General features: G+C 39.3%; 4 protein-coding genes and 1 long non-coding RNA gene across 6 annotated transcripts; 3 read left to right on the top strand and 2 right to left on the bottom strand.

Annotated features, from left to right (window-relative positions):
• Positions 1-8,444: 8,444 nt before the first annotated feature.
• On the bottom strand, positions 8,445-32,721 carry HABP4 (hyaluronan binding protein 4). 2 transcript variants are annotated; one of them, XM_064404143.1, is made up of 8 exons: positions 32,288-32,713; positions 21,762-21,909; positions 20,806-20,967; positions 20,543-20,614; positions 18,647-18,730; positions 11,746-11,914; positions 10,002-10,178; positions 8,445-8,977 (listed from the first exon to the last, which is right to left on the bottom strand). In XM_064404143.1, exons 1-8 carry the CDS (start codon positions 32,577-32,579, stop codon positions 8,921-8,923), a joined length of 1,161 nt encoding a protein of 386 aa, XP_064260213.1. In that variant the 5' UTR covers positions 32,580-32,713; the 3' UTR covers positions 8,445-8,920. The 2 variants fall into 2 exon arrangements, with proteins under 2 accessions (XP_064260213.1, XP_064260214.1); XM_064404144.1 differs by lacking the exon at positions 8,445-8,977 and having other exon boundaries at positions 10,002-10,129; positions 32,288-32,721.
• A 7,490-nt stretch (positions 32,722-40,211) lies between these two features.
• Positions 40,212-47,614, top strand: ZNF367 (zinc finger protein 367). The gene is made up of 5 exons (XM_064402811.1): positions 40,212-41,071; positions 42,019-42,169; positions 43,836-43,955; positions 44,319-44,457; positions 45,041-47,614. Exons 1-5 carry the CDS (start codon positions 40,712-40,714, stop codon positions 45,279-45,281), a joined length of 1,011 nt encoding a protein of 336 aa, XP_064258881.1. The 5' UTR covers positions 40,212-40,711; the 3' UTR covers positions 45,282-47,614.
• On the bottom strand, positions 42,859-48,615 carry LOC135289314 (uncharacterized). The gene is made up of 3 exons (XR_010352092.1): positions 48,354-48,615; positions 46,632-46,712; positions 42,859-45,301 (listed from the first exon to the last, which is right to left on the bottom strand). It is a non-coding gene; the product is annotated as an uncharacterized LOC135289314 (long non-coding RNA).
• SLC35D2 (solute carrier family 35 member D2) lies at positions 48,149-71,040 on the top strand. The gene is made up of 12 exons (XM_064402812.1): positions 48,149-48,389; positions 51,173-51,206; positions 52,788-52,874; positions 55,563-55,630; positions 58,011-58,082; positions 60,045-60,113; positions 61,152-61,254; positions 63,207-63,299; positions 65,560-65,627; positions 66,364-66,442; positions 68,198-68,280; positions 68,888-71,040. The coding sequence occupies exons 1-12, from the start codon at positions 48,247-48,249 to the stop codon at positions 68,988-68,990; spliced, it is 1,002 nt and encodes a 333-aa protein (XP_064258882.1). The 5' UTR covers positions 48,149-48,246; the 3' UTR covers positions 68,991-71,040.
• A 105-nt stretch (positions 71,041-71,145) lies between these two features.
• HSD17B3 (hydroxysteroid 17-beta dehydrogenase 3) lies at positions 71,146-95,274 on the top strand. The gene is given in 9 exon segments (XM_064405242.1): positions 71,146-73,155; positions 78,419-78,585; positions 86,379-86,493; positions 86,968-87,034; positions 87,779-87,821; positions 89,842-89,876; positions 90,859-90,940; positions 91,477-91,516; positions 92,992-95,274. Coding segments are annotated over 9 exon segments (999 nt in total). The 5' UTR covers positions 71,146-72,872; the 3' UTR covers positions 93,159-95,274.
• The last annotated feature ends 11,515 nt before the right edge of the window (positions 95,275-106,789 follow it).

Here is a 106,789-nt window from a genome sequence, read left to right as displayed (position 1 = left end):
GCTTTTTAGTTGTTCACAACCAACTGCTCTTTAAGCTAGTTATAACTGCTTTAAATCTGATATGATTTTAAAGGGGAGGAAAAACACTACCATTTAAAGCAGTGCTGTCATATTGAAATGTCATTACTGAATGTTTCATTACTGAAACATTATTGTTTCTTTTCCTATCAAGACCTTTTATGTGAAACTTTAAATTACCATATATGAGAGGTAAGAAGGTAAGAATCCCCCCTAGATTTCATTGGTACGCTTGATAACACATGGACAGTGCTTTGCGACACTTAATGAGTGTAGCACACAAAAAAAAGGGAAAATAAGGGTGCCATACAACTGAGGTAGTGGAATTCAGGGGCAGGTAAAAATTTTGACACCTAACACTTTAGAACTACAATTCACCTCTGGCAAAAAGCAGTGTGCTTGAGACTGAAATTTTCATCCCCTACAGAAGTACTGTGGTTTTTCTCCTACTATTTTTCACATTATGACATTTCAAAACTTGATGTACTCTCATCCACCAGCTAGCTGATGGTTATAGCTGCATAACCCTCAGATGAGAGCTGTTACCATATAGCCTTAAACATAAATCAGTTATCTGTTGATTTAATGACTCTTACAGTACAAAGTGGAAGAAATTAAGAAATCTGCAATGTTAGTAATGGAGTAACTGAAGTTTTTAAAGATGCAGATTACCTCTGTGAGAGGGGGAAATTTCAATGAATGTAAATGTTTAGTGACCAGTTTCAATCTACATCCTTTTGAATGGCAACTAAGCCTGCTGTTAGGTTGGTGATTTTTGAATGCCAGTATGAATATCACACAGTGGTTTTAAAATATTTTCTAGCAAAAGAATCATGAATTGGAAACAGGATGTGAAGTGTAAGCAAGCTTACAGATAACATCCATGTGCTTAGACAGTCAAAATCTGCAAACATGAATACAAATTAAAAAGAAAAATTTTAATGCAAAATAAAGGACAACTGAAGGTTCAGTCTGAAAATATTTTGTTTTCTTCTTAGACTTCCCTTTTCCCCTCCTTTTCGTCTAGGTAAAAAGCATCTAAAAGAGAGGGACTGATCTCATCCTGCTAATGCAATTAAAATTTCTTGGGCTTTGGATGGGGTTGCTTTGTTTGCTTTGGCACAGGTTATTTGTTTTTTGGGGGGTTGTTTCAGTTTAGGGCATTTTGGGTTTGGTTTGTTTGGTTAGGGTTTTTTAGTGGAGGTTGTGTGGTTTGGGTTGTTTTTTTTTGGTTGGGTGTTTTTTTTAGTAAGCCATTTTGTGCAAGAAGCTTATGTACAGGTAACCACAATAGTAGGTCTGTTGTGCAATTATGAGCCTATGCTTATTTTTGAACAAAATTCTCATCTTGGAAGGCAAAAGGGATGCAAATAGTGAAGTGAGAATAAAGATTTAGTAATATTTACTGTGTTTGGCTGTGCCCTTCTCTGAGCTGGGCTGCTTCTTTAGCATCTTTTTTTAACCTAAAAATAATTGGTCTCTTTCTTACCCCTTCCAAATTAGAATTTGCCTCATTTAAAGTAACCAGCAGAGTTATTAGCACTTATAAGTAAATTTGCATAACGCAAGTGCACAAACAATAGCAACTCCACCTAAACCAAAACAGCATGTTTAACAGCAATGTTTTTCAGGTTAACCCATCCACCACCCACTATCTTAGTGAAAAACACATAAACGTCAAAGGGATTTTACATGTGAACTTTCCAAACAGCCTTATATGGAAAATTACCTCATTGTGCCACATCTAATTGTACTGCTTAGTTTGCTATGATTTTTTATTACTTTGTCTAACATTTTTAATATACCATAACAAAGGTGTTTTAGGTACAAGAATGAAGAGTGGGCATGGCTGAGGAAGTTCTTGGTTTCTAATTTTTTTCTGAATAGTGAAGTATTATGTGCCAAAATGGAATGTGTTATGGCAGCTGCATCACCTTTGTGTATCTGTACAACAGAGCAGCTGAATGAAGTTACTTCTGCACTCATCAGTTGGGAGAGTCTTCTTAGAAATTCTTTCCTCTTTCAAATATGTGACAGATGGATTCTTCCTCAGTTTCTTAACTCAAAGATACTACATGCTCAAAAGTTGTAATATCTTGGGTTAAATTGCTGGTTTCCATTACAGCAAAAAAAAAACCTCAGACACTAACCTAGACCTTGTCTTTTTGCCCTAGTATGACAGTAGAGGAAGCACTACTGATTTTAAACAGTAAGAGATTGTAAAAAAAACCAAAACAAAACATAAATGTGATGTTCACCAGTTTGTTGCACTGCATTTTTTATATTAATCATTTGCAGACTGTCATGTAAATTCATATACAGGCCATCAAGGTCTAAAATTTTTTGACTAATCAGTACTGTTCATCCTGATTGTTTTTAAACCGTATATTTCTAATCATATTTTTTTAACTTGGATTGACAGAACGAAAGTTTATTTTGCTGAAGGTATTTTTAAGATAAAGCTTCTTATTATCTTGTAATAATAATTAGTTCTATATGCATTTGTGTGTCATTTGAAAATACTGCAAATTACATTTGATTTTATACAAAATACTGAATAGTGAAAAGTGTAAACATGAACTGTGTAAAATTAAAAACAATCAGAAGGTTTTTTTCTGTTTTATTTCCAGTATTGATCACAAAGCCATCATATCTGTACCAGACTGACTCATATGTGCACTGAAAAAACACAACACACTCAGCTGCCTGAAAATCTTTAATTAAAGCACAGATTCTTAAAACACATAGTTTTTCAAAAATAGAGATTTTTCTAGCTCTACATATCCAGGAACTCACACTGGAAAACAGTACCTACATTTGAATTTTTGGGATAGTTACACAGTGAAAAAAGGACAGTAAGACAGAGCAATGGGATTTTAGTGATTTCTCCTTCCTCTATGATTATATAGTATCAATTTTTAGAAACAGGCATTATCTTAAATACTCTATACTTTTATACTTACCACTACAGTGAAGACTTCCCAAAATAATTAAATTTTTAGGAACACAATTTTTGCAAAAGCATGGGTGATGGCCTAGCTTAGTCTTTTGAAAAAATATCTAACAGGAAAAAATAGTGACCAACTGAAATACTTCTTATCACCCTTACCTACACTAGAAAATGCAGAATTGCACACACAAACCACAGCATACTTGACAAGCAAGTAAACTTCTGCTTGCCTCAAAGATAAGAGTTTTATAGTTGAAAAATCTGTGTTCTTCTGTTGTAACGTGATCCCTTCCAAACTTACATTAATTTTAAGCACATTTTCCTCACAAACAAGCTGCCTGAAGAAGTGAATGGTGGAGAACACCAATTTATGCATGTGATGCCCACAGGAAAACAGTTAAGCCCTATCACCCCCCATTTGTTCTGGGGTTGGTTTCATATGGATGTGTCTGATTAATAAGTCCTAAATCCTAAATATGGAATAAGGCCAAGAGAACACAGACAAGGGTGATGTGCTTTGCAAGTTCAGGGAGTGATGGACTAGAGCAGTTACAAAGATGACTTTATCTCAACTCAGAGGGAACATGGGGTGGCCTTTGTTTTGGATAAATGGCCGTCAAAGTTTGAGTAGATCAACCAGTACTTCTTCAGCAAGAACGAAGACCAGACCAGCATGGGGACAATGAATACATAGAAATAAAAGCCAGACAACTGCCATAAGAATTTCAAAGAGAAAAATGGGCCTTAACTGATCAACCCTCACATTCCTTCTTGACACCTGAGGACACCTGATAGGATGACAGTGAGGATGTATTTCGTAAGGACTGGTAAAGGGAGTCATATTGGTATTGTGAAGGATCTGTGTCCTGCAATTGCTATATTAATTATAATATTATGTTTTTGTGTTTTCAGTATACTTGATATCACTCTAAACCAGAAATGCCATGACATGAACCATCTCCAATTAAGTAAATCTGGTATTAAACACGACACCCTCCATCCATGGGGTATTTCCCAGAGCCTTGTCAAGTGTTGGACTGTCACGCAGGGGGTGGAAGAAGGCACGTAGAAAGTCTGTCCTTTAAACAGATCCATTCCTGGTCCATGTCCTCTCTATCAAAGTCTGTCCTAGTTCTCAAAGCTGATAAAGATTCCAGAGAGGCCAAGCAGCCACTGGTATTTCTGATCCCTCATCCCAGCATGTGGTGGCCCTGCTGCATAAGAGCAGAGCAGCAGATGAAAAGCTCTTCTGTGTCACTAGCACCTCCAACTCCCTGCTCTTCCAACCATGCCAGTTGCCACAGCTCAGTTACAGCACTAACAGGATAAAGTGGCAAACCCCAAAGTCCTTGTACCCTGACAGCACAATGGAAACAGACCCTTGGCATCACCTATTACTAATGCAAGAAAATCCAAAGTGAGAGTGATGCCAGTAGCAGGAGGGTAAATAATGAAACATCACTTACCCTTGTGAGCTTGCTTTTGCCTCTGTCAGTGCTTTGATGCCATTCTTTTAAGACAGCAGAATAATTCCATTGTTTTCTGCTCCCTGAGTTCATGTTTTGCTAGACTAGATTGATCTTTCACCATTCTTCCCAAAACGGCATGCACACTGGACTGAATCTCTAGACAGTACTCAAAACACATTATATTTGTCCTGCTATCATGCTTCTAGATGCTTTTTGTCCATCTCTTTACACCAGCATCATATCTATTTTAAAATCAGCTACTATTTAATGTTGATTTTTTGGAATTCTATCTCTTCCTCCCACTGATCAGATCTTTCTAGCCTCTCGTCTTCTTTCACTCTGGTGGCAGTTTCACAATAGCCTCTAAGGTTCCAAGTCTTTGTTAGAGCTAGCAAAAACTCCGCAAAGAAGCATTCAATCCATAAGCAACAGAAAAATAACTAAACAACTAACAAGTATAGAATTCCTGGATCAGAATATGTCAGCTTATTATTCTCTTCTGCCATGAGAAAAAAAAAAATTGTACCTTGCTGTTATTTTTATGTTTTAGCAGAACTATCCTGCTGATTTAATTCCAGTACACAAAATTCAGTATTTTTCATTCAAACAGTAACTACTGTACAAATCTCAACAGAAGAACTACTGTTGCTACAAGCAAGCAACAGCTTATTGAGTCCTGTTAACTAGCTGTAAAACATTGTAGAGACAACAGAACACAGATTATGAACAGTCACATTAGTTAGTTTTACTAGTAACTAGCTTTGTTATCTAAGCAGGGAGAGCAGAAACTTAATTCAATTTATTTAGCACTGGTTCATCTCCAACAGTCATTAAATATGATGCAGTATCTGAGGCTGCACTGAAGATACAGATCTGCAACACTTGTATCACAAATTCAAAAAGACATTTGTTGAAAAATAAAAAAGAGAGAAATAAAAAGCTGCTGAAGATAAAATGTATTTCAAATTAAATTCTAAGTAACACAGCCAAAGTGTAACAGTTGTTGCCTCCTCCAAAGACTGAAGGCTGCCACCCTCCAAGCACAAACTGTTCAGTACTTGCTCAGAATATGCTACTCAAAGAGAAAAAGCTCTGATTTCATGCCCAATATTCAGTGATTGAAACATATTTTTTTATGCAAAGAATAATTTTTCACATTCAATTGTTGATCCACTGATAAAATCAGCATTGCATTGCTTCCAGCACTGCATGTATGTGTGTATATATATATATATATATATAAATATGTTTGTGTGTGTGTATATACACACATATATTCAGTTTTTCATACGAACATGTGTGTATGTGCCTGTGACAGCTCTGGAAAAAAAAAAGAAAAATTATGTGAAAATTGTATAATATAAGATTAAGAATAATCTTAATGGCATAAGTGTACTAGAGGTACAGATTCTGAGTTTGGGCCCAAAGCACACTTTTACCCCAAGGCCTGTTTTCATACAAAAAAAGTGCAACCAGCTGAAAGCTCATTTCTTATGGGCTCAAATGCCCAATATTCCTATCTATCAACTCAGGGTTTTTACTTCTGAGTCTCTTAATTCATTCTTTGGTATTCCTAAGCACAGACATTTCTCTCCTCTTTCTTCTAAAGGCACTTTTATATCAATATATGCTTGCCAATCCTAAACTGTAGTACTGCATATGATTCAACTGAACAACATCATATCAACATTATCATATGTAAATGACAGTCATGAAGAAAGTTGAAATCCTCTCTTTGCAAACTTACTGCAACTTACCATGAATCTAAATTTTAAACCTGAAATGCAGCAGGTTTTCCTAGGCCACTCACTACATTAGTCCAAAGAATAGCTGGGAGCAGTGCAATAAAGAATAACATGACTAAGACCTGCAACACAATTTAATCCCTTCTTAATATGCATGCCATGTTCTACTAGTGTTTGTGTATATATTTACACCTGCTTTACACGAAGGAGGAAAGCTACACCAGCAGTGACAGCAAATCTGTGCTTAACAGATACAGCTATTCTGGTAGCCTAAATATGACAGATGACTGAGATTTACAGTTCTGTTATCACAGCTAGGCAAAGAAATTGCATCACTGTCATCACTTACAATTAATTTCTATACTTGGATATACCATCAACTAGAGAAACTCTTAAGCCGTATTCAAGGCTGACAGACTGAAAAATAAAATTGTCACACATAGATGCTCTAACTGGTGGAACGAGTAATCAATTGCACTAAATCTCATTCTCAAAAAGTTTTGGATTGGATGGGTTGTATTTTTTATTTTAGGTTGGTTAATTTGTTGTGGTTTTAATTAAACAGTTTTGTAACTAGCCTTTTTTCCTTTTAACCAGGAGTTTACAATCTGCTAACCAAAAGCAAATTATACAGATACATTTTCACAAACCATTTAAAGCATTCCCCAAAGTACCTATTTGTCATTCTGTTTTGAAAGGCAGATCAAAGTTAAAGGAATAAACAGTAACTTTGCAACAGCAGGAAGGAAATTGAAAAATAAAACAATTCTCTCAGCCTTCTCAGAGAACAGTCAGACCTAAACTGAATCCATCACAGCAGATTGAGCCCAGTAGCACAGCATAGCAAAGACTTAATTTTTAGCAGAGAAAGGGAGGGTTACTTTTAAGTATATGAACATTTTCCTTTGCAAAAACAGGTCAGTAGAAGAGAAGGCTACATTCAAAACATGACAGAAATAGAAGGAAGCCCTGCAAAGAAGCTCTTCACATTTCTATGCATACACTCAACCCCAGCAAGTAAAAATATAAAAAAAATTTCAGACACATTCTTCCCTGTCCAATGGAAAAATGGGAACAAGAAGGGAAGAACAAGCAAAATATTCCAAGAACCTCACACACAAAATCACTTATATTCCCCATTGATTAAATTGCCATTTTTGGCAGAAACACACAACACCGGTAAAAAGGGCAGCATCAGGTAAATCTTAAACTGCAGGATTTCAAGTAACACCTTGTGACTACAAAGTGAAGGAGGTGTGCATTATTTCATCCCATTCAGTTACTCAAATAGCAGCAGCATGGGTTCCTCTAACACCAACACTTCGCTTTTGCACATTCTTCCCACTGCAAGTCAGAGCACCTCTATGCCACAGTGAACTTCTTGCAGAATAAAAAAATCTCATGTTATTTAACAATGCAAAAAAATACCCTTTGGACTGAACTACTCTGCAGACCATCTGTTTGGAGCATACAGAAATGAGTCTTTATAGGATGACTACATCCTATTTGAGTAAAGCCTTATCAGTGAGAAAAGTCTTTTAAGATTGTGAGTACTCTTGGAGCTTACTGCAAAGAAAAAGTTTTTTTCTTCTAAGTTTCATTAACTATTAACTCTCAAAGGAGACTGCTTAGAAGTGAGGCACAGAACTGGAAAATGTGGAAGGCTTATAATCATCTGCCTTTCCCAGTAAATTTAAAGAATGTGTTGAAGTTGAGCAGGCATTTGAAGATTCCTGTGAGGCTGACACCTACTTCCAAAATGTCCAGTGTGCTTGTCCTCTCACTTCTTTCTGTCATCACCTCTGGCACCATTTTCTTGTTTCTCTCGTATCACCCAGAATGGCTCTCAGAGTCCCCCTGGACAGGGAACAGAAAATCTGACTCAAGTATGTTAAAGCTGCAATGAAAGAACATTGCACCTCATCCCCAAAATCACAAATTTTCTTGGTAAGGCATTTAACATTTTAGTTTGTAGTTGCTCCTGCTAAAATTAAAAACTTCCTTAATAATTTAGTTCTGTCTTTAGATTAAAATTATTATTTTACTTAATATTCAAAGTAATTGCAGAATATATCATGTTACTTAAATAGGACTTAGGGTTAAGTGTCAATTCAAAGCACCTATGCTGCCTTGGTTTTAAAGATCACTTCCACTTAGAGAGATGTTCTCTTCCCCCCACTTTTTTTTCCCCAGACTACATCCAAATAGCAAAAGTTTCCACTTACCACTCTGACTTCTTAAAATAATACCTCAAACCCAAACCAATGTGCACTTTCCTTTATTTGTGAAACTCTGAAGAACTGCAACTTGCAACTGTCTGAAATATACACTTCACCCAAAGGAAACAACTTTCAAATGTACAGTGAAATTGAGCCCAGTTGTGGATTGTGTTGTACAGTTTACATTTTACCATGGTGTCATAGAGAACTTGATATAATCTTTATACATACATTTTTAAACACTCTTCCCTTTAACTTCACTTGAAGCCTAGTAGGGAAGTACTGTAAGCCTTCCCCTATGTTTCATAAACGGAGGCAGACACTGGAGCCTGTGACAGGATCCCAGTCCACCCATATTTCCAGAACCGAACTCTATTAGCAGACAGCTGCAATCATTCTACATCAAACACCCAAACAACTTCCCAGAAGGAAACTGGCTTCCTTAATCCACACCAGCACAGAACTGGTCTCTTCACAGTTACAAAGCAACTTTGAGATACCACCGCTCACGATGGGTCCTCAAGCTAACGCTGGAAAATCCTCAGGATCATCAGGATTTGGAGCAACAAGCTGCACCTAGAAAGGAAGAAAAGTCTTATAAAAATGAATGCATTTCAAAAGTATCTGACAACTATATATATGTATTTTACCCTCAAAAGGGTTCATTCTTCTGCTTAAATGCTACTACAACTAAATGCTACTTCTACTCAAGTTGTATCCATCACTATCACAAGGTTTTTATCTCAGAACTTTTAACTACTATAATTTCTTTTCAGTGTGAATGTTTTTATAATGCTCCCTGGAGAGGACCAGAAGGTCACAAGTTCTGCAGCACTGAATGAAGAAAAAGCAGTCTCAAGCAGAATATGGCATATTTCTAGAAATAGCATTACTATATTTTTACATTCTAGAACTCATCTTGGGTTGTAGTTTTCATCTCTCCAATCTGTTACCATAAAGAACCTTTTTCTTCCAGATGAAACAAATGCATTAACACTTCCATATTATTCTGAAAGTTCCTTAAATCATTTTAGTCACAGTAAAGTTTCTGTTAGTGTGAAGAATAAAGATACCATTTTCCACTATACAAATGCTCTTTTTTTTCCCCAAAGGAAAAGGTAAATGGAAATTTTTTATAATGGTTATATTAAACACATCAATTGTCCTGTAGGATCACATATTTACTGATCTCACTGTTAGTAAACAAAGTATTACTGTATCACAGAATTTTTTCAAAGAGATACAAGCCTTTAGTTACTTTATTTACTTTCCAATTTATATCAAAACTAATTGCATCCTTTCCTCTAGTTACCATTAGAGCATCTAGTAATCACACCTTTTGAAATGTATGTGTTAACAGTTGTGAGCCTGAATCAGTGTTTAATTTCAAGTAACATAATATGGGCCAGGAACTCAATATGCAGGATAACATACTAAGAGACAGGAATTAAAAACAAGTCTGTCACTACAGAAATCAAACTCCACACAGACAGGGGCAGGACACACACAAACACCATCAACAACAGGAAAAAAAACCCAAACCCCAAACAAACACAAAACCTCAAATGAACAACAACAACAGCACCATAAAATCCATTACCACTACTTCTGGTCGACGTCCTGTCTCTTCAGGTCTTCTGCCACGACCACCTCGTGCTCCTCTTGATCCACGGCCAGGGCGAGGAAGACTCCCAAAATTAATATCCAGCTGAGAAGTTATATCATTCACTGGTTTTCGAAAGACATGAGAATTATCTTCATAGTCTTCTTTTTGCAACTAAAGAGAAGATCTGGTTAAAGCCTACAGTTTTCCATGTATGAGCTTCTCCCCTCCCAGGTATACATTCACATTTATATTATAGACTAAGTAACAGATTAACTAAGATAGCATCTGGAGTAGAAGACAGGCCTTAACTTGCACAGGATTTTAACACAGATGAGGTAATTGCAGCTTCCCAGATGTCTGGGATAGTTCTTTGTTGGCTCAGAGATTCCTGGTAACAAAAGCTTCTGTACCAACTCTGTAATACTGAAGAGGTTTGTCAGAAATATAAATCTAGGAGGTTTTCAAAGAGACTAGAGCATTAGACCTAGGCTACTCACTCCTACAGTTATGTCCAAGTAATGGATAAAAGGCCATACCAAAGCTACTTAATCGATGTATTCATCCACATGCCTGCAGCTATGAGGTTACCGTGGTTTTAACTGTGTGTTCCTAATAGCTACTGCATGTCAGACTATTGCCCAGCATAACTTTAATGGGGACTGTAGTAATGATAAAGTGTATGTTAACTCATCTCTTACAGTGATGAATCACTTATTCAGTGTCTAATTCAGGGATTTCACTTGCCTGTGTTACACAGTTCCTGTACCTCCTGTTCTGTGTTCACTTTAAAAAAGTCTCTTGATACTACAGAACAGAAACTTAATAGGCAAAAGGAACAGAAACTTGTATGTACTCCTCACACACCTGTATGCTCTCTTCGGACATTGTGGAAGCCACTCTCCCCACCCCTACCACTACCTCTCAGAAAAGAAAGAGAGGATAATGACAATTCTGACCTCAAAAGTCTCACTATAAAGAAGGCAGAGTCAACCATCTAAAGTGCTAAGCCAGTTTTGATATTAATATTATAACTAGAGAAAAGGTATGTATTCATGAATGCATGTAGACTTCAAAGATCAAAATTCCATTATGCTAGACTGTATGCACATACTTCTGTGATCCCATAAATCTGAAATCTAAGTAAGCTAGAATCTGAAAGAAGCGTCCCTATCTCCTCAGAACTAGTAGTTCTGCATGGAATTTCATCTAAATAATATTATGGAGTAAAATTTACAGTAAATTGGGATGGGTGCACACTACAGCACCACAAGCTCCCAGGGTTAGTTCTAAGAAGCAGAACCCAAAAAAACCCCACACCCTAAAAATCCAAAATTCATATCTCCAAGTGCACAATTAGATACATGCAAGTGTATACTGGCAAGTAAGCTAAATGGGATTCAAACCGAGGAAAAGAAGTGTATAGTAAACCAAGTTTCACAAACCAAGTTTTTCTAGCAGCATTACTAGGGACCTATACAGGTGGCAGCAGCTGAGCCATAAGGTAGAACAACCTGATGTATTACGTTTGCATAGAAAATAGGGGCGATGATGTGAGACAAAAAAATTGAACACATAATTTAAAGCCGGTTTGGGGGCATATGTCATTGCAGTGATAAAGCTTAGATATGGTTTTCTTGCCTATTCAGATTATACTAAAGCTAGTAGAAAAAAAAATAGAGACATTTTCCTAACCCTGGGCATAAAGGAGGGTATACAGAATTCCTGAGGCAGTGCTTACATCATCACTGTATTTTGACTTGTGAATCACCACTGCTTTGGAAGGAACAGTGGATTCTGGCTTCCGGATGTTGAATTCAGGCTTTGGTCGATTCCGTTGCTGAAGATTTTTCCACTCATCTAATGTCATTTCTTGAACCACTTCTTCCATTGGCTCTCCTTCAGCAGCTCTAGAAGTTTACAGTTTTAGAGTAAAAAACATTAGCTTGCAACATTCCAGGATAAACAAGAACACTTATCTAAAAAGTAAGGATACTAAACAAAACACTTAGAATGTTTCTCACCAAATTATTATCAATTTCACTTACTTCTCACAGTAACTTCATGTGATAGTTTTACATTAATAAATGTAATTTACATAAACTTAGAGTATATATTTATGTACTCTTTGAAATTAGTCACATGAACAAATTCTTTCTGCAGCTTCCTGTATTAGTACTCATCTAGTCTCATCCTGAATTCAAGCACTCAGATTCTAGACAAAATCATTCTGCCTTTTGACCTGGCATATTCTTAACCCTACAGTTTAATAGTGGATCTACCCCTAGTAAATATAGCCACGGTAAAAAAAAAGTGCACACAGAGCAGTTTTAAAACACCCAAACTGTATGGGTGTTTTTTACTGCTCATTGTACTGCTCAATGACAATATGAGATTAATTAATGTTTTAGTGTAGCTTTCAGTCATCAAAAATGATCACTATATGACAATCCCACCATGGGATATTACAAGTAATTATTAACATTTCCTTTTTTAATTTCACAAGATGCTTCCTTGAATTTCTTTGTCAGATGTAGTAACAGACAAGCAGACAGTATTTATCACTTGGCAAAACCAGATTAATCCTAATCAAATTATCATTTGTCAATAAGTATAATAATGACATGTTCTAGAAAAACATACAGAATACATAAGAGGTTGTCTTGCATATTTTTGAACTGTAAAGACAGAGGTTTTACGTCTGTAAGACATAGAGATAAAACAAGATACATAAGCAAAAAGAACTTCTCTTCCACTGATGATGCCTGAGTACTCTTCTGCCACTTCTCTTCTGCTGATCACAACAGACCTGCCCAGGACAGCAGCTTTTAGAATACCACAGGTTTACATTTAATGATACCTATAGAAAGCTATTACCTAGTAAATAGCACCACATACAGGGAGAGCACAACTTCCTACACCACTGTAACTGTCTACTGCATAAACAAGTCAAATACCATGACTTACACAGGAAAGCCCACACTTATTACTCCAAGACATATGAGAAACCATTTCTTCTTACACAGAAAACTGTTATGAGTTACAATAGCAATTGGAGTTGACTAAGTATTTCCTTAACAATGACTTTAGAAATCCCCTTCATTAGAACCTGTATTGTGGGAGAACAATGCATTTGGTTTTCTGCATTTTGTCACAGTTCCACAGTCCTACCAAAAGATTGTAATTTCCCTAATGTAAATATACAGTTGATTAGGTGCAAGTTGGAACGTTTTTATCATGGAAAGAGTCAAATTACAATCAGTGACTGTGTGTGTTTTGCTTTTAAAGTTGCACAAGCAACCCATTGGAAAACACATTTTTTGGGACTGTGCATTATAGAACTAGCCTACATGGGAACAGGCCTGGTCCTTCTTCCCTGATTCTGCAGCAAAGCATTCATATGTCTTGCCAGTCAAAATTAAACAGTATTTTCTAAACACCCAGCATATGAATGTGAGAAGCAGAATTGAACACTAAAGCAGCCCTTAATCTTAGTTCTAGGATTAATACAAATTAGTTCTAAATTCACTTCACAGAAGAATAACAAATACAGGCCTGCCCCTCTGACATGCCCTTATGCCCTGTTGTTTTGAAAATTCCAGCTTTATCGACCAGAAACTCAAGGTTAAAAGACTTGTAAGCAGTCTGTAGCTCTCCTCTCATTATTATCTGAAACTGTATTAGAAGGACTACCAGGGAAAAAATAGTCTACTGAGTTACATAAAAAGGATATTGGTGAAAGAAGCAGCTACTTCTGTAAACACACCAGCAGATACTGTTGCATCTGTAAGAGCACTAAGAACACATAGCACCAAAAACATTTCAATATCTTGTCCTCGAGAGTAAGAAGCCAAATAACTTTTGATCAATTATCTGAAGCTTCAGTTTTGGGAATAAGTGTTAGAAAAACAAGACTAGTAGTAAACACTCAGAGAAATTAAGGAGAAACATAACTAATAAAAGTGCCTCTATTAACTGATTTAATTTTTTCCTAAGCCACTATCTCAGTAAATTGCATATCTGAACTTTAGGAAGTCTTTTTCCCTCCTCTCCCATGAACCTTTCACCACATTACAAAGACAATGTTTTGGTCCTTGGCAAGAGATGCAGAAAGATGCAGAACTGATAGTAAAAAGTACTTGAGAACTAGCTATCAATATTTCAATTTGCAAAAGAAAACAAATAATGTGAATGGGAATTTAACAGTGTAAAAAAATATTTACTGCATTTTCTGTGGCACACAGATTGCACAAACGAAGAGCAATAGTGCAAATATTCAAGAATACTGAATGGCTTCTGATTCAGTGGCACGAGACACTAAAGTGACGCAGTGATTTGAAAGCAAGCAACCAAAACAACAATCACCAGAAAGTCCCAAGAACAACTAGAAATATGTACACTCAGGCCAAAGTATCAGCCACTCAAACACAGAAAAAACCACTAACAAGACAGAAGCTCTGAAGGAGGCACCTCAACTCCCTGGATTGTGCAGGAGCACTGCACTCAAGTATCTGTTCCTTCTTCCACAATATAGTATGTATGATAAGGAGCCACATCAACAGTTTTGTTTAGAGATGTTATTGTTGATAGAGTGGAACAACATCTCAACTGAGTAATGTTTTCTACATGGGAACAGGTGAAAAGTCCATAATAACACTGCAAAACACAAGTCTAAAACACATGATGTACAATGGGAAGGCTTTAAAAATATGCAAAGGAAATATACATAATGCCAAAAAAATTTTGCATATCCATGACACTAAGGCAAGACATCCAGGAGAAAAAAAAAAACTAAGATAGCAGCTTCTATTTTTCTAAGTATTAGACAGACCATCAGGGGACATTGAAACCTCGACAAGCAGAGTACATTAAAATCAAATGCACAGGTGTCAGAAGCAACAATTAAAACTGGTCATGCCTTGGGCCCAAAAGACCCCTTTCACGTCTAAATTGCTATGATCATAAGATAACATGAGGACATTTGACCACACAGCAACTTGATCTCAAAAAAGCAAACAGAGCTATTTCTTTGAGAAGTACACATACATTAAAAACATCCACTTGCCAGTTCCAAAGGAAATACTTGCAGATTCACTTGCAGATTTACCTGCAAATATTTGGTTTTTTCAACTGCAAAATTCAGTTTTGGTTTTCACTCCAAAGGATGGTTTTAATTGGTAGGTTATTAGCAGTACAAATTTGTTTTAGGATGTCAAGACTCCCAAGGGGAAACACCTATGAGTGAAGCACTGCATATCTTTTGCACGGAAACTTAATTGCACCAAGTTATTTTGGGCAACAAGCCAGAATGGAAGTGCATTCTGTACATTACTTTCTACCTTCTAACATTATACATTTTTAGTAACTGCTTGGTGTGCGTTTTCATTAATCAAACTAATAAGCTCCTTGGCACACCAGCAGTCATACTCACAAAACACTGCCAGTCAACTAAGCACAACCTCTGGACATGAACAAACTGAACTTACAATGAAAGTCCTACCAAATCACTAAATGACAGCCTTCAGTAATGGTTCCTACTGCTTCAGTGTCTCTAGTGGATGACAAACCTTTAACTATGACTTAATTACTGTGCATACAGTAAAACAAAATACCTTTGCTTATTACCAGAAGGAAGGTAAATGGAAAGGAGTGCCATTTAGCTCAGCTATTCAGCTATTATTTTGATATTAAAAATAATGACAACAAGTCTCTCTCAGAGCAGTTTTTGTATTACTCAGCTGCACAAAGCAAATGCTTAGCCAGCTTTTATCAAGAAGTCAATGACAAGAAGCTTTCCCACTCAACTAAAGAAGTTTTCCCACTCAACATTATTTACAAGAGCATTATCAGCAGCTATGGAAAAATTTAAAGTTAAATAAGGGAAGACTAAACAACAATTGTATAAACTTACTATGGAAGAAAAACACTGAATCAAATACTTATGAAGCTCTGGCCTGATCTATGAACAGCTTTATGCCACCATTAAACAACAACAAAAAGCAATAAACAACAACAAAAAAAAATACAAATGAAATAAATAGCTAAAACATCTTCAGAATAATTTGTTAAAGCTTCCTATTACATAACCAATATCATATACAGCTCCACCAAAAAGGAAAACTATTATGTGAGAAAAAAAGTAAGAAAACCCCACAAGATTAAATACAAGCTCTGCAAATACCTTTAGGAAGAGCAATTGATTAGCCCATGTGTTGTACTGAATAAAACCAAAAAATCTAATTTTAATTAGTCAACACAAGTGTGTTACATTGTTTGAACTGTGAAGAAAAGTTCAGCCAAAAGCAGTTGTGAGGAAAGTTTATACTTCTGCACTACCTGTGTATTTTATACAGGGTCAAGGTTAGGTTTTGCTTTTGCAGCAAAAAAAAACCCCTTTATTATCATGCAGTTTGGGATGATATAACTAGAGATAAACATTGTTGATACACTCAAGAAGATTTGAGGATATGGGAAAAAACACCTTAATTTACATAATAAATTATATAATATTAAAGAAACTCTTATCCTGCGATACTCTGCAAATAGAATCTCAGGAATGGCAAAACAGAGTCCTAAAGACAAGGTCCCATAAGTCACAGAAGCCCACAGAACCTCTTTTCCAGAGTTCCATGGAAATTAGCCAGTACCACATCAGAAAGCTACACACCATCTACATGTAGACAGGTTATTCGCAGCTTCCAAGAGTACATTTTTTTACTTGTAATTTTAAATGTAAACACATAAGACTAGAAAGGGAATGAGATTAATCAAACCCAAGTCTTCAATCTCTCTCTCAATGCAAGCACGCAACTGCAATAAAGCAATAGAAAAGAAATGGTTTCATTGCAGTCACAGCATTTTAGTGTCAAAATGAGAATGACCCTAGCAGCAGCCCAAGCAAACACAGAACCCTGTATAATATTGAGGCAGTAGCAAAAGCAGAAGGTAGCCTAATTTGTGTTATCTGGACAGCAGGGGCAACCTAAGCAAGTAAGTCCTTTAAATACATCCTGAAGCCTGAACACCATATCCTACCAGCTTTTGCTTTTAAACATTAAAACAACAATTCCATCTTCTTAAGATGTATGCCATACAACCATCCCTAGGCCTAGGCACTATTCACATATTATCACTTGTTTTAAAATACATAGGGTCACCAAGCTGACATCCCCCAAAAGGTAAGTGCAGGGAGATTTATGTAACTCATGTTTTCTATATAGATTTGTATGCCTTCAGGACAGTATTTATTGCCCTGAAAGGAGTACACAGTGCAGAATTTTGTGCTTGTAGGTTACCTGCTTTTTTGAATAATTTGAATTTCTGTGAACTAATCTTTAAAAAAAAAATACAAACAGGAGCAAAATCTCCAGAAAGGCTCCCAGTCTGACTGAATACCTAGTGATCTCTGAGAAAGATGAAAGAGTTAAAGACAACTGGCAAATTCCGCCAGAGGCCTTTTCTACTGTACACACTTCTCATGCCTTAAGCTGTACAATGAACAGATATTGGGACATATCTACAAAGAGCTTGAAATGAAGTAGAAACAAGTACAAGCATGAAACAAGCAAAGGTACCAGTAATTGACCAAATCAATTTTTTTAAAAAGCTGAATAACTGTTTTCATATTTAGCTAACACAGTGCATTTTTGCCAGTGTACCTGCACTGCCCATCTGATTTAAGTTAGGCTAGAAACATTTTTTCAGTCATAAGGCATTCAAAAACAGATTTCCCCATGTGTATACACCTTTAGCTATATATTAAAACCTACTCTAAAATTATAAGAATCAAAGTTATAACAACTGAACATCTTACAGGGTTAAACAACCTGAACATATAAAACAGGTTTTGTATTCTAGCTAGCTTTATAATAAATAAATGAATCCATATCACTAATATCTGGAGCTGCTCCATGAAGTAAAAAAACATTTCACAGCAACAGAAGAGGCTGACATACTGCACTGACCATCTTTCACTCATTAGGAGATATGCACTACATGCTATTTAATTATTCATTAAATCTCTTAATTATACAAGACTGTCCAGTTATTTTTCTTAAGCCAGTGTCCATTTGTTTGCTGTAACACTGATTAGAATGAAAGCCAGAAGGCAACAGGCACATTTCTCTCTCAGTTTCTCTACTCTAAAACTCACTGCATTCCCAGGAATTTTTTCAAAGTTTTACCCATGGCCTCTCACGAATAGATGATATTTTCATGATAACAGTGATTGGTAAATACAACCTTAGAGTAGCTCAGTCCGTTTTAAATATGTTTGTACAATTGCATGGGCACCTTGAATACCTGCTGTCAGAGAACATCAAACAGCATGACAGTTTCTACAAATTAGAGTTAAAAAGGTAAAACATAATATGTAGCTTCTCCCTAAATTATCACAAAATCTTAGGAAGTTAAGCATCACTGTGCAATTAAATGCAATCTCCAACTATATAAATCAAGCTTTAGTCAGAATTAGGGACATATTTTCCATACTCACAAACACAAACAAAGCTTTTCTATTTTTAAATACATGCACTAGCAAAACTTCACAGTCCACATTTTAAGTGTGCCTCTCAACACAAGTACATCAGTAGGAGTTAATTGTTTCCTTTGCATTTATAAAGAAAATATTTGTCTGACTGTACTTGCTCAGAGGCTCTCCTTCAGATGTCCCTGGCTGTTCAGGACTGTCCACGGTCTCCTCCACAGATGCAGTCTGTCCCTTCCCACTAAAACAGTAAGCAAACAAAACAAAACACACACAAAAAACCAAAATAAAACCACAGTCTTCATAAGTCACACTGGAAAAAAAACAAATCAATACATTACTTCTTTTACCAAAATTCCTTGGTAAGGAGGAAAAAAAAAGAAAGGAAAACTCTTTGATCATAAGCAGAAAGATATATACTATAACAGAAAGATATACTAATATACTAAGCGATTAGTTGAGCAACTAACAAAATGAGTGTATTTTAGGAATATTGGGAAAAAAACCTATTCCATTAAAAAAAAATTAAAGCACGTATGAAGATAAAAGAATTCAATCATGAACACTAATCATGATTAGCATTAGTTGTCAGCATAACACTGACATTTGGGGTTGCCTTTTTGCTTCTTTTAAAAAATTAAAGTTCTTATTTTCTGCAACATGGACTTTAATTCACTGTCAAATGACAGCAGGAACTTATTTTCATTCCACTAGCAAGCATACATATTTAAAATTAACACCTTTTAGCTTCAATGTATGATTAGCATAATTAGGACACAGACGTGCTTTTAGAATCATTCAGAGAGCTTTAATTTTACGTCACTTCTAACCACACCACAGGAAAACATTGGTATAAATTCTGATGCTATTGAACTGGAAAAAAAACAAAAAAACAAACCTTAACTAAGAAGAAAATATGTAAGGGCCAATAGGAGGGCCAATAAATACCTAGTAAGTTTATGAAGCGCTCCCTGATATGCTACAGAATATAGTTTTCTGCTAGCTAGTTTTGTATTATCAGTTCAGAACAATGTGAACCTAACTGATCCTTTGAAAAGCCAGGGTACCTAACCAATCTACTCTTAATATGAAATTCTGTAGGAGGGAGAGAAGTTAATATAACCTTTCAGAAGAATTTGGAATGTCAAGACCCAAAAATTATTACACACCAAGGCTATATTTTTCAAACTTTTAGCATGATTGTCTGAATCCATTAAATTTTAAAATTAGATTTTATTTTAAAATAAAAGTTTATTTTTAAAACAATTTTGTCAATGAATGTGTGCGTGGCCAAATATATTTGCTATAAGTTCAAGGCACTGCTTTTTCTCCATCCTTTATTAGCCTTCAATTAAAGAGTTCTAGATGTGTATGACAACAAAAGCTACTGGAAAGAGCAATGTATTGCTAGGTGCAAAGAATGGGCAAAAGCTAACATAATCAGTGAGGTTTTACAAATCTGAACACAAATCAGTACCACTGAGAGATATACAGAACTGAATGGAAAAGTCCTGATTTTTTTTACCTCAAAGTGGCCATTAATCACATTATGATACTGATTTTTCTAGCACTCTAAAATGTAGTTCTGTGGTACAGTCAACTCAATATCTTCAGAACCACACTGAAATGTACTACAGTTTTGCAATTTAGAAATTATTCATAAAACTCCAGAAATAGAGACTGGACTTTAAGCCCAGTAACAGAGCTTGAATCTTAGAATTAGCATTTTGGAGCAATTCCATTAAATATCAAAGGCCCATTTACTTGACTGTTGAGAAAAGTAATAACTTATCTCCTTTAAAAGACAACTCAGCTCCAGTCAAAAGATTTTGGTTGTCTTAAGTGAACAAACACCATCATGCCTTTGCTTCCATTTAATCTTACCATCATGAAGGAGCCAAGTTAAAAAAATGTAAAATTACATTAATTACAACAACAACAATAGAAAACAATGATTATAAAGCTCAAAATGGACATGAAACTAATGAAAATTATGATCTGACATAGGCCACAGAAAATTATGATCTGTGATGGGCACAAGTATATGGCATACCTTGTATCATCTTTTGTTGCTCTGTAGCTGCGAGCTCCACCTCCACCCTTTTTGTCATCTGCTTTTACACCTCTAGAGAGGAAAACAATTCTATGAGTTTAAGAGATTTTTTCCTTTTTTTATGACCTCAAACTAAAACCAGTATTGACTTTTTCCCAGCCAACCTGAATATGGAAGGGAACAGAATACCTAAAAGACAGTACTGCAGTGCTGACTATTATTTACTTGTATACCAAGTAAGAAACAGCACACAGAACACTTACGTTTTATCACTCCCACTTTGGCTTTCAGGTTCACGTTTTCTTCTTTGGTCAAACCCATCAAAACTTCCATTTAATCCACCACCTCTTCCTCTACCTCTCATTCTGCCTCTTCCCCCACCACGGCCTCTTATTGGTCTTTCATAGTCTAATCTTTCCACTGGTCTAAGGAGAAGGTAATTAGTCAGACTTTTGTTTTTATAGAACAGTTAACAAGAAAAAAAAATCATATTGTTATGTTTGTGCATCTATGGGACACATCAGTGTATAACAGCTGCAGCACAATTTATAGAGTGCATCTTGATACAGCACACACTACACCTGTTTTGGTTTTGTTATTGAAAATGGACAAACTGAACCCTAGAGGAATTATTACAGCACACAGAAACAGAAAGATCAGCAGTTATTAACACTGAAAACATTACAGAAACTAAAGAAAACATTATAAAACTGTCAAATCTTCACAACATGATCATGCAATAGCTACACCATCTACACCCATATTTATATGCAACTGCTTAAATTTTCAGACAACTTGTTAAATATTGTGGTATAAAGTAAGAACAGCCACATTCTGAAGAATTAAGGGTTTAGGTGGAATCTTCTAGTATTTATGAAGAAAGCAAAATCAATATGCATTCACTGTCCAAGCAGCAAATTCCAGTTTGCAACCTCCTACATATTCTGCAAAGCCTGGTATGTGAGCTCAGAAACTAACATTATAAATATGCTGCTGACTAGGGGGTACATTTTCAGATCTTTACATTTTTCAGTTTTGCCTTGTATTTTTAACATTCAACAAAAATGTACCAATGTACAAGACCAATGTACATGTACCAATTTAACCCCCGAGGAAGCTGAAACTACAGCTCTTACAGGCATGAAGCAAGTAGTCTTGCAAAAACCTGCACGCTAATATCCTCTGTGAGGGACCTTGGTTCTCTCTGCAGGATACATACCGTTCCACTGAGAATTCCACTTGTCTTTGTGCTCCATAGGGACGGTATTCCCTGAAAGATGGTCTCCATTCAGTTTTGTCCTGTTTCCCCTCTGTGCCTCTGTTACTGAACCCTTGTTGTTCTCCCTGCCTGGGTACTCGCTTTGGGCCTACACAAACACATGCAGGGATTACTGACAGCTCAATAGTAACACAATTGCAGTTACCAAACTACTGACTGAAGTGAGTTGGCTACACATCCAAACCCAAGTCCACCAGAATATTAAAAGTCCTTATAGCTAATGTTGCCAGACACTGTTTGAAAGACATGTACTTATTTTACCTTCTGTATTGATGAACTTGCAAAATACTATGGGTTTTGACACAGTCAGAGATTTCCAGAAAAGATAATCTAAAGAAAAATCTCATTTTGCTCACAAGTCACAGAAAAGGAGAACAAAAACTGTTTCTCTCCTGTTTTCAGAGATCATGAAAGTGTAGTTCAGGATGAGGAAAGACGAATTTAAAGCAGCAGAAGCAATGAAGGTGAGGGAAAGAGAAGGACACCTTACAGATTGGTGTTGATTGTGAAACAACACACCTCCTGCCAGATGAGCTCAGTTTAGAAGTCTAAGCCTCCAGGTCCTCTAAGCTCATGGCCACAGTATCAAACAACCAGCATAGGATCACCACCTCACACTACTGCTCTGTGGAGGAAAGCACCATTCAACTACACTAAAGGTCACCGAGTTCAGCTGACAGAGACCCAAACAGTAAGTAGAAAGACTTCAACACCACTAATTCTAGAACATAAACATATTCCAAGATAAAATATACTAAAGCTTTTTAGAGTCTTGTTCAGCCATTGTTGGGGTTGAGGAGGATCGGGTTGGGCAGAATGAACGGAAAGAAAATGTGAATTATAATAGAAAAAATTGAAGTTTTACACTCAACCTGTATACATCTAGCAGAAGATTAAGGTTCTTTATGTGCCTCCTTTCCCATTTTCCCAAATTCTGTTCTCTATCTGGGACGAAGTTCTCCAGAAGCAAGCAAGCAAGACATTGTGTCTGCTAGCCTCTATATTTAAACCAACATCTTTTTCAGCCAACAGTTTAAGTCAATCAAGCAAGGAACAGGAAGATTGGTCTCAAACAAAACAGAGCGACTGTTTCCACAAGAAGTACTGAGCTACTGTGGAATGCTGAGCAGATTACCGAACGCAGGTTAGTGGACAAATGACAGTCCTGGCTACCTCTTCTGCTAGAACATAGAGAAAAAAGGCTATTTTATGTCACAATATGTAAATTAATTCATAGCCCCAAAGAAATGTTCATATAAGAAGATTCTTGATCAAAGCTCGGGTGGTGAGGATGAAGTCTAATACCATTTGTAAGGAGAAACTTCAAAGAACTATCCACTTGGTGAATACGGTAAATACAGCTTTTTGTTATGCAGTAAGAACAGTCATATTTGTACAGAGAAGATAGTTTCATATGTGATGCAGAAGCAACTCCAGCTTTGCTTTTCTTTAAACTACAAACCATTTGACATAACACATTCCAGTAATTCTCTCTTCTCAGGTTTGGAATTATTCGACCCTTAGAGCACTGACATATTTGCTTTACCCAAATTATGATGTAATATCTGCATAAAGGACAACTTTTGAAATCAGTTTCTGAGTAAGCTTTTCAAATCAGGACAGTTTAACACAAAGCAAAATTATAGAAAATACTGAACAGTACATGCAGTTGAGAAACATCTGTTCTACACACATCTCAACTACACTACCAAACATGTAAGTGTTAACTCTAAATTGTAATTTTGCTGTGGAAAAAATTACTACTAATTTCTGGCTTCATTTTAGTTATTTTGTTTGGATCTGAATGCACAACAATGCATACAAGACTATAGTGTTATTTTTGATCCTCTGTCATTGGCAATCAGAAGCATCAGTTAGTCTAAAAAGATTCCTCTGGTAAGAATGCAGTAGTCAAAGACACCCATTCCTACATAGTATTAACCTCAATTTCACCTTGAGATTCAAAGAGCTCCTTCAAACTAGCAAAACAATGCCAAAAAAAGAAGACGCAGAAGTAATTTTGAAAAGATAGTGTCTCGTTTTATTACCCAGTACTGCTTAGAAGTAATTCAAAACAAGTCTTCTTGCCAGACATGTCAGTATATTACATGTCAGCATATTACATGTCAGCAAAACTGAGCGGACTGGATGGAGCCGTCTGTTCTACTCCAATTCGAGTGCCGGGCTATTTCACTTTAATTCTAACAGGTGACTTCATTTACTGCAAACGGATTTTAAACACTAGAAAGACTTTTATACAGGTAGAAAGTGCCACAAAAGCATCTTTAATTGGTTTGACAGACATGAAGTAGTGGATTAAGGCAGACCTGTATCTCTTTGGTAGGACAAGTCACCCTTAGGGCAAAAGTTCATGTGACCTGCTTGTGAATCAGTTCAAAAAGACAGCCCAACTGACAGCTCTGCATGTAAGTGCAAACCAGACTGGAGCTTGGCAGCAGTGATAGCATAAGATCTACAATTTTAAGCCTCTGCTACATATATGTCCTAACACAGACTCAGTTTAATTCACAGAGCTCAAGGGCCACCTACCCTTCGGGTGACAATAAAAGAAGGCAACAAAATCAAGACAAAACATGAGCCATCTTGTACGTCACTTATAAAGAACTGGGGTACACTTTGAATGCTTGCTAATAACTACCTCCCCAAATAGACCCCAATTTTGTCTGCTTGCTTGTTTATATAATCTGCATAATCTATAAACCTGCATAATCTGGTATGCAGGTTTTCTTCAAAACCACACATAAAAGGCTTTGGAGTTCTGTGGATCATCTACTTGAGGCCTTACAAAGGCAATTCTGAAAACTGAAGATCACTCTCTCCTAGCTACTTAGTTTAGCCTCTCTTTAAATTGGTTTTTCTGTGTCTTATAATTACATCTGTAATCTGTACTCACCTGAATATGTGTCCCACCATTCCCCACTTCACCACAGCTTTCCTGGATCTTTACTACATCAGCCCAGTCTGTTGGCTAAGCTGCCTATCACTTTACTTTCTAAACTGAAGAATCAGAACAGAGATCTGTTTCAACAGACCTAGCTTTTTTTTTTCTTTTTTTTTTCCCCAGAAGAAGCAGCTGAGCTATTATTAGCAGGAAAGAATCTGTAAATATCAAAATTACCAGGTACTAGAACTAGACAGTGCTAAAGAAAAAAAGCTCAGTTTTATGAGATATTGTTAAAACTCTAAATCATGCAGAGCAAATATACTTAACTAGTTTTAACTTTCCCCACAATATTTCACTATTACAATTAGTTTTGCTAACACTGCAGCACTTAGAAGACTTTCTAGAGAAATTTTTTTAGTAAGTATGTACACAGAACTTGCTACTGGAAAGGCAGAACTTATATTTTTATAACCTGTATTGCTTGTTTTCCCAGACACTGGTATCTGAGTATTAACAGATGGATATGAAACAATGCAGCAAAATCTAGCTGCCTTTCCAGTGTTGCTGTCTAGTTCCTGGCAAGTTCCTCCATCAATATACAATATAATCTATCCTCTACAGACAGTGGAGTTTTTGTGGCTCTTCACTAACCTGTACTGAGTGTGCTCTCACCTTTTTTACAGTTTTCATTTAAAACATTTTTGTAGAAAGCCTTGCTTCAGACAAACACCACAAGGAGCCCAGCTCGCAACTGCTGTCAGTGACTATAAGCTACAGTAGAAACCTTGCTGTTACTCCCACTTCCTAATGTAGGGATGTGACAGTGGTAGCTGGCATGCAACTCACAAGCCGAGAGAGGTAACTGCTTACAAAGAGCAAATGGGAAAAAGAGTGCTTGTGGAAGAGTCACATTGGCAGAAGACTCCACAGAATAAAAAGAGACTTCTTACACACCTGAGATATCGAATTATATTTGTTGCCTGAATGGATAGACCTAGATCTTATGGGAAGGAGTGTGATCACCAAAAACATACAAAAGGAGCTAAAAATAGCAAAATTGTTGAAAACCACAGTCACAAAGCTGTGGAGTAAAATCAGCATTAATCTAGAGCTGATGCTTGGGTTTAATCTATAAATAAAACAAAAAACAAATACACAAAAAAAAACCAAAACAAAACAAAAACAAAAAAAAAACCAAAACAACAAAAACCCCACCCAAACAAAAAACCCCAAAAATAAAACAACAAGATAAGCCAACAACCACCACCACACCACCCCCGCCAAAACAAAAAAAAAAAAAAGAGGAAACCCCTTCCAGCTTTGAAAGACAATCCTTCTTCCCAGACTACTTCAAAAGGACAAAGTAGATGCAAAATAGGTCCAAGGCTATGGTAGAAATACCTTGACCAAATAAAGCAAAAAAAAAAAAAACAAAAACAATTGTCAGGAATTTTTTAGGCACAGTAGGGTACTGAAGACCCCAACTACCAGGGCTAGGGCAGTTAAGCAAACCATTGAAAGAAATTATCAAGGCATGGAAAGTGGAATTGGAGTCTGGAGAAAGAAAGGATATTCCAAGCTGTAAAAGGAATATTAGTTAGAGATCATATAACTATGTAACACAAAGTAGAACTGATTCTTAAACAATATGACAGACAAACATTGTCCCCTCAAAACATGAATTGTTCTGAATTAAAAATCATTAATTATTACTACTTTTAAAGGATGTCATATTTTGAATTCAACAACTCTACTATTTGTTCCTTCCAACAGTGAGCTGCATCATAATTGCTATGTGTTTCACTCCAGCCACCTACAGGCAGATCTGTAAAAACAGCTTCTAGAGACCTTAGATATTATACTGTTGCCCTGTGGACCTCCATACTATGTAAATGGAAAACAACACAGAGGCTATGCATTGGTGAGAAACTTTGAGGCACTTGAAACTGAACCTCTACAACCCTTGCTGATGACCCAAGAGGCCAGACTAATTGCATAAGCAAAAGCAGCCTTTTGGTGACATGACCAGCAAGTGCCACTATTTATACTGAGTCTAAATAAGCTTTTGGAGTGTGTCATGCAATGGATATGCTATGGAAAAAATTAGAGTCTCTTGCTTCAGCAGGAAATAATATTTCTGCAGACAATATTCCTGTAGTACACTCTTGAACTCATATAAAATGCTCCAACAAAATGAAAAAAAAAATCAAAAAAAAACCCACAAAACAAAACAAAAAAAAACCACCTCAAACTGGTAGTCAGATAGGTTTATAATGGCCTTAAGCTTAGAAGCAGTATACTTTGGGATATTATGCAATGTTGGGAAACAGCCCTCACCAACATCTAATGTTGTCATCAACAGGATTAGTGTTTGGCAAACAATTACACCTAGGATCAGCCTCTTGGAAATCAGTGGTTGGCCCAGTATGTTAAATAAATGCAAAAAAGCTTTGAGGGGAAAAAAAATATGCTCACTGGAATAACGGAAGTATTACTTAAGGTATTTTTCACAGAAATCCAAATTAGAACTTAAATGGAAGCGGTCACATACTACCCCAGTATGTATTTACTTTAGTGTTAAAGCTTTAGGATATTATGCCTGTCACTTGTAATAACACTGTATGTGACATTATGGATAGCAGTCAAATGCTTTGAAGACTTCATGAATTCTGACAATAATGGGAAAGCATGACAAAAACAAAGGGAGGACTGCTGTATACTGAGTTTAGTTAGCTGAATTATTTTATCTAAGTAGTATTGCTTAGCACAAGCAAAGTGCTGAAGTTTTAGATCACAAGCTGCAAACTTTCACCTTGAAATGCAAAATGAGTCTTGTACTACTGTTCAGCTACAATGAAAGGAGGCTCTGAGACCAATGTAAACTAAAAGATTAAGTCATGGTTACTATCAGAAGCTGCAAACCATCCAGATAAAGACAGCTACAGAGAAAGAATGTGATATGAACAAGAAGACTCCAAAACAAAAATCGCCATTGGGTTAAGACATGCATGCAAGGTGTGTGAAGTGTGCAAAAAATAGGAGCATAGGTTGTAAGGGTATAAAATCCCAGGTATTTTGTTGTTCTAAGTCCCTCTGGTGAGGAACCTAGCTTGAGCTGCATCAGTTGCAGTACCAAATTGTTGTTTTTTCCTCAGAAACTGGATGTCAGCTGTGGGAAGCGTAGGGTGAATAAACTTCTTTAACAACTTATACACAGGCAACTAATCTTCCTTTACAACAAAACTTCATAACTGGAAATAGTAAAAGGCAATTTATTCTCACTCAAACACTTATTTTGCTGTTTTAGCGAGTTGAAGAATTAAAATAATTCTTTTTTAATTCTAATTAAATTCTTTAAATTTAATTTTTAAAGATTTTAAATCTAATTTTAATTCTAATTAAAATAATTAAAATCCAAAAATAATTTCACTTTTTCCCCTTTAAATGTGTGTGATTCTAATATGAAACTTCAAACAATAGCTTCAGCTACTGCAAGCAACACACCAAAGAGACATGTGGAGTTAGACTCTGTCCTGTGCCATTTTGTTTTCATGCATACGACTACTTGCTGAATTGCCGAATTGCCTACTACAGCTTTCCTCTAGACAATCCTTATGGCACTGTAGTTGAAAGAATGCTTTAGGATAAACTATTAAAAAATAAGAAAATTACAGTCAGTCTAAGGTAAAACTCCATAGAATATTCAATACCATTATAAAACCACAGCTAAAAACTCAAAAGCACAGTATTTAGGAACTATATATAATGTTACCAGAGTCATCATATGTATATGAAAGAAGAAAACCTTTTAGAAGTATTAGCAACAAAGCTTTAGAGATTTCAAAAGAACAGAGTATTACTGCATGATCAACAAATTTAATTTTCCTGGACTGGAAAAAAATGCAAGCTCTGCAACTGGGCGTTTTGAATAAAGAGCTGGCAAATGCAGTTTGGTCACTGTGGTAAGAATAAACTGAGTTAACATCAAGTGGTGCAATTACAAGAGCTGCAATACCTACAACCAGCCTTTACCCAAACCCTCAGCTAATACAGTCTAAAAATCACAGAACAGCAGCCAGCAGAAGAGAAAAAATACACCTTTAAGGTCAAAAGTATAGGTTTTGGTGGACAATTAAACAGGAGTCCATTTTCTCCATAAAAAACAAAGCTTAAAAAGTTGCCTCCTTGCAGTTGTGCCATTTCATAATAAATAGTTTGGATTCTAAAGGTCAAAGTATTGTATCATCTGGCAAAGTCCTCTCAGGAGGTTTGCTACAAATTGAAAATCTCTCCAGAAATTTGGTAAAACCTGCTTTGAAAAACTCAGAGAAAAATTACATTAAAAAAAAGCTACCTTACAGAACTTTGTGACTAAACCTTCCAGTCAAACATAAAAACATTAATACCACAGAAAATCTCTGTCTACTGTAAAACTTCTTATATTGCAAGACAGAAGACTAGACGCGCTTTGAATCTTTATAAAGACCCTTTTTTACAGATTCAATATGCTTAAGAATAATACTAGAATAAAACAAAAATCATGAAACTTAACAAGACTTTTCGTAGTCCAAAAAAGCAAATACCCTAGCAATTAGATAAAACAGTCTGGAGGGGTCCAAAGTAGGGTTATGAAGATGATCAGGCTACAGAATATCCAAAATAAGGCTGTGAAGGTTATGAAAAAGTTGGTGAGCCTGCCTTGTGAGAAAAGATTGTCTTCTTCCCTGGACCAGGCTTCATATAAGCCACATCACAGCACCCAGGTATTCGAAATGCTACAATGATGAAGGCTCTCTTCACACTGAGCCCCAAGAAAGTGAGTGGCTACAGTGGGGACAAGCTGCACAAGAAGAGATTTCATCTGTGTTTAGAATTTCTTTCTGGTGCTACCTTACGTTGAAACAACCTTCTCAGGGTTAAACCCCCATCAAAGAAGGCTTTCAAACTGCAACTCTACAAGGCAGCAGATGAGGTCTTCAAAGCCGCTTTGCCTAGAAAAGGTTGGACCAGACCATCCTTCCAACCCTATTCCGTGATTATTCCAAGAACACTAGTACAATACAGTGAATTCCATCATCTTCAACTGCAACACCAGCAGAATCTGATTCTGCTGTTCAGATGGGTCTAGATGCTATTTTTTGGTGTTTAATTACTAATAAATAGAATGAAGTTAGAGGTAGTTATGCCCAAAGTCAGGGGGAAAAAATTACTAAGAAAGTTTAAAAAAGAGTCTTAAGTTTGCCATGTTGTTTTTCAAGTTTAGCAATTAGTCTAACAATTTAGTAATTTTATTCAGTATTATTTATTTCCCCAAACAGAGGTGCACTCTTCTAACAATGCATCTGTTATTAGAAGCTTTATGCCAAAAAGTACAAGGAGGTTGGTCGTTCTCAACTGTCAAGTTGATAACCCCCTGAATCTTATATAAAATATAGAAGTTTTGAACCCTGTGTAACAAACCAACTTTGTATGGGCCCAATAAAGAGCTGACCCACTCCCTTCCAAGAAACCTCAAGATTTTTCTCTCAAAACTTGCTTAACGTTTGTCAGCTACATCATCACTTGTGTATTTACCCCAACTCAGAGCGTTCTCTGCCATTCAGAGTAGACTTGCTAAGACAGCACATTCAAAGGAGGAACACACACTCAAGACCAAATCTTGACTATCCAGACTGGTTTAGCATCTTAAGCACTGTACCTTTACAGTCCTTACTTCCTAACAAGCCTAAGACAAACACAAAAAAATCCCAAACAGATGCTGTGTTTAAAGAAGAAAGTGTGTTTTAAAATATAGAAGAGAAATAACTCTTCTTAAAATAGATCTTAATGCCCTTTCACTAAGGGTACTATAGTCAGCAGTCTTTTCTCCATTTTAAATCAGCATTTTAAATTGAAATAAGGTGCACATGCCTGTTGTCTCTGCATGAGAAAAGAGATTTCTTAATAACAGTGTTGCAGAGAATAGTCAAAGAGAAGCCACAGGGCCACTGTGTATTGCCAAGAATGATGACACCTATAGGCAAGCAGGAGGTAAAGGACAGTCTTCACATACTACCTCGGGAAGCTACTGATAACCACCAGTTCTTGTTCAAGAGCTTCTTCATCACAAGTTGAGACTTTGCTGTTCACTGAGCAGACTCCTTCAACTTCTGTTGACAACCACAGTAAAGTAACCTTTAAATAAAATAAGCTGTTATAGTCTGAGTATTGGTCTAAGGACACTAAGTCACATAACCGCAGAGAAATCTCAAAAAAATTAGTTTCATATAACTGCCCATAAAGACAGTGACAACTTGTTGATATCTTCGTCTACAAAGGCACTCATTATCCAGCACATATTTAGCATTGAAAGACTCTCTGCTCCACAAATTGCTAAAAATGCATCAACTAACTGCTGTTGGGAAGAGTGTAAGACTGTAAGCCTAAGCAATAGAATTCGTAGCACTGCCAACAACTTGATGATGAAGCAACAACCTCGATTCAAAGGCCTTTTCCCAGGGCATTAAAACACACAGTACCATTACTGTGAGCTCAACGGGAGATTTTACTACAGGAAGAAAATATCTTAATAACAGATTATGTGTTAGGCTTCATTCCTTCCTGCAGGAGAACGGGAACTTACAATTCAAGAGGGTGAAATCAGAATCTTCTGTGCAAAGATGCTCAATTTTGGAAATAATCCACCAGCTCTCAGATACTTTAGATACTGAATCCAGCAACCTGAAGCTCAATACCGAGTAAGCAGTAACAATCAGACTCACTAAGACTAGCAATCAGCTCCAAATGCAAGAAGCTATAGCCCACGAAACCTCCAGCTGCAAAGAGGACTGTGACCGACATTTTTAGTACAAAAGCCAACTGACTCCCTCTTTCCTCAAGCAGTATTACGCATCAAAACCTAGCAGCTGACCATTCCTGAACACCGGCTGAAGAGTTACCCCGGGAAATAAGGTTTTACTCAAAGGCTGGTTCACCAATGCAAGCTCAACGCAAAAATAAGCACAGATCGCTGGAGACGTTAGAACGCTGAAGTCACTGAAAGGCCAGAAAACTCACAGGTACCGAGAACTTATGCCTGGAAACTTCAGACACTGAAGGATACTGCCCAGGGTGACAAGCAATGAAAGGCAGCAACAGGGCTGCTAAACCTGCATGAAAGCTGTAGATGCCGCAGCGTAGGAGTTGATGCTCTTGCATTTCTCTCTTGGGGATACTGCTGAAGTTCTCATTTACATACTCCAAGGCCGCCTCGGCTGAGAGTGCTCGGCAGCATCGTGTCAGGACCTTGCCCACAGGTCACTGCTTTCTCTGTGGGGACTTTCAGGTGCGTTCAGCACGACGGCCCCACCAGGAGCCGGGATGTTTTAGCCCTGCTATGACAGCGCTGACCCCGCCACGCCACGGCTGCCGAGAGGCCGGTGAAGCGCGGAGCCCGCAGCCACCCCCGCCGCGCCGCGGGGCCCGCACCGGGCACCGCAGCGCCGGGCACCGCCTTCCCTCCTTCCCCAACCCGGCCGCCGGTCCCGCTCGGCCCCGCCTCGCCGGGGCGCTGCCCGCGTACCTGGCTGCGGCGGCGCCGCAGGGGAGGGCGCAGGGGAGCTCTCCAGCTGCCTGCGCTCCTTCTGGGTCTCCCTCTTGCCGCCGCCCGCCCGGCCGCCGGGCACGGCTCTCCTGGCGACGGCCGCCGCCTCGTCGCGCTTCTTCCTCTGCTGCTGGCGGCGCTCGGCCTCGCGCAGGACGTCGAACGGGTCTGACTCGTCGTCCAGGAGCTGGCAGAAGCGATTGGCGACGGAGCACCCGAAGTTCTCCTGCATGACGGCACCCACCGGGCTGCCCACCAGCCCCGTCATCATCCGCGCGGCCGCCTCGCCTCCCCGACCGCCCCCTGCCCGCGCCCCGGCGGCCGCCGGGCCCCCCCCGTCAAGGCTGCCGCTGCTTCGCGGGGCCCAAACGGCGCGCACGCCGGGCGAGAGCGGCGGCAGACCGGCCCACGCGCCGCCCCGGGGGCCCGGCCCGCCGCAGCTCCGCGCAGCCCCGCCCCGGCCGGGCCGCAGCAGCCAATGGAGCCCCGCAGCGCACCCGCCGCCGTCCCCGCCGCCGGCGAGCACGGCCGAGCCCGCCCACCGCCCGCACGCGCCGCCGGCGAGTAACAGAGCGGCCAATCCCGGCGCCAGGCTCCGCCCCGCCCCGCGTGCCCAGCTGCGGCCAATCACCGCGCAAGGCCGGAGCTGTCAATCACAGCCGCTAACCAATGCGGTGCGCCGCTCTGTTATTCATCGGGCGTGGGCCCGGCAGCCGCGCCTCAGACGCGGTGCCTTTGCAAACGGCGTCGCCTTGGGTCCTTCGGTACAACCTGCATCCTCAACAAGTGGCGCCAGCGAAAGAGGCGCTCGCTCGCCCTGGGAGTTCCCCAGGGTAGCCCTGCTATAGGTGGCCGACACGCTTAGATAAGGTAGTCAGGTCCGAAACGCCGCGGCGGGGCCCGTCCGGCAGCGCGGCCCGCGGTGCCGCAGCGGGACTCGGCTGAGCTCGGAGAGCGGCTCCGGGCAGCCCCAGGCAGCGTGGGGCCCCCCGGCCGCCGCTCAGCCCCCGCCGTGACAGAGGTCAGTGAAGCACGCCTCCAGGGGCCTTTTCGGCTGCTCACGGTTCTGGACCCAGCTGCGAGTACTTTTGCTGTCTCGAAATAAAAATATCCCAAGAAGTATGGCCAACAGTGACATGCCAGGAAACTCATCAAGGCGTTTTTCCGCAGAGGACGGGCAGCAGGACGGCCGAAATATCAGTGCCTCTTTTAACAGCCGCAGTAGCAACAAAGTCTTAGCCCTTCAGCCACCATTGCCCAAAGAATGGCGATTGCAGTCTTGATTTCTGTGACGAGGGTGTATTTATTTCGATCGTTCACGTGAAACTACCACTTCCTTTATCATGATAATTTCACTGTACATACCACATGCTTTTGAAATTAATTTTATCCTTATTACAGTAACTTGAAACAGTATCAGAATTCTTGCTATGTTTCAAAAGGCAGGATTAAAGACAGCCCTGTTCTCTCTTCACTCTGGGATGCTGATAAATCTGTGGACACCACTTTAAAACAAAATAAGGTGTTTCCTCTACAGATTATTCCAAGCCTTGAACATAGTCATTGCATCTTTCCTGGGTCTCATGTAGACCCACTTTTGCAGGGCATGCTTACTGCAGAATAAAACTAATTTAATTGGACTTAGTGCCCTTTCAAGTTTCAATTTCATTCAAGAGATGCAAACTGTTTTGCATGGAATTAATGACAGTAACTTCAGGCAATTACCTGCTTGCAAAGAGCTTTACAAAATCCTGGTAGTTGAGTCAAATCTCTCAGGCTCTGAAGTGGTTCAAATTTAAAGCCGAAAAACATCAGTCAACAAAAGAAAAATATCATTATTTCTGCACAGTTCTTATGTTGTAAAATGTAGCTACCCAGAAGGAACTTGACAGTTACGTTGTTGTGTACTAATCTGGAGAAAAACATTAACAGCATCACATTACTACAAATATCAAAAATCTCACCAAAGCTTTACAGATCTTTTTGGAGCCTTTTGGTATCAATTGCAGCATCTACACTAGATTTCCTCAGTACACATTTTATCCAGAAAGTTTTTTAGAAATATTTTTATTTAAATATTCTACAAGTTTGAATCAAAGTTATACTGTATATGAAAGATGACAGACAAACATCATTAGTCAGTGCCACCACTTACTGTAATGTCCTTACAACTTTAATAGGTACTTTGAAGGTCATAGTATCTCTGGAGAGGGATGAATATGAGAAATTCAGATATATTTCAGCAGTAAGATTAGAGATTTGGTGTTCCATGGGATTTGGCTTTTTTTTGGTGTTTAACTGCTCAGAGAGATTCCACAATGACAGCCAAAAACAGTGTTTGCTATAAATATATCTTGTTTTTATCTGTAAAATTAACTTTCCTAAAATTAATGTAAAGATTTAGGAAAATCCTTAGTTTTCTGATGCTCTGAGCTGTCAATCAAAACAAAATTTCTGTAAGAGATTTCAACCTCCAAACTGATTAAAAGTCTTGCATGACAAATGAAAGTAATTTGCAATCTCTTTTTTGCTTGAAGATGTCAGGAAAAATAATCCAAAATGCCAGAGGTTTTTATGTCCAAAAAAGTGACAGTGGAGTCCCATAGCTTTATTAATGAATAAAAGGAGAGGTCGTGGGGCAATTCCCCATGGAATCTGTCAAATTGCTGGGGGATGCATCCTCCCTTTTATCCTCATTTCTCAGCCCCATTTCCTTCTCTCTTCCCCATTGTCTTAGGTAACTGAGAGGTACAGACTTCCCAAATTGCCTAATACAGACCCTCTTCTAATGTGCATCCTCCCCCCCTTCCCTTTTCTTTGTGTCTCTGTTCTTTTTCTCTAGCTCCAGGAATTTAGCGTGGCCTTGGGTGAGTAACAGTCTGTGTCAGTTAGTGGAATTCCTCTGGAATTTATGGTTGCTATTATTGCTTCTTTCACCTATCAGTATCTGGCCCTATCTACCAGCAGGCCCTCAGTTTGTTTGTAAAAACACCTCCCTCTCATTCCTTTCACAGCTTTTCACTGTGTGCAATCAGTGTGTGATTGTCAAGTTACATACTTACACAAACAATGGAGACAGACAAGGAAAACTTGAGTTTTACTGGCAAAGTGTAAACAAGTGCTCTGTCTGGAATTTTGTACCAAAAAGAAATAGCGATGGCTACAGCATGATTACATACTTGCATGCAAAGCCTGAAGCTCGTAGCTGTAATACAGGGCATAGGTGCCTAACCTTTCTGACAGCAGGTGACTCATGTTAAGTGAAGATGAGGGCTGCCTGCCTAAGTGGCTGTTCCGTCCACATTCTCTCCTCAAGTGGATTTCTCACATGCACAGAACAGCACCCTACACAAGGCTGCCTAGCAGGTGTAGAAATGGCATATGGCATCTTTACCAAAACAGCCCTTGCTTTTTTCTTTTTTTTTTTTTTCAAGGTGCAAAAGTGCCTAACTACAAGAGACAGAATTGAGAATGGTGACTGGTGTTTCTCTGACCTTTGCAGCTAAGTATCTAATCACCAGCAAGGGTCATCCTGGCCTTGACCTTCCATACTTTCTCATCCCTGGACATTTCATTTTCTAGTGCCCACATCTCTCCTGCCTGAGGGAGACACATCCTGAGCACATCACATGGATGGGCACCAGGACAGGTAGAGAGGCTAACACCGTGTCACTTAGAGGATCTGGCTATCTCATACATTTTCCAGCAACACAATTCTACTACGCAAAATTGATTACATGAAGTCTTAAGCCAAAAAGAGAGCTGCATCACCAAAGATGGACGTGCTCATAAAGGAGTACACCTAATGCTGAGAGCTTAGTGTGTGAGCTGGACATTGTGCCCTGGCTGGCAGCAAATAGTTGGAGCGCATCAAATGAGCCAGGAACAGGCACTGACCTTGTACTAAGAAAGGGCACCTTGGTGCTAGCTGGTAGGGGTGGGGGTGGCCACTCACCTAGAGACTCTGCAGGACCCAATGAGCAAGGAGAGGACCTCAGCCAAAAATATCACCATTGGACCAAGAGGCAAGTACAAGGGGCATGAAGGGTGGGTGCACAGACTGCAAGGGTGTAAAAGCCCAGGGATTCCTTAGAAACAGCACGTGCTGCTGCTGAGTCGCTGCATCATGATCAAAATACTTCGAGGAACCCAGCATCTGGGACAATGCTATGGGAAACATGGGTCAAGATGGTAAAAGGAGCTTCTGACAGTGTATGGTGCATGTAGGGATTCAAATGGGGCACCCATCAGGTCACTGGAGCCACCCACTGCAAAGGGGTCTCAGTACCAGCAGTGAAAGTCTCACAGGTTGTGAATGCGATTCCTAGAGTGGAATCTGAATGCTCAGACAGGAAATCCAGAAACTTAAAAAATATAAGGACTTGGATAAAAGATATTATTACCATTGCTAAGGTTTTACATAAGTCCATATTATAACAATAAAGTTACATCCAATGTGATTGTTTGCTATTATCTGCCTAAAGGCCATAATCTAAAGTGCATGCTTTAAAGAGGTAGAATACATCTTTTCATCTTTATTTGACATGTTTTGTTCTGTTTCAGTTAGTTGTTTTTATCTCTGCAAGTTTACTATCCTCAAACTCCTTAATTGTCATTTCCATCTTGAGTCTAACAAGCTAGATACAACACAGGTATTTTTCCTGCTGTCTCTTGAATCCTTGCTCCCTATCATTTTACAATTTCAGTCTTATATCATGTGTGATAAAAGGTATGCTTTGTTGTAACAAGCAGGATTTGATGTGACTATAGGTTGTATCATGTTTCATTATTTTGGTCCTTTAACTCCCATAGAGAACTTTTTCTTGTTTCTACACAAAAATTGAATTGGGTTTGCAAGGGCAAGCTTTGGAGGTGGAAGGGCTGCAGGTGTGGCTTCTGTGGGAGGCTGCAGGAAGCTTCCTCCCTGTCCAGCACAGCCAATCCCTGGTGGCTCCAATACAGACGTGCCACTGGCCAAGACTGGGCCAGGCAGAAATGGTGATAACACTGCTGTGATAACAGATTTAAGATAAGCTAAAACAAAGTTGTTATTGTGGCCAGAGTAGGGAGAGAACATGTGAGAGGAACAACTCTGCAGACACCAAGGTCAGTGGAGAAGGAGGAGGAGGAGGAGCTGCTCCAGGCACCAGAGCTGAGGTTCTGCTGCAGCCTGGTGCAAATCTTGGCAAGGCAGCTGTGCCCTGCAGCCCATGGAGCTCCATGGGGATGCAGAGACCCACCTGCAGCTGGTGCAGGAGCCCCAGGCCGGAGCAGGTGGATGCACAAAGGAGTCTGTGAACCCAAGGGAGGCTCCAAGCTGGAGCAGCCTGTCCTTGGAGGACTGTACCCTGTAAAAGAGTGAACTGGCCATAACCCCCACTCCCTGTCTCCCTGTGCTGCTGGGGTAGGAGGCAGAGCTGGAAGGAAGGAAGGAAGGGTGGCAGGAAGCTGTTTTTTAAGGGTTATTTTACTTTCTCACTATCCTGCTCTGATTTTGTCAGTAACAAATTGCCTTCATATCTTTTAAGTTGAGCCTGTTTAGCCCATGATTATATTTGGTGAGTGATCTCTCTCAGTCCTTATCTCAACCCATGAAGCTTTTGTTAAAATTTCTTTCCTCTGTCCAGCTGCAGAGGGAAGTTATAGAGGCTTTGGAATCTAGCCACAGTCAAACCACAACACACATTAAGCTAGTAGCATAGCATCAAAATACTAAAAGGAAACATATATAATATTGCTGAGACACTGCAGTTCAGATGATTACTTTGGAACAGGTTTTACATGTTACATGAACTATTTTAAGAGCACATCACAATACTTATGACTGTGTACTGAAAAGCAGTGTGTTTTAAGCCCTCTAGGCCAGATACATTTTATATGCCCATTTTCTCTTCCAGTGACAGGATCTGGAAAAACAGTTCACTTCTCTTTGGTTATGGCTATTACAACATGAAACACTATATTGTTCAGAACAGTTAAAATATCAAATGTGGCATCAACTAACTTCTCCCTTCTCTTGTGCTGCCTCTGTTAACAAAATTATATTAGTTGGCGTTAGAAAAATTTACAAGATCCACATAAATAAGTTAATCTGCTGCCAGGCCCTTGAAAATCATCACAAAACATAATGTGTACATTGGGGCAGCACAGGTAAAATCTGGAGATATTCAGTTGCTCACAATGCACTGCACCATTCCCAATATCTACAGTTCTGTACACCAGCTCACAATGTTAATTCCATCCATCACTGGAGTTTTTCGGCAGCTACATGTACTACCTGAAGCATTAGGCATGTAGTTTTGGAAAGTTATGAAGAGTATTTGCAGTTTGGTTTTGGGGTGCAATTATTTTAACATTAATAATTTTTCCCTTATTTTAAATTTTAAAGTAGATTTTGGCATATTTTTCTGTATTACTGTTCCTCTACAACATCATTATATGACCAGAACTATTTACTGTGGGCTATTTTCAGGGCCAAAGGTTTTCAAGGGGGTCAGATCCAAGCATGTGGAAACCTGTTTGCTCATTTTAGAAACACATGTTACAAGCTGCAACATTTTCTTTCTGGCTTGGTAAGGAAGGCCTGACCTGGCATAGTAATGGTAATTCAACATGTAATAATGTAATAATGTAGTAATGGACTTCAACATGTAACACTGACTTTGAGAAGTTGGGATAGCATAACAATGGACAAAAATTTGCCTAAGCAAACATTTAAGGATTTTTGGTTAGTTTAAAAGAGCAGTTGAAGCAAACTCAACTACAATTCAGAATGAAAGTGCTACTGATCTCAGGATGGATAAGGAATGCTGCAGCCCGGTATTACAGCCTCTGCTGGTAGGCTTTTCTGGTTATGCAAAAGGGCACCACTTAGCAGTCATATGCTGCAAACCTGCTCTTCCCTGGACTTTCCTGTTCCTATCAGTCATGATGTTTGCCAACACTCTTACAAGGCAGTAGTCAGCAGCATATGAACTGTGAACAAAATAGACCCGGGGAAAAAAACTCACCATGTTTACAGCTCCGTGGCTTCTCTGTGCTCCTGATACTGGCCTCAAAATTTAGTTACTAATGGAATAAATGCAAGTTATGTTCTCAGACTGGAGCAGCCTCATGTTGAGGGGAAACTTCTTATGTTTTAGTTCTCTACCACACTCAACGCAAAGAAGCTGTTACGTTGAGGTGAAGCTTCTCATGTCTCAGTTTAGGGCCACTGTTCCTCGTCCTATCGCTGGGTACCACTGAATAAAGTCTGGCACCATCCTCTTAAAATACCACCTACTTTAAGAACCTCCTAATATTCCCGAGTCGAGGGCCGTGACAACGTCTCCTGCACCGGGACCGGTGCATGTAGCTGTACAGCTACGAGTGCCCTTCTGCCACGGGCACCGCTGCTGGACGGGGCGTGCCCCCGGGCGGCCCTGCCAGCGCCATAACGGCCGGGCCGGCCCGACCCCGCCCGGCCCACGATCCCCGCGGAGGCGGCTCACTGGGGTACCCTCCCATCCCGCAGGTTCGCTCCCAGGTGTGTCCGCCGCTGAGGGCAGGGCTCCAGCAGGGGAAACGAAAGAGATTCCCCCGCCCCAGGGAAGGGAAGCCACGACCCGCCGTCCCACCGCCAGACGACCCCTTTAAGCCGCCGGGCGCGCCAACTCCGCGGCGCCGCCCGGGATTGGCCCGCGCAGCCCGCCCACCGCCGCAGCGCGCCAAACCTGCCCGGGCGTGCCGCCCCGGCCTGCCCCCGCCCCCGGCTCTGCGGGCCAATCAGCGCCTCCGGCGGGGCCGTGAGCCCGGCTTCTGCCCAATAGAATGGCAGCAGCCGCAAGGCCTCGCCCTCAGGCCCCGCCCCTAGAGGCGCGGCCGCCGAGTTTCCCGCCCAGCGGTTGGCCGGCGGGAACGGACTCCCCGTGACACTCGCGCCGGGCCGGGTGATTGGCTGCGCTCGGGCGCGAAACGTAACGCGGGAAAACCTGGGGCTCGGCCCGGGCTGCGAGCGCGGAGGTATCGCGGCGGCGGCGGCGGCTCCTCCTCGGGCATCGCCGGGACCGGGGCTGCCAGCGGGGCCGGCGTCGCTTCGGAAAGGTGCGGGGACGCTGTGACTGCTTCGCTCCGGCCGCTGCCATGGCCGGGAGCCGCCGCTGACTTGGCGGATCCGCTCGGGGGTGGCTGCGGAGGCGGAGGGGTGCGGAGGGCGAGCCACCGAGACCACGGGGAGCCGCCGTCCTCTGTGATGAGCGGCTGAGGCGAGCCCGGGCGGCGACAGGTGGCGACGGCCGCGGGACCTCCGTGCAGCTGCACGGCCCATTCCGGGACACGGGCGCGGACTGCGGGGCCGTGCCGTCGCGGACCGCCCTCCTTTCCCTCTCTTTCCGCGCTCCTTTCGCCGCTGCCCGCTGCCCGGCGATGGCGGAGCGGCTCCCGCCGGGCCCCCCTTCGGTGATTTTTTGCCAGGACTCTCCGAAGCGCGTCCTGGTCTCCGTTATCAAAACCACCCCGATCAAGCCCTCCTCGGGGGCGAGCGGGAGCGAGGAGCCGATGCCCGTCCCGCCCGTCCCCACCAGCCCCGGCTTCAGCGACTTCATGGTCTACCCCTGGCGCTGGGGCGAGAACGCGCACAACGTGACCCTCAGCCCCGGCGGCGGCGACAGCACCGCCGGCCCGTCAGCGCTCCCGCCGCCCCGCGGGGGAGCGGGCAGAGCGGCCGGCGGGGACGAGGAGAAGGCGGGGAGCCCGGGCAGCGCCGGGCGGCACCGGCACCTGAAGGTGAGGGCGCGGCGCGCGGGGGCGGGCGGGCCGCGCGCTTACAGGGCGACTCCGCGGCGCGCGCTCCTGCCGCGCTTCCGCCCGGGCATTTAAAGTGAAGTCACTTCCGGCAACGGCGCGCGCGCCGCGGGGGAGAGCGGGGGACGGAGTCGGTGCCCGTCCTCCTTCCTTTAAAAAGTGAAAAAAAAGAACACCCTCGCCACCGAAAAAGCTGTTATCCTCGCTCTCCTCGCACCTGGAGTGCTGTGTCCCGTTCTGGGCTCCTCAGTACAAGAGAGACATGGCGCTCCTGGCGTGGGTCCAGTGTAGGACAGCAAAGATTATTCAGGGACCTGAGCATTTATTTTATGAGGATAGGCTGAGGGAGCTGGACCTGTTCAGCCTTAAGAAAAGACGACTGAGATGACTTTATTAATGGATATGAGTATCGTACAAGGGTGCCAAGAAGGTGGAGCTAGGATCTGCTTGTGACAAGCTGTAGGAAAAAAAGGCAATAGGCAAAAACCGCTACACAGGAAGTTCCACCTCAGTATGAGGAGGAATTTCTTTATGTGTTGGTGACCAAGCATTGGCACAGGTTACCTAGAGAGGTTTTGGAGTCTCTGTCCCTGGTGATACTCCAGAACTGCCTAGACACAATCCTGTGCCATGTGCTCTAGAGTGACCGAGCAGGGAGGTTGGAGCAGATGACCCACTGTGCTCCCTTTCAACCTGACCCATTCTGTGAGTTGTCAGTTCCTCCCCAAGCTCCTGAGCACATGGTGGTGACTGTCATCTCCCCTCCTGCCCCGGGCCTTAGGAATGAGCTGGGCACAGTCTGGTGTGGCTCCGTGCTGTCACAGCGTCATCCTTGGTCATGCCATAGCTCCAGGGAATGCTGTGCCAGTTGGCCAGACAGCATGGGAGAGTAAGTGCCTCGGTTTAGTTGCCTCTTTATTTACACCCAGGATGGAATAAGACGTGGCCGTCCAAGAGCAGACACCGTCCGAGACCTGATCAGTGAAGGAGAGCACTCTTCCAGCAGGATACGCTGCAATATTTGCAACAGGGTCTTTCCACGAGAGAAGTCACTGCAAGCCCATAAACGAACTCACACCGGTGAGTAAGAGGAGGGTGTGAATAACTTGGGGAGAGCCACTTAGGAAGCACGAGCGAAGGAATTAAATCCCCTCAAACAAACATAAAGGAACCCCAAAGAACTTGACCTGTTATGATTCTGTTGTAACTGCTAAATTAACCATACTTTGCTCTCAGTGCTTGTAACTAACTCAATCAAAGTCTTTGTACCCATATTTGTCATGGGGAAGTGTAGCAGCAATTTGGGCTGTAATAGTATAGTCAAATGTGTAAACATTTTATCTGTCGATGTCACAGATGCACTTTGAAGAAGAAAAAGAACAAGTCTTGGGCTTGGTCCTCTGTTCTTGAGCTTGGTAGCACTCTATATCCTGATGGCCTCTTCTTTGTGATTTGTTTTCTCCTTGCTGATGTATTTTTCACATCACAATTGAAGTTCTGCTCTAAGAGGTTACAGTAACTTAAAAAGTGGCTGGCAACTTCAGGCTTGTCACATCCTAGGAAGTGTGCTTAAATATTGAGGGAAGAGTCCACATGCTTAAAATCACCACCCAGTTGTTTCTTCCCACCACCTAGAATTAATTTTGTGGGGTGGAAGAAATCATGCTAATTTACTGAACTGTATTTAGAAGGTGATTTGCAGTTAAGTTAAAATGTATGATGAACTTGCTCAATACTCAGCTGAGCTTAAACTCAAGATGCTGTTTGGGTTTTTTTTAAACCAAGCAAATATATTTTATTTCTTCAACAGAACACTGTGTTTACCATAACATATGAACAAATGTAGCTCACAATAGAGACACAATCACCAGCACTCCCCCCAAACCAACCAAACAAAATCTCACAAAAGCCTTGGCTCACCATCTCCTTCTGACTCAAGGTCACTATGACTAATCTAGGTAATGATATTAAACAACAGCATTTCTCATTTTTTGGTCAAAATATGTTATTTCACTCGGTCCTACAACATGTTGAACTTGTAAGAACTATTTAACTGAGTAGAGCTTTCCCCATCATTCCTCTGAATTAGTGAGCCAGACTCACCCTCATTTTGTTGCCTTCCTGAGGGCAGTGGCATGGCATACCTTTGTGTAGTGTGTGCAGTCAGATCTGCTTGAGGAAGGAGACACCTCCTACCTTTGTTCTTCTGGTTGCATTGTGCATGGAGAACCCTTCCTTGATGACTGATTTGAGAAAACTTAAATCTGGAATAAGTTTCTCATGTAGCCTCTATCATTATAACTTTTTTAAGACATATTTCTCCTAATGAGGTATTGCCATAACATTGTAGTAATGTAGACCTCAGGTATTTTACCCTAGTTCAGGCTATGGTAAGGATAAAATTTTTCTGGTTACAACCTGAATTACATTACTTGTCCAATTACTTGCCCATATTTCTTGCTCTACATCTGCACAGTTTCACAAAACTTACAGAGTGCTATCTATGAGTCTTAAATCAGAAAATATGACAAGGAAAAGTACAAGTTTTTTTCTCTTTGGAAATAAGTATATTGTTCAGTAACACAGAGCATGCACTTCTAAGTATTCAAGGATTTTTTAAGTAGGTGCAAGTTTCTCAGTGGGTGAAAGGAGAGCTTGCTTGTACCAGGTTGAAGCCAGGGACTGCCACTGGGTACTATGACACTTCCAGTCATCTTTCACAAATCTCTTCTGTTACTACTTTTAGGTGAAAGGCCTTATTTATGTGACTACCCAGACTGTGGGAAAGCCTTTGTACAGAGTGGGCAGCTCAAAACTCACCAGCGTCTCCACACAGGAGAGAAGCCTTTTGTCTGCTCAGAGAATGGTAAGTTATCAGAGAATGATTTGCAGCTTTCTGGGGTCAGACTAATATTGGAAATGTATGCCTGTTCACATTGCAAAAGCTTTGGAGTTAAAATTTGGTGGAACTTTTAGGGAAGGGAAGAGCCTTTCAGAATCTGCCAAATTCTGCAAGTGTGTATCTAAGGATTGCATACATTCTCTGTCAGTGGATACTAATGTATAAAATAATGGGGCATGTTATGAACCTTTGGTTTTCAACAAAACCTAGGGTTCTGTGAATGGGGAAGGGTGGATTCAATGGCATTTCCATCCCACAGATGTTACACTTTCTTTGGTTGGCTGCTTTCTGTAACACATTCTTCATTGTCACTCTGCGTTTTTTAAGGCTGTTTAAGCAGGTTCACACATGCAAACCGTCATTGTCCCAAACATCCCTATGCCCGACTGAAGAGGGAAGAGCTCACGGACAGGCTGAGTAAGAAGGAGACGGCTGACAATAAAGCTGTGGCCGAGTGGCTAGCAAAGTAAGTTCCCTCATGTTGTCATCTTTCTCAAAATACTTAAAAGAGTGGTCTGACACAGCATTTACTCTTTGGGAGAGTTACACCCCAAGAAAGCAAAACTATGTTCTTCCAGTACACATCAGCACAGCCGTGCCTCTCCTTGAAGAATTATGAACTCCTGGTCAAGACAAAGTTCCTGATGAGAGTTTTTTCCTTACTGGTTTGTTTTGTGTTTGCTCTCTGCTTAAATACTTTTTTCGCTTGATCAACACCTGCTAATACTTTAATATCTAGTGCTACAGTTTTGCTGAATTTGCATTTGTGTGAGAGGTACTGTATGCCTAGGACGAAATGCCTGCTGAGAACACCATGGAGACAAGAAATCTGTCACAGGTGTTCACTTGGGCATTTTACACTTAAAATACTGAATAAAGAAGGTCTCTGACAGCTTAAATACTACCATATAAGGGCTGAAAAGTAAAGCCAAGTGCAATGCCCAGCTGGATGCAAGCTAGTTCTTGGGAGGTTTTTGCCCATTTTGAATTGTTGGTGTGCGAGTCAGCTGTGTGTATTTTACAAGTATTCCTCGTGTTTGATGTTATAGGTACTGGGAGACTAGAGAGCAGCGTGCTCCTGCTTTGAAGACCAAAGCAATCCAGAAAACAGATCAGGAACAGCAGGACCCAATGGAGTATCTTCAGTCTGATGAAGAGGATGATGAAGAGAAAAACAGCGCTCATTCAGCTGCCCGCCACCGTCGCCTCCAGGAGCAGCGTGAGCGCATGCATGGCGCACTGGCGCTCATCGAGCTGGCAAACTTAGCTGTGGCACCCCTGCGACAGTAGATAGGAGGAGCAGTCTCTGCCTATAAAAAATGTACTTTCTGGTGTTACTTAACCAGTTAGATCCCAAGCATAAGCTAAGCACCTTATTTGCTTATAATAGGCTGCTATTCTGTAGAATTTATGAAGAATGTTGTTGCCCCATAACATGGGGTGAGAGAATTGCACTTTTGATAGGGTAGAAGACAGATGTAAAATTTCTAAGTATTTTGTAAATATGGGACTGCATAAGGCAGGGTTGACAAATTTATGTGTCATGGGAAGCTAGATTTTGCAAGGTTAACTCATTTATCTGAAGCAGATTTCACAGGAAACACTTCCTGAACAAAGTGTCCGTGATTAGCAGGAATGGTACACGTGGCCAAAGAGGGCTGACAAAAAAGTATTTATTTGACTATCCAGCAAAGTGATGAGTCTGGGGATATTGTTAAACAGCAATGAAACCATGTTTTTCATATCAGTATATCTTTACCTAGCATCTCCAAGGCAAAGGGCAGAGGTTAGTTATCTCAGCTTGTACAGGGAAAGAAAATGCTTCATGCAGGGAATATCTTCACTGTGACTGCTCAAGGTATGAGGCTTGACTTTGCTGCTTCACATTTTTTTTATTTGATTTCAGCAGAATCTCTTGGTAGCACTTGTTATTCCTAACATATGTGTAGTTGGGAAGTTTTGCACATTGTTTTATGTGAAAATGATTAGTCTTGCAAAGTCTAGAAAAAGGTAAAGAACTGGTGATATTTTTTTCAGGTTTTTGGGCCCTGTAGTGATTTGGCACTTGATTTTGTTAATAAAGGCGTTATTTACAGGGTGGTATGAATTTGTAATAAACTATTCTAGGTCTTCTATTAGCAAACACTAAGTTTTAAAGTATTGCTTTTATAATGATTAGCAAATAGAAGCCTCCATACTTACTGTGCATAAAGCCACCTTACTGCTTTACTCCAGCATAACATGCCGATTTTTTGTTCACTAACAATAGCACAGCTATAAAATAAACACTGCAGAAAAGTATTCACTATACAACTAGGAAATAGGCTTCCAAAGGTAGTTACAAGTGTGTTAACAGTGTGATTTCATATATTTCCCAAATAAATGAAGTTGCAGAATGCTGCCTAGTACTCAGATGCTGATATAAAATGTTTAACAGGGTATCTTGTCACTTTGTGAATGTTGTGTACTTTCAGTAGCGTTGTCTCTTGGTGATCTTTTACCACATTTTGCTTTGAAGGCAGCCAGAGATTCCTAATATGCTAACAAAACTTTTGTTTCAGATTGGACTTTTTGTGTGTTGTTTTGTTGTTGTTGTTAAGCTACTGCTTAAGGGGATATTAATAATGTGTATTTACTGACCTGCTTGCTTTAACTTCTTCCTCTTGTTGGAAGTAAGGAAATTCAGATGAGAAGGGAAAGCCTCTTTTCCTCTCAGTTGAACTGAAAAGGAAGAAAACATTTTGTCAATCACTTGATGTAGGCTGACCAGATTGCATACAGCTGTTCCAGAAAAGTAGAGGGGTTTTACATCAGAATCTGCAGCTGTTGAAGTATGTTCTCTGATAACCTTTTGTGGTTGAAAATCTCATTAACCCAATTTGTTTAAATCCTGTGTTGATGCACTTAACAAAAAAGTAATTGAATAATTAAAAAAAGAAAATGTCTTTCATTGATTGTAAATAATTTTGCACCAGTGATACGGTTTAACTTCTGCTTCAGCTTCTGAAAAAAATAGTAGACACTAGTGATATAAGGCTTCTTTGCCTACATAAAACTGGTAATTCATTAACGTATGTAGGTTTTGGCTTTCTAAAAGATATTAAGTGCTTCTGACTGTTCATCTGGCTTCACGTGAATAGTCTGATCCCAAAATGAGCCCTGAACATACATCTGTTGTAATTCTGAATCATAACTCAGAATTCCTCCTGAGCAGTATTTCACAGGGCAGAAGACTGTAATTACCAGCCACTTGCAGACTGGAATATTACTTCATCAGGATTGGTTGTGGGTTTTTTGGTGGGTGTTTTTGGTTGTTGGGTTTGAGGTTTTTAAATTTCTCTTTTCAGTCGGCCAGAATATTTCCTCAGGTCTTTGAAGTATGACAAGTACACTGGATTGTACTTTGCCATAGACAAATTCAGACAGCTGAAGCAGTTTTGGATCATGACAAGATGAAGATGGGATGTGGAAGACTGCTTTTTGTTTTATTAAGTGATTACATACAAGAAATTGTTTGGTGCTTTGAAAGATTTAAGTTGTAGTTTGGCATGAGTTAAAAGCAGAAGAGTTGATGTGCTGTCATTCTAATAGATGCTTTGAATAAAAACTTGATTTAATTTTCAGGCTTAATGTGTGCTGTTTGGTAATTACTAAATACGCGGCGTCTTCCTTGTTTCTGACAGCCCGACTTGTTGCAGAGAAGGTTTAAGGTGTTTATTTTCCCTGTCCCTTGAAATTTGACACAAGTTAAACCACCCAAGGCAAATAGTTTTTTACAGTTTCAGGAACTTGTGAGAATCCGTCCCTCCGCGCGAAGCCCAGGCCGAGCTCTGTGGGCGCTAAGGGCTGGCTGCAGCAGAGTCCCCGCGGGGCTCGCCCCTCTCCCTTCCGCGGGCGGGCCGCAGAGGCCCCGCGTTGCCACCGGCCTGGTCTGACAGCACGGCCGGGCGCTCTGGGGAGCGGGCTGCAGCCCGGGCGCTGCTGAGGCGGCACGCCGGGCGCCCCGCTGTGCGGAGCCAGCCCCGCCGCCGAGCCCGCAGGCCGCTCTGCCGGGGCGCCCCGGCCCTGGCGGCGGCAGCGCCCCCGGCAGGCGAGGCGCGGCTCCAGACCCGCCCGCGGGGCCGCCGCGCCCGGGACCCGGGGCCGCCGCCGCCGTCTGGGGACGGGCCGGGGAGAAGGAGGAGGAGCGGCCTCCCCACGGCCACCCTGGTGCAAGCCCGCTGTGCGGCCCTGCTCGCCGCCGCTCGTCGCCGCCATGAGCGCCGGGCAGGCCGCGGGGGAGGAGGCGGACGCCGCCGCCGCGTCCCCGGCACTTCCCAGGGTGCTCTCGGCACTCTTCTACGGGACGTGCTCTTTCCTCACCGTGCTGGTCAACAAGGCGCTCCTCAGCGCCTACAGGTGAGCGCCGGGGCAGAGCGGGCGGCCCCCCCCGCGGGTGCCGGTGCAGCCGTGCCGGGCCATGCCGGGCTGTCCCTGCCCGGCGGAGAAGCCTTCCCGCTCCTGTTCCCCTTCCCGCTGGCGTGACCCTCGGGCGTCCGTGCAGCTCGGGATCCCGAGCAGCCAGCTGGTGGGTAATGTGCTGGAAGCGGGGCCGGTTTCTCCAATTTGAGACCCCACTCGTGCCCAATATGTACCAGTTCTGCAGCACCGCCCGACGGCAAGCACAGTTCCGACAACACCCGTCTTTTCCTCCTGTCTTTGCGCTATTCCAGGAGGATCGCACTACCTTAAGACACCTCTGAGGGAAAGAGCGTATCCTCTAACTGTTCCTGCCGAATAGTGGCTTCCTTCCAGCGTTCTTTCGTTTCTGAGGTAGCCAGAAATGAAAAGTGAACCTTGTAAAATGGTTTGATCATAAAAACACTGAGAGATTCCGTCCTTGACTTGATGGCTCTAATTCCCATACAGAATCCTGGTGATAATCAGCATATTCTGCCACTGTGTGAAGCAACGGCATAAACTGCATGTCTTACACTTTGCATTTTACTCTTAGTCTTGCAGCTGAGGGAAGTAGGAACTTAGACATTCATATCCAAGTCAAACTTTCCCCATCTAGATTTGTATACCTGTTGGACTTCGATCATCCTTGTGGGTCCCTTGTGACTCAGGATATTCTATGATTCTATGACTGTCCTGTGACTGCCATTTTTGTACCACTAACATCTTTTACTTAAAATCTTTGCTCTGTTTTTGCTGTGGTTTAGCTCATCTTGAATCAAAATAAGAAAAAGAAAACCCAAAATTAAAAGAAAGATAAAAAGCCAAACTTACTGTAATTTTCTAACATTCAGTGCTATTTGAACATATAGCAGCTGTATTTAATATGTCTCGTAAATTGTACATGGTGCAAGTTGAGATTTTATTTTATAGTGGTTTTTATCCTACAGACTGTAGCTCCCTGAAAGTCCCTGGCATACATCTAGCGCATCTGTGTGAGATGATCAAGTACAGTATGTCCATCAGTAAGCCTAAGTTTTGTAGTAACACCTTACAGCATTGCTGGAAATATTTAGGCCTCTGCAAATCACAAATGTCTGGAGAAATCTGTGTAGTACAGATGGGCAAACTCTCCATCTTTATATGGGGGAGCTGAAAATACTAAACAAAAGGCAGTTTAAGTGTCATGTGATTATAAATGGAAGTCTTATTTCTTATATTTTCCTGCCCCCAATACTTCTGTTTCCCTGACCTCTTTTGCTATCAGTTGCTCCTAACTCTGTGTTAGGACTGTAATGCTCTTATGGCCTTTTTTCTGTGAGTCAGCTTGTTTGTTTCTCTTGTCAATGCTTTGTTCTCATCCATATTAATTATGTTAATATTAGATGTATATTTCTCATCACACTAAGTAGGAAAACAGCAGTTCTGCAAACATCATGAAGTTCAACAAGGCCAAGGACCTGCACCTGGATTGAGGCAATCCTAGGAACAAATATAGTCTGCACGGAGAATGGATCGAGACTAGCCCTGGGGAGAAGGACTTGGGGGTGTTTGTGGTAAAAAGCTGAATATGAACCAGCACTGTGTGCTTGCAGCTCACCTGGCCTGCATCAGAAGAGGTGTGGCCAGCAGGTCAAGGAAGGGGATTCTGTGCCCCTGCTCTGGTGAGACCCACACCTGTAATAATGCATCCAGGTCTTGGGCCCCCCAACTCAAAGAAGACATGGACCTGTTGGAACTAGTCCAGAGGAGGTCACTAATCACAGTGGCTCTGATCACAGGATGGCTGCACCTTTCCTGTGAAGACATGCTGAGAGAGACAGGGTTGTTCAGCCTGGAGAAGATTCCAGGAAGACCTTATTGTGGCTTTCCATTACCTAAAGAGCTGGGAAGGGGAAGAAGGAGGAGCAGGGAAGAGCTCAAGAAGGACTTTTGAGAAGGCCATATAGTGATAGGAAAAAGGGAAATGGACTTAAGCTGAAAGAGGGGAGGTCCAGATTGATATCAGGAAGAAATTCTTTGCTGTGAGAGTGGTAAGGACTGAAGCAAGTTGTCCAGGCAGGTTGTGGACTCCCCATCCCTAGAGGTGCTCAAGACCTGTCTGGATGGGGCTTTGAGCAACCTGGAGTAGTGGGAGTTGTCCCTGCCCATGGCAGAGTGTTTGGAACTAGATGATCTTTAAGGTCCCTTCCAACTTGAACCATTCTGTGATTCTATCCATGCTTTCAGCTAAAGCCAACTGAAGGGTTATAGTAGGAATGTAGCTGGGTTAGTGGACAATAGAAGTTTCTACAATATTTACCTAAGAACTTGATTTTGACAAAAACGTATTGCTAGTATGTTTGGATTGCAGAGACCAAATTCCGTGTTAGAGCAACTGCAAGATGCTTTAGTCACTATCCCATCTCAGGATTCAAAATGTGTATGTGAAGCTACTCAAGAAATGATGCATTAAGACTTCTCTAAGTGTGTTACCTTCACTTACGAGTATTCCCCAAACAACTAGCAGTTCAGAATTGATCAACTGTATGTGGGTACATGTACAGCTGTACAACAACATGTATCATTTGGGCTGCAGAAATAAAATATTTCTACTACAATAAGTGCAGTCCTGAGCTCTTCTTAAACACAGGCCAGTCATCCTCATGTTTAATTGCTGACTTTGGTTTTAAACTTTAACTTTTTTATTTTTCCTAATTATTTATTTCCATCCTCAGTACTAAATGTCTGTTCATGTTTTTCAGCTTCCCATCACCAATATTTCTTGGAATTGGACAGGTATGTTCACAAGTAAAGTATACTAAAAGTATTCATTAGTTTTTGAGGTAGATTTTAAGGGTCAAAATCACAGTTACAGTAAACTGCTTGTCTTCTGGATCAGATACACTTTAAGGAACTGTCATTTGTTTCATTGAAAACAGGCAACTTTGAGCTTGAGTCAAAATTATTGCCTGGAGAGAGTCATGTAAAAGACTGGAATGCTATTTATTTTTCCTTGTAAAGTTCAGTAATTAGGAACCTGGCCTTCAAAACTGTCCAGCTTTGTTCCAGCAAATGCATGCATTCTGTGAGAGTCCTTGAGCCTTTATAGACTACATGCAGAGATATTGCCCCTGTTTGTAGCCAAACCATGTATTTCCTCATAAATTTTTCCCCATTTTCCAGCAGTTTTCCAGTAGTATCAGTGCAAAATTTTGATTCTTTCTTGCTTTATTTGCCCATGGGTAAGTTGCACCATGGCAGCAGAAATGGTTTTTATTATTTTTGTTGTTAGGAGGCATGGTGGTAAAACCAAAGTTCAAATGCTTATGGCCTGGGTCCATAAAGAAGAATGTATCACTGCAGAGGGATCACTGATAAAGATGGAGCCTTGAAGCAAGTGTTGTTTGGGCAAATACATTTTATAGGGAATTTGCTTTCTGCCAAGGCTACACAGCAAAGAGTAGTGAGGAAGTATTGAAAACAGCAAGTCTGACATCTTTGCTGTTAGGTGCTAGAGAGAGTAAAATGTCTTGTAAAGACTTTGTGATGTGATAGAGAGTTTTACATACCCAGACTGCTCAAGAAACCATAGACCATGTTTCAGTGAAAGGCTAGAGAATGTGGCAATAATTAATGTCTTGATGCAGCCTTTTTCTTTGCAGAAAAAAGGAAAAGAGTCTTTGCAGAATCAAAGACTTAATGGCATTTCCATTTTTTGTTGACAGATCCTTCCAAGATTTTCCTGAACATTATATAAAGTACATATGATATGGTGTAATGCTTTAGTCTGCAGAACATGACTCCACCTCATCCTCTAGATAGTTGATTGCTGTCTTTTTGTATTAGGAAAATTTGACCCTTTGTTTTGACTCCTTGGGGCAGCATTAACACCTGTAATGTATGATTGGCCAGATATTCTTCTTCATTTTGTCTGCGTCTTTACAATTCTTCCTCGTGTTGTCAACCAGACTGATCAATGCCCAACCTCCATCTTGCATTACCAAAAAAAAGTTTTGGGAGTGGTTGTGCAGGCTAAACAATTCTCTGAGTAAAAACTTAATGGTTTATCTGGGATTGTGTCCTATTTTATTTTCACAACTCCTTCTCAGCGTGCATTGTTTCACAGAATGCCACTAATTTTCTTCAGGATAGTAAAGTATATGTATTTTACTTTTAAATAAATAGCTGGCAAAAATTGTTTTAATAAGAGGAAAATTATTTCAATTTGTTAATTTCATTCTGTGCTGTTCTTTTACAGAAATACATAAAAGCTAGCATTTGTCAAATTCCTATAAATATTTTGTCTTCGAAGCAGTTTTTTATTCATATATTTCAATTTTGCTCTTACATGACTTCTCACTTTTTCTTTTTGTTTAGATGGCAGCCACTATACTTATCTTGTATGTGTCAAAACTAAATAAGATTGTTCACTTCCCTGATTTTGACAAAAGTATACCTGTGAAGGTAAGGATCACCTTGTGAACCTGTGAAGGTTGTGGTCTCAATAGGAAAGAGTTACTTCTTATAATAGCGTTCTTTCTTACGGGGACAAGAAAAACATTTGCATTTCTTTTTCAGATGGGATTTTTGTGTCGTTATTTCATTTAAAAATTGATATGATAATTTTAATTTCTCTGCAATATTCTAGTCTGGGCTATAGACATAAACTCTATTTGCAGAGAAATCTGGTGCCATTTAGTTATGTAGCACATGGGAAGGGTATTTTACCTCTATACAGCAGGATGAAATCTTCCACGTTCCTGAGGAAGGTTTTCCTGGATATAGGTCTCTGTGGTATCAATGGGAGATAGGTGTTCCTGAAAGACTTTTGAATACAGAATGAAGAGAGAAAGGCTGCTTAGAAATATGAATGGAGCATGTGACAAAATAGTAGAAAAAAAATGTGATAGATGAGAAACCAGAGCAGCTGACTCCCAGTATAAGATTTTTGGTCCATTGGACGGGCTAAAATAATGCCCATTGAAAATGTTGTAGGTGGCAACTAGCTGCATCATACAGACCTTAAATATATATGGTTTAAAGAGGCAGGACAGAACAAATGTGAGAGGACCTCCTCTTACCTCAGTTTGGGAACTAGGATGTGAAATGACTACAGCAATGATCGTTAAAGATTTTTGCATCTATGCAGTGTTGTTGGAATGTTTCTTTGATGCATTAGCCTGTGTGTTTATGTCTTGTTGCAGATTATCAGTTGTGTTTGCTCCAGGACACAGGGAATGTTCTCAGCCCTGCTGCAGGGATCAGATAGTGTAGCTTTTCAGGCCCACATCTTTACTGCAGAATCTTGTCTTCCTGTCAGTGTGAGGTTCACAATGGATGTCTCACTTGAATGGATGGTTCATTCTCAATGCATGTTGAAATCATTGGCATTTCTACATGTACAAGTCCTGGAGGAAAATCTGTTTTATCATTTATAAAATGAACAATCCTTCTTTGTTATTCCAGAATAAGAAAGAAGGTTTCCCAGTGCGTAGCTTTGAGTTCCATGTATAAGCAACTTATTTAGACCTTGAGAAGTTTCTTCCCTCCCTTCCCCACAAGTCCTGCTGTGTATATTGTTTGTGGTGTTGGATTTGACCAGTCATAGCAAATCAGCTTGATTGCTCATTGTTGATTTCTCTACTTTTTAAGGAACCCTTAGGCCAACTCCTTATCCTTTTGCCAGCTTTTGCTTTGGCACTAAGATAACCATTACTTTTCAGTCCTCAACTGGTTTATGTCTTCAGTACATTCAGCTAGAGTTTTTAAGTAGTGAAATGCTTACTTTAGTGATGAAGCTTTGAAGTTCCTGACCCCTTTTAAGTAAATGATTCACTGATCTCTGCTGTTGTGCTGGATGTTGTAATTTTGTCTTTACAATAGAATGGATTTCAGAGGAAAGATAATATAATGTCTGCTCTGTTTTCAGCCTGTAAATAAAATGTTCTAAAGAAAAGTCTGCAGATGAGACAGTGTTTTACAAAATTTTTGCAAGCTTATGCCGACAGGCTGAATATTTATTGTTACTCATACTCCTGCTTTCTTTATACTCTTGTTTACTTTCACTGTTACTTTCACTTAAAAGTTAACTTCAGTTGACTATCAGTTAACTTCTACTTCACTTTTTTCTCTCTTGCTGTAAAAGAAACACAGCATTTTTAACATAGATTAAATACACCCCACTCCTCTGTATGCTTTTCCAGCAAAGTTTAAAAATGCATAGCCTTTGACTTTAGTGTCCTCCAAAGTGTCCCTGTGTAGAAACAAGAGCAACTATTACACATTAGGATAGAGGATCTGTTATGTCTTTCTGCCATTTCAGCCCCTCTTGACTGACAGTGAATAGGACAAATGTACATACTGCCTTTGTCCCCATTGATTACTTTGGTTGGTTTAAATCTTCTGTAAATTTCAACCTTATCCATTCTTCGGTACTGTAATTTTTTTCTGTAGCAGGAAAATTAATGGCTTTGAATAGCAGCTGATTATTGTAGGGATTAATGTATTCTTGTACATTTTCTTAAGGCTCATAAGTTTCATTACTGTTTCTCTCTATTGTGTTATGGACCATAGATTTCTGTGCAAGTCAGTCTCTTTGAAGCAAAGAGAAGCAAAGCTTAATTTACTCATAATTACTTACTTTTCCTTTCTAGTATCTTTCATAGCAAATTTTTCTGGGTTAATCTAAAATGTTGCAACTTCCAGCTGTACTAATATATGTGGAATATGTAGAGGAGCACAGCATATTTTTAATTTATTAACTTTTTTATTCCACCTCTTAATTTGTTTATTTAGATACTGTTGTTATTATTACCTTTATATCTAAAATTAATTGTTAAAATGGATATTAATCTGAGGATTATAGTAAATAGAATAAAAGTGATTAATATTTACTCTAAATTGATCCTAAGTCTCATTTGTATTAAATAGCAACTCTTCTAATGACATCCGTGAAGCTGTGGTCATGACCAATCACATAAATAGGAGCTGCAGATGAGCTTGCAGCATAATTACATTTTTTCCCTGTTAAAAAAACCCTATTTCTTCATAAAAGGACATCTGATATGACAGATATCAAATTCTATCAAGTAAAGTTTCTCAACAGTACTTCTAAACAAAATAATCTGAGTTGTGCTTTTAATTTTATCACAGTTATTTCCTCTGCCTCTGATTTATGTTGGAAACCACTTAAGTGGATTATCAAGTACCAGCAAACTCAGGTACAGTAAGTAGAAGTTATAAGTAGACTGTTTGGATTTTACCCTTTTCTCTTGTGGGGTAAAAAAGAAACACTAAAGAGCATTGTCTGGAGCCTTAAATCCATGTGGTGTCTGTCTGCCTGTCTGTGTAAACCCCTGGTACTATTATGAAATTTTTGTACAAACATTTGATCAGTTTACAAGTTGTCTGCTTCCTTTAAGGGGAGCTTAGCCAGTCCTGTACTGACATAAAATTGCAAAACTATGTGACCATGAAGTGCTTAACCTTTTGCCTCACACCCAAGCATTCACTTTTCCTGAGTGTCTTAACCAGAGAGTTGGAAAACTGTAAGGTGTTTCTGAAGGAAGAAGCATAAGGAAAGTATTTGTACCATGATGTCATGGCAGATATTTAGGAATCACCAAGAGATGAAAAAACTGCTGTGTAGTGGGTGGTGGTGGTGGCCTAGCCCCGCTGAGTTCAAAAAGCAGGTTGTCAGGGAGCACTGCTGAAGGGTGCCTTGACTCCCATGTGCATTTTGCATAGACCCATGAGAGTTGCTTCCATGCTAGTGCTAAAAAGGTGTAAGCAGACCTTTGCTGTAATAGAAGGAATGACTGTGTTTTCTGTGGAAGACGAGCACAGAAGCATGATGGCTGCACCAGAACTAGAGGATACAGCTGGAGGATACGGCAGGATACACCACTACTATTGTGGTGGTTTTTTTACATCATTGCAGGCTCCTGGGGGTTTGGTACTAAGCTAAACCAGAACAGAACTTTTCAGGTTTGTGTGCATTTAATAATTATGAGACAGATGCTAGGAAAGAAAATAGAACCACGGAATCATAGAATCACCAGGGTGGAAAACACCTTTAGGATCATCCAGTGCAACTGTAAACACTGCACTACCGCTGTAACCCTGGACCAGTAATCTTATCATCCAGTACCACATCCAAACACCTTCAGGGATGGTGACTCCACAACCTCCCTGGGCTAATGTCTGATCACCCCAACAGTGACAGTGTTTTTCCTAATACCTGGTCTGAATCTCCCTACTCAGCTGAAGGCCATTTGTTCTGGTGCTCTCACTGCAGGCACAGTAGAAGAGACCAGCCCTCACTCACTGCACCCTCCTCTCAGGGAGTTGTAGTGAGTGATGAAGTCCCCCAGTGTATTACTTTTAATTTGTTTGCATTTCTTTTTATTTATAGAATTAATGTTTTATAGCTAAGAACACTAGATGCCTGATTCTTTGTTGAATGTGTTCACAAGCTGTTCCACTGAAACAGACATTAAGACTTAGGCGGTACTGTGCCTAGAAGCACTTCAGCCATTGTGAATATGAAAGAAGTTTCAAAACTGTAAAAGTTGGCTTTTTCTTTCCCTTTTCTCTGACTGTAAATTTAAATGCGTAGTAGGATATGTAAGTGCACCTTCTCCCTCTCCTGTGGCTGGTATACCTCTTTTAGATTTACTAGTTTTAACTAATTTTTATAAGAGAAACTTTAAAATGCCTGCAATGTTCCTATCATTAATATTTTGTTACATTGCATTTTGGTACAAAATATGATACTTGTTTACATCATTGAATTCTCCACTTTGTTTAGGTTGTCTGCAAGGTGCAGATGATCCTATGCATAAATTCAAAATATCCATTGTAAAGTTTTTTAACATTGTGTTAGGAATTGTATCATTTACTAATGCAATTGTTAATAATTATCTTAAGCAGGGGATTAATTGATCCATATGGCCATGCTGTTACATTTACAGTGTCAGAGACAAATGTTTTCTTACCCAGAAAGGTTTCCAACTGCATTACTTCATGAAGATCAACAATATCTTGCTAAAAGTAGAAGTTTGTTTGGTAGTTGCAGCTGTGACCCCACCTTTCATGTTGTATTTCCTCTAATTTTTTGGTCATGGATGTATTTTACTTCTTTGAAGTACAGCTTGTTTACTAAGCATGTTTTCTTTGTATTTCATTTCTGTTACATGTTTTCAGAGAAAGGTTTATTGTCTCTCCTCTTAAGTTTCAATAGAAATAGTTTTTATTTAACTATGCCTATGAATTTTGCAGAAAGAATTGTCTCATAAGGATTATGCTAGGTAGAAAATATCTACTATATACAGTTTCAATAATGCAGAGTAACCTTCAAACACTAGCCAATTGCACTGATTTACTAACTGGCAAAACTTGCTATCTTTCAATGATTTGGTTGTCTAAGGTGCATGTCAGACTGACATTCTTATATATGTATTTAATGATTTGCTATTTGTTTTGTTTTCTTATTCATGGATTAATTGTTCCATTCCCTGGATTAGTAAAATAAGAGTTAGAATATAAGTATGTTGTTAATCTGATACTATGCTTGGATTTTTATTTTGTTTTTTTTGACAGTTTGCCGATGTTTACAGTGCTCAGGAAGTTTACCATTCCTCTTACTTTACTGCTGGAAATCATCATACTTGGGTGATCCTTTTTGTTTGTTTTGTGGGTTGTGTTTTTGGTTTATTTTTTTTCATTTAAGATTCCTTTATTTTAGATCATCTCAAATGGATTTCTTGTGTCATCTCATCAGAAAATTGAATGAGTGATTTTTACTTACAAATAGAGAAAAGCAAAGAAAGTGATATTTGTAGCTTTTTGAAAGCATAGATATATACATTTTAGTGAAGAGAGGGAAAAAATCAACTTGCCTTCATTTTCCTGTCTCATTCTCCAGACTGTTACATGGGTTTCAGGTCAGCAGACACAACACAGACATTTTCAGTGGTTTGTGCCGTGTCTTGGAGGCTCCTAAACTGTAAACTGATTCAGACAGATCCTTATGTCTCCAAAAAGTCTGATAGCATGGCAGTCTGCTTCTGTAGAGTAACTGTCCAGGTCAAGTCTGAAAACATACCAGGTTAATGAAGCCAAATGCTATCTACCAGTTCTTCGAGCAGAGAATTCCTTACTTACAGACACCTATGTTATTTTTCATGATATGCTAGCCGCTCAGGATCTCTAATTTCAGTAGTACTGAGTTGGAGGAACAAAGTATAAATACATTATACTTTGTCCAAGAACTTCACAGTTCTATCCACATGGCTGATGCTGGACTCATGACATGAGCTGACAAGGAGAAAACCAGCTTGCTGAAGCTGAACCCAGGCAGCACAAGAGTGATGGTCAGGGGAAAGCTAAAAATGCAAAAAGCAAAAAGCCAGGCCCCAAGGAAACAGTCATCTCCTTTTGGCTGAAGCAGCAGTTAATTGATCAATGTGATTCATATTTGGAGATGCTCTGGAATTCTTTTGTAGTTTTAACTTCTCCCAGAAAAAGCAAAACTTGCTGTCTTCTGTTGGCCTGAAGACTCCCTCAAGCAAGTGAAAAAAAAAGTAAGTCAGTGAGATTTACATAAATGCTCAGCTGGAGAAGTGCAATGTGGCCTATGAGTGCAAGCAACATCCTAACCATGGAATGCTTGGGAGGAGAATGCTGAGTTGGTGCATGCTGACACAGTGGATTTCCTCAGGGCTGAAAATGAAAGGACTGTAGAGAGTCTGTGCAGACTTATGTCAGGATTTTTGAAACAATCAAAGTTTGGATTGTTACTCTCGAGAGTTATTATGATCAAAGCCTAATTTATCTAGTGTCTTTGCAGTGCTTTATTCCTGGGACAGTGGTCCACAGATGTGGTCCTTTACACACAGGATTTCTCCAAGAGTATTTCTTCAAGAGAATTGTACATTTTATTTTAAGGATTTTTTCTCTCAGTCTGTCTTGACAGAATAAGGACTAGGGGAATATCTGTAAGGGATATTGCAGTATGATGCAAAAATGAGTACTTAAGATATTTCCAAATAAAGTTGTGTAGATATAAAAATGCTTTTATAGGTTTACAGTGTGTTTTTACTACTCTGTGGCAGCACTGATGTGATAGTAGTGAAGAATGTCATAATCTCCATGTTTTCCCTTTCAAGTAAAAATTCAGTTTGAGCTCAAAATAAGTATCTGTTTGAAAATAATCCAGACAGTGTACTGTGTATAGCATCTTCCTCAACAAAGGTGATATGAAAAACTGCATGAGAGATGTACAGTGATTTTCCTGTATTGGACTGTTGGACGACACTGAAATATCTCTATTATGAATATCAATACACATTAAATTTGTTTGGTTCAGTGCTGTTACTTTGAACCTTTAATCTTTACTTTTATAATTGTCCAGTAAGAGAGTGCTCACAGTGCTTTTTCAATCTCCATTCTCAGGGCCAAGGTCTGACAGTGTGGCACATGGGCAATCACGTTGTTTCTGTAAGGTTGTCAAGACTTTGCCCTCCTGTTAAATGTTCTGCGATTGTTAATTGCTTTGAAACTTTACAGGCAGACAGCCATTTAGTCTCCACTTCAAATAATGAAAATGTGAACTGTTTCAATTTTTGCCTACAGGAAACGGTACCCAGTGAATATTATAGTCAGCGTATTTGCCATCATTCTTGGGGCTTTCATAGCCGCTGGGTAAGGTTTTGATTTCTCATACAAAGCCATATTATGAGGGGGGACAGCAGGAGGATTTTTTCCTTGTTTAATTCTGAGTAAACCTAAGTGGAAATAAGTTACTCTGAATAAAGTTTTGATTGGGAAAATCTCTCTAGTGACATCACTGGGAGGTGCAGTTGTATGTAGGAAAAAAAATGTAATTCCTGCTGACAGTTCTTGGGTGTGTCTTTTTCCACCTCTAGGTTTTCCATGTTTGCAGGATCATAAATGAAGCGAGTTAAAACTATGTGAGGAATGTTGTTTTAATTTCATGGTATCACTGTATTTTAATAACCCTGAAAAAGTATATTCTTGTTCTGGATAGAAAGAAGAATATTTTGGTTGTCAAATATGGAGTTACACATTGTATATTTTTTTAATAATAAAAATCCCACCTTTTTTTTTAAGTTCCATTGTGAGATAATGGTTACAAAGCACCCATATACTGTTGTCCTCTGTTTTCTGTTTGAACATTCCTTTACTTACCTGGAAAGTTAATGTTTTGTTTGTTTGTTTCCTGGCTTTGCTATGAACAAGGGTAAATAATTTCCATGTGAATGACAGAGATAGAGCCATGTCCTATCAAATCAATTACCCTGTATTGATGAGTTAAGTAGTCAAAACAGAAAGGATGACAACATGTCTGAAAAACATACAAACCAGTTGGATTTTTTTCCCTAGCCACTTTCTCTAGTAAAAGAAATAGGTACGTAAGTTCAGTTATAATTGGACTGGTTGTCAGGGTTGAGATGGGAGGAATTTTTCTCTGAATGAAAACTGAACATTTTCTGCCACTTTCACACTGAGTATTAGGAACTCTCTGATGTCTCATTTGTGATGGTCCTGTGACTGGAAAAATGTAAAGTATTTTGACTTACAAAGAAGGCTTGAAGCAAACCTGTGACTGGCTGGAGTTCTTTGCATATCCTCATTCACAATATGCATCTTGGTAAACAAGGTAATGCAATGCATTGCATATTTTTTTTTCTTATTTACAATGTAGTATTTCTTTCCCAGGTCTGATCTGTCTTTCAATCTGGAGGGCTACATTTTTGTGTTGCTAAATGATATCTTCACAGCAGCAAATGGAGTTTATACAAAGCAGAAAATTGATCCAAAGGTAACTGTGGGGTGATTGGGTTGAATTTAGCAGTGGCTACTGTCTTGGTTTAGGGCAAAATTAGGGAGGGGTCCTAGAAAGCAAATTCAAGTGGCCCTTCTCCCTGCCTGTTCGGGAGATAAACTTCCTTGGAGAAAAGTGGAAAAAACTATTTATTTAACAAGCAAAGTACTCACAAACATGAAAAAAAGTATTGAGCATTGGAACCTCGCACTGCTGTGAAGAGATGGCAAATTCAGAGAGAGAAGACTCCTTGTCATGGGGTGTAGCTCGGCTTGCTCAGTCTCTGATCAGTCCTTCTGGCACTAGAAAATGCCATGTCCTGGGCCCTGTTGGGCACAGGTGTGAGCTCCCAAAGTTTTTCTGGGTTTTCAGTCCAGAGCAGGTTTGAATAGTTCCAAGAAGAATAAAAACTACAATCCAGAGAATTTCTCTGCCGCAGCTAGCTAAAAAAACTAACTAAAAGCAAAGGAGAGCTCTCTCCCACTGTCCATGCTGCAGACAACACAGAGAGAGAGAGAGAGAGCTGAAGCTCTTATCTCTGTTCTTGAATACAACTGCCTCACCACTTCTCCTTTTCCCCCTCTTCACTCTTGGATCTAGTTTTAAAGGCACAAAAACTTACTCCTAGGCTAAACAGACAAATGGGGATAAAACTCAGCATCATAAAGTCACCCCAGGACATTAGTCACTCTAGGACACCTACTTATTATATGACCTTTATGTACTTACCATTATGAACTCATAAGTAGCGTCATTTACTTTCACATTCCTGTTGATATGTGCATTCTTAATAGAGAACAGCCTAGAAAAAAGTTGTTATTTCTATCTCTGGCTAGGCTTTGGTAAGCAAACAGTGTATTTTCTTTTCTCCCAAGGCTTTTAAGCAGAGTTTGTAGTTATTAAAAAAAAAAAAAAGGCAAACCATAAGCAAACAGTTTACCTCTAAATTTGATATATATTTATATAGGGATGATGACTTTTTGACTGGAAACACATGTTATGTGAGGTTTATGTAAAAGAAACATGAGGTTTATGTAAAATAAACAGAGAACAGTACGGCCTAAGTCATAACCACAGTAACTGTAGTCTTTTTCGGTTATCTGAAAGCAAAGGCAGGTGTAACAAGGCATTAGGTGATATCTTGATACACATTACTTACATAAATGTTGGGCAGGCTACTCTTCAAATGCAGTGCCATGAAACATACTAAGCTATAGCAAAGAGCAGTCTTGGATAGAGGTTTGGTTTCTGACTTCTGTGGTTCACTCTGTAGAGCAGAAATATGTCTTTCAATAATCTTAGACATCTTAGTCGATTCCAGACTGCATTTTTATTTATGAGCTGCACTTAACAGTCTCACAATTTTCTGCAAAATACAGGAGAAGAGATAGACTGCAGAGATTTTCTAAGCAGCATGACTGAGTCTGGAGGAAGGGAAGGCTATTTTTTCATTCTCCTAATTTCCTGCTTTTGTGTCAAGCAAGTTAACCCACAGATTATATGGCAACCATTAAGTTGCATAAAGGTACATCAATTACCAGTAATTACAGAGCTCTATCTGTGAGTCAAACTTCATTCATTTTCCTATTATATGTTTTTGTGGTTGATTTGTAGCGGAAGGACTAGGTGATTCCTTGGCCAGGCAGAGACTTACGTGAAGTCAACACAAAACACTTCTGGATCAGTGCTTTTGACAGTTCCTAATGTTGTATATAAAGTGTCCAAGGTATAACAGAGCAGTAATACTCTGCTGAGTGCACAGGGTGAAGTGGAAATTCAGCTTAGTATGAAACACTGAATCCAAGCATTGCAAGTTCGTATTTTGAATTGAGATGTATTCTATTCTGTTTACTCACTGACAATAATGTCAGAAGAATTACCAGAGTAATATGTAGCGTTTTGCTACCAAGTGGCTTTTAGTGCCAAACACCATGTTCCGTTTTTTACAGGAGTTGGGAAAATATGGTGTCCTGTTTTATAATGCTTGTTTCATGGTGATTCCAACAGTTATTATTAGCTTTTCTACTGGAGACTTTCAGCAGGTAAGTACCAATATTGCATATCTCAGACTGATAATGTTATTTTGTTCAAATTTCATCTGGGGACTGAGAGGGGCTTTTTGTTTGTTTCTGAAGAGGTAATCCTCCCTCTATGTTAGTGATTTGTGATTGAAAAGTGTTAGACTTGTCCTTCACGGGTAAGAACTTATTATACACTTAAGGAGAAGCTAAATTTGTGTGATATTCCTTATTTGAGTCTTTGTCTAGGACTAAGGTATGTTCAGGGACACCCAGCTAGAACAAAAGGTTGAGAATCCAGCTGCACTGGATTTGCCGCATGCTCTAAAGTAAGATTGCAACTATACAGACAATACAGTCTTTCTCTCATTCTGATGTCCAGGGCAGATTTCTGTTTAGTCTCAGTCTAGTTTGGTAACCTACATTGTGCATTCTCATAGAATGAGTGCAAGACTCTCCCCAGGTAATCCTGATACAGTATCTGTAGGTGGTATGTCCTGATACCTAAAGTATCAGACCAGAAGATATTCCTGGCTCCTTCACAGACTTGCTGAGTTGCCTTTTTTGTAGTGGTCAAATGAGTCCAGTCACTCACATTCCATTCTAGAAATGTTTTACATTTGCCATGGAAAATTCTTTGGAGGGTGTATAAATCATTGCAGTGTTCTTTGTTGTATGTTGTTGTGCCCTGAACTCACACGATTTTGTCACTGTGTTCTTAGAATTCTGCTCTAAGCAGAAAAATTATGATTATTTATTTATGAAAGTGCTGGAATTAGGTCTGCTGTGGATGTGAAATTTCTTTATGTCGTCAGTCCAGTATGACCTTGTGCCAGTTTAGAAAAACGCAGCTGCTGCCTGTCTTGGAAAAGGAGCCCAAGTTTTTATCGCTGTAAGATTTCGACTGCTTTTCGAGCACACAGAGTTGGAGATATTTTGGAAAACCTGGTCAGAGAAGTTTATCTTGTTGCTAGGTTTACTTCAGGGGAAAATAGGGAGTGTGTTGTGCCCACTGGCTGATTTGCTGTAAACATCTTAACGCTCAATTACCAGAAGAGAATAAATATCTATTAAAGACATTGTGCTTGCTGGGCATCACATTGGTTTGGTCACTTAAAAATAGAAGTCCTATTAAATGATGCAGATAACTGTGTCAGTGTGACACACAAATCAAATCACAGAGAAAACAGAGAAAAATGGGAAAATACTGATGATAAGTCAACAAATGATTTTAGATAACCATTGCACTTTCAGACCAGTTTTTACCCTGGTAGAGCTTCTTGCCTTGACCTGATGTCAAAACATCAGTACCATTTCTATGTGATAGGGACATGCTTCTACTCCTCTAGCTAGTTCTGTAGTCTTGGAGAGATTGTGAGTGTCCATGTTAGTAATTTCTCCTCCACCAGCTGGCTCACTGTGAGAACAGGAAAGCATGATGCAATATAAGGGGAAGGAAGCCTCAGAATGGCTCTCTGTTATATTTGGCAGCTTTTTGTTGTACACCAGCAAAATTCTGGCAGGGCAGAGCTGCTCAAGATCCTTTTTACCTATTATCTCACATGGTGGAGGCTCAGCTGGCTGTTATCTTGGACTAACGGCCTTTATTCTGTTTCTCAGGGATGTGTTCAGCCTTAGCTGAATTTGTTGTTTATGTAGCAAGTGTAAACTAACCAGATTAAAACGAGGCATATCCAGGAGTTGCTAGAGAGGGAAAAGAATCTATGACATGTTTCTTAGTGACTGTGTGGCACTGCGTGTTTGTTTGCTGCACTTCACTAGGGAGGATACTTCAAAACAATTGAGCCTTTTCATTGCTCTTCATTATTGAGTAATGCTCAAAAACAGGCTTGGGCCATGAAAGCTGTTCATGAATGAATCTGTGGTGTGGAAGAGATTTAGAGGAAATTATTTATGAATTTGCTGTTTCTGTCCATCCCACATCAACACTAATTATTATGTGTTATTATTCACAGTGTTAGTATCTGTCAGTAAATAGCAAAACACAATTTTCTGTATTGCATTCATGTTCATTCCTTGCAGTGTGCTCTTATGTATCTGCACTGCTCTACATGTGACAAATACATGTCTAGGTATCAGGGATGCTGTCATCCTGCTGTCTGTCAAGTTAGATTAATTAAACTGTTTCCAGAAGTAAAAATGAGTCATAATTTTGGTATTAATTAAATGTATTTTGTGAATTTACATATTTTCATATTAAGTACATTTTATATGTATTTACAGTTGATTATATAGAACATAATTCTCTCTCTCTTTTTAATAGGCAACACATTTCCAGGACTGGACAAATTTTTTATTTGTCTTTCAATTTATTCTTTCCTGCTTGTTGGGGTAAGGACACGGGGGAATAAAGCAGGTTGTTTTAATGTCAGTGTTTCAAATTGCAAATCTCAAATGTAAGACTCACAAATAAGTTACATTAAAGTTCAGAGAAAATGGGGTTTCCCCCAGGGTTATGTCTTGACTTCTAATTATTTCTAATGATGTAAATAACTGTTCAGTGCTATCTGGATTTTTGACCTCACATTACAGTGCTGAACAACAATGATCTGTACTGTCTCTTCTGCCTGTCTCTTCTGATCATCTAACATCTTTGCAGTTAGTAGTGTGTAAGTCCTTGAGTATAGGAGCTGTTCAGTGTGTTTGTTCTTTAAAGCAGCTGGAAAAGTGTGGGAGACTTAAAAGTAAGGAAACAATGCTTTGTTCATGTTGAAACTGCACAGTCAAAGGAAGAAGGAATTGCATCCTATTCTTCTTTTCTACATCATAACCAAGGGGTCAAACTAACTTCAAATATTGACATATAAACAGCACAGAGAAAAGGGTTGACTCTGCTAGAGCTCAAGTAGCATATTTTAACACATATATTTTGAATATTCTGTATGTGCACATCATTAACTTAAATTAGAGATTCACAGAAATTCTTTTAGGGGGATTGAAGGGTTTGAAACAGGTGGGATTATAGATTCCAGAAAAATACTGATCCAGATAATGTTGAGTATCTTGAAGTAATGTTAAACTTCTTAACGCCCTGGGAGGAATTTATAAAATTTTCTTCTTTGTTTAGGTTTCTCTTGATGTATTCTACTGTCCTGTGCAGTCATTACAATTCTGCACTCACAACAACAGTAGTCGGTGCCATCAAGGTGAGTTGTGGACCCGAAGAGGGAAATAAAAATGCTCAAATAAATAGGAAAGAGCATTGGCTCAGCAGTGATCTTGATTCTGCTTTGACATGGAGACTCAAAATAAGGGCTAATACTGAGACACTGCTTGTGCCAAACAAGGTCACACCATAAAGTGACCCTGTTCTTCAGGGTGTGCTCCAGAAAGCATTGTTTGTATTGATCTGTTTTTATTTCTTCTACAAGAGAAACTGGAACAATTTTAATTAAAAGGCGTACATTTAGCCACATTTCATCAGGCATTATGCTGTGCCTGTGTTGTTTATTAGGTTATTGTGTGTTAGTCAAGATGCCCTGATGCAAATCCAGGTGAACTGATGGGGACTAATTTTTACTTTGGGCTAATCTAATTTCCTTTGCAGCTGATACATAGGGCTTTTATAGATACAGAATAATGACTAAGCTGAAGTATGGAGTGTGCTTTATGGTTAAGTGCCTCAGCCTCTGTGTGAGAACCTGTGTTCTAGCTGAACAGACTATTTAATTTTGGTTTGCACAAATTCTGGTCAATTTGATCAACACTAAAACATGCATGTATTAAAAATTGAACCTGGTGTCCTTACAGTCTGTTTTCTTTAACCCATTTTAATTTAAAACTGGTACATCTTGCTTTGTATTGATGAGGACAGCATGTCTAGGAACATCCCTGACTGCCCATGTGCTTTTTTGTAGGCCAGTTTGGGGAGAAACACAGAACTAGAAAGCTGAAAGAGCTTTAATAAAAACAAAATTTATGCAGCTGTGGGCGAATTCAGAATTCAACCTAGCTTAACAGGAATAACAGTACTGAAAGTGCTCCCTTCCATGACTAAGGGAAACAATGCATTCACCATAACAAAATCTGCAAAAGGAGGGGAGTACTTCTCTTTCTACATCCTTTTTCTTTTTTGAAAGCTGCAAGACTAATCTAGTAGTTTTCATTCTGTGGCCCTGAAAGCCTTTTAAATTTTATATGTCTGCATCAATCCATTAATTCAGGGCAAGACTATTTCTGTTTTCTTAGCTGTAATAGTCTTTGACACACTTTGAACAGCTTTAAAGTTGAGAAGCAGGTTATGATGCAGCAGTCTCCATTAGAGACTTATAGATGCAGACTAGCTGCTAAAACAATTGAAAGCAACAAACTGTTGGTAAAATGATCACACACTTCTACATTTTTCCTTCTGGCTTTAGGGATCTATTTTTCCAAAACTTCATGCAGGTGGGTAAGAGGCAGAACTTTTAACTTTAAGCTGTGCCTGTCTTGAACCTCTACCAAGTGATTTCAGAACACATGTAGTTGGAAAAGTAAGCAGATAACCCTCTTAAGGTAATAATGTAACTTTTACTGTAACTTTAAGGCATCCTTTTTATGCTGGAGAACCCAAAACCCACTTTGAAGAAATGAGATTTGAATTCCAAAGATAATAAAGAAATACATTTCAAAAGGTGACCTTAGGTCCATTTTGCCTAATATCAAATAGTTGTTTGCTTTTTTTTTCCCCTAGAAAGTTACTGTGCATTGTATACATTTAGAAAACATACTGATCTTATTATTCTTTTTATTGCTACATTATCCATAAGCTGACATCCATTAAATTAGTTTAAAGGCTGATTTTAGAGTGGTCAGCAACACAGTATAGCTATTTCCTTAGAAAATTGGGTTGGTTGATATTGTTTGTATTCATGGAGATGAAATCTGACTTAAATAAATGCATGACTTTTGTTTCCTTTCAGAATATATCTATTGCTTACATTGGAATGTTGATTGGTGGTGATTACATATTCTCCATGTTAAACTTTGTAGGGCTAAATATTTGGTAAGTGAAACTTGAATAACCTTTATTTATTAAAGCTGAAAATTTCTCAGTGAGTTCTAGTTTTATATTTCGTTTGATTGCACTCATTCGGGTGTTGTAGTTTTGAAACTACTGGCCTGACAGAGCACTGCCTCAGGATGTAGAAGTCATTACAGTTAGTTATGTCTTTTCATGTCTGTTTGCAGACATTAAATATTGCTGTGGTAAGGCCTAATTGTGGAAATATGCCTGCAGTTTTACTCTGTGGAATTTTTAATTTTTTATGAGCAGCAGTTCTGAGCTGTGAGGCTTCCAAAAGTCAGATGTGGTGTTTTAAGTGAGAACATTGACTGAATGAGTTGTGCCTATTGAATATAAGTTCTAACTTGTGAGTGGTTACTTTCTATGCTTAGATGATCACCTGTGTGTATGAATATGTGTGAGCAACTGGTAATTGATCTTTGTCTGCTTGGGGCTACTTTCTCAGATGGGTTACCTAGCTCTTAGGCACTCCTAGTTTATGATAGCTGGTGTTCTTTAGCTCTTCAGAAGGAAAGGTACGTACCTATGAAATGAGATCTGTAACATCAGACGTCTTTGACACCACTGTTCATTCTCTTTTGTTTAGTATGGCAGGAGGACTGAGATACTCATTTTTAACATTAAGAGGAAACAGCAAGCCTGCACAACCTGGGGATGAAGAGAATGCACTTCCAGTGTCAAAGACTTAGACAAAATGCCTGCCTTGAAAGAGACTGAAGATACAAGTTTGTTTAGCATTGCCAAGACTTTAAATCAGTATATCCTGGAACATATGTGGAACAACAAAAAAAAAATCTACCTCAGTTGTCACAGACATGCACACAATTCACTGGCTCAGAAATATTCTTGCACATCAATTTTTTTACATGCAAACTAGTTTGATTTTAGCTTTTCCTTCTTAATCTGAAAGCCATCTTATAGGAAGGAATGCTATGAGCAAATCTTAAGTTGTAAATTTCTGCATTTACCTGTACCTGGGTGCTATTTCAACAAGATCTTTGAGTTTTGTTTCAGTGACTGCCTGTAGTTTCTTGAGGCAAAATTCCCTGTAAAGATCATGAGGCTTAATTTACCATTGCCTTATGCCATATGTAAACCTAGATATCAGTGAGGAGATGAAATATCCTAGTGGTTCAGATTGATTTCATGCATGCATGTGCTCTTGGGTAAGTGATACAGAACACATGGGGCAGGCAAAGAGGGTATTTGCCCCCAGATTGTTCCCTGTGTAAGTGTCAGTGAAAAAAATCAGGCTATGTCTGTGTGTGTACTGTTGTGTAGGCATTCTCTCTCTGTGTTTTTCTCATCCTCAATCACACTATGGTGTTCTGCAGAAATTGTCACTGTTGTTGTAAATGAACATCATAACTTTGGAGCAGATCAAGGAGAGAAGGGAAATGACAGGGGATTTTTTAATATTTGAAGATTTTTTTGTGTGTGTGTGTATGTGTGTCTGTGAGCCAGTACCAGCAAATCTATTTTTGTTAAGGTCCATTTTTCTTTTTATATCACATTCCCCTCCTCTCACCTTTTATCTGTAACCACCTAGCTGCAGAGAAGTGGTGCTGCTATGTACAAACATAGTAGGGGAGGGAAACATAGGCATGTGGAAGACTGATTTGTGTTTAAATAAGGAGAAATGGCTAGTGCCTGTTGTGTCTTCTATATATAGTAAAAGCTTATCTGGTACTAGTTTATGCTTTTGGTTCTAAGCAAGGAATCATAATGAGCCTGGGGATGACTACAGTAGGCTCAGCTGGTACAGTGATTGAGGCTCAGATGGTCTAAGGGATCATCTGGGACAATTACATGCGTATCTATATTTCAATAACACCTGCATCTGTATTTCCTTCATTGAAAATATTTGATAATGCTTACCTGTTTCTCTGAGGATAGACTTTTAACCTTTGAAGATGTGATAGGCGCATTAAAGTGTTGGAAGACAGCAGAGAAATTAATCTTGTTGAAGTTCTCAATTCCCTGCGAGCATGAGCCACAATTTTTGAAAATAATCAAATCAAAAGAAGGTTTTGAAAGACTTTGACATGGAACCAGGGTGGTCTATTGACTTGTTTGATCACTTCAATTAAAATACAGCTTATCTGAAAACACAGAAAATCAGAAAACATTACTCTGTGTGTAGCACATCAGTGACCAGTCTGATTTAGACCTAAGAAACATGTGAGTAACTCACATCAGAAGCTTCAGGGAGTGACCGCCTGCATGGATTTGAATGGCAAGAGGAGCAGTGACTGCAGATACTAGAAGGGGCATCTAAAGACATGGTTAAAGTGGGAAGAGAGATCTGAGCTATCAATTTTCTCACAGCTGGCGAAGAATGTGACTTTCATTTTCTGTCTGCTGAAGACCTGTGGAGGGAAAGCATTGCTGCAAATATTTTTCCATGATCTCTCTTTATAAAAATTTCCTTTATGCTTAAAAAGCTTCAATGTTTTTGAGTGTATTCTTTTTTAAGGCTCCTATTTCTTGAGAACACCTCTACCTCCACAATTTCAATTACTGAACCTTAACTCTCTTCCATAAGACAAGGTATTGGAAAGTTTTCATTTATTATGAAATTAGTATGAGTGCCATTTGATTGCAATACTGATGAAAACACAAGGCACCTGCTAAATAAAATGTAGTTCCCCCAAAGGAACACTTAACATTTGCATATAATTCATTAATATTTTGCTCTACCTTGTATAAATAAAATTATACAGATTACAGTTTTAACAAGTGTTTTGTTTGGATTACTTTTTTTTTTAATTTTTTTTTTTTTGTGGATGGACACATTAAATTGTCCCAAGCACATGAACAACACTAGTATTTGCTTTTTATATGATTAACTCCTTTAGTATACTTCAAGTAGATTATTTAGCTCATTCTGTACCATAGTGAAGTGATTTATTTAATTTCTTGTTCACAGAATGTTTTTGAAGTCCTTCAGACTTAGATTTCTCACCTGAAATACAGACCTGGTAATCATAGTCTTTATGACAGTGTTACTCAGAATAATTTAAAAAATAAATCTAGGAATAACAAAAATAGGTACTATATGAAATACTTGCAATTGCTTACATACTTTCTCAATGAAACTCAGCTTCAGTCCCTTTCTGTTTTCCTCTATATCTGAGATACTGTTTATTTCTGTAAATTTGCTGATTAAAATTCTGTCAATATGGGCTTGACCATATTAGAATTTGGGAAATTGCATGGCTGTTTCATCCAGAATGTCAATAATTGTGTCTTTCAGTTAATAAGATGGAAACTTAAAACTTATTTTTTAGGATACAGCTGCTTACTTTTCTACAGATTTCATATTAATGAACTTAAGGTTTTAAATATGACATTCATAGCATTACAGGTGTCAGGGTATATTTACAAGGAAGCATAAAAAGAAAAATCATTGCTGGACTAGAAAAAAAAAAATATTGTCCTGTGCATTGATTTGTTCATGCTCTAAATTTTGTGGGGATTTTTTAGCAGTGACTTTGCTGTAATTAAGTGAGAAAATGTGGTCACCCAAGGGACTTTCTACCCATTCACTGTGTAAATTTCTTGCAGTGATTCCTGTGGAAGTCAGAGAGGCAAAGAAACACTTACCTCAAAAAAAAAACAAAAACAAAAACAAAAACAACCATTTAGACTGAATAATTCTTCACATTCTTAAGGATTTATTAATTTTCTTCTCACTATCTTGGCCTAATGTACTTATGTTTGGCCCATGATGCTCTGTAAACCTGAGACTTATTACCAACCACAGAAAATGGAAACAGAACATGGAAGTGCAGAATAGAAGACTGACAGCTGTGAAAGATTGTGTTTTGATTCCATCATCAAATAAACGGGATTCTTTTAAATTTTGGGACATTAATTTAAAATAGGTATTCAGCATTATTTTTTACATGTAGAAAACAGTGATACCTCTTCAAACTTAAATTATTCCTTGAACAGAGTGATTTTTTTGGGTTATTCGTGATTGATTGTAAATACTTCTGTAAATATTCAAACCTTTTTTATTTGTTTGGCCTGGCTTACTTATGAGGTGAACACTGAGAGGAAAATTAAGACAGCTTTAGTGTGAGGAAGCTGGGTTGTTGTTAAGGTAAGACAGTAATGATTTTTATCTTCTTGTTACAGATAATCTAGTGCTACCTTCCATGTGATTCAGACGTTCTCTTGTAAAGCATCTGCACAAGTGTAGGTTTCTGTCTGAAGGTGTCAGTAATGTAACATGATAAATCTTTTTTCTGGTTTCAGTGTGAATTTGTCCTAGAATTGTCTGGACCACAATTTAACTCCTCACTGTAAGAAGTAGTGTTGATCTCTGTTTGGGGTATTCTTTTTCAAAGGTTTGGTTTAGATCCATCTCCAGTCTCTATGAATGGTAAACAATGATGATAAAATTAGTTTTTTGGGTTTGTATAGTTTCCAGAAAAGGAGTGAAACCTTTCCCCTGAGGCCAACATCAGAAATCATTGTTTAGTTTGGATTTTCTCAATAGTTTACAAATGTGGGTGTAATGTAGTGATGTTATCCTAATCTAAATCCTGGACTTTTCCTGGAAAATGAAATCATGTGACTTGATTCATCCTCTCACTTCTCTGCCAAGGCTCAGAGATGAACAGTGTGCTGGAAAGAAACATTTTCCATGCAGAGAGTGTCTGATTCATACAAGCTCACTACCTTCTCTCACCATGGAAGTGTTCCAGTATCAGCTACTCAGTCTTGTTGGGGGTCTGATCTGTTTCTGTACTCTGATAAAATGCATCAGATTTATGAGAGACCTTTTTCCATATATCTGAAGTTCTTTGCCTTAGGTTTTCTTTTGGTCAATGGGAGAACATGCAGGTAGAGGAAACTGCTTCACTTTCTGCTTGTAATTGGGTGGTGGATCATTACATAACTAACCAAGAATGGTTTTCCTTGCATTTCTTTACCCTGTTCCTTCAGAATGAAACACAGTTTCTGATATGTATGGTTTGCTTGGTTCCTTTTTCTTTTCTCATAAAGTTTTGGGTTTATGAACCTGAAGGTTTTGTGTACTTGGGGAGAATAGAAAACTGGTCAGACTGGTAACAGGGTGTGTAGATGTGAATTCTCTCCCTGTTGTTTCTTCTGCTGTTTTCTCTCTGCTGCAAATGCTTTTATTTTGGTAGCATTGCCCAGATCCTCAGTTTTCCGGTATGTGAAGCTGCTAGTTTATGTCTAGCATATGTTCTCCAGTTTTCAAAGCAACTTTTCTTGTTCCTGCCAATGTTGCTCCATTGTATTCTTTTCCAAGTTGCTCACCTATCCTTAATGATACCATTAATGAACTAATTTTACTTCAGTCTAAATCTTCAAAGGCTGAAGGTTGGCAGTGTTTATTAAGATAGTATGCATTCTTGTAGAATAGCACAGAGCTTAAGAACCTGCTTCTTCCTATTGATCATTCATGTGTTTCTTAAGCTTGTTAGATGATCAGTGTAAAGCAGGGATGAACAGGTGCTGCTGATGTTGCTGATGGTAGCTTGTTGTTAAGAAGTTACCTGAACAGTAGACTTGTGTTTGATTCCTTTTTCCTGCATTAGACTTGATAGGACTAAATATATAAAATTATTACATATTTAAAATACATCAATTAAATATATAATTAACTATCAAATATATGTTTAACTGCCACATCTCCTAGTGGATTAATAAAATAAATCCATTCCTATAGAAGACCTGCCTGAATACCACACACTTCTAAGACATTGCATAGGTCTCATTTTGATTTAAGTGAGGCAAAGACCTCCCTTCTGTGTATGAGATGAGGAACAGCATGTGGAACTTCCTGTGTAAAATCTTTCTTTTCACTTAAGGTTGGAAGATTTGTTTCTTTCAATTGACCTTATTGCTGTGTTTTTATAAACAAAGTCTTCTGGCCCCAGTAAAATTCTTAAGGCTCAGATAATTTGTGTTGTCATGTGGTACGTGAGATTCTGAAAATCATGAAAATTAAAGTTGGCATGTGGAAGCTTGTTTCTCAATAGACTCTTCACTTTTCATCTACAGGTCTGTTAGGAAACTTAATACCTACAGCTTCTTCACTGGGATTTCATTTCCCTGTGAAATGAGAGAGTAATTGTTCTTCTCTTGGCAACACCTAACCAGTCAAAACCACTTTGTTTTCTGTGTCTCTCTCAGAAGTCCTTAATCCACAATTTTTTATATTGACTAGTTTTTAATTTGCTCTAGAACTTACCAGGTTTACCTTGGAACTGCTTTGGTGCTTTGCTATGTTACTTCTTCTGTGTTTCTAAGGTGTTAAGAATTTTTATTTTTATAGTTCCTCTTTGGTATTTATATGCAGAGTTTAAAAGTTCAGGATACTTTATAAATGCCAGGATATGTTTATTTTCACAGTAAGACTAAATCTGAAAGTAAACTGTGCAGTATGGCTCTGAAAGAAGAGCATTTTATAGGTGGTGGCAAGTTTGATGTGAGCTTTCCTTACAGACAGAAACCTTGTGTGAGAAATTGTTGTATCAGTTTCAGGTAGTCTTTATCTCTTACCATTCTGCCACCAGTATATAAATTCAAATCTTGCAAAACAGAACTTGTGAAAATACATAGATGGAAGAAAATTCTGCCAGCTCTTCAGCAATTGACTTGTTGCTTGTGGACACCACTGAAACACTCCTGTACCACGTGGACTACCTTGGGAAGAGATTTGCTTTAAAGACAGAATGTGCTGAATGAACTAAGAGATGCATAGGTCACAAAGAAAAAAAAAATAGAAGACTGGTTATATTCTTCAGTGGATACATTTAGGTTGTATCATTCAGGAAATGCAGATGATGAAGGTGAAACAATTCAGAGAGAAGAAGCTAAACCAGAGATCCAAATGTAATCCATATCCCTTTTGCTTTCTCCAGTGGTCACAGGAGCAGGAGATGGGATTGGAAAAGCATATTCCTTCAGGTAAAATACCACAATAGATTAGATCTACCTTTCATTTTACCTTAACAAAATGACAATCAGTGTCTTCAAATTAGTAAAGTTATTCTGGAATTCAAAGCTACTGCGACAAATATGATCCTAATCTTTCTGTCCTGTATAACCACATAGCTTTAATCAGATTCTGAAAGGAAACCTGTGGTGCATTTCAGAGGAAAGTCATTCCGGCCTCAGTGGTCTCATCAAACCAGGGAAATAAAATGAGTGATTCAAAAGAGGCCCTATTGTCTGTCCAGAGAATGAAGTCTCCTAAATTGTCCCTTTTCTCCCAGTTTCACAGCTAATCTGCAATGGGCTGGTTCAGTATTAACAAACAAAATGTAGTTTTGTAGCATTTACACTTGCAAACACATATTGAAAGTTTTATCTGAAATAACGAATAAGGGAGAAACTTGTATAAATTAATATAAGCTACCAGTTGTGGAAAGCATAAGGAATCCTAATGGTTTAATTCAGAATCAGGAGCTCTAGGAGGCAGCAAGAGGAAGAGGATCTCTGTGCTGTCCCTGTAGCTGCTGCTGTGCAGAGTCACTGTAGCAGTACCTTTCATTAACCCATGGTAGTCAGCACTGAGGGCAGGCTGGCATTGTATTGTGTTGTACCAGCCTTGCTGTTATTGATTGTGACTGAGCAGTACATTTTCTCCTTGGTGTCTTCTTTCTAAAGTGCCTCCCTTTCTAGAAACTAAACAGCAATGAATCAAGAGTTGGTGTCTTCAGGGCTGAGGTGACTAAGTGACAAAGAACATCCTGTAACGTGCAAGAGTTTAGATGTGATGCCTTCTGCTCATAGATTATAAGATATATTTCACAGGAAAAGAAAAAAAATTCTTAAATTGATTTGCAAGATTTTTGCACTAGTCTTTTCATTATGCATTGTTTGAATACCTAGATACCTTATGACTACCTTATGCTGAGAATTGCAATACAATAACTTTTGAAACCTTTGAAAGAACACTGAATGTAGAACCCTCAAAGACAAATACCAGCTATTAGAGTTTAACATTTGGTGTAGTTGTGAAAAAAACCCCATGGGAGAGAAGGGAAAATGCTGTCGCCTGTCTACTCACTGAGTTGCAGTATTAATAAGTAAATGGGAAGGGTCTGATGAATACATAGGTCAGGAGGAATGGGATGGGATCAATACAGGGAGAGCAGGCATCAGAAATGCCTAAATATTTTTATCATGTCTCTGGGTGAAGTCCTCTGTTTATGCAGCTGAACTAATTTTCTGTGTGAGCACCTGGTGATATTTTATCCATGTGAAGGCTGCAAGAACCAGTGAATTTCTAGATTGCAGCCTCTGTCATTGTTCTGCTTTGTTTGTGCTGTACGGGTTGTGTAAGAGTAAATCCCATTAAATGGCCAGCTATAACATGTGAATGGCTGCATTATGCCGTAAGAAAGAGTAAACCCACTGCTGTCCTTTTTTTTAAACTTGGCTAGAGGCGGATAGATTTTGTGGAACATTTGTTCATTATTTTTGGCATTTGTGGGATGACTGTAAGCCATCTTTCTCCGTGCTGAGATGTACCATCCTTTCCAGGTGGTCCCTTAGGTTGAAGCTGTGCTCAGCTACTGCTCTGTGGGACAGATCCCAAGCCCACACCACATGAGCTCATAGTTTGGCACATCGTCTTGCTGGCTGAAGTAGAAGCACACACTTGTGTGTGGCTTGTAGATAAATAAATCTGATCCTGCTGTTTTAATATTTGTGTGCCTTCAGAGGCTCTGGCTCAGCACTGCTGTCTTGCTGCTCTGATGTCAGGATACAAAATTCACTGATATTCTTCTGGTGTAGGTTCCTCTGGAGTTATGTGCTGATGTGAAGGCAAACTTTGTTTGATGGGCACAGTCTTCTAGAGTATGAGTTCTGATGTCAAGGGATGAATTTCTTTCTGATGTCCTGAGCTCAGGCAGCTCAGGATGATGAGTCACAGCTGATTTAAGGTCTCCACATTTGGTAGCATATGATACAGGATTCTAAGGAGAGCTGGTTTTGTGTTTTGGAAGGCTAGTGGAATGTGGTTTCCTCTGTTTAGTTTTATGTAGAGATCCCAGTAGGTGGTAGGATAAAATTCAGGAGGCTGAGGTCCAGAGAGAGATTACAGTAACTGCAGGTTCCATACTCTAGTTTCCAAGGTTTATGCCTCAATACAGGACTCTGCAAAGTCTCTTAAGCTCAAAAGCTGTCTGGGGCTGTATGAAGAAGCTGGCAGCCGTGAGGTCTCAGAACACTACTTTGTTGATGCCAGAACACACACCTTTTGTTTCACAAGCTTGTATTGAGAGGCAAGCAGATGTGGAACTCGAGTTTATCCTCTTCTGAATGAATATCCAGGCTTCCCTGAAGTTTCTACATGTATTTTGAGTAGATGAGTTGTTTTGAATGACTGACCTTCTTGATGATGAAGACCCTCACCTTTTAACTGACTGCTGTGATGTCAGGAATTTTGGATCTGGTTTGCTCTATGTACTCGAAAAGCCAGGCTTCTGTTACACTTGAGTCCATGAGTTCTTGGGCTGATAGGGTTTAAACTCACCAGACTTCCAGGAAGAAACAAAAGTAAGTCATCTGTGAGTCTGCTGCTTGTCTGTCATATCTACTCAAGGATTAGTATTTCAGGTACTGATGTAGTACTGTTTGTTCTGCTTTTGTGGTGTAGTAACTGCAGATGTGCTTTATCATCTGTTACTGACGTAGCACTTCAGACATACTGGACAAGGCCATGGCATATTCTGAGATTTATGGTTTGGCCTCTTCACGCTTCTCATGTGATGTCAGGGCATAAGCAGGGTGTGCTTTTGGCTCATGTGGTCACCATTCTTGTTACTTTTAATAGTTCATCACTCTCTTATAAGTCAGGCCAGTGCTTGTGTTCAATCAGTGTTTCAGCAGACCATTTTGAGACAGACCTCATTCATCTAAGATTAATTCATTTCCTAATTAAACGGCTCCTCGAATCTTAAATATTTGTGTATTGTCCTGAATTTCTGTGTAGTATTATAGCAGTATAATACCTGTTAAATATGATCTGAGTTTTCCTGCCCTGGTTGCAAAGTATTCTATTTTCTCCACTTGATCTTGGATTTATTCCTGGAAATACTGCTATTCTCCTTGCATTGCACAGAGCATGCAGAGCTAGCAGAAAAATTGCTACATCATCCTGCTCTGCCATCTCAGTTCTGGTCTGCTGGACCAAAAGCAGGGTTGAAACATTTGAATCAGAACGAGTTTTTGATTCGTAGGGACCCTACAGTTCTGAATCCCTACGATACAGTTAAAGAAAGACAAAAGGTGAAACATGGATCATATCAGTACAGTCCTAGAGAAGGGTCTCTTCTCTAGGAAGCTGAAGATTACTGTAGGCAACTAAAGATTCCACAAAGCATTAACAAGGATTTAAAATTATTAGATCTAATGACCCATGTAGAATATAGTGAATTTGTCAAGGTAAATGTAGCAGTCATATACAGCAGCAGTCGTGGTTTGAATTTAAAACCTATTTTGCCTTTCATGGAGATTTATTGTTTAAAAAATCAATTCAGACTGAGCTGCAAAAACATGCTAGAAAATGCAGAGGGATGTAATACTCATTTAATGTAGGTTTGAAGTTTTTAATTGTGCATTTTTGAGGTCCTGGAGTTGTTAATAACGATCTTACATTTAGGCAGACTGAGTCTCAGAAGCATTTTAGTCCTTTGCCACTGGGCGTCAGGATTTCCTAACATATACAGCTTCCCATTACAGACTGGCTGGAAGCCTGTGCTTATTCTTTACTGTGAAGGGAAACACCATTCTTTAACATCAAAGCCTATGTATATTAGGAAAATTCTTTGTGCTAAAGACATCAACACTAAAAGTTACTGTCATTTGAAATGTTAAGCCAGGTTTAATCTTTCCTGCAGGTGGCCAGGGAATTCTAAGCACAATTATTTTTGTTTGCTTGAGGGTCTGTTTGTATCTCATGGTAATTACAGTGTCCTACAAAACCTGTTTCTGGAAAAGATACACGTTTTCTGTGTGGGTGAGGAAGCAAAAGAGACTAGTCAGAGACTAGTCAAAAGAGACTAGAGACTTCCTTTGCCTTGACTTCTGGTTAGTCTGGTGCACAGCAGCAAGAGAGGTTCCTCTCACCTGATAGGTAGCACTTTTATAATATGTGCTTTTAGGTGAAATACAATGCAACCTTAGCAGTAAGAATCCTTTTATAGTTAAGTTTTAGAAGGGGGTTTTCTATCAACTGACATACAGAGGCAAATATATGATACTGAGAAGTCCAGTGAAGCAGGACTTTTTTTATTTTGAGTATTACATGGCTGGTAATTGGTCTTGGGTCTAAAGATGCAAAAGTCTAAACAATCCCTGTGCAAACACCTACAAATGACAGAAAGGAGCAAGTGACCCTGGAAACAGAGACCATATCACTGAATGAAAATACCTTGAGTCAGATTCCTTACAGACAATGGAAAATCTACCACTATGTGGGCAATTATAGTTCTCTACTTGAGAGCTTCAAGTGGAGTACTTAAAGCAGACTTTTGAAACCACAAAGCACCCAAGTCTGTGCAGGTGTTCATGGAGCCCTGACCAATTATGTTAGAGGACCTACACAACACAGAACTGTGAGAAAGGCTGAAAATGCAAATGATTGTGGCTCATGCCTTTAGCAGGGCAATATCCTCTTGTACTCTTGATGGAGAAAATTTTTGAGCAAAGGTCCTTATTTCTTAACATTCTTTGCATGGTCTCATGAAAACCCAACAGAACAAACTGTTTCCTCAAATAGTTTTACGGAGAAGGTGTTGAAGCGAGTCAGCTACAGAAATTAATAGAATTTCAGTGGATGGCCTTTGGCAATTATTTCTTCTTCTAAGCAAATCAGAAGGTTCTTTCAGATGATATAAGCTTTATGTTTTGTGATGGCTAATTCAGCTCTCTTTCTCCTTTCTCTTACAGGCATTTTTCTAGTTTTAGTTTTATCTTTCTTTATATGCTCAGCTGACAATTGTTAATAACTTAATTTCAAAAACTGGGGCCATAGTCCTTTCTCTGACTTTGCCTAAAAATCTGATGGGAATGGGGGGCCTCAGAAAATCAGGAGAAAACAATTCTGTATTTGTTCTGCAAATGGTTGTGCCAAACCGACCATAAACGGATCGTCATGTTAAACAGTGTTTGCAGCTATAGAATTCCAGCTATTGCCAATGAATTGTGGTTGCACTTTTTTTTTACTCTATTTTAAGTATTTATGTGTGTAATTCACCTTATTTCCTTTGATTTTTTTATATTTATTTCTTTTAAATTTGCATCTAGTTAAAAATAAGAAAAAAAGCAGTTAAAATTTATCCATCAAACCTGAATCAGATCTAATTTATATTCAATAAAATAATAAAATCCAAATATTTTTTAGCTGTTGGGCCTTCAATTCAATAGGCTTAATGTACTTCCTCAGGAAAAAAATATGATGATGGAAGGTGTTGCTGTAAAATGACTGGAAAGCCAGCAACATGACTAGGCTCCCAAACCCAAACAAAAGTAAAAATAAAAATGTGTTTCAGAGAAATTTAATGTGATTTTCACTCCCTGAAGACTTTCATTCATTTGAAGTTGGCTCAAATTATTTTTAGTTTTTCATATTATTGGGATTTGATTTTTGTCCTGTATATTTTTCTTGTAAGAGTCCAAGATTATACAGTGAAGGAAATATTCTCGAAGTCTCAAGAAGACTGGTTATTTTTTGGCCTGGTTTTAACCTCTCTTGTTTATCCATTAGGCAAGTGACAGGTGAATGAAAATTATTTCAAAATTCATTATTGCTGTTTTTGCAAAACTGTAGAAAGTGGAAAGATTCTTCTTGCCTTTCTGTTTCTTAACAATTTTATATTCCTCTCTTGTACCTGACAAGAAGAGGATTAATTATAGTGATGATAAGGAGAGCTTTTGAAAAACTGAATTTGCTAAGCATTTGTCTCAAAATTATCCTCCCATTTGCCAGGCAGGCTTTACAGGGATCTGCAAATCTTTTCCCTTCCCATCTAGCACAGCAGGGTGCTGGATATTGCTACAGCTGTACCTCCAAGTCTTTCTCCAATACTAAAAACTTTTTTATATTACTCTGTCCCTTGAACTCTTCTCGATGTGGATCACTCTAAAAATATATGCTTTCTTTCAAAGAGTGTAATGGGCTGAAAAAAGTGAATGTGTACTCTTCACTGTCTTTATCTGCCCTTAAAAATCTGTAAGTATAGATAAACAGGTTACCGTTAAAGTTGTTCTTGGAACAGAGCATAGGAGGACTAAAAACGAAATCAAAGTACCAGGTTTGTTTTTTGGTTGGTTGGTGGGTTGGTTGGTTGGGTTTTTAAGCTTTCAAATTACATTTGGCTCTTGATGAAACAGCTAAATAGAGTGCCTTTAGAATTAATGTTCCCTTTCTTTTCTTCAAAGGAAATTAACCATTAATCCTGGTGAATGTCTTGTATAAATACTTTAAGATTGACAGTTAGAATTTATTTAGGAGTCAAATGAGTTTTTATCCTCCATTAACTTTACAGATTGCTAGAATGAAAATAATTCGTTCCACTGTCTCTTTTTCTATACATGGCTTCTATCCAGCAGGTTACTTGATTTACATGTTTAAACCTGTGTGTCAACCCAAGACTATATCTATACAAGTTGGGAAGACTTGCCTTTAAGAAGGCTTAGCAGCTGAGTCCAGCAGAGTATCAGGTCCAGAGTACTTACCTAAGTGAGCAGCACATCTGTTGGGGGTGTGGCAGACTTGGGTGAAAAAGTCTGCAAATTTTTAACCTGCAGCTAACAAAATCAAGGAATGGACCCAGAAATTTCCTATCCAACATGCCTCTCTCTCCCTCTTTTTTTTTTTCTTTTTTTTTTTTTCTTTTTTTTTTCTTTTTTTTTTCCTGTGGGGCTGGTAGGCTTGTTTGCTTATTTTCCCTTGGAAAGCAAGGGGTGTCTGACAAGGAAAGCTGTAAATTCCTCCACACTATGACTGAGTACAAGGCCACCCACTGGACGCCTTCCTAACTCCTAACTGAGGCCGTACTGCACTGCACTGTGTAGCAGCATGTAATGAAGGACTTGCCTGTCCTGCAAACACTCCTACACCTTCTGCACACACCCATGGCTTTTCAGTTGTTCAGTGACAGCTCCAAGCTTCACTGACAGCAGCAGTGTTATCCATGTAATCCAAGGTGTGGGGAGCTGTGTTGTGTGACCCCAGAAGTCAGGCTACACTGATGAGGTTTAGACACTGTTCCACCTGGTTGTGGTCACAGACTTTCCCACAACTTGCTGAAATAGGTGGCAAATCCCAGAGAAGTATTTCAATTGTTTTCAGCAAGTTTTAGCTGAAATCCAGAGTGAGTCAGCTGTTATTTATTGTGTCAGATTGGAAATTAGTATCTTAATAACAAGTAGATGGCTCAAACAAAAGGAAAGAGAGAAAAATACAGCAATGAAAAGCATAGAGTATCTAATGCACTAAAACTAGCAGGGAGCTCTGGACACGTTACTCTTTTTTCATTTTTTGAATATCTACACAATACTTTTTTGCAGTCCATTGGACAGTATATTGAAAAGACTTGCTCCATTTTCAAGCTGATTGCATTATTTGCCTAATTATACTGCCACATCTGTTTGGATACTGAGAGCTATAAATTAGAAGAGTCTAAACTGTGGGTAATTACAGACATCTCAATGTTTGGCTTTCCAAGTTCTGTGGGCCACAGGTGTGCCTGAGAACAGCACTCAGAGCTGCAGCCGACAGAAATCCATGGTAAGAAAAACATTTCTCCAAAGACACGCTGGAACTGAAAACCAGATTTCCATTCATTCAGACTGGAAATATCTTTTAAAATGAGATAAAAAAATACCAAAGTAGGTGTTACACAGGGCAGACAGAATTGCTAGCATAGGTATACTGCTCATTTAACACATTTAGTACTGTAGTTGTGAAACATTGATCAAACCACAATACCAGGGGATTAGAAATTATGGAATGCTACTAATTGCAGTCCTGTTTCATTTCTTCTGCTTATTTTTCCTGAGCAAGCGGTACAGACAGAGCTAGGTCCTGTTTTGCAAAATAATGCATTAGGATCCATATATATGTTCATGATCTGTACCATACTGCTGTTAAAGCCAAATAAACAAACAAACAAAAAAAGCCACTTCTACGAGATACAAAATTCCTCAGCATAATTGTGGTGGTGGTTTGTAGGGTTTGATAGGGATTTTTGGTTTTTATTTGTTCTGATTGGCTGTTTTGGCATTGGTTTGTGGTTTTTTGGGTTTTTTGGTTGGGTTTTTTTTTTTTTTTGGTTTTTTATTTGTTTTTGTAGGTTTTGTGGTTTTTCAGTAGAAACAAGTATTTTTTTAATGAAATATAAGATACAATGAAAATACAGCTGTAGCACTTTAGATTAGCAGAGCACACAGTTAATGAATTTGGATTTGGTGATGCAGGAAACTATACAGAAATTATGTCCGCTAATATAGAATTAAGTACTGAATAAGAAAGGAACCGACACAGCCCAGGACAAAATATACCTTACTCCCACAAAGACCTGTGAAGATGCTAATTCATTCAGCTGTCCTTTATTATCTTTTTGGTAAATTTCAAAAAGCAGCACATTATCCTATCTGACAGCAGATTCCCAAGTGGTCTAAGGTCAGAAGGAGTTAGATGTAAAAGTCTTAGCAATATATTTTATAACATATTGAATTAACCAACTTGGTTCCACTTTTAATTTTCCTTAAATTAATTTCTGCTCCATTATTTGAAATAAAATAAAATATTAAAAAAAAAAAAAGAAAAAAGAAAATAACCTGTCCTGGTGTTTGAAAAGCTAGGCTTTTTACTTCTAGGACACTTAGGACTTTTAAACAGAGATGTAATGGCTTGTATGTTCAAAGACTATCATAAATCTGTCACAGAGAGGGAGAGACATAAGAAACATTGGAAATTGTTTTTTGGCTCTCTCCTTTGCAGAATTGCTGTAATTTTCTGAAGAGCTATCCCTGGGTAATTCATTTGTCAGCATGAGAGTTTTATTGTTTTTTAATATATTGGTTTATTCTTATAAGAGATGGAAGAAAGCCATCTGGAGTACTTGTTTGTTGGCTGACAGTGCTGGTTGCAGCCCTACAGTTCTCTACAGACAAGGAGTTGCAGAGAAAGTCCAAATGGCTTGTTTGATCCTCATTTTTATGCTCTAGTTTTGGCTGCCCTTCTGATTGCCCATGAGAAAGATGGCCACAACATCACTATACTGTTTAAGACCATCTCATTTTGTTTATAGAGCTCTTCAAACAGAAGGTCACTGTAGGTGTCTGCTCCAGCTGTTGCTCTGTTCTTTCCCACTCACTGCATCTACACTCACAATGTCCTTTTATTTATAGTTTCACCATTCGCCTAGCCTGGGACCATGACGGGGTCATTTGCCACTAGAGTTGCTTTTATAGGTTGAAGGTTCAAAGGATGTTTTGTCCCTTTCATACACAGAACTGCAGCTTAGAAAGAGGGCAAGAAAAAGGGCAGTCCTTCCTCCTTTCTTCTGTCATGGAGACAGATGTCCTCTAAAACTGCACACAAGATGCAGCCCACTTTTCAGATCTGCAGTCAGTGTGCTTGCCGTTTCCTCAAACTTCATTACTTGAATGAAGGTGGTCAAAACTTGCAGTTTGCAAAGAGCTTTGAGGGGCAAAGAGGAACAACTGGAAGGGAGCAACTTTATCTCTTCCTCCACTCCAACAGAGGTTCTGATTTGTTGCAAATTGGCCTGCTGGACCCAAAGCCAGCTTTCTGCATCCTTGCTCTCCCACAGGAGCTGGCACAAGGCCTTTTCTTAGTGAATAAGCAGCAAAGGATGAGACAAAATTTCTGGGTAATGATTCAGCAAGTCTTACTACTATTCCAGGCAATGCTCTCTGTCTTCTGTATGATAAAATCAGAATGCAAACCAGCAAGAGATATTTTGCCAAAAACCATGTGCACTTTTTGCCATGAGTGTGCACCTGAATTCCTGCCACTTGCAGACAGCCTGCAATCTGATAGTCTGTTGACATTTCCAAGCTTTGCCTGTCACTTTTTCAGCAAACTTCATCTGGATTTCAGGTTGCCCATAAAAGTTGAAAGTGGGTTAGTAGCAAAATTTACAATGTGAACATCTAGTTAGAGGAGTCCTTATTGGGCCCTTTTAAAGGAGGGCCTTGCCTTTAAATATGAGTAAATAAGAGTTTCTACTTCTTTTCCTCATGAAACTGCATTGAAAATATGAACAGCAATAAATCAATTGCTGAAAAAAATGGCAATGTACAGCTGGGCTCCCCTCCTGCATAGAAATGACATTGGAAAAATCACACACATTTCCCTTTCCCTTCTAATTGACCTTGTAAAATTTAAGCTACTGCCTCGCTGAAATACCTTTTATTGCTGCAAAATCCCAAGAAAGATTCAGACTATGAGAGTGCAAGTGTTAAAAGGCAAGGAGTTAAAAAAAAATAATGCAGAAAATGCTGCATTCCATCCATCCTTGTTTACTCCTCCTCTTGTGTAAAAAGATAAGTTCCACTTGCTTGTCTTATCCATCAAAATTCTTTCAAACTGTTCTGCAAAGATGTGCTTGTGTAGGGGATCTGGCATCCACATTCATTTTTCTAATGTATGCTGACAGTGTTCATCTATAAATATTATGATAACAGGGGGAAGAAGTCCTGTTTCTTATTTCTGAATTTGTTTTGTTTTACCTTACTGAAGGACTAAAGGTCTTCTTACAAGACCTAATGTTGTTTAGGTCTTGTAAGAAAAATTCCATTGATTTCCATTGAGTGAATTCTTCCTATATTTGCCAGGCCATTTTCCTGAAAACAGCTGGGTAGAGTGAGAGTTTTATCCTTGTGTTGTATTTTTTGGAGTAAGAAAGTTGAAACAATTGCTTGATGTACGATGGACATTACTTAGCAAGACATCTGGTTGTTTCTCTTATTACAGCTCTCCCTCTTTCTCGGTAGATGTGAAAAGGTTTTCTTGGCTGGTTGATCTTTGGTTTGGGGTTTTTCTTTAGTTACTGGAGCTGGCCACAGATCAAAAAGTGAAGGTTATACAAGCTGATTTCACTAAAAATTCAGTGTACAAAAACGTTGAAAAAGATCTGAAGGACTTGTATATTGGTATTCTGGGTCAGTCATCAAGGTCTGTTAATTGACAAGTATTTTATGGCTGTAGTGTATTTAACAGACCATTGTATAAATTATGTGTTGTAACAACTTGTTAGCCAATGCTTAAAACCAAGTATACATAATGAGCCTGTGGCTCATTATCTGGTATGACTCATGAAGGAACAGTGAAAAGATGGGGTTTTGGAAGGTTTTTTTTTATATTTTTAAAGAAAGTCATCCTTTTAATAGTGAAAGAAGTGAAACAACAGCAATAATACAGAAACAGCTTTAGCAACAGTCCAAATTTCTGTTCCTCAGAGACAGTCCTCATCAGTATCAGTGACTTCAGTGAAAACAAAACTTGATGCTGAATAGTGTTTCTCTTCACATGCAGCTCACAATCTTCTGGGTCTTGAAGAGAAGCACTTTGTTTAACTAGATGAATAATGCACTTTGTCTAGATTTGATTCTTAACATTGAATTTTCCCTGACTAGTTAGCAATGTTGGAATGATTCATAATCCTCTTCCATGCTATTTCCTTAATGGACCAAACATAGAAGAATTAGGATTATTCTGTAGATTTCATCTTCTAATGTAACAATGAGGAATGGTAATTCATTGAACAAGGCACAGATTTTGCCCCTGCTACAATCAAGTATTAACTGTTCAATTGGGCTGGAAAGGAACTGGGCCTGAAGAAGCATGTTTTGATTTGGGTTTAATGCTTGGAGGAGCTTGAAAGAGAAGAAGAATGGTAGTTTTCAGCTAAACTGCAGGCAGCATCCAGTGATAGAGGGGAGAGTACAGCTGACCTGGTTGTAACAGGGATTAGCAGACCCCCTGACTCCCTGTAGTGTAATGGGGTCCAGTCCATTCACAGCTGCAGCTGAAAATATTGGGTTCTTGTTAGTGTTGTTAAAACTTAGTTTCTTGGGGTCTTTGCTTAAGTATGTGGACATAAACAAACAAACCAACCAAATTAAAAGAAAAAAAAAAAAAGAAAAAGAAAAAAAAAAAGAAAAAGGATACCTCATTTAAATGTTTACTTTGTGGGGGAATTAATTTACAGTGGTTCAACTGAGTGACAGGATTAAGGATGTGATCAAGTTCTTCATTGCCTTATTGTTATTTACCTCTATATCATTTGCAATGAAAAGGCCAGAATTTCTAATTGTGTATCTTCCTAGCACCTCTCTCAGGATTCATTCAGTTTTTATGTCATCTTCCAAATCAGAGAATCTCAGGCAGGCTGCTTCCATCAAACTCTCACTTAAGGATGAATTTACTGTTTCGTTGCTTCCTGCTGGACCTTGTCAACTGCAATATTATTTCTGTTCCAGGTAAGTATGTGACACCTTCCCATCTGTTCTGGGGCTGTAATGTATTTCACCAGAAAAAAATCAGTCCCATGTTAGGTGGACCAACTAGCTTTTCTGTGTATTATCATTTCATTCGTCAGCAGACAGTGATTTTCAGCAGGAATGTCAGTGTTAATTTAAGGAACCCACCTGTTTCTATTACCTGTGAAATATTTTGATCAGAACTGACTGGAAAATTTTTAACACAATTTCTCAGTTGAAACACATCCTTGCACTACAGCTGAAACAGCTAAAACATTTCACAAAGCATTTTTGTTTTGGTATGCAGGGAGATTTGCTTCAGAATTAAAGTTTTCAAGACAGGTAAATCTGCAGTTTGAATTTTAGCACAGTACTTGTGGTTTTTGTCACAATTCTCATTTGCCAACATGTTTTTGTATCAATGCAGGACAGAAAGTCCAGGAACTGTCTCCTAATTCTGTATTGTTACCCATTGGTTCCAGTTTTGGTTGGTTCCTGCCCCTCCAAGAACATTTAGTATTTTATGCTTTTCAGCTCTGATTAAGATTTGTATTGCTCTGCTGTTTGCAAGCAGCATGTTAACATGAACATGAGCAGAAGATCTCAACCTTGGCTTTCATGCCTTTCAGGTCTTTCTAAAAATGACATGAAAATTAACACCAGATGTTTGTCCTTCTCTGGCTTTCAAAATTTACTTCCCAAATTTGTACTGCTGCTAATGACTTAAGAAAATAAATCATGTAATACCAATCAATAGAAGCAAATTCTGTAAGTACCTTTGTGCTCCTAGGATATATTTTATTTCTGTGTCAAAAGAACAGAAATATCTGCAATATCTGAATGCTATAGATTTATACCGTTCTGTACCCTCTCGGTCTGGATAGAGAGAAGGTTCTTCTTTTTGTCATTTCCCACTTTACATATATCTCAGAATGAAACTCTTTTGTTTTTGCAGTGCCTGGCATTGCTTTCCCCACTGCTGCACCACATCCTTTTCAGTGTTTCATGAATATTCACTTTCCTCCAAATTACAGAGAAGAAAGCATTCTCCTAACCAGCATTCTCATGGTTAGGTACGAATAATCTTTAAATCTTTTTGGATTTTCCTTTTCTCTCTCTGTCTGGATTCCTGCTAAGATCCTGTTCGCCATTTCTCGCAGTACAATGCCTGAGGTCCAGGTATCCTGGCTCCCACTGTTTATTTGGAAATTGCTCTTAATCCAAGCTGATGTGACTGACCTGTGTTGTCAGACTTTGTCAACCCCACACTGCTCCTACTATCCTCTTGAGCACAATGACACTGCTGGAAAAAAAAATAAATTCAGGAAATAACAAGTATTCTGTCAAACTGTGCCATTAATTTGCATTACTTTTCACTACTGCGCTTTACAAGTTAGGTCACACTGCTTACACAATTCATAGTGCAAGTATGACTTCTTCTTGGTACTAAGGCTTACTATCAATAATACCCTTCAAAAGCACAAAGAAAAGCTGATTTCTTACCTGAAGAAACACATCTAATTTCACTTTAAAAATCAGATTCATTATTAAGTCTATTGCTAAAATAAGAATGAAAAAATAATAAAATAATTAGCACCAAAAAAGATCCTAAAGCTCTTTCTGGATGCAGAAAAAAATGATATATTTTCCTGATTTTCTGCAATTTCTGATCTAGCTACAGGCAGAAGTAAAAATGCAAAAAGAATATGGAGCTGACTTTCTCCTTGCTGTTATGATTCCATGTTGCAGAATGATGAAGTTCAGAAACTGTTGAAAAGCTTTGGATAAACATAATACTCTCACTGCTTGCAAGGCTAACCTTTGGAATTTTTTGACAACTCAGATGATTTTCAGGCCACAAGCATTTCTAAAATATTTTGCAAAATGTTGAATGTGCCATATTTTAGCTATTTGAGCTGTATAAATATGGCTTGATCAAGTGAAAAAACGTGTTAATAAGTGAGTCCAAAAATGCTATCAGGAAGATGGGGAATGGAAAAAAAAATTCTTAAAATACTTGCCTCATAGTTGACAAAAATTATTTTGAAACAAGTGCAAATAAAGTATTTTTTCTATAACTTTGAACTTTGTTAAGCTTCTACCTTCAATGCCTTTAGTGGTAGTTAGGCTTTTTAATTAAATTCTGGGCTTCACAGTCTATCAATCAGTAAGATATATTCTACTTCTGTTAGTGCTGTATGATTATATACACATAAGAACTCCCACAAATTGTCAATGTAGAACACAGCAGAAAACAAAATATGTACCTGTTCCCAGTTAGAAATGTGTGGCAGAAATAGAATAGGACCTGATGGGCCTAATCAAGCAAGAAACAGCATTTGAATATATTATCTATTTTTCTAAGAGTGGTAGTTTGGCTTTTCAAAGTCTGGAAATACCCATATAACTAATCAGAGACATCAATTCATCTCTGCAATTAAGGATCTCTGTCCTCTTTTTAATACTTCATGTATTTTGGGGTCCCTAAACTACAAGTTAGGCTCTTTGGATGGATTTTCTAGAAAACATTGTTAAATACTGCATTTTTGAGGCCAGTACATGCTTTTAGTTTTGGCAAAAAATATATTTCTTATTGCTTATATTTAATTTTGGGGGTTTTTTTGTTTTTCCTCATCATTGTTAAATGTGCTGGGTTTTAGTGATGTGTACAGGGAGTTGTGAATGGGGAAGCTAAACCAGTAGATCCCTGGAGCAGGAAAAAGAATGTATTGGCTAAAGAGCAAAGGGGATCTGCCAATTACTTAGGAGAATAAAAACTTTCCTCTGATGACAGACTTTTTTTTTTGTACATACAGCTGCATGTACAATGCTCCCATGGTTCTGACTGCGGCAGGCATTTAATTTTCACTTATGACATTATTCATGCCAGGTTTATACCAAATTAAACTGTAAAAAGGGGGTCTTTTGAAGATACACTTGACAGTATAATAGGAGACCTATGCCTTCTGGGGAAAAAAATGTTTTCTGCTCATGCAGCCTTTTACTATAATCCTGTAAAGTGTAACTGTTTAAATTAAATTTCAGTCAGAAAGTTCTAATTCTGAATCTGTCCTCTGGTTTGAGTACTTTCCCTTGTCCATTATATATCATGTACTCAGTTGCTAAGGTAAATCTTTCACATTGTTTTATGAAGAAATCCCCATTAAGTGTTTATCAAAGCATTGTAACAGTGTAACAAATGATCAGTATATAAATAGCATTGCTCCATTGAAGTAATGAAGTAATGTAAATTGGCACTACCTGACAACCAAGAATCAGTGAAACTATGTAAATTAAATCAGCTGAGGGTATCTCTGATCCTTGGAATGATTTTGCCTGTGATTAAATTGTATTATACCAGTGCTCACAATTTGTCTTCAGTCTGGGAAGTGATGTATTTCATTATGCTCATTTATCTAGTTTACTTAAAACTGGAGATGCACAAAAGTGCTAGGTTTTGCTTATGGAACCAAGAATAAAATTTCTGGTAGGTGACTGGTGAGTAGCCTAACTTTGTAGATTTCACCTTGAATTTTTGCTCTGAATTTGAATCCATGAACTTGCAAAAGTGTAGAATGATTTTGAGTAAAACTCCAAAAGTAACTTGATCAGCTCAGGTTTCCTTCAAATGAAAAAATTCTAATGATATTTTCTTGATTGTAGCTAAAGTTTAGATTGCAGAAAAAAAAAAGAGCTATTATTGGTAAGAAAGTATAGTTTTCTATTTACTTTTTCTCCTTTTATATAAATCCCTCATTGCTCAAAATTTGAACTTCATTCAAACCAGACAATTTTAGATCCTTAAAAAATGTTCGCGTAACATTTTTTCCAAGTGGTATGGTACATTAGTACGATTATGTTGTCTCCTTGTCTTTTTTCATTCTCAGATATCTTTTAACTTTGGGGGTTCTTTTGTTTTGGCTTGGTTTTTGTTTTCGTTAGTTTGTTTGTAACTTTTTTTTTAAAATGTCCTGGAGGGAAATTATTTTACTTGTCATCATTATATCATGAATGTATTGGTGTTACAATTTTAAGACTATCAGGAGATCGGTTCAAAAAACAGTCTTTTTTTTTTTTTTACTAGGACTTTTTATATTTTTCATTACAGAGGAGCAATTCAACATCATCAAGTTTCTGACTGTTTCTCAAAGATCTAACTCCTAAAATCTGTCTTGAAAGAAACTCAACATTTGCATAAAGTTAGTATGTGCATACTCCTCATGGTGTGGGGAAAAACTTATATAAATCTAAAAGATTGAAGCTAAAACTTTCCTCCAAATTCAGAAATACTTGACTTTGAAACATTTGTCTGTCAGTTGTGCTACTAGGTAAATAATGAAGGCACAAGTTTCATTTTCCTCCACTTTTCAGTGCAAAAGAAACAACAAGTGCAAGTGTCTGACTGGCATGGTAGGGATCATCCAGAGCACAGAGCCACATGAAACAATAGCTAGAATAAGTGGGACTTGGGAGTGTATATCTCTTCTTTTTCATAAAACTGTCAAAGCTTCCATGCAGTCTGCAGTAATACTTGTTGCATGTCCAGCTCAGGACAGTGCCAGGTTCCATCTTTTCTGGTGCAGAGAAAGAGTCAGCCTCGCCTGGGTGCACCAGCAGGAACTGTATCTGGAAAACTTCATTTCTGTGTTTTCCACCACTGCCGTGGGCCTTAGATTGTACAATGTTAGACCACTTGTGCTAGGGACATCTTCACACTTATTTCTGAACGTAATGAAAGCACGGAGTTTTCTATGCTAATGGTTTGTTTGGTTTGGTTTGGTTATATTCTATCTAGGCTTTTATAAGCACTTCTACAATCACTACAAGGAGAGCATAAAGCAAAGGTAATTATCATACAGGTGTTTCTGTATCTTGCCATATTAGCCTTCATTTTAGCAAATTCTTCAAGAATATTTGAGATGTCTAAATCTGTATTTAAAATCTAAATCTGTGTAGCTGTCCTCAGTCAACTGCTGGGTGACTCTGTCTCCCCTCTATATGCAGCTTTTTTAATTTTCAAATTATTTCACCATAGTACTATCACTGATTCCATACAGTGCCCTAATCCATTGTAAATATCAGTTAAAATATGTCAGATGCTATGGGATTCTGCAGAGTGCCTTATGTAAGTATTAGATGGCATTACACTATTTTTTTTTTCTTTTTAATTTTAAATAGCGATTCCTTATGGTGTTTCTGCTCCAATGACAATGTACCAAAACCTGGGTGTTATTACAAAGACAGCAGAAGAGTTTGTTAGTGAGTCGCTGGAGTATGTCACCTTTGGAGATGAGATTTTTGGATGTTTCACCCATCAAATTTTGATTGAATTTGGTCCTATATAAATGTCTTCCAAAGACTCCAGTCACGTCTATTCTTTCCACATTTTCATGGACCTTGGACATCAAATGAGAAAGAGACAATGGGTTGTTAAGGGTAATATTGCACCAGTAAAATATGAAGAGAGGAATACACAAGAGAAGTGTAGTGGTAACAGCACAGTATGGTTCTCTCTGCTTATGAGCCTTGAGCTGAGCTCAGTTTCATGTCTGGTTAGTCTTTATCCTCTCTCCAGCTGCCTGTATTCATGACCTTGCTAAGGAATTTTCCAAGACCTCTACTCCTTCAGAAAAATTGTCCAGCAATTTCAAAAGTTATTAGTTGGGGAGAGGAAGGACATAAAACCTTAGAATGTACTATCACAAAGACATCATTTCCTTGGATACCATGCTAACAAAATAGAGTAAATATTTATACACAACAGCTGTTAATGATGAGCATTAAATGCAAGTATAAGAAAGGCAAAGGATTTTCTGAAAGCAGAGGAATTACACATTTTCCTCTAAGAGAAGTGTAGTTGCTGAAAGCCTGAAGTAAAAGCTTTTGTGGGCCTTATGTAGGCTCTAAGAAATTTATATTACCATTTTAACATAATCTTAAATTATGCTTATTTGATATTTATTAATAAAACAATAATTTGCTTTATTTCCATCTTGTTCACACTGTATTTTCATGCTTTCAGTGAGTGTTTTGTGTCTGTGGTTTCTTTGGAAAAGGAAATTCGCAAGAAGATAAAAAGAAATCTCTCAAAATGTAAAATACACCCTGGACTTTGGAAAGTCTGCAATGATAAAAAAATTATTTCTTTCCAGAGCCTGTGAACAGCTCTGCAATATCCAATATGAGATAGAAGAGGCAGCAACATAGGAAAAGGATGCACAGTAATTCTAGACTGCTGAATGAATCCAGAGGACAAGTGTTTTGACTGGATGCCTGTCAAATCAAACTGGGTGCTATTAAAAGGTATTTCAAGGACAATGCAATCACCAAGCATAGTCATTGTGGGATTATGAAAGCAATGTCCTGCCTAATTAATTTGACACCCATCTAGAATAGAGTTACTTGCCTAGTGGATGAAAAGAAGGTGGTGGGTAAGGCTTTTCTTTCTTTTTAGTAATATTTAGTAAGATTTTGGTAAGATTTTTTGTGCTGTCTCTCAAAGTGTTCTTCTGGACAAGCTGTTGTGATGGTCAGGTTCACAGTGTGCTGGATGAAGAACTGGCTGAATGTCAGAACTTCAGGGGGTTTAGTGTGTGGGGCTGCATCTGCCCAGTGAGCAATCACCAGTGGTGTTCCTCAGGAATTCACTGTGGGACCAGTTCTGGTCAACAAGTTTACCAATGATCTGGATGCAGGACTTGAAGGGCCATTTGCTGACAACACTGAACTAGGAGATGCTACTGACTCTCTTCAGAGACAAGAGGCCTTGCAGAGGGATCTGAAATAGATTGGAGCACTGGGTAATTATCAGTGGCATGAAATTAAGCAAGAACAAATCCAGATTCTGCCCCTGGGATGCAGTAAAGCTGGGCACAAGTAAAAGCTGGGAGAGGAGTGTGTGTAGGGCAGCCCTGCAAAAGGGATCTGGGGGTGCTGGTCAGAGCAGCTCAGGGTGAGCCAGCAGTGTGTGCCTGGGCAGCCAGGAGGGCAAACCCATCCCGGGGTGCATCAGACACAGCATCACCAGCTGTGATTGGGATCATCCTGCTGCATTCAGCCCTGCTGCAGCCTCACCCTGGGTCTGTGTGCAGCGCTGGGCCCCACACTCTGAGAAGGGTGGGCAGGTCCTGGAACGGGGCAGAGGAGGACAGCAGAGCTGGTGGAAGGGCTGGAAGGCACATCCTGTGAGGAGCGGCTGAGGGCTCTGGGTTTGTCTGGTTTGGAGAGAAGGAGGCTCAGGGGTGACCTCACTGCTCTGTACAGCTCCCTGGGGAGCAGACCTGGAGAGGGAGTGCTGGTCTCTTCTCTCTGCTCTGGACATTAGGAAGCACCTCCCTACTGAGAGAATGGTGAAACACTGTCACAGGCTTCCTAGAAAGGTGGTTGATGTCCGGCGGCTGTCAGTACCTCTGGACAGTGCCATTCACATTGGGTTTTTACTGCTATCTGGCCCTGAAGTGGTCGGGGAGCTAAACTACATGATCTCTTTAAATCCTTTCCAACTATTTTATCCTGGGCTAGGCTTGTTTCTGCTATTTAATCAGAGTAATTTCTGTTCATTAAAAATCAGTAATTTTCAAGTGTCTTTTAATTTTCATGTTTAACTTCTGCATTTCAAAAAGTATTTGTAAAACAGTTGTATGAAAATAGCAAGGACTCTATTAATAAATAAGATTTTTTTGCCCAATGTGAGGGACAGTCTCTGTAATCTTTGCCACATAGATGAAAGAGACATCACAAAATGTGTCCTGCTGGCTCCAGAAATTCCAGTCTGCTACATTGAAGTTAATGACATCTACAGACAGCCCATCATAGACATATATTATAGAACCATTTAGGTCCCAGCTTTCTGCACTTCTCCTATACTAGTTATAAATCTCAAAAAAAACAACAAACAATTGAGCTGCAATAGCTGAACTGAAATAGTGAAAATTGCAATACATAAAATGATATGTATCTTTCCTGCAGTATAATCAGATTTGGCCCAGATCAGCAAACAGTTGTAAAAAAATCACTTTACTCACATGGGCTCCTATATGTTGGATGTCAGCGTGCCATTGAATTCAATGAAAGTGATGATACACTTATGTTCTTTCATGTCAGAATTGGAAATAAAACTATTACTTTAATATTATCACCCGATGTAGAAAACATCTGGAAATAAGAATGAGACATCTATGCTGGACATTTCAGCATTGCTGGTCTGAAAAGCAAGGAATAGAAACAGTTTGTTCATCACTCCATAAAGACTGTGTTTTCAAGTGATTAAACTGTATCCTTCAAAGTGTTATATTTGTGCAGCTGTGCAGCAAATAAGTACAGCATACAAGATATGTTACATATTGCATGTACACCAAAACCTGTTGAAGTTCCTCAGGGAAGTGTACATTGAATGTGTGTGGAATGTAGGGTTTGTGTTTGCCGTTAGTAAAAGTGCCTCTTTCTGTGCAGAGGTATGTGCTCAGTCAATACATCCTCAGATCCAGCATGGATGCAGTACATGTGTCTTTCCCAGTTCATCCGCTCCAAGCACTTTCTGAGGCCTTGTCCCCAGGCAGCTCTCTGCGTGTTTGATTTGCATGTGTTGGTGGTCCCTGCAGGGTGAAGCAACTCCTACGGAGCAGTGGCTGCTCCCGCTCTGCTTGAGTCACTGGGGGTCACTTAGGGATTCAGTCACAGCAGCAGCAAACCTGAGGACTCCCTTGCCTGCAGCTTGTCATGATCACAACAATACAGCTTCAAATTCCTTTGTTTTCTCTCTTTCACACCAGTTACCTAACTCTTGTTAAAAAATGTCCTTTCACCCTTCCTACAACGACAATGTTTTGTCACTGGAAACAAATGTTTGTCTTAAAAAAATGTTAAAAAATGTTACAGGGACCCTATTAACACAGAAGTACCATTGGTACAGACATGGCTTATTGAGTGAGAGACTTGGTTTACAAGGTTTCCAAGGTTTGCAAGTCCTGTCATCTGTGGTAAAGGACAATTCCATGTTTCTTGTCTCACACCTCAATATGTACAGCCTCAAAAAGGTTTATGGTTGTGCATTCTGTATGAGTCTTGCAGGCTGTTGAGTAGAGAGCTGAGCAATCAGCTTAGTGTCGATTTGTTTCTCCTGATGAACATAAGGATGCTGTTACTTGCTGCTCTTGCATGGTCAGTCTGTGGAGCATTGACACACAGATGGTGTGGTTCATGGGGTGTCCTGAGCAGGGCCAGGAGCTGGACTCGATAATCCTCATCAGTCCTCTGCAACTCGGCATATTCTAGGATTCTATAATTTTGTTTTTCTATTTGCACAACATTAGACTGGATCTTGCTGACTTCCAATCTTCTAACAATAAATTAGAAGTGCTCTCTCTAATGATAAATTAACCTAAGTCTGCAATAAGAGGTTTCTCTTCCTTTGATTTCTCAGAGAAGTTAGTGAATGGATCAGCCACCAGTGTGTCTCCTCTCTTGGAGGAGAAGCAATCATACCTTCCTTTTCATTTTGCACACGATGTGTTCTCTCTGAGTGCTGAACAAACAGCTCAAAAATTATATTATCTACTCTTGCTTTTGGACTTGGTTGATGGGGAAATGGAAACAGGAGGGGAAAATGGCAGTTCTTCCCACTACTTCCTACCTAGGGAGAAGATGAAGGAGCAGACCAGCAAATCAGGCCTTCTGCTTCTCCCACAGAACCCATAGCATGGGATTTCCTCTTTTGTGATAAAACATTGCTAATAACCACAAGACTGCACACTGGAGCAGTGGCTTGTCATGGAAGGATTCAGTATTGTTCCTGTTTACGGAGTGGTAGGAAGTGTGGAGAGGTGAAGCACCTGCCCCAAGCCACCTGGAGGAAGGAGGATCCCCTCAAGACAAATGCTCAGCCTCTCCTCAGCCTCAGCCTCCAAGGAGCCTTTGACTTCTAAGGAGACTCACGGCTCAGAAAGTCAAATGCCTTAAAATTAAGAAACAAAAATAATGGCTATCTACCTAGAGCCAAATTTTGCTGGGCTTGTGTTCCTTTATCCTGACTCCACCAAAACTGGGAGTTTGATGAAAAGCTGCCATCCATGCCTTAATGAAGGGTTATGCCTCCTTTTCCCAGGGTCACTGGATCAGGAAATTACAGAATGGTTTAGACTGGGAAAAAACTTCAAAGATTATCTACTCAAAAACCTCTGCCATGGGCAGAGGCACCTTCAGGAAACCTAGCCTGTTTTTCTGAGCAATGATGGAACAGAAGAGAGATAGAAAGAAGAGCACTGGACCTGTGGAAAAAAAAGAAATTGAGTCAGAAATACACTGTAGTGCACAAAGGAAAATATTTTAAGGATCTCTCCTTTCAATCACTCACACTGGTTACATTCCCTGGCTTTTCCCTGTGAGCATGCATGTGCATATTCACATATGTGTGATGCCATAGTGTTGGTGACCTTGAAGCTGGTCTTCAATAAGGGCCACAAAAAAAAAAAAAAATTGGAGAAAGTCAGACCTTTTTGTCCTTGAAGCTCTTTCCAGGTATAAAAGTGCTAGTCGCTGGGGGTTTTGAATGCATAGTGTGCAGGCCAGTATAAAGTTACGTGAGGGTTTTGCTGGTTTGTTGATTTTTTTGTGAGTTTGTTTGGGGGTTTTTTGTTGTGGTTTTTTTTGTTTGTTTGTTTTTGGTTTTGTTTTCTGGGGCTATAGGGGTTTTTGTTTGGTTGGTTTGGGGTTTTTTTGTTTGTTTGCTTGCTTTTGGGTTTTGTTTTTTGTGGGGTTTTTTTGTTTCTTTGTGGTTTTTTTGTTTCAGCTTTGGTTTGGTTTGGGGGTTTTGAGGGTTTTTTTGGTTTTGTTGGGTTTTTTTTTTTTTTGTTTGTTGGGGTTTTTTGTTTGTTTGGTTTTTTATTGTTGTTGTTTTTTTACTTTTGACTATTTTTCTGTTGGTTTCATTGTGTTTTTTTTCCCTGAAATCACCATTTTTGGAGTAAAGATAAAGCAATTTACAGCCACCAACTTCAAATCTTTGATTTACACAGATTTTAGTTATTACATTAGTCACATGCTTAGGCATCGCTATAGGAAATAAATCTCTCCAGTTACTCAAGACTACTAGATTAAGGAAAAGAGGAACTATGCAGTGCAGGATTGCTTTTAAAAATACATTGTATTCAATCAAGGAATTAAATCAGCAGTTGAGTCAAAGCCTTACTTTCATGAAGATTGGAGCTTCAAGTCTGTCTAGACAAGCAATTTACAGCAAGGGAAAAAAATCTAAACCATTGAATCCTAATGTTGTAAACAGTCTGTTATCAAGACTGGTAATACAGACAGGGCTCTGCTTTTCTCAAGGACCACCCACAAGAGAAAGAATTTGATATGGCAACTTGCCTGAAAAATGTATTTATGATAACCCAGTATGTGGTAGCTGCATGAAAGAGCTGTATGAGTGAGGAGTGCTTTGCTGAGGGAGCAGCTGATGGGATTGGCCTTGACAGTGACTGCAGTATGCACTTCAGAAATATCAGTCCTAAAACACAGAATAAAGACAGGGAGTCTTCAAACAGTCTCTTGACTATTCTGCTCTGTCCTTTTGTCTTTCCAGCATTATGGCATTTCAAGAATCCTAAATTAATCATAACATGTGTAAAGGGACAGTTGTCTTTCCTCCTGCTCCCTCTCTTTTTAAAGAGCCTTCTTGATTAACAGCCTACTGGCAGACCTTCTGCATGGTCTTTAAGCCACGGTAGCATATGTCCTGGTGCATATGGGTTTCCGAAGGCAAAGGCAGAGTTCAGCATTGCAACTCAGAGTTTTACAAAGTGAGACACACCATCAGTCACTGTCAGCGGTTGCAGCAGGAGCATGGCAGACATCTCCTGGAATAAACTGCCCCTTGACAGCCCCTAGCATCTCCTGAGACAGCTGTAGGACAATGAGAGCTTTCTAAATCCCATTTTAAGTCTTGGATAATAAAGCTGGATACCAGCATCCACACTTACACATTTTAGAACAGTCTGCATGATCTACATTGAAATTGCTGTCCAGCTTACTGAGGAAATTGGGAGAGAGATAGCAAAATACACTTCTGACTTAAGTCTCCTACATTGATTTTAATGTATTTTAACCTTTCAGAAATTATTAAAATCAAGAGTGACTGAGATGTTATCTAAAGCATATTTTGAACTAAAGCTATCTAAACTTCTCCAATGTTTCAAAAGTAGCTGAGTCTGGGCATTTGTCATAAAAAATGGAGGCAGTCACAACAAAAAGCAGACAACCTGTACAACAGTTCTCTCCTCTCCACAATGTTTTTGGGGTTTTGATTTTAGTGGGTTTGGTTAGGGTTTTTTTTTTTTTGCTTTGGTTTGTGTTTTTTCCAGTTTGGTTTGGTTTTGAGAGTTTTTTAGGAGGTTGTGAGTTTTTGTTGTTGTTGTTGTTGTTGCTGCCAAAAAGAAAGGTAAAAAAAAAAAAGGCTGGTTAGTGTTCCTGGCTACTTGCTTGGTGAAAAAAAAAAAAAAAAACCACAAAAAAGGAAGCTGGCCCAAGAGGGTTATTACATTCTTCTCTCCCCTTCTCTTTCCTCCACTACTCTGCAAACTTCCGAGTTGAATGGTTCAGGAGTGAGTGAGTGAGGAGCAAGGTCAAACACAGCTTTACACAATGAAATCACATTTTGATAGCTTTGCTAGCTCAAGGGGAGAGTATAAAATCTACTGGAGGATGACCTGTTGCATTTTGCACTACCTTGAAGTATCCAGGCAGCTAGGCTTGTTACTCCCTAGGAACAAATTAAAAATATATTGGGTATTCCCAGGGAACTTTTTGGAAAATCTGTGTGGCAAAACAATTGTTGCTGCTGTTAGAAATGCTAAATGCCTGTTTCAGGCAAAGAAGAGACTTTGTTGAAACTGTGGCCTGAGAGGAGATGTCCTCCTGCTGCCAGGCTTTGCTATGTTGTGAGCACAGTGTGAGTCTGTGCTGGGGAAATCACTGAACAGGTCAATGAAAATTAAATTGAGATCAAAGACCATCTTCAAATAGGCATTCACCTAAAATTTGCTATAGAAGTAAATAGTGGGAAGAAACAATGACAAAAATGTATTTGTGCAGAAATATTTTGCAAAGGAAAGGAAGAAGTCAAAAGCAACCATTTTGATGTGGATTAAAGCCTATTTGAGGTGTAGGAGGGGGAGAGATGGCTGGCCCCAGTGCCTGAGCTGGATCAATAGAAGGGGAGTGAGCTAGGTTGAGGACTGATGCAGGTACAGGGCTCAGCAGGGGGCCTGTGATTATTAAGACCTCTGGATCAAAGTGTCTCTCCATGGAGACAAGAACATTTATCCACATCAAAGATACTAAGATGTGAAGTCACCTTTTTGGAAGACTTATTGCAGACATAGGGAGGCTGGTTAGTATTACTGCTGTTTAATGGTTTAGAATAGGATCATACTGTGAGGACTGGGAAATGCAGTTCTTTCTCTACAGATTGTGCAGCCTAAATGACTTCTGGAAGAAAATAGATGCAGCCTATATTAGGATTATAGCTGCTTGTATCTTGTTCAGGGTAGGCTAACTTCTACCAGTGTGCTTCAGAAAGTACTGATCTGTCAGCACAGGAAGTAAGCAGGAGAAAATCTTCCTATGACCTCAGTGTGCTTTGGCTCAATCCCTACTGAGAAAGAATGAACCTGCAGGAAACAAGACATCTTCTGCTGATACCAGATATCGCATTTCAAGGAAAAGTATAGTATTGTGATCTGTCTACGCTCAGTCCTAATAGGGTTTTTTTACACAACACAAATTTCTTGCAGGGATGTGACCCAACTGAGTTAATCAGACCAATTGACACTTCTTACTGAATGGTGAAGTGCCTGGGAATGAGGTGTAGATTGGCCTCACTCCTGGAACAGGCACAGCAAGGATGTGCTCTGCAGGGAAGTGAGCAGGTTGAGGGAGATGTCTTTGTGCTGCTGACATGAGAAACTATCCTTCTTATGTCATACTGGAAAACAGAAGCACTACCTGGCTCCTGAAACTGTCTCCTGGGAAGCAGTAAGCCAAGAGCCGGCCTCCCCCCTATGCTATGGGAGTGTGTAACCAAAACACAGTCAGCAGTGCAACTCTTGCTTGTGCATGGAGAACAACAATGGTGCGTTGCTAGGGGCACACCAAATTGTCTAAAAAGCAGAACAACTCGGGCCTGAGAGCAAATTAGACCTTTAGGCTTTATGTACTCTGCTGTTTCAATAAAGCTTTAAAATTAGAGGGAGCCATGCAGCTGTCTGAGCAGATACCTCTGGGGGGCACTATGACCACAAAATTAAACCCTGGCAGATGTGGCTGCTATTTTATTCCCGTTTTTCTTTCTCCGAAAGGCATTGCAGGCTTCGTACACTCATTCAGCTGCTCTCTCCGAGATATATACTGAGGAGTTTTTCTTTGCATGGATTTTTTTAAGGAGAAATGAAAGCAAAATTAAATGCTGGTTTCGAGGGAGTTTTTCTTGAGACAGAGCACAGTGAAACCCAGATAAAGGCATCAGTGATCTCTGTTCTGCCCCAGCCATACACAGATCACAGCATGTTTCAGCTCCACTCCTAGCTGGAAGGTCTGACAATCCAGCAGAAAGTCCTGCCTTCTGTACAGCTCTCAACAGCATGCCGTCCACATTAATAACTTCCGAAACACCTGACTGGGCATGCTCACACCAAAAGCCCACTGATGTCAACACAGTATTGAAGAAGGATCAACACTACAGGAGATCAGCCCATGGGGCACACCTGGTTCTGGTTTATGTCTGCTCTGCTTGCGGAGTTTGGTCTAAATCCCCTGTGTTGCTCCGTTCCTACCCACAGGCTAACATATGGCCGGGAGTCAGATCATCTGACTGCTTTATGGGCTCTTATCTTTCGCTGTGCTGCACACAAGCAGAAATACTTCTGGATGTTGCTCTGGTAGAGCAAACAATTACATAAGTGACATTAGGTAAATAAAACATCTTTTTGCCTTTGAAGAACACAAAAGAATGTTATATATCTTCTCGCTGATCAAAGGTTTTATATTGCCCTTTTTGTTACACATGCAGATTGTTGAATTTATCTAATGTTTACAGCATGTAAGGCTGCTTTAATCTGTCACTCAGATTTCATCGTTTGCCTGCCTTTGGTTTTATCTCAGTTTTAAACAATAAGGTTTAATGAGAAAGTATAACTGGGTATTTACGTCCCCTTTTTATTCCAGTTTCGGTTTTCACCTGCATCTTCTTTCTAAGCCACTCCACCCCCTACTTTCCAGCCTGTGCTGAGCAGCACTCATGATTTAAGATTATAGTAAACATTTCACTTCAAACAGGATGGAAATATTTCAGATATCATCGGAATGATATTCTCCCTCACACACAGTGACAGAGGGACTTGAGTGTGCATGTGAAAGTGGGAGAAAAAAAGAAGGCTGTAAAAGGAACTGAATTTAAGCATTGGCAGCCAGACAGTGGAGTTCTCTGGCAGACTGGCAGCTGCAAGTTGCCTGGAGGCTTTTTGGGCATGGACAGGAACCACAAAGGCTGTGGAGCCAGGCTTCATGACACCCTCAACAGCATAGCCAGACAGTCACACACAGACTTCACAGCACCATTTTTAAGCATTCTTAAATCTAAATCACCTTGAATTGTAGAGTCCAGAGCTGACTTTCCAAAAATGTAAATGAAGTTCTGAGCCTAAGTGAAAGTTATGAGACAAGTATAACTTGTAACTTCAGCTTTTTAAAGTCATCTGAATGCATATCTGTTTTAAACAAGTAAGTACTGATTCCCTGATATTTTAGAGTGAAGAACCCAACTCAGCTTAAAGAACTGAAGTAGCTCATCTCAGTGGGCTCCTCCAGGGCTTGCTGCAGCTTGGTCTGTGTCTGATTCTTTCACTGATCTCTGATACTTGGATAGGTCATGCAGTGAATTTGTTTCTTGACTTCTTTAATGTGTTTTGTTCCTTAGATGGAACCAATATCTGTGAAAACTAAAGCCCCTTTAAGATGAAAATTAATGAAAACAGTTTTACTAGCAGGAGTTAAATGCTTTGTAACTTTAATCAAGAGCCATTCTTTACCTTGTTTCTCTCTTCTCTACTATATTTTACTGAGGCAGAATATCTGGGTCACCTGGAAAGAAAGTCTTTTGATGAATAAAGGTGTGCATGATAGGAAGGCACATAGTGGAAAAAAAAGAAACGTAGAGATGAGCTGTCTAGGGAAAGGGATGAGAGATTTTACAGGAGAAATGGCCCTGCTGGCAAAAGGAGCTTGGAGGAATGTCTGCAAGGTGTGGGTTCTGGATATAACCCCCAGTGAGACAACCAAAGGATGACAGCTGCAGACTGAAAGACTAGGAATGTGTCACAGTTGAGGGGCTAGAACAAAAACCTAGGAGAGCAAAAAATGTCTAGGAGGCATGAAGATGGAAATCAGCTTGTGAGGGGAATGTCCAATTCCCAAAGTCAAGGGGAAAGGGTTTCTGTAGAGGGGAAATTGAGAAAGCAGCAACAGGTAAGTAATTTGGTTTTGATTTCTGTGCTATAAAAGCAATGAAAATCTATAAACCTTTCCATTATGTCAAATTCTGCCTGTCCCATTGCTTCTCCACAAGTCTGCAGGCTTGTGGAGTTGTTCTAGCAGCTCACTCTTATTCCTAAGGGTCCTAAAACTCTTTGCTGCTACCTGGCTTGAAATGTGTGCCTGTCAGAGGGCAAAACCAACACAAATCCCATTTTTTCTCTCTCCTTCTCTATAATTTTGGAGTGTGATGTAAATATGACTTCAGTCACATAATGGATATGAGCTGGGGGTTATGTGGCCCCTGCTGCACCTGAGTTTTAAATTTATTTCTTTCAATCAGTCTTCTGGGGCTGTTTTTCTGCAAGATAATGTAGTACAGCCCACAGCCTACAGTTTTAATTAAAGCCTGAGATTTTTTTGTAAGGAAGTTCTCCAGACTGCAATGACTAAAAGCTTCTGAAGATATTATATGTATATCACACTTAACCACTTGCACCCCATGTGAGTTACTCAGACTGCATAGCAAAGCACACTCTGTCCTTTTCCTCAGTCCTGGAATAGTTTTGAAAACAAGAATGTTTGAGGATTAAATCTGTACCAAAAGAAAAACTAAACCAGCAGAAGCTCTTGGTGTCTGAGACAAATGCTTGCAGAACATTGTCTAACTATCTACACATGCTGATTTTATAGATCTTGGCTTTAAAAGGCAGCTTTCTTCTCCCAAAGCTCCACCCACATCATAAATCAATAAATAGATCAATAAATAAAGTAACAAAATATCTCTGCTGCTGATACACAGTAGATGCCAGTTTCTCTTCCTGTTCTGTTTGGCAGATTCCAATGAATGGCACAGAGTGGGTGGCCCATACAATGATAATCACCTTAATTTTCAGAGTTGCCTCTATTACTAAGCTGTGTCACCGATCCCGTCTGGATTGCAGAAACCAATTTTACTGATGAAATCACAGAGAATTTCAGTAAAAGTTGAATAATATTCTTTCAATATTGAATAACTGTGTGGATCTGGCTGTGCTTGCAACACAGACATATGGCAAGCACATGAACAACATGTTGTACTCTTCTATTGTTTTAGTTTGTTTCTAGCAGTTTCAGTCCAGAAAAATCCATTGCTAGTAAATTACTTGTGATGGTTTGTTAGGAGAAAAAGATGTTACAGCAGAAGAATATCCTCTCTCCTTGATGCCCTCTCCCCTGCCTGTTGAGAGAGTATTGATGTTGCACACAAACAATTTTTAATTTTTTTTTTTTAAGTATAAGCAAGTCTGGCAAAAATAAAGTAAACTTCATGTTTTAATAAGAGTAAATAAAGATTTTTCAGGAAAGATAGTCCTTTGTTAGATTGAGTGTCATACATGAATACAACAGGAAATCTTACAGACACATATACCCTCCTTCACGTTCTAATGTAATAAAAAATATTGCTTCTTCTCACAAACACAGTCTACTTTTATCCTTGTACTTTGTATCACAGCTACATCAATACAACATTCATATGCTTATTAGCAGTAATCACAGATACTTTTTTCTTATTTGAAAATTTCAGATGTTGTTTTTGGAGTTTTTGAAGACACATTTGCAGCCATCTCACTTGTTTTTTTTTTTTTTACATTCTGTAATGTAACAGGCTTCACAGTAAAAGTGAAAATCAGTGTATTGTTAAAATTTTGTTGCAATTTTTAGAAATAATACTTTCATATATTCTCTGATCTAGTTGCAAACTTCTGCTTAATGTCAGCAACAGGTTCTCTTTTCTTAACAGCTTCCTAACAACTCTATAGAGACAGCCTCTGACTCCCCAGGTGCCATGTAATTCCAGCAGTGGGCATATTCTAAATCCCACTTAAATGTGGAGTAATTTTCTACCTTTTTGAAAAGAGAAGGGCCACCCAGCACTGTCTGATACATCTGATATGTTGGAAGTGCTCACAAACACAGCAAGAAAGTGACAATTGCTTATTCAGTGCATTTTTACACCCTATTCTATGCTGTAGCACATCCAGCTAGTGCATCCATGTCTGTGCTGGAGATGGCTGTTTCCTGCCTTAAAGCTGTTCCTCCACATGCATTTGGCCTTCTCATTTTTCTTCATCAACTGTCTTCTCATGAAATCTTAATTTCTGTTGTAGGATATTTATTACCTCCCCAGTGAAGCAGTGCAGAGTACAGCCTCTTAAAGGATTTGAGATTCTTCCCTTCTGATCTGGGCATGGTTGCCTGCCTCTCTCTGGGAACACCAACTGTGTGGAGCATCACTCATCCTCTTTCTTACAGGACTGATCTTTGTCCCTGATACTCAAAAGCTGTGCTGCTGAGCCCAGCCTTGAGCAATGTGAAAGTGTGCCATGTAATTTGATGTGAGGTGACACACTAGGTCAGCTCCTCTAAGGATGAGGCGTTGCCCCTATTTCCATCAATCATCAGTTATCTAGCC

Source organism: Passer domesticus, chromosome Z (assembly GCF_036417665.1).
Source record: "Passer domesticus isolate bPasDom1 chromosome Z, bPasDom1.hap1, whole genome shotgun sequence".
Lineage (NCBI taxonomy): Eukaryota > Metazoa > Chordata > Aves > Passeriformes > Passeridae > Passer > Passer domesticus.
The sequence above is the reverse complement of the archived record's forward strand: the minus strand, read 5'-3'. Positions and strand labels throughout refer to the sequence as shown.

What these genes read in the sequence shown, in the direction of transcription:
- HABP4 (XM_064404143.1), bottom strand. Translation starts at nt 32,579, where the DNA reads ATGATGACGGGGCTGGTGGGCAGCCCGGTGGGTGCCGTCATGCAGGAG. An exon ending in GTGGAATTCTCAGTGGAACG is followed by an intron (nt 20,968 to 21,761) that starts GTATGTATCCTG and finishes CCTTCTCCTTAG; the next exon opens with ACCAGTGGAAAGATTAGACT. An exon ending in GCAACAAAAGATGATACAAG is followed by an intron (nt 18,731 to 20,542) that starts GTATGCCATATA and finishes TTACTGTTTTAG; the next exon opens with TGGGAAGGGACAGACTGCAT.
- SLC35D2 (XM_064402812.1), top strand. Translation starts at nt 48,247, where the DNA reads ATGAGCGCCGGGCAGGCCGCGGGGGAGGAGGCGGACGCCGCCGCCGCG. An exon ending in ACAAAAGTATACCTGTGAAG is followed by an intron (nt 52,875 to 55,562) that starts GTAAGGATCACC and finishes ATTTTATCACAG; the next exon opens with TTATTTCCTCTGCCTCTGAT. An exon ending in GGGGCTTTCATAGCCGCTGG is followed by an intron (nt 60,114 to 61,151) that starts GTAAGGTTTTGA and finishes TTTCTTTCCCAG; the next exon opens with GTCTGATCTGTCTTTCAATC.
- ZNF367 (XM_064402811.1), top strand. Translation starts at nt 40,712, where the DNA reads ATGGCGGAGCGGCTCCCGCCGGGCCCCCCTTCGGTGATTTTTTGCCAG. An exon ending in GGCGGCACCGGCACCTGAAG is followed by an intron (nt 41,072 to 42,018) that starts GTGAGGGCGCGG and finishes ATTTACACCCAG; the next exon opens with GATGGAATAAGACGTGGCCG. An exon ending in TTTTGTCTGCTCAGAGAATG is followed by an intron (nt 43,956 to 44,318) that starts GTAAGTTATCAG and finishes GCGTTTTTTAAG; the next exon opens with GCTGTTTAAGCAGGTTCACA.